At 37.0% G+C, this 144,179-nt stretch overlaps 1 protein-coding gene across 1 annotated transcript; it reads left to right on the forward strand.

Annotated features, from left to right (window-relative positions):
• The first annotated feature begins 48,425 nt into the window (after positions 1 to 48,425).
• GULP1 (GULP, engulfment adaptor PTB domain containing 1) lies at positions 48,426 to 103,062 on the forward strand. Its single transcript, XM_026069059.1, has 11 exons — positions 48,426 to 48,456; positions 49,068 to 49,129; positions 60,795 to 60,866; positions 67,912 to 68,010; positions 72,344 to 72,481; positions 74,892 to 75,008; positions 75,390 to 75,482; positions 84,242 to 84,466; positions 87,310 to 87,448; positions 94,680 to 94,774; positions 102,991 to 103,062. Exons 1-11 carry the CDS (start codon positions 48,426 to 48,428, stop codon positions 103,060 to 103,062), a joined length of 1,143 nt encoding a protein of 380 aa, XP_025924844.1.
• The last annotated feature ends 41,117 nt before the right edge of the window (positions 103,063 to 144,179 follow it).

Consider the following 144,179-nt stretch of genomic DNA (forward strand, 5'->3'; position numbering starts at 1 on the left):
GGAAAGGGGGTTTGGATATCTTAGACAATATGCAAAAGGAGCTAACTAAAAGAATCCCTTGATTTTTAGAAACCYTACTCAGAATGGTTGTGTTGAGGGAGGCAACATCATATATAAAGTAGTAAAAATGCCTCAAAAACCTACTGTGCAGAAACTTTTTTCAGTGGAATCCAGGCTTTTCCAGTACAATTCAAGTCACTGTCTGTCCACTTGAGCTCTTATCACTTATGTGAGCTGAGTTTTCATGGTGGCAGTTCTAACATCTGTCTGTCTTTTATATGATCACAAAGTCAATATTTCCTGGAATAGATCTGTTGCTCAAATCTCATCACCATTTGCTTTTTGTTTTCATCCATAAAGAATGTCCTACTTTAGTATGCTTGTGTATGGTAGTGATATAAATTTGATACACAGAGGTGTCCTTGGGATTCTGGTCTGTTTACAGATCTGTTTTTAAAAATCCATGTTGGCTGGTGGTCCAAAATTAGTAAAGCTGTGGTACTTCTTTCTTCTACAAATATAGTAAATGAAAAAAAAAATTCAAATGAAGATACCTTTATAAGGATTATTAACATATTGGTGTTAATCACTTAGTTTTGTTAATAGTCACATACCTGTTTAAAACAAACAAACAAAAAAAACACTTATTGGGCTTCAGCTCATCAGCATCCTAACTGAAAGTATACTTAGTTGGCAGGAAAAATTCCCATTGAGTTCCCCCTGTGCCCCAGCTACCTGTCAGGGGAGCTTAAGCATTTAACAGGGGGCTTAATGACTTCAGTTGACATCCAAGGCATTTCCTACTTAGCGGAAACTGATAACCCGGGGTGCATTGATGTGAGCTCTCAAGAGGATTTCACATCTCTTTCCACCTTACAATCAAAGTGTCTTTTCTTTGTTCATCTAACAATCTTGCTTAGGCTTAATACTCTGTTAGGAAATCTGTAGGAAGCCTTGGAAACCTTTCACTGTTGTCTGGTAATAAGGGTTTGGGCATGTGTGCGTGTGCATGTTCTTGAGTTTCAAGAGCTACACTTAATGTGGAAAAGAAATAATCAGATGAAATGAGGCTAGGGTATCTTTCTGGTGTTTACCTTCCCATACTGATGATACCAGTAGCATCCTGGTATCAACTTCTGTAGTTTCTGCAGTTCATTCTTCACTGGGCTAGCTTCTTCCCTACTAGCCTGGTTTGACTTAACTCAGTAGCCAGTAAAGTAAATAAAACAAGTGAGAAATCTGCTATGAGACTCAGAAGCTCACTTCTCTGAAGGCTTCACTGTTGTAACTTGCTGCTTTCGTATTCTGCTAGTCTCTACTAAATATCTCATATCCTGGATTTTCCCAAATGTACATATCTTCATGTTTTTCCAGTTGTGCTGCATTTCTCTTGGCTTTGACTGTATGGTTATTACTGTGCCTCAGCAGAAGGTCAGCTGCTTTTCTGCAGTTAAATCCTGGGTTTCGTATACTGGTAGTTGAGGTCTTTAGGAAGAAATGTCTGTTTGCAGGTGGACTATGCACATGCATATATAACCTCTTCATAATACATTTAAAAATGCTATCCATACTGTTCTCTATAGGACAAGAATGTATTGTGGCTTTATATTTGACTGTTATAAATGGTAAGTATTTGATCTCTCCACTGAAGGTTCAGATTGTTCCTAATATGAAATCTAAAAATACAGACAGATTTTTTTTTTAAGTAATTATTTTCTAGAAAAGCAAACATAGTCAAAGAAGGCAGAGTTCGAATTTCTGCAGAGTCATTGGAGGGAGCTTGTGTTGGGTCCAGAGAAAATCCCCTTTGAGTTGCCCTCCCCAATATCCCCTTGGAGCTGGGCTCATGTGGGTCTTTATTGTATCCAGGTCTAGTGGCTATATCACAGTCACATCACTGGCCTTTCCCAGGGTCTCTCCCCTGGAGATCCTCGGAAGTGATTTTACTTGGGATAGTTAGTAGAGCTAGATTTTGGGATTAAAAATAATGTCTCAGTAGAGTAGCTCTATCTACTTTTGGTTTGTAACATTTTACTATGCAGATGTATCTCTGCAAGATCTTTGTTTTAGTTTTTTTTGCCACTTCGAAATTGTTCTTTTGGTCATTACACATGCACATAAGAATCGTCAGGTACAACTCAGTATACTGAAATATTAGTCTTTATGAAACAGTGAATGTAATATTGTCTTTGAAATTTAGGAAACAGTAGCAAGACTATAGTTCTATAGTATGACCTGAATTTTACTCGTACTGATTTTTGTATTGTGATCCTATTACAGTGTGCTTCCAGGCATGAAAAAGCAATGCACATCTTTAAGAATAGGACAGAAGATCTAGCAACAGTCTTGAGAAAAGCAAAATTATACTGTTCAAACTAGTTTATCAGACTTTAACTTTCTGTAGCACCAACTGGCAAAGCAAATGGCTATAGGCTTGAACCTGTCTTTCTTTGAAGTGGACACGTCTGTAATAAGCAAATAAGAAGGGATGTCCTTTACTTTTTTTTCTAATTACAAATGTTTAGTAATCATAAAGTTACCAAATACCAAATATATACCAAATACCAAAGAAATACCTGATAGTTTTTTCCAATCAGGTTTGGAAAAAGGAGTTGATTACTGTGATATAAATTGTTGGGAGTGCACAAGGATTGATTCAAATGTAAACCTGGCAAGAAAAAGCTGAGGGACTGAAGTTATGATGTTGCAGAAGTTACTGCGTTGAAGTATAGAGTAACAGTACTGGTTTTGTGTATATAATGGTTGCCCCTGTATATAACTAGTGCTGGATTTGGATCTTTACAACAGATTTGTGCCTAGAAATCAACTAGAAGCAGTATCTTCCCCTGTTTAGTCAAGTGTTTGTCAAGCATGACATCACCAGACCTCCATAGTAAAATACAATATACTATTGCAGTTGTATTTAACTGGAATAGTCTGCTGTCTGACAGCAGCAATAGCAGTCTTTTGCAGAGCACAGGGTGCAAAGAACTTGGAGCAATCCCATGCAGAAATAGGGGGGTTACTGAAGGCATCAGTGTCTCATCATCAGTCAGTATAAGCTATGACTTCTGTCTTCTCAACAGAGAGACGTTTTAACTGGAAAAAGAAAGGAGGGAGAAATTAAAGGTAGAACACCACTATGAAAGAAAAAAGTGGTTTAAAAGGAGGGGGGGAGAAGGGAAGAAAACAAGACTGCAAAACAAGCACTAAAATCAGGATGCTTCATGGAGATAAATTTAACAAGAAATATGAACATGAGTATGAAGAACTCATGCAGTAACTAGTTTTGACTTTCTGTAAAGGCAATTTGCACCTGTTTTAAGAGTTCAAAACAAGATTTAGTGGAAGAAAGGAGCTGTACCTTATCTTCTCTCCTAATTAATTCACTGCATATYTTCCCACTTCTACAACAAGCCAGACTGAATATGCTTGCACTGATACTGACTTCGCCAGGACCTTGGCTTGTTAAGCCATTGCAGTGAGGGCTGTGCCCAAACTGAGACAAAGCCAAATACTATGTTTCAATGGGAGACATTAGCTAGACACCGGAAAGAAGGGTAAAGCATATTGCCTGTGCCTGACTGGGATTGTTTTGCTTCATTCCAGTGCAAGTGGGTTTGCTTAAAATTCTAGAGAATATCAGTGGGGAATGTGTCTGTGCCTGATTTTGTATAGGCTTTTTGTTTTATTTTTTGTTTAAGTCATGGCATCTTATTTAGAAAGAGTAAAGGGGGTCCATTTGATGCCTCTGACCTACCTTGGACGTGAGAGATGGGCAAGTTAACTTGCATCTGTATTAACAGTTTAATACGCACTTAAAAAGTGTGTATTTTTGAAGTGGTAGGTGAAGTGATACTTGCTGATTTCCTAATGGACATTACTGCAGTGGAGTTAAGGATAGGGGAAAGAAGAAGAGTTGTTATTTTGTGTAACTGGAGTCAGAAAGCAACCTTCCAGATGCCTGTAAATACCACAGAATGCCTATTATTTCACAGGAACTGGTGGGAGTTGCTTATTTTAGTGATGTGTCCCTGGAGAAGGATAATGTATGACATCAAATAAAACTGTCCTGTAACCTTTGCTTCTCTGAATATCTGCATTCACGTTGACCATAGGATCCCTAATTAACTATATATGATGTTAAAAGAATCTTGTATGGAGTGCCATGTTTCTTGTATTACAGCATCTGTGATTCATTTTGCTTGAAACATTTGACTGTCAAACATTTAAATTCATCTTATTAACAGTTTTGGTTCAGCGATAATTATTAAGCTTCTTGTTGTATCAATGTAAAATAATGTATTTATTTCACTAAGATTTTGGCTTATCTTTGCTTTACGTAATGAAGTTTGCAACACAAAGTTGGAGTATATCTGGTTTTAGGTCACTGATTACAGCAAAACAGGCTTGTGTCACAGAATGTGCTTAGCAAATTGAAATCTTTGAGAGAGCTTTTAGAAATATAGGTGAAAACTGAACTTGACCATCTTACAAATTTATAAAAAACATTGTAACTTTATCTGATGTAGTTGAGAAGCCTTTCTAAAATACTTTGAAAAGATAATTGTCATACTTGTTTCTTGCTAAAGGACTTCTAGCATTTTGTAGGTACCTCTACAGTATACAAAATAAACAATATGTTAGATTAAGAAGTGAATCATGAATTATCTCTGAATATAGATCGGTAGTCTTGTTCTTTTGTATTGTTTCCCTCTCCTTTTCCTGTATACAGTCTATTTATTTACTTGCACTTAAAATATCCAAAGACTGAGATTTCATTTAACCTGCTGTATATAACCTTCTCTACCAACTTAAATGCTAAAAGGATTTTTAATTTAAACAGTAGATTGCCTATATATATATTGTCATGCTATTCACCACCTGTGTCTAATAGCAATTAGAGTGCATCTTAAAAGAAAGGGGATGTCTGTCTGGTCAGGGCAATTTGAGATAAYGCCAAGGAAGTTGCCGTAGGTGCTAAAAATGTCATAACTCCAGAGCTCCCAGCAAATATTCAGTTTTGTGAAACTTTAGTTTTTTCCCTTTTGTTGTTTCTTTTCCTTTCTGGACCACTTCCTGAGAAACAGGATGAAGCATCCAGGATGAAGCTGTGTGATACTTCTAATGTGTTGCTATGGCTTGCATCAACCAAGCCAGTTTTCTTTAAGGTGGGTGTAAGTATCTGTATGTGACACTATTGCAATATTGGTATAATCCTGGGAGTCTCAGTGAAGCTCATAATACTTTCTTCCTGCACTGCCTCCATCCACAAGGGCAGTCATAGTTCATGTCTTACTGTTTGGATGCTTCTTGCCTGTAATTGAGGACAAAATGGATACAGCCAATGATAGATTATGATATTATGTTTAACGCCTGGAGAATACTCAAGTGCAGAGCAATGGTGAGGCTTTAAAAGCCATGATCACTGTAGAGGGATACTATTATAAATTGCAATGTAATGTCTTATTTACTGGGTACCTGACATATTTTTATTTTCTTGAGGCTTCATTTTCTTCATCATTCCACTTAGCTGCCCAGCTTTCTTACTTTTTATGTTTCTTGCCTATTTCTGTTGTGATACTGTCATGACATAAAATAAAAAAGAATCAGAAATAGGAAATGCTATTTTAAATCCCTTGAATTCTGCTTCCAGAAACAATGCTTGAGGTAGCATGCAGGGGAGAAGGGTTTTGATTTTGATATTGTCCAAGGTGCACAGGAGATTGATTCACAGGAGAAGGTCAGAGTTGTGGGAGGAGGATGCCAAGTGCTCTGGACAATTCCAGTCTAAACTGAATTACTCAAATAGCAAGGAAATCCAGGCTGAGGTTGAAGGTCTGCATAATGGTGTGCTTAGGCCTTTGCAGGGAGGCAGCAGGGATGTAATCAACAGTGCTTTCAGGTGCAGGTCTGCGAAGTAGCAATAGGCAGGAAGTGCTTCAGAAAATCTGTAAGGACACAACTTTTACAGCCCAACAGAGACTTAGTCATGGGAATTTAATGTACAAGACCTGGAAAACCAATCTGAAAGTTCAGATAAGCAAGCTCTCTGAGAATCATGTGACTGGTAGCAGTATTCATTATATAATATCAAAATATTAACACCGGGAATTGTTCCTGACTCTGAATAATGTAAGTTCTGTTTTTTAGACAAAGAGACTGGGTCACATTTCAACTTTTTCTGGGAGCTGAATGAATCTAACTGATGCCTGAGAGCCCCACGAATGGTAGGCTTTCATATTGGCAAGTGCCATCCTGACAGATATTAGGATTCTGCAGGATGAAATCACTCCATTAGAATTTTTTTTGATGGTGCTCTATAAGTTTTAGTTGTAATCAATGTAACTTCTTTTTTACTAATTGAATGAATACTCAATACATATTCATGTGCAGATGGCAGGCGCTAATCCCTGGACCCTGCCAATCCTTTGCAGTTGGGTGAGTGTCAATGAACAAAATTCTCTAGCTGTAATAATGAAGGCATTTTTCATAAACAGTTGTGAATGTTACTGAATAACTGTTGACATCACTTTTATTCATACTGAGTTTCAATAACAGCAACAGTTAAAGTAGTTAAATAATCTAATTTATCATAAGATAAACATTTTCTTTTTGATAATTTCTTTAAGTGGGACTTTTTCCTCATATGAAGGGATGCCATTGTCAGTTACCCCAAATGTGATTGTATATTGGTGTGTGGCCACTACCTATATTATGTTTAAAAAGATATCAGTTATTTGGGATTGAGTATCATATGCTTTGGAGCTGTTAATAATCTGCTTTTATTTAGTGTTTGAATTTTATTTTCCAGAGATAACAGTTCTATTAGTTTCATTTTCTTTTTATATACATTTGTGCAAAGATTAAGTCATCACAAATTATGATTTCAAGGGCTGTGATGCTCAAGTTACTCTTTTATGCAGTTTTAGGCCACATCAATTTAGGCACACTGTCATCTGTAACCCAGCCATATTTAAATAATTTCTCATAAATCACAAATGTAATCAAAATTGTATTACTAGATACAAACACCTCTTTTTAAAACTGGTCCCAAATGAGTAATTTGTCAAAGTATTTAAATAAAAATTGCCATCCAAACAGGAGTAGAGACCAGGGTATGTAAGTACTTTCTTCCTTAAGTCAGTTTAAGAGACAAACGGATCACAGGTTTACAGAGAAAGACTTGAATTCTGATTTTTCTTGTCTTTTTAATAAGACTACCAGAAATAGAGAATTTGTGCTGAGATCAGTGTATCCAGCTGCCTACATATATTTCTGTGAATACTTTGTGCCTGACTGTGGGGGACGTGGAGGGGCAGGCCTTGATGTCATTCAGTTCTCTAGATTTTCAGGCATTTTAAATGATGAACCTATCATAAATCTGAGATACTAAAATTTGGTGCTTATTGAAAAGCATGAGCTTAGTGTCCCTCTGTGACGGCAACTGACCTGCATGTCTGAAACTGGAAATATGTTTTTACATCTAAGGAGGACTGTGAGGATCAAGGTAGGATTGCCTCTGCTGTGAATATGTTTTGAAAACTGACATAGAAATCCCATAAAAAAAAAAAATTAGGACATGTGATGAAACTATTGTGGTTGCTATTTTCAAATAATCTGCATCTATGTATTGGGGTTTAGACTCTAGTAAAGCCTAAAAAACCACAGCTTTCAGGAGCGAATAATTAGGAAGCTTTACAACCTGTGATAGTTGAATCTAGGCATAACCTTACATTTCTATATGCATGTCAGCTTAGTAAACTGGAAAACTCCTTTCTGGCCTTCCTCACTCAACACTAAGCTTTATTTACTTAACATACTAAGCATAAGATTGCCCTTCTTGAAAGGAAAAGAGGCCTGTTACTGGGCCTGCTGCCTATCAAGAAGCCATATAGCCTAAAGAGAACTTTAGACAGCATTTCTTCAGTTTGCCTCTGGGTATTTTGGGTGCACTGTCAGGTTTGGTTTTGGAACTTCTCTGCAATCATAAGGAGATTTTCCTTGCTCTTGTTGGAGATACTGTAATGGGCATAAATTAAAAAAGTAGGAATAAAAGTAGTTGTTGCACCCTGTGACAGGGCTATATACGTTTCTCAGTTCTGTGATCTCTGAGATCTTCAAAATATTTAAGCTATATTCTATTTTGATGTTTCTTCACTGCTTAAAAATGCCTGTATCTTAGTTTCAGCTTTGCAAATACATTCTTATCTAATCTATTTTATCTCATATAAAGTGCAAGCATTGAACATGTCTAATCTGGAAGTTTACTCAATCCTTTAACTTTTTTCATAGTCCCTTCCTTGCAGAGAGGAGAATGTGATTTTCAACTACAAAAGTCAGAACTTTCCTCCCATCAGAAGCACTCCAACATCCTGCTCCCTGAACTAAGCTTAAGAGAAGAACCTTGTTTGGATTTTGATTTTGGTCTGCTCTTTTTTATTTCCTTAGAACCTCTTATTGCCCCATCAAAGTTCTGAAAGCTTCCTTTTTTAAAGCTATATAGACAACAGGTTGTTTAGATAACCCTCTTGTGCAGAGGTTTCTTTTCTACTTGGAAAACAGCTGCTGTTACCTAATCCCTGTTATAGCTACTCCCAGATTGTGAAGAAATCAAGAAACTGCCCTTAATCTGCTGTGTCTCCTTATTGTATGGTACTAATGCAACATTGATATCGCACAGTGGTTTTAATTCCTCTAGGCCCTTTCATCTTTGYTTTCTCCCTCTTCCGTCACCCACCTCAGAACTTACTCTAGGCTTTTGCACATTAGCACTGTGATTTAGTCAGGATTATATAATACTACTACACAGATCTAATTTTTAATAAAATCTAGATTGTCAATAAAAACACTTGAAACAAGTTACTTTATCTTTGGCCATCAGTTTACGGATATGTAAGTAAAGCCCATTATAATACAAAGTACATAGATACCTAAGTGTTGAGACAGAAGAATTTTAGCGACATATAAAAGCAGTTTTCTTTGTATATCTGTTGGACTGGAATATCTATAAGAATTATTTTCAGGACTCTGCATAAGAAGAAAGATATGAAGTAATTTATGAAAGAAAGGATGAAGTATTAATCACATTGACTTGCAGTAAGAATGCAACAAGGGATGTATCTATGAACTGAAGAAGGAAGATGGGCAGGGATGGGCACAATCCAAGTTGGAAAAGGGATAGTTTGGGAGGAATTTATCCCAAATGAGGACTATAAAGGCTGTGGAGACAATCTTCCAATAATCAGGTGTGGGTTTGGGATTTGTTTTTGGTTTTGGGGTTTTTTTTTTGTTTGTTTGTTTTATTATTATCATATAATCAGGATTATAAGTGTATTTGTGTCAGATGTGCTGTACCTGACCACAAAGAGCAAGCATGGTTATTCATCCAGGAGTTTTTGAAGAGCAGCATTTAAATGAATTGGAACATTTTGCACTGAAATGATGTCAAGAATACAATACCTTGAACAGATTTTATATCTTGACTAAAATGCTTATCTTGCCTTCTAAAATTAGCATAGCTTAATGGAAGCTATGCTTCCATTGCAAAGAATGCAAAGAAGTGTCTTCACTCTCTTGATATTTGAATAAAAATGGAGTATTTAGGGAGAGTTTTTACTATACCCTAGGACTTCTATAGTTTGGATTGCGTTTTAATAGCTGGGTTTGTCTTATGCATGCTTTGCTTCCCATGTGTTATATTTTGTGCCTAGTACTGCCCGTTCATGATTGCTAAATCTCTTACATGTGTAAGTAAAAAAAATTTTTTTTATTTTTATGTAGTGTACATAAAAATATTTTAGTGATATTATTAAATGAGGAGAGATGATGTTGCTTAATGTTACAGATACCATTTTACCAGGTATGAACAGCCTAAGAGCTGCTGCTGTACTCTCAGACAAACTGTTGGCTTCTGTAGGAGAACAGAGCTCAGCAAAGGGGCTTCCCTGCCTTTCTCTAATTCCAGTTTAAGAACTTCTCTGCACGATTTCTGTGATGTCTGTGCTTTGATAACCGGTGAATTGCCTTAATTTTTTACTGCGCATCTGTGTCCTTTGGCTGAGAGGTGCTGTGTAAATGTAATTCTTGAAATACTGGTTGTGGTACCTCTGGACAATGCAGTGTGAACGCGATTTTGAATAACGGTTTACTGGCAGGCAGCTGCGTCAGCTGCTTCAGTCACTACAGGACAACTGGAGGTAAATAAGAAAGAGCAAAGCCACTGGGCCAGTGGTTCCCAGTTTCATTGCTCCCTTCTGATCCCTTCTTCAACAATGCATTAATAAATGATCCTTCTAGGGAGTGCTAAAGCCTTTTCTCTTGTTTTGCTTTTACTGTAGAAACTGCAACTGGAATGCTGTTGTTACTCAGTTACAAGAGAAAGTAGGGAGAGGGAGGCAAAGGTGTTTAAACTTCTTTTTTGATTAAATGGGATCTGACTCTCGAGTGAGATGCTAAACGTATTTAAGTGTGGTTCAGACCTAGCTTCAGACTTTATTTCCAGATCGGTTTTTGTGTCAGTAGACAGGAAAATGTTAAAGTTTAAAATCTGAATTCTCAAAGGGGACCGAGTATCTAGAGCTTCTGTTGTCTTCCAAGAGACAGGAGGTGCTCAGCTGTGCGGCTTCAAATAAAACCAGGCAGTCATTACATGTGGAACTGGTTAATGTTTTTATCCTTTTGGCTTGAAAGTCTCAAATGGTTAAGTGGTACATATATGAAGTAGAATCAAAAGCATGTTGGTACAAAAGCTGAAATTAGAATTTTCTACCTTTTGCCTTTTTTCTTTAAGTGAAATTTAAGAAATAGAGCATCAGTGTATAGCACTTGCTTATCAAGTTCAGTGCTGTCATGATGACGAAATGGTAGAGGATGTATTTCACACTAAATCAAGGGAAAATTCTTTGTATTTTGTAAATCCAAAACATTCTCTTACACAAATGACCTTCAGCATTTATTATCTTGGTATTCCTATAAAGACAGGATAGAAGCAAGTGAAATATGTGAGCATGATGTATTACATAAATAAAAAAATTGGCTTGGCAGAATAACAAGATAGTCAAATTATAACGTTGTGATGCACTACGCGGCCTGTCAGAAAACTCCTACAGAAAATGTTCCTGATACACTAACACTCTGCTTTTATTCTAGTAGTGCACTAGATCATTAGTTTGKTAGCTTTGGGGTCTTTTTTGGACATGGTAACTATTACAGGAAGAACAGTGGAAGGCAGAATGCCTTCTTGCTAATTAGAGAAGGAAGGGATGTCTGTTACCAGGTGAGAATCATCACAGAATGGCTGAGGYTGGAAGGGACCTCTGGAGATCATCCAGTCCAACCCCCCTGCTCAAGCAGGGTCACCTAGAGCACGTTACACAGGATCACATCCAGGCAGCTTCTGAATGTCTCCAAGAATGGAAACTGCACAACCTCTCTGGGCAGCCTGTTCCAGTGTTCGACCACCGTCACAATGAAGAAGTGTTCTTTTGCGTTCAAGTGAAACTTCCTGCATTTCAGTTTGTGCCCATTGCTTCTCGTCCTGTTGCTGGGCACCATTGAGAAGAGTCTAGCTCTGCTGCCTTTACAGCCTCCCTTCGGATACTAATATGCATTGATAAGATTTCCCCCTTTCCTCAGCCTTGTCTTCTCCAGGCTGAAGAGTCCCAGCTGTCTCAGCCTTTCCTCATAGGAGAGATGCTCCAGTCCCTTAATTATTTTAGTGGCCCTGTGCTGGACTTCCTAACAGATTGTGTGCAGACAAATTTGTAGGATGTCTCCAGGCTAAAACAATTCAGGTGTGTCTATGGATTTGGGATGTGTTTTCCAACAGGCTGCGAAGAACTAATAGCAGGGTAATAACAAAAGTAAACCTGTCCTGAGCACTTTTGAGTGGTTTCTAGTTCTTACACAGTCAAAATAAATTGTTCTAGCTGTGGCTAGCGGTAGCAGGTAGCAGGACACAGTAAACCCTTCTCAGCCTTAGCAGATGTTAATGAGCCCTTCTGGAAAGGGTAAGCTGAGGAAAGGTCAGTGGTGAAAATGGGTAATGTTATCTTGTTGAGTTACATTATGAAAGAGTTGTGTTTTAAACTATCTCCTATTTATTCATTATTCTATTTGTTCTTTATTCATTGTACTGGAGTATCAGGCTGTAATTATTTGTATTGTGGTGTTTGCTGTAGCTGAAGAGCCTTTGATATTTGTGCCTCTCAGTGTTGTAATTGAAAAATGAATTTAGATGTCTTGCATACAAGAGCTTTACGGTTCTTGAAAACAGATTGACTGTAAAAAATGTAAATGATAAATCAAACTGAAGGAACTGGTCAGATAAGATGCTAAATACTTTGGTGTTTGGTCTGGTTTTACTTGCCACCATGACTTAAGAAAAAGGGAAAGCATCTAATTAATTGGATTGCTTTAGGTGAAAATCAGTTGAACTAATGAAAAAATTGTGACAATTAACATGGGAAATGCTACAAGATGGGGAAGGACTGCATAATAAGACTTGGAGTGCTTTTTTCCTTAAGGAAAAAAAGCAACTAGTGATTTCACATGTCAGAGAAAGGGGAATGAAGTAGAGAAACAAAGAAAAACAAATTGAAACAAAGAAAAACAAATTGAATGAGTTCATATTTCTTGCAAAGATGAGTTTTTTACATTATGGCAGCAAAAACTAGACCAGTGAAAAGAATGTCTGTATAGAAGATGTAAAGTCATTTATAATTTTATGGATCAGGGAAGTAATATTCTTTTGCTGATTAAGTAAAAGTTCTATTATGTAAAGGTCTTTATCTCAATACCTGAAAGCTGTTAACATTCAAGAGAGTTGAGTGGAATGGTATAATTAAGTATCTCAGAATGAATTATCAGAAACATCAAGAATTAAATTTGTATGGCTTGTCCAAATGTTCAGCAAGGGGGATAAGAGTATTTGAAAATCATCGATAAATATCTTGAAATGCAGAACGCAGGCTAGATACTTAGAAGGGACAATGTCATGTTCTTCTCTGGTAAAATCAGAAACAGGGAGCAAGAGCTGATGTCTTTGGCTCCTTTTTCTATTGGAGAGTGGGCTTGAGCCTCCTTAGGTTGAACCAGGACAGGATGTCATTTCTGCAGGCCAATTTCCTAGCATCCTTTGGGGCAGAGTTTTCATTTTTTTTTATTATGGTGGGACTACTAACCAACTTCTCATAAAGGAGAAAACTTTGGTCTAATGCTTCATGCATTTGCACATCGCATGTTTAGTGGTGTTCAAATAATAAATGGTCCATTGTTCTGTGTGTTAAATGGTCTTTTTGTTGGTATAGGGCACTTCTGGATCAGGGAGCTACAGGAAAACCTTGGAATCTGAATGCCTATTGGAAGATGCAGTTCTATTGCTTCCAGCATTTTAGTCAGAATTCTGTTGGAAAGGTCTAAATCAATTGAAAGGTTTTAGTATGAAGTGTATTTCTATTAAGCTGTTTATATTAGAATTCTTTAAATTAGAAAATTTCTTTGTAATGCACTAGTTCACAACTAATGTGTTGTTGTTTCTTTTTATTCTAGTACATGAGAAACTATAAAGCAGCAGTGACAGAAATTCAGAAATGCTGACAAATGAGTGATTTATTCTACATGAGAACAAGTGCCTGCTCTATTCCTTGGCAAGAAATTTGAATGCAAAAGGGTAAGCTGTTCTAATTGTTGCTGTTAAGGATTATGCAAATATTTGGGTTTGTTTTTTTTTTTTCATTTGAAGGATTTCTTTTCCCCTCTTTTTTAAGATAGTGGAATGAATGATTCAAGTCAGAATTTTTTTCAAGTGTTTTTAACAAAGCCAAAAGGCTAAGTTTAGAGCCCCTTCCGGGGGGGCGGGAGGGGAGCTGCTTATGTCCATTTCCCCTATTCATGAGTACCCTTGACATGAAGTCAGCCCTTGAGTATATGGCATATCCAAGTTGTTGACCCAAAGCGCTCTCAGCCTAAGTTACTGTGTTTCAATACCCATGCTGCTGAGGGACAGAATAATGCCTGTTGATATTGCTATTACCCATTGACCAAAATCACCTTTTTCCTTTTCTTTGAGATGGATGCTGTTTTATGACATTGACATATTTATGACATCTCCTCCTCTTTTCTTATGTCCCTCCCTTCTCCACACCTGATCACTCAATATTTACGTTCAAAACACCACTAAAGTTCAGTGAGGTTGCAATCTCCCTGCTTCTCCTCTCTAATGTACAGAGAAAGCTTTGCCTGGGTAAAGGAAAGCAGCAACTGTGAAGTTTCCACTGACTTTTTGGAGACTTATGTAATGAAAGAGTTACTTGTGCAGGTAGTTATGGTATACTTCTCTAAAACATTAAATAATAAGCTGAATTCTTTGTAAGTATGGGTGGGGAACTAGGATCCTCTGAAAAATTGTTTCATTTAGCTCAGTGTTATTTGAAAGGAGGGTAAGCTAAGTGTTTAGCAATTTTTTCTTGTTTTGATATATATGGATAAACAAAAGCATGTGTTTAACAAACAATTTAAGGGTTGACAAAACATTTTCCTTGGCTTGCTTATTTCAGTTGCAGCCATGTGTTTTAGAGCAAGTACATGGTATTTTATTAGACTATAAATCCAAAAACCCATTCAAGTACCCCTGAGAAAGTGTAAAGTTCAATTCAGTTTAGGCTGAGTCAGTCAGCTGATGGTGCTAGCTTTCCCAAAGATTTTCTTCAATCTAACACCAAGATGGCTATTACTATGATACCATAATAGCATATCCTTGTGAAAAATACTCCCATAATATCATTACTTCTCAAAAACATATAGCTAGTTTTCATTTCCCTTCTGATCTCCACTGTGTCTCTTGATGTTCTCAACCTAGCAATTTTTGGCAGATTTGGAGCACTCAGAAATCTTCCTCCCCTCTATTCCTTTATCATATACTCTCAAATAAGTGAGTCACCTGCTCCTTCGGCAACTCGTTATTTTTAGTTCAGCCGTTCTTCAGAAGGGATATGCATAATAGCATGCCAAATGGTGTTACCTGCACTCTGATAAACGCATGTTAGTGTTACTATGCATTCAAATGATGCTACAGCATTCTTAATACCATGGTGTTCACTTTTTAAGGTGGTTTCAGTTCACATTTTTGTGGGTTGTTCAGTGTTATTTTTCTTGATCTTAATTTTTTTATTACTTGAAAAGAGTGAAAAAGATTTGGAATGTCTGAGGGGGGAGAGTGCTCTTCAGTCTTTAGCCGCAGGCCAGGTCTCAGGCAGTATAGGTGGAAGGAAACTGCCTTTGATAGGTGGAGGCGTAAGAGACCATACTAAACAAAGAGTCGACTTTTAGCAGGCATTTATAACCAGACTGTTGAATTACCAGACTAAATCTTTTCTTTGCATGTTATCTTTTGCTAAAAAGCATTTTAAAAATGATTTCATTCAGGATTTTTAGAGGCTAGAGGTGGTGTTTGTTTTAGGGACCAAAAAAAGTTAGTAGCTGCTCCCTCCTCTTGCAGCGCTTGTCAACTTGCTTCAGAGACCCTTTGTTGTTGTTGTTGTTTTTTAATCTCAGTATTGGAAATTGTATTTTAGTACAGGGGCTTTTTGTGTTGTTGTTAAACTCCTTAGGAAGTATTGTTGTCTCATAACCTAGGCTCGCTTTGAGGAGAGCATTCCTGAATTATGTGAAGATCGAGAGGAAGCAAGATATTTCTGCAGTTTGGTATTATTCTGGGCACTCTTTGTTTTAGAACTTTTTTTTGTGTGCTGTCATTTGTATTTAAAAACCAGATTGATCTGGACAAGGTTGTTCTGTGGCAAAACTGCTGAAAAGATTCCTTATGTAAGAGAAGAGAGAAACTCCAAGAAACAGGACTTTCATCATTATGTATACGAAAGGCAGACAGGGGCTTGTCTAACAATCCAGCTGAACCTCAGGCTTGCCGAAAGCACAACACGGTACATAATAAGCATGTTTTTTTTTCAAAATTCTACAGTTCTCAAGTGTTCTTCAAGCAAAAAGGTGACTGTTACGAAATGTTCAGACAAATTTTTTTGGCCTGTCTTCCACATTATCTCTAGGATATCAAAAAATTGTTAAATTGTTCATTGCTCATTTGTTCAGCAAAAAGTCAGAAACCATTACAGTTAGTGTTGTATTAAAGCAGAAACTTTCTTCCTTGGAATGAAGGAAGGGTGTTTGCTTTGGGGTTCCTGTAATCTTTTTAGGCTGTTTTTTAACTTTTTAAATAAGAACTGCCTCTTTTGAAAAATTTTCTTTCAGTATATTGGAAAGAAAAAATTAATTTCAGAATATAATCATGTGGACTTCTAAAATCTCCCTTTCTGTTGTTTTTCCTACTCTCCTTCCTAATCCCAACCCTTTTTCTAGCTGAAATTATTTGCAGAATTAACAAGTATCAGCGGTTCCCTCAAACCTTCTGTTTTTCAGTAAACTTAGTATAAGTTAAATGGAAAAAATACAAAATTTATTATTGCTTCTTCTGTCCCTTTTTCATAGCTGTTGAGTCTCAGAACTTAATTAGCCTGCCTTTATGGTACTGTTGCGAAATAGTCCAGGTGGTCTGCAAATATTAATAATGTTTAAAGTAAAGTTCCTTAGATTTGGAATTATTGCTATGGCATCCTGCTGTAGGCTGACCAGGGATGACTTCAGTTACCCTTGTTTTTTCAAGAAGTCTGATAGGGTGGGGACAGGTTTGTACTGTGTAGGTTTAGGACTTTATGCTATTACCTCCCGACTCAATCTGGGACAATCTGTGATTCTCCTTCCCTGGCTGCTTGGGCTGGAAGGCTGAACAGCTGTGGCTTTTGGCATCCTTTCTAAAATAAAACAAAGGGTACCTAAGTCTGTGGTGTTCTTCCATTACTTCAGCAAGAGTTTGTATTCTGAAAGGTTTTTCGCAGTGGGCAATTGAGAACCGAGGGGGCGAAAAAAGATAGTAATTAAAAAAGAAAAATCTGAGTTTGTCGCTTATGGAAGGATCTTATAGCCTGGGACCAAGTGGGAGGGGGTGGATTCTTTCATTCTGACAACATCAACTAAAAATTTCTTATGTATGTGCTGGGATACCTTTTTTTTTTTTTTTTTTTTTTTTTCATCCCTGCACCTTCTTGCCTGAAGGAGCTCCCCTTCCACAGACAGGGGCAAAGCCAGACCCACTGAAGAAAAATGCTGTTTACAGGACTCATTTCCACCAAAACATGGAATCATCTTGTAGAGGTAGATATACTTGAAACAAATTTAAGATGCTTAGAAATTTTTGTGTAGCTTTTGCTGCTTTTCAGCAGGTTTGTATAGTATTTGGAATTCTGGAATTTAAAGGCAAAGCTGTGTTTACATGCAAAGTCCTCTTCCTCTCTCCCCCCCTCCCCCTTTTAAGAGCACTGAAGTCTTTGGACTTGCAAAGGTATATGTAGTTTTGGTGTCCGTCACTTACTGTGGGTAAGGGAAGGCTGTAGCATTGTAAAGTTAAATTACATGGAATATGCACTGACTTGCACACACAAATCTTTAAGGCAGGATTTGTCATTGATGTTACCAAAATCTGATGTTGGCTGGTGACAGAATCTAAAAACTCCAACTGATATAACTGATCAATATATAATTTTTTGCTTAAAACATTTAAAACCATTTTTATGACTGAACAGTGATCTGAGTAAAATATATTAAGATGGCTTTCAAGTAGGAGGGTGGAATTATGATACACAATCTGGATTTTGAAAGTTCTGCCTGTAGATCTTTAAGCATAGAAGAAAAGCAGTTAAGATCTAGTCTTAACTGCAAGGTGTGTGCCTGGTTGGGATTTTTTTTGCTGTCCCTTTCTTGATTCGAAAGGGAAGCATATTGCTGATCTGTAGATGCTGCTGGATCTTGTATTTAGGGGATATAGCAATTTCCTGTGTACCAGAAAAATCTGACCATGTACTCGGTATTGCTGATGATGATCTGCTTATTTAAAGCACCATTTCTCCCCTTCTCTATTTACGCCAAGCTGCTGCCATACCTCTCTTCTGCCAGCCACTGAGGGTCTCTGTTTACCCTTCCAAACACCTGGACCGGTACCATCCCTGGCTTTTTTGGTTCCCATTACTGCTGTGGCAGCAGCAGTGGCAAGGAGCCAACCTGTGCTGCATCCAGCTGAGTCAGTGTCAGACTGGCTCTGCCATGTGCCAAATTCCAGCTTCATTGCGCTTTATTACCTTGCGCCACCTGTATTGCAGGCATCCTCGTGCCATTTGGAAGCAACTTCCAGTTTGATCCCTGCTTTTTAGAGGGACATTATACTTTTGAAATTTTGCAAGTGGTAAAGTTTCTGCCATGTTTCTAATTACATTCTTCTTTATGGGCAATTACCCCCTCCTCTTTTTTTAAAACCTGCTTCTCGCATTATTTACAGATTACATTAGATTATGCTGTTTTTAGTTCAGCACTAGGCTTTTAGCATCACTGAAAGTCAAGCAGTTAAATAATTTAACATATTTTTATCCTGTAAACTATTTTGCAGTATTAAAATAAATGGGCTCATTGCAGTGCCTTTTGGACTAATGTGCAAGGACAGACTCTAATTGGCCTTCAGTTTAAGGTATGATTGTGAGATATAATTTTAGCTGCTTTACTCCTGCTATTTTAAATAACCATAAAAACTGAGGACTCGCGTAGAAACAAGGGATTTATCTGCACCAAGATCTGCTCTGGCATTCAGAAGTGTCAACAGCTAGGGAACCTACTTGATGCGATACACAATCAAGTCTTGGATGCCCTAGTGCATCAGTACTCCGTTCTTCATAATCTAAGAGTAGCATGGATGACCCTATCCATGATGCAAGCAGTGAAATGGAGTGACCCTCGCAACCGCTGAGGCTGCTCATCCAACCTCATAGCTCAGTGCCTCATCCTTTCTAGTTTGTGAAATGTTGTAAACTGCAAGTGCAAAGGTGACATTCAGAACTAAACCTTGGGCATTCACTGAGCTGCGGTTTGAACTTCCTTGCCATGGTATCATACAGTTTTCACTTCAGTTTAACTTTCCATGTGTCCCTTTCACCTCTGCGTTTTCTTCATTGTCAGTGTATTTAGTAACATCTTCCTAATTAAACTTGCATCTTCACACCACGTGAGATGATTTGTGCTGTCGCTGTACTTTCAGCATTGCCTATGAATTATATGCTTGCCTTGGTGTTCCTAGTTTGCTGTGTTTCAACAGTGTTCTCGGAGCAGGGACCTGCTACTCTGTTTACATACTGACCAGTGCAATAGAGGACCTTTCTTCCTGGCCTCTGGGAATGTTGTTATAATAAAAATGACTTAAGTACTATTCTGCATGGTGAATCAAGCTGTATTTTGAATATTTTTGTTCTGCATTCCTTTCTSTTCTGCTTTGAGCCAAAGTAGCAAGACAGAAGTGGCAGAGATGAAAAAGAGCCATAGCTTTGGGATGCTAGAAAATAGGCAATAGTTGGTTATCCTGGGATGCTATGGGTAGAGGGAAAAGAGAGAAAGATTCCCCTGCATATCCTGAATTCCAGATAATTATGGAAGCCCTGAGAAAGGAAGGCTGTAGTATCTACCTTCTACCCTCTCTTGATTCTTCTTTTCACTGCCTGACAGTGGAAAATAACTCACACTTTGTTCAAAATAAATTTTAAAAAAAGATCAAAGAGTGAAAAAAACAGGGTAATGCCTTACAGTCTTTCAGTTGCATCATGTCAGCAGCCTGGCTTTTGCATTTTAACTGGACTGAACTTGTTCTACACCTGTAGTTTTTACTTCTGGATAGTTCATAAAAGTGTAGCAAGCTGACACATTCCTCTGTTAATTTTTGTGTCGTTAGCAGCAGCTGCTATCCAGGTTTTCAGACAGTGCTATTCACAATTACAGAAGTTATTGTAGTTTGTATCTGCTGTGGTTTTATTATACTCATTACATAATTCTGTTTGGTGATATTAGAGTGGTCAATATTTTCAGTACTTAGAAAGATTTTTGTATATATGGGAAGGAGAGAGGGAGAGAGCTTTCTCAAACCAAATTATTCTTATTTGAGAAGGAACTCTGTTGAAGAAAGCTTTGAATTTGGGAAGCCACCTGTTCCCTGGCAAATTTTGCCTTTTTCATCTTCAAGGTACTGCGGGCATAACCTATTTTATTAGGTCTTCCGAATGAGGGACAGTAATACCTAAGACGGGTAGTATAGCTCTAGTGTATTTCTGATCTTTATTCTTTATAAACCTCTCTACTGAAGGACCCAGAAATAATTGGTTATTTGGGGATAATAAATGACACAGAAGTTCCTTTGAAGTGTCTTTAATTAGCATTCTGATCAAAATGCCAGACACATGAAATATCTTTATTTGTTTTTAATCTAACCAGAAAGAGGACTATGAGATTGGGTTAAGTTTGTCAGAGGGCCTTCATCACTCGTGCCAGCAGAGTGACTACTGTAACCTAAAACTTCCTATCTTTGTTAGGTTCTTGGAAAGAACTATTTTACTATCTACCCTTCTCAATATGGGTAAAGGGAGAGTGAAGGTTGCCACTCAGTACTTGGAGGTGTAAATATGAATGCAAGTACAGCTAGAATTTGGGAGGAAATATTTAATCGCAAGTAATCATTTGGTTTCCAAGTGAGCATATACTTAAAGGTTAGATTGGCAAATTAATCCATGACGGTACTGCCATACATGTTTCTTTTGCTCACCCTTCTGTTCAGGTGTGGTTCTGTTACTGTTGTGTTCAAAAGCATGAATCTATGAAACTGGAACTGGACGATGATGGGGTTTTTCCCTGGTGGTATTGAACGTTTGTGTCATAACTGCATAGTTTTTCACTTCAAAGTAAAATATAATTCAGGTAGGGAGAATGGATTTCTTAAAATTGTGTAGGTCTTTTGTATGTCTGTCTGTCTTTCTCTCTGGGCCATAGAAGAGAGTTGTGGAAAGTGCTATAATTCTGTTTGCAGACTAATTGCCACGGAGGTAGCTCTCAGGGATGAGCTGCTCAGTTTTCCATTATGTGTTTGCTCTGCCATACTGGGATGTTAATACATAAGGCTCTTTGAAAGCATATCTGCCTGGCTGCCCTCCTGCCTTTTGGTAGCAGTTCTGCCAGCAGCTCGGGGCTGAGAGGGCACCTGCATGCGATGGGCGCTGCACGACGCTCTATGAAGAATTCTGTTACCTGTGAATCATGACCCAGCTCAGTGCTTTGCAGCTTTATTAGGAAGGCAGTGAATATTTTGTGAATTGTCATTCACATTGTATTTTAACAGATTCATGAAAAATGGTGTTAATCTTCTAAAACTACCAGTTTTGAGTCTTACGGTTTTGTTCCTCCCCTCCACCAAGTTCTGCAAAACTAAAACTTGCATTTGCTTGAATATTCCTCTACAACTCTGAGGTTTTTTTAGCTTGTAGGCTTTTTGTGTGTGCCTGTGCACCATGCAACTGTTTTAAAGTGTTTTCTCAAAGCACAGTGCATATTTCCAGGTGTTTTGTTCCCAGCATCTGATTCCGTGTATTTTTACATATTCTCTTGTTTTTAAATATGCTCTGCCCTGTACTGCTAAATGGTAAGGGAGAAATATGTTCTCTAGAACCTCAGTCTTTGTGTCTTTAGTCTCCCATCTATAAAATGCAACTCTGACTACAGAGTTGGCAAAATCGCATAGTATTATGTGATTAAAAGGACATGCCAAATATTATGATGATGGCAGTTAAATAGATATTTAAGAAGACCGGGTAACTGAGCCAGGTGATTTCCTACTGCCTGCAATTGCCATAGGGCTTTGACAAATAACTGAGCTGAGCTACTTCAGCTTAGTGAGTTTCTGTTCATGAGATAAGCTGTAAAGTGTGTGCATGTGGCTTCATGTCAAATACAGATAAAATGTGCTATTTTAACCTTCAGTGGAAGTGGTAACTTGTTAGTGTTTCAACTCATTTGTATGTTTGACCAAAGATATGTGTGTGTACTCGTAGAGATAGTTTTGTTCAACAATTAGATTTACAAAAGGCAAATTTAGATATCCCTATTATTTTGGTTTGGGGAGTTCTAGATCTCTTTGCACTAAAAACACACCACATAGAACTGACTTTCTACTTGGAGATATCACAAGATTGTACTGTTATATAGCTTGGACTGCACTAAAATCTAGCACAGAGTTTAGTGGTGGATATAATAGAGCATATGAGCTTTGTTCCTGATTTTTACAGTGGTATTTTGTACTCAAACTGTGGTGCTACTTGGTAGATATCTTCAACAGCGGAAGTCCTGCTTRCTATGACTTGCTGAAGAAAAGTTGCTTGTTTCTCTGGCTAAAGTCTACTGAAAAAAAAAAAAAAAGTTCTCAAATTCAGCTTGTTCAAGAAGGGAGAAATGACAATGTCTGCTAGCAGCTTTCCTGTTATCACTTACGCAGTTCTATACAATCTGCAGACTGAATTTCTGAGTCTGGAAAGAGTATAGGTTTGAAACTAGGACAATACAGAAAAAGCAGAGAGAGATACCAAAGGGTGGTGTTTGTGTGGCAAAGAAAATCGTTTTTACTTTGTGATGAAAAGCGCAGATAATGCATTGAAGTAACAATTAAAATAACTTTGAATAATGCATTTTAATGGCGTAATCACAAAACTGGCGAATCAATAGATGAAAATGTCACAAGTGAGGCTGTTCATCACCCTGAGCAAAGTGAAGATTTGGTTTCATGTGAATGAATCTATTCAGTGCTGAAGACTATGGACTTAATGCCAGAATGTAAACATCTAAAAAATTAATTATATTTAACATAAGTGGTGGGTGGATTTGAAGATATGTGGATGAGAATTCAGGGCAAAAATGCTTATTTCATGCAAAGCAACACAGGGAAGATGCATACAAAAGTGTTTTGTTTTTGTTTTGTTTCTGTGTTCTGCTTTGTTTTAACCAAAAGAAGGAAAATAACATGAAAAGCAGGTACTCTCCTTTTGATAGGAAACTGTAACATTGCAGATCTCTATCTGACTACCAGGCAGTTAGACAAGTCTGCAAGGTCTTAAGACTGCAAAAGCATTAAATATAGCAGCAAAGTATTGAAAGATAAGATTTTCCTTGAATGTAATAGCTGTAAAAAAGACAGTGTATTCAAAGGTTCATAATCTGAATGCAGACAACAACAGACAGCTGGAGAAAATTCTGCAGTAAATATATGGTTATTCTTTACTGAGGCATAATCAGCCACAATGATATATGTAAAATGAAGAAAATGAGGAAATTGGTTATATATTACTTTTAAGATTAAAATTGTCTTTGTAGGGTCTACTCAAAATAGTTGAGCCAAGTTCAAGGTGTGATGGTGAATCGCTTTTCCTTTTTATTCTAGGCATTTGGAGGAAAATTACTTAAATGAAAAAAATGAATTAATAAAAAATGAAAATTAAAAATTAAAAAATAAGATTGTCCTTTGACCAAGAACCTGAACAAATGAACTATCCTGCATTCATCGGAGCAACGACAAGGAATGATATCAAATGGCATCAATATCAAAAGCAATCGTTTAGCTTGGATGGTCAGCTAGGACCGTCAGAAACACAAATACCTGTTGCTGTGAAGGTTCCCAAAAGCACGGTGGGAAGAGTGAAATAACTGTGGAGCTTCAACTAGAGTTAGGGGTGAATACCAGAAGGATGTACAAATTTACAGTGATTCACAATAATACCACAGGTTTTCTTAGTTGATCCTAGCTACATCCTCAGTCATAGTGTGAGGAATGGGCCCATAACATTAGTGCAAGTTGCTGGCACCCTGTGCTGGTTGTAGCTCCACCTTTCTTATCTGACCGCCTGCAAACTCTGCTTAGCATCCAGTCAATAGCTCAATAGTGAGCTCTTCCATTTGTAAAGCAGCAGTTATATTCTGGTTCTGTAGTAGCGTTATGACAGCTGTACTTTTAAAAGGGAGCTATCTAAGCTTTCCATAAAAACTGTCAAGAAAATATCTTCATTTTAAAGTTCTGAATAAGTGCTAGAAAATATTTTCAATTTAGGAAAATCCTTAAATGGGATTTTGAAACCCAGAAGTCCTGCTTTTTATTGCAGCTGTCAACTAATTCTTTTAACGACGTTGGGAGGCCATTTATCGTTGCTACGCTTTACTTTGTTCATCTGCAAGATAGGGTAGTAATAATCTCTTAGGAGTATTTACAAAGTTTACTTAGTGTCAGTGTGTGCTTTTACATCCCTGTTGAAAGATTTCACAAATGCACAGTAGCGTTACGGGAGAGGAAGCAGCCTCCCCATTATTCGCAAGCARCTAGCTTCCTTCGTTATATCAATTCTAGCTTCTGTGTTACTTTGGCTTAGAAAATTCATTTGGTTTATTAGATCTGATTTCTCCCTCCTGCCCCAGCCCCTCCAGGGGTCAGGGGTTGAAAATGTCTCCACAGAGCTTGAAGGAAATTCAGAGATTGGCTCATTTGTTTGAGTTCAAGGGTGCTTTAAAATCAGACATTTTTCCTTCTGGCGGCTTACAGTTGTTTGTTTGTGTATGTGTATTGTAAATGAAAAAGCTGCAAAATATATTTTGCTTCCTACTGGCTTGCTAACTACCATAACATTTCAAAAGTTAATATATACTGTGACTTCTAAACTGTGTAGACTTTAGTTAGGCAGTTAAAGCCATTCAGCTTTCAATGGCAGCATTTTGACATTTCCCTACTTGAAAAGAAATCTTGTACTGGCAGTTTCAGCAATATTTTCCTTTTGAAGAAGCTACAAAGTGAGAAAATTTATTTTAATTTAGCTCCTATGCTAATCATTACTTTTTGAATAGACACAGGCTTGCTGCTTCTGATTTTAATGGACTTTTAACACATTGGCATTCTTATTAGTTCTTGTGCTTTATTTATGATGACAGAGTCCAGTTATAATAAAGGACAATTTTTGACTTTACCCTCTTAAATGCATACGGCTAAAGTTAAACCTTTTTGAAAAATACCACTGAGTTGTGACCAGCAAGGTATATTTTTAAAAATCCAGTTAGCAGAGGGATAGATTCTTGGCAAGTGGTGACAACATTGCAACATTACCTTTTGTGATGTGTGCAGTGGGATTCCCAAAAGATTTAAATATAGGTAGTTTAATAAACAAATTCTAGCTTGCATGCTCATRGTTGTGAACAAAGCGAGGAAAGAGGAGCATAGAGCTTTGGCAGAGTGATCTGGAACTTCTGCCTGTAACACACTGTGGTACTTAATGTCTCCCGATACTCTCAGCTAACAGCAATACTTCTGTTTCAGTTCCTGTTCGGTTTATCAAAGCAGGTAAGTAGTTTCACATGTCATTTTTTCTTAGCTGCAATAATGCTTTATGCTTTCAGTTTTCAAGGTAACTGCTAATTTGTCATTTGATTTTCATCTCTGTCCCCCAAATCGTAACAGCACTATTTTTTTTCTTCGTGTATATTTTGTATATTGAAACTTGTGTTCTGTGATAGGGCCACAAAGATGATTAGGGGAYTGGAGCATCTCTCATATGAGCAAAGGCTGAGAAAGCTGGGACTGTTTAGCCTGGAGAAGAGAAGGCTCGGGRAATCTTCCAGTGTTTATAAATACCTGATGGTGAGGATGACTCTTCTCAGTGGTGGCCAGTAGGCAATGGGCACAAACTGAAACAAGGAAATTCCACTTGAGCACAAGAAAACACTTGCTGTGAAGGAAGGCTGAACATTGAACAGGTTACCCAGCGAGGCTGTGGAGTCTCCATCTGTGGAGTTATTCAAAACTTGACTGGACATGGGCCTGGGCCACCTGGTGACCGTGCTTGAGCAGGGTGGGTGGACTATACAATCTCCAGACGTGCCTTCCAACCCCARCTATTCTGTGATTCTGAGTTACATCAGTATTGTTGAACAATATTTACTCTTTCTTTACCTGAGAAGTACAGTTTCTATGGAATGATCTAGATGATGATGTTCTGCCACACCTCTTAAAATTTTTTCGTAAAGGCAGAGCAGCAAAGATGTCTAGAAGAGTTCAGTAATGGTCTTTTTTGTTTGCGTGCCACAAGTGATCCAGTTTAGAGTGCACATATATGCACATGCATATATATTCATGCACTCTAAAAGAATGAGCTTTGGCTGAGTTGTCTTACATAAGTTTTCCATTAAAACAAAATAGATTTTGGAAAAGTAAAAAGAACTGTAGCTACAGATGTGGTGTGCCATAATGACTATTCCTTATTATAAAAATTCTCATATGTTGCTGCAGTTCTCAGTCGTTACCTTTGTACTTTAAATGTTCCTACATACAAAAAATAAAGCTATAGTAGCAGCAAGACTGTTTAACACTGTGATTTAACATAAGCTTATTTTTTCAGTACTCCTAGATATTTATTATGAAAATGAACTACTGTGAAATACAAAAATACCAACAGAGATAGATGCTCAGTTATTTCTCTTGTATGGTTGATTCTTTGATAGTATAGTATAATTAAAATATTTCAGAAAAGCAGTATTCAAGAAGTGTTTGTGAATTTGCGTGCATATATCCAAAGCATCAAGTAATTTAACTTGCTTTAGCAACTACCGGTATTATTTGTTTGTGATTGTCGTGAAAATACCTTAAGTAATCTGAGTTGCTGCTTAGGCTTCAATGTATGCATTTGAGGGGAGGAGAATAGGTGTAACAGTTAGGTATGGGGTGCAGTTTTATGTTGACAGTTCTGATCTTTTTATATTTCATTCAGCTAACTCTAAGTCTGGTTTTCTAAAGCAGTATTTTCTCAAGTGCATGAGAGGCTCATTTTTTTCTTCTGGGAGTTTACTGTGTTTCCCTCTTTCCAAGCAAAGAATGTGTGGTGATGCCTATCTATGAAAAGATTTTCTATGGCTACATATTACAAGGATTTCACGAAAGTGTATAATGCACACCAGTAGACTTTTGCTCTGCGTACAGGCAGACTGCCGTTAGCCACTGAGAGCTATGCTGTTAAGGGAAGTCAGCACTGGATTTTCAGGTGCTTGGTACTGACAGGGACAGATTTTAAAGATGTCTGAATGCATATCGAGTGAGAATGACTTGCACTCTTCACCTGTTCAAATACTTTTGAAAATCCAGTTTAAATGGGGTCATGCTTGATGCATTATGAATCCATATGCTAAGTTCTAAAAACCGTGGCAGCAAATTCTAAATTAAAAAAATATTTGTGAAGGTGCAGTGAAACTGCCATGTTTTTGCCCCAGTGTTAATAAATCTAGCTACTGTAGCAAAAGCCATGGAGCAGAGTTGGGTACGTTAGATCCCTRTAGAAAGAAGGGGAAAATACATGCCTGGAATGGACATTTAAGCCATTCGATAGGAAATGTTGCTGTAAGGGTCTGTTTCTAGTTCTGTGCACCTCCCACCGAGTGAAGTTAGTTTCAGTTTTCAAGAGAAAAGTCTAAAACTTCCTTTCTTTGGAAACATGACAGGTGTTGGTACCTACTTCTCTCATCTCCCTCTACATCCAGCAGGTTGATTATGGGAGCAGTCACTGGATCTGCTCTTAGCAGTTGTCTGTAGTCGTTTCTTTCCTCTGCTGCTGGAGATTCAGCATAGAGCAGGGGCCTACCTGTAGAGTTAGGATTACTGCGCGTAGTGTTTCAGGATCATGGTTGTCGAAGTCTCAATGTTTGTAAGGGGGCAAGGGAAGGCAGTTTTTCATCCCCACATACTGAAGATGCCTCAGTGATACGTTTTCTGTGCAAAGCTGAACAAACTGTGAACTCAAAGTGTTAAACTCGCAGCATGTTTCAACTACATGGAAATTTATTAGAGCAGAGACTGGCATCACAGCCTTCCCAGTCCCAGGTAGCCTAATACCACACTCTGGTGCAATGAATGTTCAGGTCTAAACTTGCTGATCTATTACGCTTTTAAAACCCACACATTCCCCTTAGTCCGGACTGGGTTAAAAGCTACACAGCATTCTTACCCAGGAAAACTAAAGAAATTTCAACCTTGCTAATTTGGAAATTCTATTATGTAGTACTGTATATATCAGTAATTCTCATTATTTCTATTAAAAATTGCTCCAGGGTGAATCATTTACCAAAATCTAGAAATAAAATCTGTAAAACTTAATGCGCAAAAACTGAACATTTCTCATTAATAGACATTATAATGAACCACTTAAACGCACACCTGATCTACAAGACAAAGAGGAGGAGATTAATCTGTAATAAATGTGATTTTGGTTATTATGCTTTTATATTAATTTCATGTCTGTGCTTTTAACTTCATATTACACTCTTTTCAAAATGGTGGGACTTCAGAATTAATTCAGAAGGAGTAGAGAAGAAACTAAAGGAGTGTAACATGATAAAGCCTAAAAAAAATATGATCTATTTTTCAAGTTTCTCACTGAGATTGATTCAGCATGGGTGACAGAATGAATATCCCTGACTTTCTCAAATTTGAAAACCGTCAACAATCATTTAATAAAGGTCTGCTTATCTGTATAAACACAACTTAACGCTGTCCTTCAGGCTAACAAATTAAAGGTATGATTCTGAATGTATTAAAGTTMATGAGAAACCTACTGACTTTAACAGTAAGGGAACATGTTCATTATCACATTAAAAAAAAGTCTTTGTGAAGTAAATGGAATACTTTCAAAAGTGAAATATGTTATTAAACTGGTTAAGAGACAATCAGTTGCTGGACTTCTATGGCAGTGATTTTTGGCATGTGACCTTTACTGCTGGAAAGAAGTGAACGTGACACTGTAAAAGATAAGACAGGAAGTATATACACACTCTATCTAGCAGTCCGTATGCCTAGAATTTCTGCAAGGTTCTGCTTCCCCATTGAGGGGGTGGTGGAATAAGGGCCTCCAGATAACTGAAGGTATAAAAATACAGACTTGAAGTCCTGCAGATAAATAGGTTAAATGATACCATCTTCTTTCTTTTCCTTTTGACATGATTGTGTTTTCGACATGTACTTCTCATTTCTGTAAGAGGATAATCTCTTATTTATGTATCACTCTTGTACAACAGAAAACAAAAGCAAAAACTTTTTATGAGCTCACCCCCCCCCCCCCCCCAAAAAAAAAAACCCCAACCCCCCCCCCCACACACACACACACACACACCTGAATTCAAAGATTTAGGAAATCATTCCTGATGTCATAGTTCTGAGCTACTGGGGAAAGGAGATTGTTTCTTTGATTTTGCACTTGTAATGAGTTGAGGCAGGCCTCTTGCTCTTGGTAGGAGGACGGGGCACAGGGAACATCCATTGCGTGTATACTGAAGTCTGCACAGTAGCCTGAACAATACAGATGCCTGCGTGAGGAGAAGCACTCACTTTTCTTCTCACTGTTCTTTTGCTGGTTGTTCTCTGGAACATCTTCTGGAGGCCTCTGCCTCAACAGACATCCTAGTTTTTCACATCCTCTTCCACATTCAAGTAATCATCTTCTTAGCTTTAACTTCACATTGAAGGAAGTGCGTAGAACAGTCTTGTGGGACCTGCTAAGCATGTGTACGCAAGGGTGTCTAGTACACTTCTCAAGTCTGGTAAAATATGCTTGAATAGGATAGGGTAAAGTGCTGTCTTTGGTTAAAGTGTGTTGTAACTCTAGAACAGATCTGCTGAATGTGAAAAGCTCTTTGCTGTAGGCCAGAACTAAACTGAGCAGTTTCCAAAATTCTTGTGTTTGTGTATTTGGAGATTACCTTTAGAATACTTAAGTCTTTCTGTCTCTGCCTTTTCAGTGCCACTTACTACAATGTGATTATGAAAATGTAATGAATGCAATAAAATTCTAGAAGGTTAACAGGAATTTGTTTTTGTTTGGCAAACCAACAAATTCAAATGTTTGTGTTTTTTCCTGCAAAGGAAATAATCTCAATAGGGAGTTTGCAAATAATCTGTCAGTAACAAAACAAATAGCTTCTCTAGGTTGTGTGCAGCATATCAACTCTTCCAAAGGAGAAGGGATGACACCAACATAAAAGTAACCCATGTTCAATGCCAGGCCATATCTGTCTTTATAACTGTATATATCCATCCAAACATGGAGTGTGTCTAAAGGTTTGGAGACGTGCTCATGCTCTGAATCAAAGAGCTCAAGTATCCCTTCTACCAGATCTGTTTACTTCTAAGAGCTGTTGTGTGCTCATGTGTTTATGATGGACCTCATCACTGAATCCACTGTATTGCTTTTAAAAACAAAACACTAACAAAGCTCTCCTGGCTCTCCACTTCATGTCTGAAAATGATGCGAAAAGCAAAAATTTTGTTCAACTTGATATAGGTAGGTGTCTAATGGGATATCAAATATTAACCTTTTTATATGGGAGTGAGCAAGATGTTTGCCATCTGTCTGTCCCTGGATTGAGACAAAAGTGACTGAGTTCCTTGTGAGAGAAGCTGGCTAAAGCTTTTTTACTGGCTCTAAGCAGCTGACATCTGTAAATTCTTGTAAAGTGGAAAAGAAATTAGGCTGACAAGACTGAAATCCTTCCCTGCGTTTCATTCACTAGACATTGGCACTTGTGGATTTGAGGAAAAAGGAAGCTCCTTTTGTGTCTTGTTATGATTATGCTATTGTAGTGAACAAAATAAAAGTATTGATTCTTATCGTAAAATATAGGAAGTTTGGGAAGGAAGGAATATTCCTGTTTTCTAAAACTACTTTATTTGTACAGTGGAAACAGTTTGTTCTATGAGTAATATACTCCACTAATACATCTCAACATAATTATTGATAAGCAGAACACAAAATAATTGCTTACAAATACACATGAAAAAATACATTGCATATTTCATTAAATAGCTTGCTTAATGCTTTAAAATGCGAATCTGGAGGACTATGTATTTGAAACCTATGAATTTTGCATTTCTGTTTTTTCTTAATAGAATTTTGCAGTTAACAGCTGGTCTGAAGATTTATTGTTGCTTGAAGCCATTTTAAAGAAGTTTTCTTTAGAGTTCTACACTGAATATTTAAATACTGAGACTTATTTCTTGTTCCTGTAAAACAAAACTTACCACTAATCTTGTTGAGGAATTGTTCTTGTTGCCAGGTGTCTCAGTGATACATACCTGTCACCTGCTCTTCATCTCTTTGTATTTTCTGTTTTGTCAAGTATTTACTTGTGAGAAAAGGAGTAGGGTTTTTTAGGAAATAGGGGGCACAAAGCCACATATCTGAACTTTTTTTTTTGAAATTGGTGTGAAATGTAAATTTCTTCTAGCTTTCCTGATTCCTGGTCTCTATGTGATGTTAATATACATAGCAAAACACCATCTGCTTGCCTGCAGTTAAACTGTCTTTCTGTGAATACTCCTCTAGCTTTGGCAGGCTTACTGTAAGCGAAATGCTCTACCTGTGGTCTGAAAGGCTTCTTACTGTGGAAAACACAATTGTCACTGTGTTATTAGGTTTATATCGTTAAGAAATGTGTGATTCTTGTACCCTCCTGCTGGTTTGAGAAGAACGGTGAGATTGATCTGTGTTAGCCTGGAGGAACAGCCTAACCCTTCAGATTAGGGAGTTCCTGGCCATTCCTTTCATAGCAAGAGGGGGGAGCGTATTGCTGGGTGAGCTATATTTTAGGGCTGTGGTTCCCAGCTATTTTGATATTTGCCACACTGCTGCTGTCTGCTCTTCCCCCTTGCTCCCACTCTGTGAGCCCTGCTGATAGCACTTCTCTGGTCTTTTTTTCTCCATGTGCCTCTCACCGCAGGCTCTAGGGCCTGTGCAGAACCCAAGCTGACTGGCTCAGCAGAGTTTGTTTGATCTGTGCCGCAGTAAGAATAGCATCCTCTCAACAGCAAGGCATTACTGGGGGATGAGGATGAAAGGATTAGACTGAGGACCATTTTTTGACCAGATTTTTTCACTCTGCACATGTGAAAAATTACTACAAGAACAAGCCTCAGTCTTCTCATGCAGATTTGCCTTCAGTCAAAAAGTATGTCTAGAGTTTGACTCAGGCTAATGAATGCTTTTGAAAATGCTGAGATTAACAAAACTTTTAAAGTCAAGGTTTCCAGTGACTAATGCTCTCCCTCACAACTCAGTTTGTGCTTCTGTGTAATTATAAAGCCTGTACACAGACCGAGAACTTCACTTGACAGAAACCTGTTCAACTTTGGTGAAGCCTGTAGAGGAGCCGTGTTATTTTTCCATTTGTTGAGGATCTTGAAGAAATCTTTTTACTCTGAGGTTTTTATAGTGCTAAACTTTATTCAAATGCTTCTGTTGCTTGTTTTCCCATAGACTCTATTTCATCATCACTTAAAAACTTAACTTAAAAGATACAAATAATCTCATTACCTTGAATGGAATTGCTTGCCTACCAAGCATTAAGAATGGCTGCATGGGATTGCAGGTTCAAGTCTGCACTGAATTTTGTTCACTGACATGTCAACATCTTTTTCTTGACTTTAATGTTTCAGAGGAGAAAGGACTGCAGCTAGGTGTTATTTCAGTTATTTGTCATTAAAAAAAAAAGGAGAGTTCATCATGATATGATGTTCATCTGGTTCTATATATCACTCCATGTAATCTTGTTTTGTTTTTTCATTCATTTTGTCGTGTGTCATCTCAGGACAATATTTATAATGAAGTTTTGGTCTAACTCAGGAAAAAGAGTTTTGAAGCTGTTACCATATTCCAAGTTTCCTCATGTTACCTTCAAAAGTAACTTATAAGCCTATGAGTCATTGCAAATCAATGAATCACATTCTTAAATGCTGCAGCCCTTTTGAAAACAGGATTTGAGATAATCTGTGTTTCATTCTTTAAGAAAGTATGCTTGAAAGTAACAGTATGTTGAAAGGCTGGGTCCTAGGGGAAGAAAAAAAAAATTGAAGTCTTTGGTTCTTCCAAAGCTAAATTTGGCTTAGTATGGAAACTGTGTGTGGTTAGGGGAGGAGGGGCAGGGTTGACCGTTTTGGAAGAATTATTTGCAGAATGAAGAAGGTATGGGGGGGGGACAGTTTGGCCCAGGTAATCCTTATAACCTATGCCACTTGAAGGGATGGGATGGGTGGGGGTGGCAATGGAGGCGGGGGCTGGGGGGGAGGGGGAAGCTGCAAGCAAATCCTGAGAAATGCTTAATTACTAAAAGGAGATAGGAGACAAATGAGACCAGCTAGGTTGGGTGGTTTCCATCCCTTTCATAAGTACCCTCTCTCTCTTGGCTTGTCTGAGACAGATCTAAATTTAGAAAACACATCAAAACACAAAACTTCTGATGGAGCCCACAGGCATTTACAGATGTCTGTCTGAAGATGTTTGGAAGCTTCAGGATTGTTTGTGCAGCCAGGGAGCATCGGGATTGCCTATGTTTGAGGCTGGAAGGCTGCCACTTTCCTTCCTTTTGTTCTGCTTCCTTTGCTGAATAGAGCATAGAAGACCAAAACAGACACAATAATTAGTGGTAAAAAGTAATTGCAGAGGTGACAATTTCAGCTTCAAATCTTATCACCCTTGCACCCACAGGACCAGTCACCTGCAAACCCCTCAGTCACCAAATCCACTAGGTTCCTCCCAACCCTTACTACTTCGCTGGCAGCAGTTTCTTCCTCAGTGGGACAAGCACCTCAACCCTTACAAGTGAGGAGTTAATGAAGTGAAGACAAAAGGAAAAGGAGATAAATGTATTTGCTCTGTCCTGTTACTGTTTGTTTCCTGTGGTAGTTTATATACTCAGCTTCCCATGCCACATGATTAGCATTCAGGCTGACACCCCCCACCCAGACTCAGCCCCTACTTTCTAAGCTCTCTCGTCTTCTGCCTGCCCCAAAAGAAATAACTTGAAGTAAGCCAAAGTTTCCCTAATTTATATGTGTCCAAATTCTTTGTGTTTTGGCAACTAATCACTTTGATTTCACATGCAAGTTTGCCTTTCCAAGCAGGATTTGATTTCTGGAGAAAGCTGAAGAAAACTCCTAGTAATAAGGAAGAGAAACATTCTTTGCATAGGTGTGTCTTCCTAAGTGATGAGCAATGTACTATTTTGGTCCACATTCCCTAATGTTTCTGATGGTTATAACTGCTGTAGCCTTTCTAAACAGATCACTTGGTAGAACGGACACCCCACCCCGACCCCGCTTCTGCAGTGGGCCCCCTGCACCGTAGTGGAGCCTCCTCCTTTTGACTTCCTTACAAGCTTGTAACAGACTGTTTTGCAACTCAGTTTCTTCCAGCAGCTTTGTTTATTAATTATTTGTAAAACACTGGGAGAAGCTGAATTAGATTCTATTAGAAAATCTGTCTAGCATCTACGATCAGAGAACAGCTTGCTCTTACTTGGTTTGTTTGGCTGTTGGAATATTGTTAGCAAAGATACTAGATGCGTTTAATCAAAGCTTTGCTCTTTTCCCAATCAAAAACTTGCCATTGCTGCTGCTGACAGTCTGATACCAGCGTGTTGCCCAGTACCCACCTGAGGACTTTAGGGATTCTGGAGAGGGCTCATACTGTATCCGTTTCCACCTGTCTTTGAAATTAGCATTGTAGTATTTTAAGATGTGCAGGGCTCCTGCTCACAAAAAAAAAAAAAAAAAAAGTTTACACAATTTTCCAGTAGAAGGTGGAGATAATCTGCGAGTTCTAAGTTTTTGCTGTTGTGTGTTTTTAAAACCCATCTGTCATCTATTGTTTGAGGTTTTCACAGGCTTTCTTTAACCAGCAGTACAGTATCTCTAAAACCCTTAAGATATAGAAAAGCAAATAAACTTTTTTTGAAATCTGACTTTCAAACATGAAAATTTGTGCAGCATTTAACCACCTGCTTTTTCTGCATCTGGGAGGTTCATGGAGTTGTTTATATTGAAGTTTGAGTAAACATTCAGTGTATTTTAAAAACAGATATATATTGTTAATCATATTTCTCTTGCTCTTTAATAATATTTTCTGTGATAAGTAGTAGTACACAGATTAAGTCTTAATACATTGAAAACTCCTAGTTGTTGCCTAAGCCATTTCTGTATATTTTTATTGACAGTAATGTATTTTTAAAGAGTAAATGTAGGTTTGTTGAACATACAGGATAATGCATTGTCCATTAGGTAAATAATGATTATTCCCTCATTCCCGCAGTATTATATGGAAAAGAAGTCTTACCAAACCTGTGATAATTTGAAAATAAAATACAGAGTTTAGAATAGTAATTGCCCACAGGTTCTAACCTAAAAGATATGAACTATCTGCACAGAAATTGCAATATAATTTCTTTAATTGGTATTGAATGTATTTATTTAAAAAAGAGGAAAAGAACCACTAAAAAGTGTTCATGAGTTTGCATAAAATATCTTAAAGGAATTTGGCCAGCTTGAATCTGCCATTTGAAATATTGGCTTAACTTCTGTTTCTTTTAAAAGCAAGGATAATATTCTAGGTGATTTCAGAGTCAATCCGATACCAAGTGCTTTGATTTGTTTTTTCTCATGCTCCATCTTTGGACTGGATTATTATGAGAGGGAAAGTTTTGGCTGGAGGATCTGAACAGAATGGAAGGAAGTGGTGGAAATATCTTTAAGTATGGCAGAAAAAAAAGGAAAAATTTGTCTACATTACTAAATGGAATGCTTTTGGCTTTGGATATTTTTTCCCTGCAAGATATTACTAAAGAAAAGAAAATTCTAATAATATGTTGTGAATCTAAAATCAAGATAAGAATCTAAAGGGATATCTTTGTGTGTGTGTGAAGAAAATACACAATATACTACAAATTCTGTTATCCTAAAAACACATGCAACTGTATAGCAGATTGAGCTTGGAAGAGTCAAGTATAACTATCAGATGAGGTAGATGCCGGTAAGGCTAAAAGTTCTGATATAATTGGAGCAAGAAGGTTGTCACACTGATTGAAGGAAAAATTTTCAGTGTTGAATCCCCTGTGTGAAGAAGAAATTTTACATTGTGCTTTTTTTTAGATGGTCAAGCTCATGTGAAGATGAAAGCATAGCTTAAAATAAGCTGACAGCCTAAATGGCACAAAACAGGGCAGTGAATATGTGGAACAAATGTCTTTATGGAGCCCCATAGTCAGCATTCATTTTAAAGCTTATTTATAGTATTTGTCTTCATGTATATGTATAAGACCATCTGCTTTGTCTCTCATAAATCTCAGTGAGAAGAGCTTTACAGAAAGCTTTAAAATGTCTGTTTATATTAAGGACCCCAGCTCACTCAAACATAAAACTTTTCAAAACTGCAATTTCTTCCTCGACAAAGTGTACTCCATTTTATTTCTCTGAATTACTTCAGAATCATTAAAATCATTTGCACTTCTTTAATATGAGGATAATCTGCTAATTTCAAATATAATAATGAACTTTTTTGTTTTGTTTGTATGTGTTGTTCTGCAGGTTAAAGTGGGGAAAAAGAACCAAACATATCTGGATATATTTTCAACATGAATCGTGCTTTTAGCAGGAAGAAAGGTAAGTAATTTGGCTTATGTTCCATGGGAGAAAAGTATCTTGCATAAATACTTTAGAATATTAAATATTAGTGTTGTAGAAGAAAACACTTGTGAATAGTTGCATCTAATTAACTAGGTAGGAAGGGATGAACTTCAAAGACTTGCAGAGAAAAGCACATCTGGATTGACAGGTATACAAAAATTTCTGGAGTGTAAGGCTTTTATTGAATCCCATACTATTTTCTTTATTGATTTTTTTTTTTTTTCTCCCCCTCCCTCCCCCAAGGATGTGCTTGCTGAAAGCTTTTAGAACTTCTAAGGACTTGATGATTTCTCTATTTATTATGTACATTCATTGGATCATATTCTTGGAGAAAGCTGTTCTAGAAAGCATGCTTTAATATACTGAATATCACATGCTACCAAGCATCTCTTAGCTTTAGGAACCTATTTGGAGCTTGTAGCAATCTGAAATGTACCCTTTCTAAAAATATTTCAAACCATTAAATATTCAGCGATATCTGTATTGCTCTTCCGGCTTGYTTATCCTCTTTTCATGATCTGTTTGTGATTAAATAAAACTTTTAGACAGAAATTGAGATAACGGATTTTTTGCTAGCAGCTTTGTTGCTTTGTTCCTCATTTATTTCTAATGTAGAAAATGTTATTCAGTAGAGGTAATTTCTTTGTTGTTCATGTAATACACCTTTCTTCTAAAGATTCTTAAGTGAAACATATTGAGCTAGAGCCTCTGCTTTAATAACTAAGTAAACTCCATTGGAAAGAATGCAGATGTTTATGTAGCAAGAATTCCTGCCTTGATATCAGTATTGAAGCTGGAAAGGAAAGGAGCCTGTCATATCTTATCCTGCCATGTATTGACAGCATAACTGCATCCTTGCATGTCTAGTATGTTTATTTGCTAAATCCAGATGAGTCCAGATCATGTAAGCAGTCCAGAGTATCAGAAGCCGTACCCTGATCACAAAGGGAAGATGTACTTATTCATAATGGCTGCAAAAAACAGTGAAAGATCGTTCGATAACCCAGCAACAACTGTTGAAATCATATGTTTTAATAGGAAAATACTCAGTACCTGTCCAAAAAATGATAGCCTTTCTGCTGACTTTAGTAGAAGTTGGTTGAACTACCARTTTACATATATTATGGAGAGAGTTTTCTGTTGTAGAAATACTATATGATTTAAGAACGGTACAAAAATATATATTCTATTTTCTGTTCTTTGATCAGTGGGTGCAGGATATCCTATTAAAATAGCTTTGGATCATCTTCTATGTATTTCCTTTGTTCCTCTATAAAAACAAATTTGAGAGCAATATTATGCTTGTTCCTGCTACTTTGTTGAGTATGACGAAACATGCATCTACCACAGTAGTAGGAGCTTGCTTCTGTTTTGTGATCCAGTTCTGGCTCATGGTTGCTGATGAGTCCACTTAATTTTTCTTTTAAAGTCCAGTGTGGTAGCATGATCACTTTGAAATTTTTTTTAATCTGTTCAAATACCATTGGAGATTGTAGTGCAAAAAGTGATAGGCAGAGATCAGTCCTGTTAATCTTGAGATACATTTATATCTTGATAATCTCAGTCTTTCTTTTAAGCAGTTTAGGGATTTAATGTAATTGTTACAAGAGATCTTTAAATGCTGTATTTTCATACAGATTTTTCTCATTTTTAGCATACTACTTCCTAAACTGACTTACCCATTTGTCCTTACGTGATTGTGTGTACATGCAATGTGTATACACAAGCCGGAAAGCATTAACTGTGTTTTGTTTTTAGTGAATGAAGGTTCATCTCCCAGTTAGGTTTGGCACATTTTGCTAATTCTTTTGACATTAGTATCAGAACTAGTTCATATAAGTAAACAGAAATGAGCTAGCATTTGTTGGCTTTGTCTCATCAGAAATGTGAAAGAAATCTAGCATTTCTTTTAGATAGAGACTTACCTAAATATGAAATGACTGTAATCCAAACCTTCTAGGAGTAAAAGAGTGAAACTTTGTCTCAAAACAGTGCTAAAAGTGTAGGTGCGTATATCCACTTTGGACTAAGTTTAGTACTGAAATACAGTGTGTGAAACCCACTAGACTTTATTGATGTTGTGGAGGATGTAAATCCCAGCTGAATTTGATTCATACTTTATACCCCAATGGTCCTGCTTCATCCCAAAATAAATGTTAGCCTTAGCTTACATATGGCACAATGTTCAATGCCAAAGCTGCTGTCGTAGGGGGTAATCTGAATTTTCTAATGTTTTTTCCATAAAATAGGAGTTTATAAGGTTGGTAATTGCTGCCAGACTATCAACTCACGAGATGTAGATGGTATTCATAATGTTAAATGGAATATATTGAAGTAATAGCGCATCATAAATCAAAAGGTTCACGAATTACATTTCCATGCAATGGCTTTTTATGATTCTCGTTTATGGAAATACAGACAGATGCATTTAATGAGCAGGGTCTGACAAAACAGAAGAAAGCAATCAAAGGTTATAGGATGTAGTTTTATATGTATGGACTGGCTGTAAAGTGATCTTTAAATTTATTGTTGAGTTGAGCTACATTCCAGAGATCACAGAATGGTTGAGGTTGGAAGGGACCTCTGGAGATCATCCAGTCCAACCCCCCTGCTCAAGCAGGGTCACCTAAAGCACGTTACACAGGATCACATCCAGGCAGCTTCTGAATGTCTCCAAGAATGGAAACTGCACAACCTCTCTGGGCAGCCTGTTCCAGTGTTCGACCACCGTCACAATGAAGAAGTGTTCTTTTGCGTTCAAGTGAAACTTCCTGCATTTCAGTTTGTGCCCATTGCTTCTCGTCCTGTTGCTGGGCACCATTGAGAAGAGTCTAGCTCTGCTGCCTTTACAGCCTCCCTTCGGATACTAATATGCATTGATAAGATTTCCCCCTTTCCTCAGCCTTGTCTTCTCCAGGCTGAAGAGTCCCAGCTGTCTCAGCCTTTCCTCATAGGAGAGATGCTCCAGTCCCTTAATTGTTTTAGTAGCCCAGTGCTGGACTTGCTCCAGTAGCTCCATGTCTGTCTTGTATTGGGGAGCCCAGTGCTGGACACAGCACTGCAGATGTGGCCTCACCAGGGCTGAGTAGAGAGGAAGGTTTATCACCTCCCTTGACCTGGTGGCAATGCTCTTCCTAATGCAGCCCAGGATCCCATTGGCCACCTTTGCCACAAGGACACGTTGCTGGCTCATGATCAACTTGTTGTCAACCCTAGCAGGTCAGCCCCTAGCCTGTACGGGTGCATGGGGTTATTCCTCCCTAGGTGCAGGATTCTGCACTTCCCTTTGTTGACCTTCATGAGGTTCCTCTTTGCCCAGCTCTCCAGGTCCCTCTGAATGGCAGGACAGCCCTCTGGTGCATCAGACGCTTCTCCCAGTCTTGTGTCCTCAGCAAACTTGCTGAAGGTGCACTGTCCCTTCGTCCAGGTCATTGATGAAGAAGTTGAACAATACTGGACCCAGTATTGACCCCTGGAGTACACTGCTAGCTACAGGCTTCCAACTAGACTTTGCACCACTGAGCACAACCCTCTGAGCTCTGCCTTTCAGCCAGTTTTCAATCCACTTCACTGTCTGCTCATCTGTCCTGTACTTCCTCAGCTTGTCTATGAGGATGTTACGGGAGACAGTGTCAAAAGCCTTGCTGAAGTCAAGGTAGACAACATCCATTGCTCTCCCATCACCTACCCGGCTAGTCATTCCATCATAGAAGGCTATCAGATTGGTTAAGTATGACTTCCCCTTGGTGAATCCATGCTGACTACTCCTGATCACTTTCTTGTCCTCCACATGCTTGGAGATGGCCTCCAGGATGAGCTGTTCCATCACTTTTCCAGGGATGGAGGTGAGGCTGACTGGCCTGTGGTTCCCTGGGTCCTCCTTCTTGCCCTTTTTGAAGATTGGAGTGACGTTGGCTTTCTTCCAGTCCTCAGGCACCTCTCCTGTTCTCCATGTTCTTTCAAAGATGGTTGAGAGTGGCTTAGCAATGACGTCCACCAGTTCCCCCAGCACTTGTGGGTGCATCCCATCAAGACCCATGGGCTTATGGATGTCAGGTTTTCCTAAATGATCTCTAACCTGATCCTCTTCAACCAAGGGAAAGTCTTCCTTTCTCTGCACTCTCTCTGTGGTCTCTAGGGTCTGGGGTTCCTGAGGGTTGGTCTTAGCAGTAAAGACTGAAGCAAAGAAGGCATTCAGTAACTCTGCCTTTTCTGTATCACTTGTCACCAGGGCCCCTGCCCCATTCAGTATCAGGCCCAGATTCTCCCTAGTCTTCCTTTTGTTACTGATGTATTTAAAGAAGCCCTTCTTGCTGTCCTTGACATCCCGTGCCAGATTTAATTCCAAATGGGATTTTTTTCAACTCCAAATGGGCTTTGACCTTCCTAGTCACATCCCTGCATATGTTGTGTTTCTTTTTTTTTCTTTTTTTTTTTTTTTGGATGAGTGGGCAATAGGTGAAGTCCTAAAAGAGTGAAGGGGATAAGTACTTCTAAAGGATATGTTTTATTTGCTGCAGAGTATGTTTCATATAGTGTTTTAAACAGCTATTGTGCTGTATTTCAACATTATCAATAATGGAAAACATGAAAAAACAATAGATGGTGATATACTCTGCAGATATATGAGTGGTTATTATCTTTCTCGTGGTCTTTATATATTTTTGTGATTATATTTTGTCCTTTCATAAAATCACTAATCACCTTCCAGAAAAAAAGAAAACCAGGTCTAAATTCCCTCCTTTCTCACCTTTCCCACTCTCCCCTCTCAAGGCTAATAATTGATGTCTGTATGATTTTTTTTAATAAAATTTTTTAGGAGCAAAATTTTAGTGGGTGGGAARGGTTCATTTGTGTACCAAATATTTCTGTATTGTTTCAGTTAGTTTCACTTAGCTGTTTGACACAATAATCAGTTGTTATCTTAATACTTGGCCACTTAAGTGGCCAGTTCTGCAGTGTGTGTGTACATGAATGTGAGTATATATTTACTTAAACATTTTCCCTGGAGATCTAAAAAAATCTTCCCTAGCACAAAAATAAAGCAAATGGCGTCCATGGACTCTGAAGGCAGGGGGAACAGGTTTAGCTGGAATGAACTCTTTAGGAAAGAAAGAATTACAATATGTTTTTAGAGGAAGCATGGCTACAAATGAGAAGTATGTATTGGAAATTTTGTCTGTAGGATTCATGTTGGGTCTGCAGAGATAAGCCTGATTTTTCTTTTGATTTTTCATGTGGTTATTCTGCCTCTCTCTGGCTCTGAGTAGTATCATATTTCCTTCGGTGATGATAGGAGTTTGGCAGTATCTCCAAGAGGTCTAAATCTTCTGGCATTTTTATACATGACTGAATTTCTTTTCCCCAGTTGTTAATATGAGAGTAGGAGAACAGTATAATTTTCCACTGGCTATTTTATTCACATTATCTTCAGAGAGTGTTGCAGAAATAATGTTATCTATCCTCTGCTTAAAGAATATTGTAGGCAACTCAAACAATAAATCCATAAAATTTAATAACGATATTTACCAAAATAACTTTTCTTCTGCAGAACTTAAGAACATATGCAAACTCCTTGATCACAGAGCACTAAATACTTATTTTAGAATGGAAGCAACTGTTCCAAAGTCTTAACTTTCAGAGTCTTAAGCTTTTTCTGTTTCTTTCCCCTCTATTACAATTTCTACAGCATCATGATAAATGTTTTACACAGAGGTTTGCCAATGATATCTTTTGAGATCGACAAGCTAGTAAATTCTTGACACAGAATAGTTACTCATGTATGATATACAGTTGTTCAAGTGCATTATTGTAGAGCAACTTTTCCAAGCTAACAACCTAAATGATGCTGCATGAGTTGCACAGGTGCTCTCCTAGCTAACTGGATGTCTAATTAGAGACAGGATTTACTATTTTGTGTGAGCCCATGAGTTCAAGATGGACATAGGTTTTTTCAGCTTCAGTGTGACAACTTAGAAAATCTGTCAGTGAAAGGTCAGCTGATGCTCTTTTCAGAGAGAATAACACTTCTTAGAATTCAAATTCTTCAACTTCGTGTATTATTCTTTTGAATTGTTTTCATTCACTAGAATGAAAAATCATTGAAATTTTGACTGTGTACTGTACAACCGTACCTTGGTAGTAATCACAGTGGTTACTTTGCTTTCCTAGGACTTCTGGTCTTATAAAACTATTGATTAAACCCGGGAAAAATATTTTGTGAAATAAAGCCCATTAGAATCTTAAAAGCATGATGCTTGTATAGGTAAGCATGAAAGCTACAGATTTGCACATTGTAGTTGCTTAAAATGGTTGCTGCCACTCTCTTTCCAGTTTGTTTGCATTTTAAAAAACATATTTTCAGTCTCACTGAAACTTTTCTATTATATCATTTAAATGTTGCTGAATTAGAAAAATTAAAATTCAGTTTTAACTTTTCTCTAGTTACTGAAACTGAAGCAGTTTTCCCAGTTGTGTTCCTTTTCTTCTGTTTTTGCCCAGCCAAACTGGCTCATGTAGTATTCTTACTTTGACAGTTTGATATTCTTCAAAAACTTGCCATTTTTTTAAATTTTTGACAAGCTTCATTCATACTGTGCCAAATTTCTTTATACTGGAATATTTGAATAATTGACTTCTAAATCAAATGGTGGAGTTGGAAGATGATTTGTGCATACTTGCTRGTGAAGACTTGTGAAAATGTGGTTGCTTAAGTTATACTAGATCAATAATCTCTTCTTCAATTTCTTCAACTCAGTGCTTTTTGCAGAGGCACAGTGTAGCTCTTCTGGTAGCAATAAGACATAAGAGGTACAGGCTGAATAGCTCAAAATTTCCTTTTTCTCTTTAATTTAAGAAGCTGTGTTTCTTAGAAGTTCATAGTAACACCAACAATTAAGTGCAAAAGTAAGAGCTTGCTCGTCACTGATAACTTGCACTAATATATTATTTTGATCTTTCTTACATTTCTTAAGTGTCCTGAATATTAGCATCCTTGTCTTAATATGTAGTGTAAAATGCGTAGATTGTGCAGTGAGTGTTACTCTGAGGAAATGCAAATGATAGACTTTTTTTTTTGGTATTTTGTAACTATGCAAACCCAATGTTGCTTATAACATCATTTTGTTATTTTAATAAGCAGCTATTTAAAACCATTCATAAAGTCCTGAATATTTTGAGGGAAGGACACAGGCTAAATGTTCTGGAGAAACTCACTCTGTTCTAGGAAGATAAGGCTTTCAGTGTCTTGGCTAAGAATGAGTATGTGTCTCCAAGGCACGTTTTATGCTTAACAAAAAAAAGCAAAGAAAGAAAAATAACAAAAAAACCTTTTGGATTATATATATTCCCTGGGATTGGCCTGTACATTTTCGGGGCAGAATTTGAATTATAATTTCAATTGCTTAATCATAGTAACCTGGTAATAACTTTAATAAATTGTTGTTATTGAACACACAGACTGTACTCTGTCTCTGTAGTTTATTCCTACAGAAAGTGATTGAGACAAACACTGTAGCTGAATTATAGAAGAACATGGGTAGATTTCTGACTGTTAATAATGTTTAGGTACAGCATCCAAATGAAAGTTTTGGTACCAAGCATTAAATCTCAGTGCTCAAGGTATCAGTATTGCTTGTAGTCAAGAAGACCTATTCTACCTTTGCGAAGCATTTTCTGACTAGCAAAAATGCAGTTTGTGAGAACCTACCTGTTTCTGCTGGAGCACAGGATAAAAGAAATGATTCAATGGGGTGGCAATTTTGGCATGTCTCTTTATGAAGGCTTTCTTTACTGTTTAAAAAAAATCTAGGAAAAGTGAAATAAATATATGTAAACACACTGAAGAAATAAGCTTTTTGTTTCTTGATCGTTAATACATAGATGCAGCACTGATCTTGCGGGATTCTCTCTTCTTCAAGTGACTAAGCTGATTCTCATATAAGATCTTTCTTTTCATAGAAAATCTTGTAAAACAGGAGAAAGACTAGCTCCAAAATCTCTTCTATTAGCAAGGAAAACATCTATTGATATCAAAGGGATTTTGCTTCAGTAGAAAATAAAAAGCTTTAGTTCTTCTGGAATTGATTGTATTTTCACTGTAACACTTAAAGGGTATTCAAATCAGAGTCTTATGTTCCCTGTGCAGTATATTAAATGTAATGGCCACTCAGACTTATGATTTGATAAATGCTTTGAGAACAGGGTTAAGCAGAACCACTTGTCACATGCAGTAATTAATGGTGAGTGTGGGATTTCGGGAAGCTGACTTAAAGTTGCCCTATTAAGCAGGGTTTCACTATTTAGAAAAAATAGTTCAACTATGCCTCTCTGCTACATCAATTCTATAATATTTAAGGGCAATAAGTAACATGGAGAGGAAGGTATCTCAAAGGGGGAACAACTTTTCAGCACTGTTATTGCCTTCCTTTTTGCTAGATGAATGATCAGTTGCGGCTGTTCTCTAAGGTAATGTCATCATTCACTAATTCAAAGAGCAGCACAGTTCTGGATCCCTCATGAAGTCCCAAAGCGTGTTGACTTCAGTATATGATTTGTGTGCACGTTCCATGAATGTGGCCCCTTACCCCACTCTCCACCACCACCCAGGCTTCTGCAGTGACTCAAACCAGTGCTTCCTGGCTCCAAATAATCTGGTGCACTGAGCACTTGATGTGAAATGCCGATTTTAAAAGGACCTTTCTGTTATAATGGAAAGGAGCTGGCATGATTCAGAGGGGTCTAGAAAGGACTGAGGTCTCAATTCTGATTACAGTTAATCCTCTTACCATGAAAGTGCCCAACCTCTCCCCTCCTTGCAATCCATCTCTCAAACCATGTGTCTTCAAAATGTTAATTTTATGCACTTCTCCTACTGGTCTTAGCAGACTAGTATACTGGCAGAGGGCAAAACCTGAGGAGCCTTTCACCCAAATAGTTCTCTTGAAAAATAGATTGAATGCTGTCCTGCTGCTATAGGGAATCTCAAAGTCTATACTGCATATTTAGCATGTGTTGTATTTGAGAAGATGTTGCATGTAAGTTAAAGGATTGCTGACTCTCTTAAGCGGGGCTGTGACTTACCCTGTGCACTTGAATTCCCAACACTGATCCCTTTTCCCTCCTTTTCTCCCCCACATCGGCAGTAGGTTTGGCAAAAGCCCACCATATGCTCAGGGATTGGCCTCCTAGAACTTCTCATTCGAGCCATAATCCTACTTACATTTTAATGGTCTTTGGATGGTTCAGACTCATAATTCTCATAATACTTATCTGGGCACTTACTTGAGCTTCCATGCAAGTATTAAATGCAAGGCAACATAAGTTAAGAGCTTCAGACAAGGTCTAAAATATCTGTAGTTTTCATGAGGTGTGATAGCACAAGTCTCTTCACTTTCTACTTTCATTATTTTAGATGCATGCATTTGTCAGTTTTATTTAGGCTTTTAAGGTGTTTTTTTTTTTAGGACTTGCTGTATTTCTTATTTGTGAAGTGTCTAGATCTTTCTGCTGTATAACCAACAAAATAATAATGTGGACTGTGGTTTTCATTGTGTTTCATAGTAGGTTTTCATATTTTGTTTATTGCTTCAGAATGAATAATTTAGTAAACCATGAAAATCCATTTAAAAYTAACTTTAGAAGCGAGGGATAAAACAAATAGCAAGCTGCATTTACCTCAGCTATTTAAATGAATACCTTTTTTATGGGTTTTCTTTTTTCATAGTTTTCAGGTTGGTTTGCAAAACCTTTTCTGAAATCTGGTATTTACTAACTGCTATGGAATCAAACTAACTCTAAGCAGTATTTCAGACAGCTGTTGAAAGATAATGGCATGAGTCCAAAATCAGAGCTTACAGTTCAGCAGGAGAAACTGGTAACACAAACTTCTCTATAATACCCGCATTATTTTTTGCATATCTTCACTATGAATGTGAATTTTTCCTCTCATTGATTTTGTTTAGTGTTAAAGAGTTTTTTTCAAAAATGCCACCATCCTTTCAACTGTTACCTGCTTCTAGTGAATGGGCTTCTAACATCAATGGAAAACTTACAACCTGTGTCACAGTGTCTGCTGATTTGTATGTGCGTGTTGGAAATGCTTCTTGCTGACTCAGGGTTTTAATCAATGGCATGAGTCTTCAAAGAATCCAGGCATCTTTTTGGTGCTCTGGTGACTTACTGATTTCTTCTTCCTTTTGAGCTGACAGCATCCATGCATATTTCCTTATCTGCTCTGAATTAGGTGCCAACATTCATGGTACTGCTTTTCTAACAGTGTTACTTCCTCACTGCAATCTCTGTTGTTGTTGTAGCATTACAGTTTGAGGTTGGTAGGCAAGTGGATGGCTTCACAAAAACTTATGTGGTAAAGCTTTGTATCTAGTAATAATAGCAGAACGATAACCAGCTGCTTAATTAAGACCAGCCTTTCAGATTTGGCCCCCAAATTAAATAGCATCTTTTTTTTCAGCTTTGAACTTGCCCTGCTTGGGGATGGGAAGAAGGGAGAAGGAAACATTTTCAAAGCATAGTTAACTTCATTGGTACCCATCTACTCATTTATCTGCCTATAAAAATGATACAGCCCTATTGTTTGTGCTGGTGCTAGTTAATAAAGTGAGTGGGGGATGTTTTTGGGTTTTTTTGGTTTTTGTTTAAACTGAAAATACTAATTTGGAGCACTTTTACTACTGAATTTTTACTACTGAAAATTTTTACTACTGAAAGTAGCTGAAAATTCAGAAATATGCCAGTATCCTGTTGAAGCTAGTAAACAGTTGAGGTATAAGAGATGGGGTATTTAAACGCTTTCATCAGCAAGGTGCAGGCATATTTCCAAGCTGAAATTTCCTCTGTGTAGGTCTTTGCTCTGCTGGAGTAAGCAGAGGAGTAACAGAGGAGTCCTGTCATATGTGACTGCTTCCTCTGCATCTGGGTCTTTCAGTCAAGCCTGGTGACTGCTTTGTCTTTCTGACTTTCAGTAGTGCAATGACTTGAAATATAATGCTTACAGTTATTTTTGGGGTTGTCAGGCTTTATTTTAATATTCCTAATTCACACTGACTGTCATTTTTTGTTCTGCATAACCTTAACTTTCTATATTGTACTCTATACTGAGACTAGGCTTCAGTTCTGAATATATTTTGGGATACTAGTTCCATTCTTAGTTCCAGTATTCCAATCACAAGCCACAACCGGAAGAGAGAAGGGCCATTTCAGTGCATAAGCATACTCCTGGGTGTCTCTGAATGGAGAAATCATGCTTCCTTAATTAACAAGTGCCAATATCACTCTTCAGTGATGGAGCTGAACATTTTGTCATATAGAGTGAAATTTGCTTAAAGAAGAAAAATCTCCTCCTCCAGCTTTGGAGTTTTGATCCTGTTACGATGGTGACTGTGGTGACTACCTTGTTTTACAGGTTTCTTGCTTCTTGTATATTCGAAAATTTAGTTGTTGGTTTAGTGTCAATAAACTTTGCAGCTTTTGCTCTTGATGAGTCCAAAGAAATTAAGTGGACTGAATTTTATGCATCACTGAGAAAATAGTTAATAACTGCTATATTGCAACTCCCATTAAAGGCAATATTCAAGGGTAGAATTTTGCTTTAAGCTATTGTGCTGTTACTTAATTCCATAAAGTTACAGGTTCTGTGACTTTAATTCATGCTAATTAAAACAGAAGTCTCATGTTAAAAATCCTATTCCCTATTGAATGTGTAGAATATAAAATACAGTCCTGTGTTGTAGAATCTCTCCTGCAGTTGGTAATATGCTTTAGTTTTTGGGTCTTCATACATCTTTTTCTTAAGTTTCTTCATTTGAAAGTTTTGTTTTTGTTTTTGTTTTTTTACAGGGTTTCTGAACTTCTGATACAAATAAGATATTTCTAATATTTAGAATTCCATCTTATATTATTCATTTTAAATGATCATTAAAAAGAAAGGAGGAAGATGTATTCCAAAAATAGTAAACTCATGATGTCGCCATATAAAATGCACAGAGGGAAAAGTAAGATGATAGTGTGGTCTTCTGAGATGTGAAAATCATTAAAGGAACATATGAAAATTTATTTGGGATATATAATGAAAGATTATATAAGATCTAAATTTCTGAATCATTTACCGCAATCTGACTTTCTTCTGTTTAGCTATGGAAAGAATGGGGTTGTTTTTCTGTTCATTTTCACTTTGATTTTTTCCAAAATAATTTCCTTTCTCCTTAAATCTCTTAATTTATCCCCCCCCCAAAAAAAAAAAACCATAAAATGTCATTAGAAGGGCAACACGCAGTCAGTACTTTAACCAACAGAATGGTTCAGAATGTATTGACATGAGGCAGAAACAGCAAACAGCCTTAGACCAATAAATATATTCAAGAGGGAGGAACTGGAATTCTTGTGGTAAATCAAGTCAGTTAAAATGGGAAATGTGCCCAAGAGAAGTAACCAAGTTGTTTCATGTAAAAGTTTGAGAAGTTGTAAGATGGTGCCTTTCCTTCCYGCCCCAATAACTGCTTCAGACAGATAAATATCTGAATAAAATTAGGATGGTTGATGCTTTTGGATAGATGTTATATTTAACTGGATAATCTATTCAGTGCTTCTTTTTGCTTTTCTATAGACAAAACATGGATGCACACTCCTGAAGCCTTATCAAAGCATTATATTCCCTATAATGCAAAGGTAAGAAAATATGAAGTTCTTTTGTCCTCTTACCTTTAGAACACASTGCATTCTGTCCTGCTTTTCATTTCAAAATTGCGGAGACATGAATTTGCTAAATGAAGTGGCGAGGAAAAACTAAGTAATGGGTGTTTTGCAGATGAAAAACCTCTGTTTCCTAAATGATAGCCAAGTTATTCTTGTTCCATCTGAATTATTTTGTAGTTTTCTAGAAAGCATTCCTGTTCTGCTCGATGCTCTGTTTTCCTTTAGTGGATGCCAAGTAGATGTAAATTCTAAGTGCAAAGGAAAGTAGAATCAGGCTGCTTACAGTATCACAAAAATTAAAAGCAACGGCATAAACTTCTTTTGAACAATAGCAAAGGCAATGAATAAATATCTTTGTCTGCTTGGTATATTGAAATATCAAGTATTTGGAAATATGGTAGAATGGTAATGGGATTTTTGCACAGTGAAATCAGAAGTCTCTCTGGTGCTTTCTCATCCCAGTTACAATGCAGTTCTACAGCAGTATTTTAGTCTAATGACATCTGTTCATAGGAAGTGCATCTTCCTGAATTTAGAAACTTAGAATGCTCTGCTTAAAAGGAGGAGGGAACACTCTAACCAAAATAACTGAGTGAACTGAGTAATCAGCAATTATTTACAATTAAAGTGGGAGTCTATTTCAATAGGATTCTGCCATGCTCTGTTCTGGATAAAACTCTCTGTATTTTATCCTGTGATTGGTATTTTTTAAATATAAAATTAAAATTTTGTTCACAGACTAGGGCTCAGTTTTTTATACTGGTATTCCCTGCTGTTCTGTTTGCAGTTTTCCTTTAGCTTAGCATTGCCACACTGAGCAAGCATTTGTAGTGGAAACTTGAACCTCGTTCTGCTAGTTGCCAAGTGAACATGTTTTTTTTTCTTTATGCTCTCAAAGTGAATTTTTGACCGAAGGATGTATTACTTTTTAACTGCATAACCTTGCCAGAAACCTTGGCTTTTATATTGTAACTTTTGAGAGGGAGGAATATTTGCTGGAGTGATTGTTCCATCTATTTTAAGAGCAAACTGAAGCTATGATTCCTATTGGTGTAGCTACAGAGCAATATCAGTTGCTTTGTGATCTTTAAAGAGGAAAAAAGTAACCTCCCTCATCTTTTTCCTCTCATTTTGTTTCTTGAGTGCAGGTGGAGCATGTCTCATGAATAGGTGTCAGTACAGGTACAAAGAAAAATTTTTTTAGAATAGAGGAGACAGCGATAGGATGATGATAACCATAGAAACAACAGCATCAACTAGTGGGGGAGAGGAGAAGGGGTGGGAAATTCCTATCTAAAGGAAGTCTGTTTTCAGATTTTTTACAAAGTCTATCAATCCAAAAAACAGTCTTTTTTCTGGGCTAATGTATGCCCAGATGTCTGTCTTAATTCTGCTACTGTTTAGTGTGAATTCTGACCTCCCAGGAACTCCTAGACCTTGCTATTGCCTCAAGTTCTGTCCGAATACTCCCAGGAAGCTGCAATGTACTGCRGCAGATGTTTAAATAAAGGTTGCACATTTTTCCCTTTGGATCAGGGTGGAAAATTATTATTCAGAACTGTCAGTTATTTGATTTGTTCTTCTAAAGCAAGCAAAAAACTTCTTAGCTTCGCAACCAGAATGTGCAGGGTTTCAGGATGTCCACGTAGGCTTTTTATTAAGATCTGGAATAAATTTGCACAGCTTTTTGTGAGGTTAGTTTTGTTATGTCTGCATATGCCAGCTAAGTAATCTGTTGGCTCTAAATGAAGTTTCCATCTCAATTCTCAAGTACTGCTTTCATTAGATTTTTGCGATATTTTTCTTTTTAAGATGAGAACATATATACATTAATACTTTAGTTGGTTTTTGTAACATTCTGATTTTTAACTAAATATCCAACTAATTTCACATACTGTAACTAGATTGTGAAATAACAATTAACTCAGGAAGCATCTACAGAGCCAATATTTATGAAGACTCATTGATGTTTTTCAAATGTTTGTAGATATTGCTCCACTCTAGAATTCCATGGTACTCTATTTGTACAGCTTTTGTATTTGTTCAGATGAAAAGGCAACACTTTTCCATCTGATTTATTTCACAACATAATTACGTGAGTGAAGAATAATAAAGATGGACTGTCCAGAAAATCAAATCTTTATAATCTTAATAATAAAACTTTGTGATGGAAAGCAATACCAAAGGAGTTCTTTTTGCATGGGCAAGTTAACTGTAATCTGCTACATAGTTTTTTGAATGGAAATTACTTTGGGTGAAAAATGTTCTCTCTTCCTATTTATAAGACCCCCAAAGCATCTTTCTGATGCTAATCTTTACTTCTGTGATGATCAGAAAATGAGTTTGCTAAAAACTGGAAAAGGTGTTTTGTTTACTTCTTTCCTGAAGACTGTTTTTTAAGAATTAAAGAAAGCTTGTTGATAAAATGCAGTTCATGAGTTGACTGATGTCTTATAAAGACCAAACCTAACCAAGCCAATTGGAAACTAATGGAAGTCTGCAATTTTCAGAATTGGCCCCCTTTTGTACAAATTGGAGAGGACTTTTTAATACAGAGTTAGTAATATCTTGTACTTTTTAGGACATGAGTCGCCGGGATGATTTATGACAATATCCTTTTTGTAAGACAACGTGGGCAGAATTGTTTCTTCTGGAAGTACAGTCCAGGATCCATGAGTCCCATTAGGAGTTCCCTTAAGCAAAAAAGAATCATGAATCTCTCTCTCCTTTCCAGCATACCCTGTCTGCATGGCATTTGCTGTTCTGAAATTCACTGTTTCTCAAGATGGTTAGGCCTATAATTTTTGGTGTAAGGTTTAAATGGGTATAATTGGTATAATTTTGGTGCTAGTAAATAGTTATAATTAATGATAAGTAATTTAATTGTAATTTACTACTTAAATATAATTTAATTTTAATAATCAATAAATAATTGGTACTTTTTTGTATAAGATTTGGTTTTGGGTTTTTTTGGCATTGCTAATATCCCCAGTCTTGGTCTTGCTGCTGCTGCTGCTAAGCCTCCACATGTTCCACTGTTCTCTAGAGGTGAGACCTGGGCCTACTGAAGTGAGAATTTTGCCATCAATTTCTTTGTGGTTCCATACTTTTATAGAGTATATTACTCCAACTGAAAGCATATTTGTCACATAAATGATCTTTTTGGAAAAAATAATTATAACCTTGATAGAAGTGACCATTTTATCAAATATGGAGATACAGGAGTCACTTAGATATAATAGCTTGGGAATTTTCACCTAACAAGCTTTTTTCTCTGTTACCAGGATATAAAGTTTTTAAGGGAAATCAAAATTTCTGTCATCTTTTTTGTAATGTTCCACAACTAAGAACAGATGTTTGTATTTTTTTTATACTGCAGGAAAAAAGTTGTCTTTTGCCTTAATTCTTAGATTTTATTTTAGGCCATTTTTTCCCAAGGGGGGGAAAAAGCATAATCAAAATGTGTCTTTATAATGGAATTTGACTGCCTTAGAAATGGACTGGTTGTTGTTGCCAGATAACTGCTACAACCCTGAGGGGTGTGTTTCTGCTATTAGCAAGTTACTACTGGCCAAAGCAGCAGTAAGTTTATTATGTCTTTGTAGTATATTACAGATATATTCTTCCAAGGCTCTTTATGTAGTTGCTTGGCTATTTCCAGACTTATGTTGCATTTCCACATGCTCATCTTTCCATTTTGCAGATCAGAGGTTCTGCAGCACAGTCTGGTGTTGATGTTGGCTCTAATACGCTGCCGAATTGGTAGCTTTGACCTACACCAAGCCCAAGGAGCTGCTATTGTGCATAACACAATGACACACTAAACCCTGGCATGGCATCATCCTCTTGCCACYCAGGGCTAATAAAAACTACAGAGGGTTTCAAAAACTTCTGAAATGATGCAAAACTATTTAGTATAGTTCGTATAATGTTTCGTTTCTTCTTTCTCCTGTCTGTAGGGGTGAAAAATGAGCAAATAGAGCGCCATGTGCTTTAGTAAAATATTTTTAGTAGCTTGTAGTGAAGATACTGATTTCTCAGTCAGTTTAAGGGGGATGTGGGATAACAGAATATTGGTTACATTTTTGTAATACATTATAAACTGCAACTGAAAGGCAAAACAGTAGCTTTTGATCTAGTCTCCAGAGCTCTCATGTTTTGTGTAGACCTCAGGTTCTACTTATGATTCCTTGATCCCTTCAGAAACTACATTTCACTTGAAGTGTCTAAATACTTCACTTACAAGTATGAAACAGATTTACAATGCAAATAAGAAATGGAACCTGTAATTTCATGGAGGGAAGAAAAATACAGAAAAAAAATAGAAAATAGAAAAAATAAATCACACCAATTAATGTGTATGCAATGTAGGCACTTAATCTCTCAGATCATTTCTGATTAATTCACTATTAATTCAAATTTGCTATAGTAAAGCAGGATAGGATAGAGCCCCTTCAGGTAGTCTGAGTTTGTTGGTGGTGGTGCTTAATGAATTGTATAAACTTCTAGGGGTTAATCATTTAGCAGCACTACTTGCTTGCAGGCACTGCATGTTGCGTATCAGTGCCTTAGCAGTAAGCCACAAGTGAGAGGCCTGCTGTTTTCCCTCTGTTAGTTGTTTGGGGGGAAGACTGGTACAACAGTTCCTTGTACTCACTTGGCTTGTGAGCTTTTCTTCTCTGGCACTACTACTCCTTTTCAGTTCAAATAATCGAAGCACCCAGACCCGTTGCTGTTCTCCCTGCCCCTTCTTTTGTTTAACCACAAGATAGCCTCTTCCTCTTTATCTTCCGTAGATGCATAGTTACTCTGATTTTTACTTGACTACCCCAGTCAAATCTTCTCTGAAATTTCTGAAGATGCTCTGTGAAACAGTAACTCAGGAAGATACTACTGGTGATATCTACATAAGACTAGCAATACATTTAATGTAATAGATGCTGTTTAGGAAGTAATTTTTAGGAGCAAGGAAAAAATGGTAGTTTTTGTTAGAAAGCACTGAGAGTTTCTTGGCCACTTATGTCAAAGTACCATTATTAATTCATGTGAATGTAGTATATTTATTTAAGCACATTCTTGTAGATTATTCATGTGAGTGTACAGACTCAGCATTTTTTCCCCTGTTGAAGTTGTTTTGCTAAGAAAATGTTAGGCTTATTCTTTTTTCAGATGTAATGGTTTTCAGTATAGGAACTGCAGTTTAAGAAACAGAATAATAAAAATAATTCACACTTCATGTTCCAGTCTCCTTTGGTACACCTAAGTACATATATCTGTCCTGTAGTTACTATCTCTTGTGTAGGATTTATTTATAAAAAAGTACTTGTTTACATACTGAGGTAGTTGTAATACTAGAATTTAAAGAACAGATGACCATCTGTGGTAATGATACTTAAAGTTCAGATTGTGTTCAAAATTTTCATGATATGAAAAAAATACTGAAAGTGCTATTAAATTTCCAGTGTGCTACGGTTAAACTACTAGCTCTGCAGTCATGATTATTTTTCCATGTGTGTTACTTTTTCTCAATTTGACAATCAAATGTTTCTATGAATCAAAAATTAAAATAAGAATAATTTATTTTAATCTATAGTACAGGTAAGATTCACAATATATAGACAGAGGCGCAGCCACCTTAAAATAGGCAATTTCAGATTTCAGCCTCAGCTGTAGTCTGTGATCTGTCCTTTTCCAGGCAAATCAGAAATACCTCACAAGGACCATGAATATGGTCCAGCAGGGTGACATTGGTCAACAGTATGCTCATTTGAGTTATCTCTTGCTAGTTTAGTTCTCCTAAAATTTCCAGAAGGTAACAAAGAAATTTTACAGGAGGCTCTGCAGAGTTGATGAATAGTAATGGAGAAACAGAAGATAGTAATTCAGTGCCATTGTTTTAAACCAGGCTGGGTGAATGAAGATGGTGCCTTTGGATTACCCACAGAGATCTCCTGTTGCAATAAATGGAGCTGACAAATGCTCTTGCAAGAAGAAAAAAAAAAAAACAAAAAACTTTTCCTGTGTGTAAATGCCAGAATTTGAAGCAGATTGTGTTCAACTTGAAATCCAGAGGATAAAGTTCAGAAGTGTGTTGATTTTGACATTAATAGTTTTAATATTCTCCATTCTATCCAATCTCTGAGCAAAGGATTCTTGCATGTGAAGGGTGATGTGCAGCACACATGAAGAAAAAGTGCTGTCCAAAAATTCAAGTGTCCCAGTCACATCCTGGGAAATTATGATAAAGAATGGTTTTCCTCCAGAGATAACTTTGCTCACACTACCTTCTTGCCTGCCTCTTTGCCCCTGCTGTTTTTCCTTTCATAAGAAATATATCTGAAATTGTTGTGTTTATATATCAACTATTGGAAGTTCACCTGTACGTAAAAGGAAAACAGGCCTGCAGTATGGTGTACTTCTTATAGTAACATCACTATCATTGTGCACTGTTAAAATCTTCATCTTTAAGCCTTTTCCCCATCTGTATTTCTAAGAATTTTCTAAAAAATTACCAGAACTTGCAGCTTCTTGCTCAGAGCTGGAGTACCCCTAAAGGATATTCATATTACCCTTCTGCTGCTGCCTGCTTGCCTCCACTGAGCAGTGATGTCCACAGCTTGCTCAAACTAGCAGTGAGCTGTTAACTCCAGCTAACAAGTCGGCAGAGCAGAGCCAGTCTTTCCTCATCCAGCTGTCTGAGGAGGAAGCAAGTCTTGCATGTAGCTGAATTTTATTCTGTTTCCCTGTGGCTAAAATCTGGGTAGTTCTTAGGGTTAGCTGATAATTGTGTATGCAATGGCAAAGCAGCGTGCTCCCCCCAGCCCCATTATAATCTTTGGATTCACTCTGACACATCTTCAGGGCATGATATAGCTCAAGATGTGCTTCTGAAGTGCTGTGTAGTTTTATGGTCTGAAGAAATACTGAATGTTTTTCTTGTACAACTGGTATTTTCTATAGTGAGAGTCCTGACAAGATAAGCTTTATTACCTTTTCTGCTTTTTTTCCTCTATTCCAGCCTGTTCTTATCTTCCTCATAGAGGTACTAGCTGTATCTCTTAATGTTATTTTACCTTTAGGGCTAGGTTTTTTTTTTTCTGAGAACAACTCTGACAGTTTTGCTATCTGATTTGTTTTAATCCTTCTTGCTTGTCCTTTGTTTTTAACCTTGTTGCTCTCATTTGAACAGCAGTCTTACCTGGGAGAGGCAGTTATTTTTCAAGGTGTGGCTATGCAAGTGTGGCTCCCCAGTGGGTAAAAATCCAAGTATTTATGTACTCTGGCAAAAATCTGTAGAGAACCAAGGTGGTTGGTGAGAGATTTTCACTGTAGGGAGGAGAAGGTGAGAAGGGGCCCAAAAGTATTTTATAGTCCATACTGTACTCTTCCTGTTCAGTTGATGGAGAAGACTCACATATGCAAGGCTGAACAAAAAACACTGATGTCTTAAGATGTGATTAACAGGTTAGATATTTGTTCATCTATTTTCTGCATAGATTCAAAACTGATTCCACTTTTCTTTTTCATCATTCTGTTTTTTATTATAGAGTGTCATTCTTCTGATGTTATGAGAATGGGTATATTTGTCTTCCTTTCATCAGTGAATCAAAATCCCTCCAACTTCTGCTGTAGAAGGAGCTAGTTTATCAAATTTTGGCAGCAGCTATCCAGTAATTTTACATTGCTTTTTTCCTTTCTTTATTGTGTGGATTTACTAAGTAGTCCTTATTCTATATTTCCTATTTAAATTTGCATAAAGGAGAACTTTCAATGTTCAGGGATTTCAGAGCCATACAGAAGTTGTTTTGTTTTGTTTTGTTTTGTTTTTTTAAGAGATAGAAATGTGCTGACAAAAGAACAGATGTTGTTATATTGTTAAAATATCCTACACTGCTCTCTACTGGAAGAGTGGAAGTCCAAGAATTATGTTAACTGTAGGAGTAGTATTAGCTCAACTCTTAAGAACCATTTTATATGGTTATTATACTATTATATAACAGAAAGCCTTCTACAATGAATGTTTACAGTCTTCATCTCACAGCCTTGCTGGATTCCTGATAAATACTTATTTTTGTGTGTGCGCAAGCTCATGTGAGAGATAAACAGAGATTTGGTACTCAAAAGGCTTTGATGAAATGGCCATCTCCATTTCACAAGGATGATGAATTAGTTGTTCATTCTTTACTGTAGGAGTCGAGAGCTGAACAGCATCCATTGTGTTAGGGATAATACAAACAGAGCCTTTTATCCCTTTGAGTTTGTCATCAAAAGTCTCTTTGACAAATATATTTGTGTTTGTTTAGCTTAACTATTAGGAGTAATGCCATAGTAATTGGTACCTAATATTAAGCAAAGTATGATGACTGGGCAGATGAAATAAAAAGGAGGATTGTAGAGAACAGATGAAATGGCAATAAAAAGACGCCAGTTAATGTCAGCTATATGTTAAAACTCTACCATCATTATTGTATTGTAATTAGAAAATAAATTATCTTGATTGAAATTCTGTTAATACTTTGGCCAAAAATAAATCTAATAAATATATCCAGAATATTTTTCTCTCTATTGCTGTTTTTTCTATTTATTGTTTATTGTTATGGTTTATCTGAAAAACAAATGAGAAGGTTAGCTTATGAAATGTAAGAAGCATTGTAATAACCAGTTATAACTAAAATTTGAGCTTACCTGAATAAAACAGAATTGCATTTAACAAAGATATAAATAAGTTTCAAATACAAACAATTTAACCCATGGCATGATTTCATCATCTCTGAGTAATATTGACATTTATGCTACAAATTGTCTTTTGTATTTATAGAATACATTTTCCCATGCTGTATACTTTAAACATAAGCTCTGATTACACACCCAGTACAAGATTGCTGAGTCCAATAAAAATTGCAGACCAATGCAAAATGTCAAAACCAATACTCATCTGGAAAGCACTGCACTGCAAATGATTGGTAGAATTCTGGTTAGTTAATATAAGCTCCATAAATACTGATGTAATACTCATGATGTTTCCATATACTTCAGGTCCTTGTTCTGGGGTTTTTTTTGGTAATGTTTTTAGTAATCCCAGTTCATGTGTGTTTTTTCAGGTTTTGTCAGATAGTCATTTAATCTTGTGCTTTCAGTAGTTCACCTTTGTTTTTAGATATCTATTCCCCCTACAAATACCCTGTAAGTGGCAGGGATATGCATGAAAAACACTAAATAAATGATGATTTCTAATTCTGAGTGTATTATGGGTTTAAAAATTCAGCAAAATTTAACAGTGGCCCAGCTGTGGCAGAAGCTTCATTTGGTGCTTACATCTTTTTAGGCAGCAAAGTTAATCAGTGGGAGATACAAGCCCMCGGGAAAACAGTATCTCTGGAAGTTGCCAGTCATAGAAAGACTGGTCTGCTGCTTGGGTTTATTGGCTGAAGTGAAGAGACTTGCTTTCATCTTGCTCATGCATCAGATCAGAGGGACATATCTGAGGGGGAAGGGGAGGGGAAACGATTCTATCGCTTTTTAGACATATTTTGCTCTCTCAGACCTCTTAGTTGTCTGACTCATCCGGATGCAAGTAAGCAAATACAAAATTTACAGGAGCCCTGTGCCCTTCTGGAAAAGGGGCTGGAGGTGAGACAGCATGTCCTGAGGCAACCAAAAGGGTACTTGACACAAATACACACCAAGTCTGGGTGCTAAATTTATATAGGAATAAAATTGCTTGGGTATTGGGAAGTAACAAGCTGCTTAGATCGATAATGCCTCTGGAGCTGCAAGTTTCAAAAATATACAAATATTAGGAAGCAAGTATGGATGGAAGGATGCTCAACCATCTTCCACCTTGCTGTGGACAGCAGTGGCCTCTGTTCGTTTAAGCCTTGTGCACATCTGCAGCTGCCACTGCCTGTATTTATGCAAGATCACTGTACTGGACATAATGTACTAATGCAACAACCCTGGCCTTGACACAAACCCTGCAGCAAATATACTTTTACCTCTCTTGTTGTGGCAAGTGTGGTGTATAAATACTCATGTACACAGGTATCTGATATTACTAGCATTCCTCTTACGTTCTCATCTGTCCTTATTTTCTTTCTTTCCTGTCCATATGTGTTTTTGTTTTTGCTTTCCTCCCGTGTGTTTGCTCACAAACATTCATTCACCTTTCCCTTTTTCTGACACATGGAATATCCGTGAATCATTCTTCTTTATCTATATGCATTTTCTGCAGCTGTCACTTTTCTAAGAAAGAATGTGGCCTTTTCTTAAAGTCATTGGAGATGTTGCATGAATGGAAACAAATCGGTATAAGGTTTCTGCTTCATTATTAAAAAAAAAMCCCTTGGTCTCCTAGCTGGAGAATTACAACAATAGAGAGCATTRACAACAGATGTGCCTGTATCACTGTATTTTGATCTACATGCTGTTGCATTCAAGATGGCACATCGTATTTCAGATGTCAGTAGCAAATTTATAATGTGACTATTATTTATTGGTAGAGCTGCAAAGTTTCTTTGCAAGTGTACAGCTAGAGCACACTAACTATAGTAAGCACATTATGTAGTTTTAATAAAATTGAAAACTTCAATTATAATGTCGAAAGCTTCTGTAGCTTGGCAAACTTACAAGTTGCTTTTGAAATTGCTAAGACTTAAAAATTATATGTACCTCTGTGCATCATGTTGGTGGAGGCAAATGAAAAGCCAATACTTGAGAGGAAAGTTGCTTTTTCTTCCTATAAAGAAGCGATTGAGATAGCATGTGCATTGCTAATTGCATCATTTATTTTTCAGATTTTTTTCCTTTTAAAGTTCATTTTGCTCTTTTTTGCTAGTATTATGTTGGCATATACAAGTAAGTGGTATGACTAAATCAACTGTACCTCAGAAATCAGGCAGGCAATCCATAATTTCTTAACGTATTACACAAACATGCAATTTAGGCAGTATTATTACACCTTTTTATAAATGTATACTAGAAAACAAGCAAAACTGTACAAAAGAACGTAAAGGCATTTTCAGTGTACAAATAAAAAAGAAAGGATGAGGTTCTCTTAAAATATTATGCTCTGTATATTAATAGGTATATGTTTGGTGTTCATTAGAACCTTACTTAGCAAAAAATATAATTTCTAGTAGAAATTCTTATTTTTAGGTAAATTGGAGCCTGTTTCCTTTAAATATATGAAGTTACTGTACTGAGTAGAATAAGGTCTTTTTGCACCACAGTATGTAAGTTTTACTAACCTAGTCCAAACCACTGATACATGTTGATTCATTGGAAATGCATCACTCACTTTTTGTATTTTTTCATTATTTTCTAAAAGACATATTACCAAAATAACAGTGCCTGAATGGAAAAAGGTGCTTAACCTGTAATCCATAGACTTGTATGGGATCAAAATAAAATAGTCTTAAAAACTGCTTTCAGGAACTTTGATGTTTGTCTAAATGGAATTTATTTTTCATCACTCTCTAGATTGGAAATAGCTATGTGAAGATTTGTTCTTTAATAACAAAATTATTGAAATGGTTGTCTTTCCAAAATATTATTTGTAAATATTTGGAAAATGAGTACTTGAGTTGGTTACATCTTTCAGTGTGTAACTTCTTATTTCTCACAAATTACATCTTTTCAGTTTCTTGGCAGTACGGAAGTGGAGCAGCCTAAAGGCACAGAAGTTGTAAGAGATGCTGTTAGAAAATTAAAGGTAAGGAAGCATTTGTAAATTTGTAATGAAACAGAACATATTTTTATCCTCTTTCACAGATAACCCACAAGAAAACAAGTGTTTCCAGATAAATGCATAAGAGTTCTAGAAGCAGTTGCTTCTACTAATCTCTTCACAGGCACATAGTCACTTCTCTATTGTGTCTCTATTATCAGATGTTCTTTTTGTTGTACAAATATTTCATTGTCTCCTAGATTACACTGTCATTTCTGGTATAAAACTTATGTACCTTAATGCTTTTTCTTTGGAAATTTTAGGGCTTTGTTAACCCCGAATTAGGTAGCAACAAATTGTTTTACCTGCCATTCTCCCTTTATGGCTGTTGAATGCCTCTGATTAGATCACTCCTAACCGATGGCAGAAAACCTAAGGAAACTGAACCTTTCCTTGGCCTGATAACTGGTGACTTCAGTATGTCTGGTCTGGATTTCTCGGGGCTATGTTGTGCTTCCTGTGAAGGGTAGGGTTGTTGTAAAACACGGTGTACTCGCTTAAGGTAAGCTGCTAGTGCCAGAGAACAGGAATAAGAATGTCACACCAAGGCGTAAGTGGACTATGATACTCCATGGATACTGATCCTGGACTGCTCTTCACCCAAAGCTAAATTGTCTGATCTAGGAAAACTGCCTCTTAGGCTGATGGTGAAGGTTTGTGACACCATCATTCACCCTCTAGCTGTGATAATCAGTGATATATCTGGAAACAGTGCTGCAAGGAGAGAATAAGATTTAAAAACTGATGTGAACGTGTTTATGATATGGGGCATTACTGCCTTGTTCCCCAGGTATTGGTTTGTGCACACAAAAGCCAGCTATGTGAATGGATGCACGATGCCAAGAGGCTGAGAAAATCAGGCATTAACAATTGCTGCTTAGTTATGTGTTCTTGGGCACTGAGGGACTTGGCAGAGAATGAAAAAGTATCCCAGTGAGAAGGCCAAAGACAGATAAGAGTGCTTGTGGTATGCTAATGTTTGGTTTTAGTTCTAAGGTGTTACTACTTGCTAGTTTTTGCCTGGGTGAGGGTGCTAACTGATAGCAGGTCTTTGACTTTCATGTTGTAATCATTTTCTGAACTTCCTTGATTGCATGTACTGTTGCTGTAAAATATTTTTTTCTTAAGCCATCATTTCATCAACCCATGTCAGAACAGACATTTGATTTAGAGCTCTTTGCTACTTCTAATCAGAAACTTGCAACTCATACAGTACTGAGAACTTTTCACTTGCCAAAAGAAATAGGTTTTTGTGCAAAATTGTTGCTTGCAACTCTGTCAACTTATTTTTACCAGCAGGTGGAGCTGATGTTCTACAGTAAGATAAAATAATTTAGAAGAACCTACTTTTTGTTAATACTTCATTCTACTTCTTTTATCCCAAATACTAGTAGTGTATTTTCTAAACACACTGAATCAACTGCAATTAATATAGACACTTAAAACTGTATATTTTTAATTTATTCCAGAGGGCTGTCCACGGTCCTTGTGCAGGTAGTATTTTTCWTCATGTTTTCAAATTTCTCAGGGCTGTACTGCAGGATAAAGAAATAGAGAAGAAAATCGGACACTAATGTTTTAAAGTGTGCATTTTTATTTCTAAGATAAATTGACCTGTTCTTGTAGTTTATTACAAACAAATTTTTCCTTCCAATTTTCTAATCAAACTAATTTCTAGAATGGAAAAAAACTACTATAAGGAAGATGGCATCAAGGCGTTTGCTTTCATATCAGAACATGTGTAGGCCATTGAGATGTAAAAGTTGTCAGATCACATTTTATAAAGTGAAATGAGTGCTCCTCTTAATTGAGGAAGCATATAATTTGCTCTGAAGAAGTGAATTTTCAGAAATTGTAATTTCATTAGATGCACATAACACACRCATCAGAGGTGGGACTGTAATATGACCTAAAAGATGCAGTCATTGCGAAAGAAATAATGTCTATTTTTTTTTCAGGCATCTCCTTATAATGTTGCTAGAGCAAAATAGAGGAAAAGTGTCTTCCCAAAGCCAGGTAGAAAACATGAGAATTAAGATGAAAATGTTAAAACTTGAGAGATGATGTGTCTTATGTCCTAGTGTAGTCCCTACTGTTGAATACTTTTACTATTTTTTGTGTTACAAATACTACTTTCACTGTTTTACAGGTGACAGTATGAGAATAAAAAAGACATTTGTATTAGCTAGTGTGGCAAATAACTAAAATTTAAAAGCATTAAAAATTAAATAAAATTATATAATCTGTGGGAGAAAGTAGGCTGCAGGAGCACTCTCACTCTCTCTCAGCTGCAACAACTATGATACCTTCAAACAGACATCTTTAAAGATGTTCGTGTGCAGTGACACAACTGATTTTTCACTGGAAGTCTGAGTAAAAGGAAAGAATCGAACCTTTATTCCCTGGGTTAAAGGTTAGCACCCAAATCACAGAAACATCTTCCTTTGAATTTCAGGTCTATTTAATAAACTCTCAAATCATACAATGAAATGTAAATATTAAAAGCACATAGTTTTAATTTGCATAGCTTTGATTTGATTTCAGTATAAATTTTTTAAACATTATTTCTTTAACTAAATCTCCTGGCTGATTTTAGAACATGTATCTCTGTTTTCTCATGAAATTTTAACTGATTAATCTTCTGATTGTGGTTTGCTAATACTTGATGAATAACTATTTCAAATGTAACTTTTAATAAGAACATGAAAGCATGTGGTTTTCTCAGCTACTGTAGTAAAATACAAGTTATATGTTTTTTTTCTTTTTTCCTTTTTTGTTTTTAAGCTAAATGAAACCATGGAAAATAGGTTTATTTGCATGTGTTGCTTCCCCTAAAAGATTTAGGGAAAATACAATATTAATTCCAGAGCAGTCAAATAAAAGCTAATTCATCCCACGGAGCTGCTTATATTATTGGGCCAAATCTGTGTGTCTTGCCTGAGAACCGTGTACGTATAAACTAACAGTTTATGAATTTGGCCCACTGTATCTCTTCCCAAGCCATACTGTGATTCATTATAATTTTTATATCCAACCTATTATTCTTGCCTATCTTGGATCCAAGGATCAAATCTCTCTCCAAGTTCTCAGTATTTCTCCTTGTTGTCCATTTTGATGCCAATGGGAGGCTACAGATTTTTACCCTCTTAAATAATGTTGTTAGTGGGTGGACTACAAATATTATTTTGTTTCACATGTGTGCTAAAAGGAGAAAATAACTTTTGTAAATTCTCTACCTCCAGAGGTCCCTCAGAGCCCTTTCCAGGTGAAAGGAATGAGTGGAAGTAACAGGGAGAGGAAAGAAAGCAGTGGCAGATATCTGAGTAAGGATTGGGATCTGCTGTTCAAAACCTAGACAAGTTTGGGAGATGGCTGAATTTGGCATTCTAGAGAAGGTCAGATATGAAATTACTGATTTGTTTCGGTATGTTCTGTATGTTTTCTGTTCTTACCCAGAACACAGGTTTCACTGAGCAAATCTATTTGAATTGGAAGTGGGCAGGAAATGCATTAAAAAAACAACTGCACAAGACTTTTTAAGTTTATCTACATTTACCTTTCAATCACTGTGTCTCACTAAACCTTTGATTAAAACGCTTGTTTATCTCTCTGGTTGTCTGTATTCAGGAGATTCTTTTGAGAATCTCTTTCACCGTCGTTAACTAGTTTTTGATTAGTCACATTTATGGAGCTAATGGAATTTCTTATGAAGTGGGTTGCCAGTCTTTTGCCAGCTCTTGCAAATGTCCTGTGAGCTTGCTCCAATTTGTCAGCATCCTTCTGAATTTGAAAATCTCAGAACATAAAATTTGAGTGGTGGTCTCACCAGCAACTGAGGTAGTGCAGCCTCTGTGGTCTTCTGAAGGATCTTTTTGAAATATCTGAGGATTGTGTTAGTCTTCCAGTCATAGTTTCATGGTTAGCTAAAAGCCTACCATGACTTTCATAATTCCAGCTTCATAGGGTAGTCTCCCAGGAAAGAAACTTTGTTGCCATATGTATGATTTACAGAGCCTGGTATTGCAAAAGAGATGGTTTGTTTGCATACAAGCAATATGTAGTATTCTGTTTTGCTGGCATATTCTTTGTTGTTTGCCACTCTAGCAGCCTTTATCGTCTGTAAACTTTTCTCTGTAATGGTTTTAGATTTTATTACAGATTGTTAGTTACTTTTCTCCCATTTTTTTTATTTTTTCAGCCTGCAGATTTTATCAGTAATTATTTTTCTCATGATCATTGTTCTATGTCATTAAGGAATAAACTCTGCTGGAGTAAATTAGAAACATATCTTCCCAATGACAATTTCCTGTTTATTACTGCATCTGGAGACTAATGTAACTAACTTAACTAATACTTTCTTTATATTGCTTCATTTCCTAAATATAATGGCATGCAATACTCAGTTAAATGCCATGTCTACTTTGACAAGCTGCTTTTTCTGTAAAATCTATATTGATCATCATTAATTTCATCTCACTTGAATTCTCTAGTTCTTGGACTTGGTTTGTGTCTTTTGAGGGTGGAAGTGTGGTAGGTTTGTTTTTAGTGGGTGCTTTTTTTTTTTTTTTTAATATTGGCACCAAATTTTCTCCTGGAACTTCCTCAATGTTATAAGACTTCTTGACTATTTGGAGCAAGCTTTGTCCAGCTGTTCTAAAACTCTTGCAGACCTACTTATTTAAAAATATCTTCATGTCATAGCTGTTGTTCAAGACCCTGATGTATTGGTTACGGTTGGAATACCAAGCATTCCATCATCTCTTTCAACAGACTCTATGGCTTTAACTCACTAAGAACAAGTATATATTGAATAGTTCTGCCCCTTGTATATTACTGTATAGAAATACTTATGCACATTTAGCTTCCAAAGGGGCATTAAAAAAAGGGGGGGGGTTAGTCAAGTTCAAGGCTGTTCCAAATTAATGTGGGCTCCAGGAACTCTGTTGAAATACAGGTTAATGACAAGCTCATAGCCTTTATTAAAAGTAGACTTGCAGAATATATCTTCTGATCGCTGAATCAGATATTTGCCTGTAAGAGTGGATTTTACTATTTTATTTATTTATCTATTTATTTTAAGTAATGGTGGCTCAGAAAGTGAAAAGCRCTGGAGAACAAGGATCTAAATATCTGAAAAATGGGCTTGAAGACAAATAGGAGGACAGGAAAAGGATGTGGATGTTGCAAGAAGGTGATACTAAAGAGAGGCAGAACAAGGAGCTAGTTTAAACTTGCTTGCCTTTTAACTAGTTGGTTTTCACCAGAAAGTTATCCCAGCTGTTGAAAATTAAATTGAGCCTAAAGATTTAAGAGTAGGTTTTGAGAGTTTTTTATTTTTGAACTAACTGAAGTATGGTACTTGTCTGCTTATGTGATACATCAGTCAGTAATTAACTGTCTGTGTATGTCATATTGCTGTATGAAGTTTACAGGATTAATTATCAGGTTAATGTTATTAATATTATCAATAAGTGTACTTTCAAAATGAGAAATAAAATTGGAAGGAAGGGACAAATGGACAATTATATGTCTAAGGGTGGTTCTTAAAACTAGTTAATCATTTGCCATGAATTGAGCTGCCTACAAACAAAACTAATAAAACTGAGACAGTCATACTGTGTAAGGTAGCTGAGTTCATGGAAAGATTTCTCAAGTACTAGTTGGCACATGAACAGGGACAGAGCAAAAGCTCAAAACCTCAACTGTAACTTAAACTTCTAAAAGAAAGAAAAAAACTCAGCTTTTTTAGGTGTTTCGGGGGGAGGGAGCGTTCAGTTGACCATAGCCAAATGCTTCGCAGATAATTGTAACTTCTGTCTCTTAGGTTAAGAATATGGGTTAACACCTGTGTTCTTCAGATTCCCCCAGCCCTCCTATGCAACTGAAAGTTGTTGTCCTCACTGACTTTTTATATAGTTTATTTTTATGGAATGAGCAAACTTCATTTAAGAAATGAAAGCTCAGGGGAAAGTATGGAAAGGGGAAATACATTCATGAATGCTGTAGCATACTAGCAGTCCTACTGCTAACAAGACAGAGTCCCTCCCCAAGCCCAGTCTTATGGTCACTCACTTCAGTTATACTTTAGCAGGAGTGAGTCTGAGGACAGTGTATTCAAACATATAAATATCAAGCAGAGTCCAACTCCACTGGCCTTCCGTGAGTCATTGTCCTTATTTATGCATTTGAAAATACCATTCTTGGACTTCAGAAAGATTTGAGGAGAAGGGCTCCTACCAGAGTGAAATATAGAGCAATTGCATATTTGGCTAACAAAGTTAACCAAATGGATAACATTTCTTAAAACTGACATGCAGTAGCAAATGTTAGACACTACTTATTACATATGCAGTGTTCAGGAGTTAAGAGAAAAACGAGTCAAATGTAGCAGCTAGAAAAAGGGGTAGAAAAGGATAGAAGGTATATTGAATAGGACATGTGAACTGATCCAGTCATATAAAATGTTGTCTAGCCATTACCTAGTGAACTGTCAACAAATAAATCATGAGAATATGATAGAAATATTTCTTAGGTGTTGACAGCTGTAATGCTTTCAAACTGAACCTGCTTAAAAGGGCTATGATTTTTGTAGTGTAATATATGATACATATCCTCAGTGCACGTGTACAGAAATGAGTATAGAATTAGGATATGAAAAAAAAGTAATGTTCACTGCAAAACAACCAAGCAATTAACAAACCCTCTGTCTGTTGGTGTTCTTATTTCTGCTGTCCTCCTAGAAATCTGATGCAAGAGTTAAAATTAAGTGCAAAAATATTAGATAAACGTGTAGAGATCCAGCTAAATAATTTTAAAATATTCTTAAGTATAGGAATATTCTATAGTATGCAAGAAGAAACGTTGTTTGCCCATTCACTACATTTTGGAATGGTTGGTATGGTTTATAAGAGCATTTTGAAGAAGGAAAGAAGGAAGCAATTTTCATTTGAAACAGTTAAGAGGAAATAAGTAATGAAAAATAAAGAAAACTGCTAGTAATGTGATTGCTGTTTTGTTTTTCATTTCATAGTTTGCAAGACATATCAAGAAATCTGAAGGCCAGAAGACTCCCAAAGTTGAATTACAAATCTCAATTTATGGTGTAAAAATTCTAGACCCCAAAACAAAGGTAAGAAACACATTTTTGTGCTGTTAACCCAGTAATTAAATATTGTTTTAACAATGTTTTTATCATTTTCTATTTTTAAAAAGTATTACAGTGAAAGCCATTCTGTTGCTGGAAACTTCTTCTAAAGTGCCATTTCTTGTTATAACACATGGGTCAAATCTTCCCAAGAATCACAGAATCACAGAATCACAGAATCACTGAGGTTGGAAGGGACCTCTGGAGATCATCTAGTCCAACCCCCCTGCTCAAGCAGGGTCACCTAGAGCACATTGCACAGGATTGCATCCAGGCGCGTTTTGAATATCTCCAGAGAAGGAGACTCCACCACCTCTCKGGGCAACCTGTTCCAGTGCTCTGTCACCCTCACAGTGAAAAAGTTTTTCCTCATGTTAAGATGGAAGTGTCTGTGTTTCAGTTTGTGCCCATTGCCTCGCGTCCTGTCGCTGGGCACCACTGAAAAGAGTCTGGTCCCATCCTCTTGACACCCTCCCTTCAGATACTTGTACACATTGATAAGATCTCCTCTCAGCCTTCTCTTCTCCAGGCTAAAYAGGCCCAGCTCTCTCAGTCTTTCCTCATAAGAGAGATGCTCCAGTCCCCTAATCRTCTTTGTAGCCCTTCGCTGGACTTGCTCCAGTAGTGCCACATCCCTCTTGTACTGGGGAGCCCAGAACTGGATGCAGTACTCYAGATGTGGCCTCACCAGGGCTGAGTAGAGGGGGAGGATCACCTCCCTCGRCCTGCTGGCAACACTCTTCCTGATGCACCCCACAATACCATTGGCCTTCTTGGCCACAAGGGCACATTGCTGCCTCATRSTYAACYTGGTGTCCACCAGCACTCCCAGGTCCTTCTCCGCAGAGCTGCTTTCCAGCAGGTCAACCCCCAACCTGTACTGGTGACTGGGGTTATTCCTCCCCAGGTGCAGGACCCTGCACTTGCCTTTGTTGAACTTCATGAGGTTCCTCTCCACCCACCTCTCCAGCCTGTCCAAGTCTCTTTGAATGGCAGCACAGCCCTCTGGTGTATCAGCCACTCTTCCCAGGTTTGTATCATCAGCAAACTTGCTGRGGGTGCACTCTGTGCCTTCATCCAGGTCACTGATGAAGAAGTTGAACAAGACTGGACCCAGTACTGACCCCTGGGGGACACCGCTAGCTACAGGCCTCCAACTAGACTCTGTGCCGCTGATCACAACTCTCTGAGCTCTGCCATTCAGCCAGTTTTCAATCCACCTCACTGTCCACTCATCTAACCCACACTTCCTGAGCTTGTCTATGAGGATGCTATGGGAGACAGTGTCAAAAGCCTTGCTGAAGTCAAGGTAGACAACATCCACTGCTCTCCCCTCATCTACCCAGGCAGTCATTCCATCATAGAAGGCTATCAGATTGGTTAGGCATGATTTCCCCTTGGTGAAGCCATGCTGACTACTCCTGATCACCTTCTTTTCCTCCACATGCGTGGAGATGGCTTCCAGGATGAGCTGCTCCATCACCTTTCCAGGGATGSAGGTGAGGCTGACTGGCCTGTAGTTGCCTGGGTCCTCCTTCTTGCCCTTTTTGAAGACTGGGGTGACATTGGCTTTCTTCCAGTCCTCGGGCACCTCTCCTGTTCTCCGTGACCAAGAAGGTATATGATACCCCTAAATACAGACTCAAGCTACGTGGGATTTAATTTTTTAATCTTTCACACCAGGATTTTTAAACTGAGGAAGATGAAAACACTGTGGTAACTGCATGTTATTATTACATATGGCACCTTTCCAAATGGTCACCCTGGTGTAGATGCCCACATGAAGATGTTTGCAGTGAATGAGGAGAAAACTTGTTTGCAGTGACTCATTATTTGTGCTGCTGATTTGGAATTGCAGCTCTCTTTCCTTAATCTATTCATTTTCTACTTTTTCTTCTGCTTTTGAATTTGATTACTGTATCCCCTCTTCCTTAGAAAGTTTGTTTTCCTGGTGCATTACCCATTTGTCTGTAAACATTGTGTAACAGGCCATTAGCACTACTGTAGGCTTKTCTGGTGCAGCATGACAATTCCTCTGCTTTCAGCAGTGTTACAGTCCGTTGTGTCGTTTCTTGGTGGGTTTTTTATTTGGTTTGGTATTTTGAAAGGTGTTACATGCTAAGCAAGCCATCTTCCTCACAGACTTCAGAGAAGAATAATGAGATAAATACAATCAAGCTAAAAAGTAATTATTCAATAGTCAGTCATTTTTAACATCTGAATGCTTTTAAATCTTAAGCATTTATTAAATCTTGAAACTTTTGCTTATTGCTACTTATTAATTCTGAAATAATTACTGTCATTGAAACAGTGATATGATACTGCTCTCTCAGAAAACCTAGTTTTAATTCAAGAATATGAATCTACTTGCAACCCATTTTTGCTTCAAACTCTTGATATAACCATAATTGAACAGTTCATAAGCAGAGGGAGAAAGAAATCTTCATGTCAGCTTTTATGGCAGTTTTTGTATCTTCCTTATGTGATAGGGCAGAAGGGGGTACTAAACCACTATCCTGGCAAGAACTGATTTAAAATAAGTTTTAAATGCCAAAAATTTTTAGTCGTTTTAACTCTTCCTGCGGAGATTAACAGAGATCCATGGGGCAGAAGTTCTTGGGGGAATAGGAACATTCTGATCTCTCAACAATGCTGTTATTACAAACTTAAATTGTGATCAACTACAAGCAGTCTTTTTTTCCTCTTCCGCTGCTTTTCTTAAAGCTACATGTAAAATTAAATTTGAATTAAGTTTTCATTTCCTATTCAGCAAAAGCTGATTTAAAAATGTATGCAATGGTATGATACTGAGAACATACTGAGTAGGTTTCCTGTAAATAGCTCCATAGCTATTCTGAAATCAGCTAAGTCCCCATTTGCATTATTTGTAGTACCAGGACATTGACCATAATGTAACCTATGGGGGGTGATGAAAATTTTATAGATGCTTTAGGAAATGTCTTAAATTCCATATTATCATCACAGGTTATAATAAATTTTTTCTGTGTATGTTTTCTAGAAAAAATTGCTTCAGTTCTGTTACAGAGGAATACTGGTTTTTAGTCATGTGATGACTACTAATTGTGATAAGAGCAGGAGGATACTCATGTATCAGGATTTCCTTTCATACTCAGCCCAAAAAAAGCAGGGATGTAGGAAAATGGCTCTGTCCTTGAATGATGGAGCAGTTAGGTTGATCTATAAAAGAGCAAGAACAAAGATGTTATTAGGTGAAACTGTTAAAGAGCTAAGGGAGAAAAATGTTAAATGTAAGAGAGATTTGGGGGCATGGGAGAAGAATGGTGCCTAGAAGAATGGCTGTAAACATTGAGAAAGGGAACTGAATAGGGGGGAAGAGAAGGGGAAAAGATTGGTCATATAGAACATTTTTTGATAAACTATTGTGTGTAGAGTGGGCATGCCCTTGCCTTTAAGATAATAGCAGTCTAGAGCAATCCTGGCTCCTGGAAACGTTTGCAATCCTGGTGATGCGCAGGAACTTTTTTTTAATAGATAATAGCTCACATCTAAACTGCATATTTTTCTTTAAAGCAAATACTGCTTTCCCATGTAATAAGCCAAATAAAATAAAATACCAAGAAGACACTCGTTGAGGAAAAACAAAAAAAAAATAGTTCAGATTATTCATTTCAGCTTTCTTAACTGAAGAACATTATCATTGCAACATTTAAAATAGCTGGAGCATGTCTTTTAATGGAAAAGAAAATATGTCTATGGTATCTAAAGTATGCAAACAAAAATGATAAAACTGTTTATGTTAGTTTTTAAAGTAAGTAATTATTTAGATTTCTAATTTATTTCTCTGTGCTTCTGTATTTAAATAACAAAGTCACTTTATTTCTGTTTTCTGTATTTATAGTAGAAAGGTAAGGCCTCATTTTGGTAGAACTGCAGACCCTAGGAGATTGATAAAATGTGAAGATGGAAGGCACCTGGAAAAAGATCTGAGTATTTTGCACGATCAATCCCTAAATAAATAGCACAGGGACACAGAGCAACAGTAAAACCCTTTTTCTAAAACAGAAATTAATCTCCAAATAAACACTTCCAAATAAAAACTTCCTGATTACATTCGGTAAAAATGGGAACATTGGTTAGAAGAGAAGAGATTGTTAGCTTCTGTTATACTTTAAGTACATTTGGGTTCTCTAGTATATAGTGAGAGACATTCAGAAACGTTACTGCAACTTGTCTGTTCTTTTGTATGTGAAGAAATAAGAGATTTACTTTGTTCGTCTTTATCCCAAGCAAATGTAGTAATTCCTTAGTAATTAGTAATCTTTCTGTTTATTTGCAGGAAGTCCAGCACAATTGTCAACTCCATAGGATATCGTTTTGCGCTGATGATAAAACTGACAAGAGAATATTTACTTTCATATGCAAAGATTCAGAATCAAATAAGCATTTGTGCTATGTATTTGACAGTGAAAAGTGTGTAAGTATGCAAGATGCTTTAGAAGAATTTGGGTCTCTGTTACGGACTTTGATCTGCCTTCAACTGAAGGGGAATGGATAATAAAATCAAATAGCCATCCTGTTGACTGATGTTGGTGTGACATGATCTTTCATACCAATGTGGTGCCTTGTAAATTAGCTGCGTTACTTTAAGAGAGGTTTTTCTTTTTTCCCTGAGACAACAATTCTTACTGCCCAGCTCAATATCCTAAGCCAACCCTCTGACTTACTCTCAGAGAACAGACTGTATCCCACCAAGCTTGAAATGTTTGCACAGCTGTTCTGCAGAGATTACTGCAACCCAGTGACTGAGATACCCTCACAGACTCTTCTGCTGATGCATCTGCCTCAGACCTCTCTTCCTCAGCTTTTTTTTTTTGCCTTTTTTTTTTCAAACATTAAGGCTCCTTCTTTCCTCCCACACCCTTCCCTGCCACGTGTCTCAGGTTATTAATGCCCTCACACACTACCAGAGAGTTCATTTCACCAACCACTGAAATTCTCTCATGTCTGTGATAGAACAGGGCAACGGTTCAGAAATGTGCGATAGCAGAAAAAAATAATACTTTAGTACAGGAAATGAAGAAAATCATGTCTAGCTGAAACCAGATTATGAGTTTACTCTGACAGAAAATAATTAACAAATAAAAGCACTGGAATCACCACTGAAAAAAATGCATATTTACTCTTATAGTATGTACATGTATTATATATCATTGTGTATTACTTAATAGATAGTGTTTCTGATGATTTTGTTCACCTGCGCTGCTCCAGTGCCAACTTCAGTAAATATTGTTGATAATTGCTATACACCTCTGTTCATTTTTCTCTTCAAATGTCTATCCTGTGCCTTTCTTTTTCAGATTCCTCTTATTTTAAATTACCCTTGCAGTTTCTGTGCACCAGTACCATTTCTATTCCAAACCAATCCAGTTCTTCCTCTTCTGTCTTCCCTGCTATATCACTTACTGTACTTTTCCTCTTTCTTCAATTTCACTACTCCTTTTTTCACTCAGCTTTCGAAGAATCTCACCTGAATTTCCTTTCAGCCAACCGTCACCCTTCCAAGAAAATAGCTAGGACTGCATACTCCCATCATCCAATAAACCATTCTTTTATTTATATAAACAGTTATTCCCTAAAGCAGTCCTAATTCAATTTTTTTGGTCTAATTTGGTCTAATTCAGTGTAATTTGATCTGAATAAATTCTTGCACTGACTGTCTGTAAAGGTGGTTGATTTTTTCCCCCCCCTCCACCACCACCCGGCAGAGAGAGAGACAGAGGGGTTAGTTCCCTATTGCCATGGAACCCAGGTCTTCGCACACCCCCACTGCGGGACTGCTGTTGAGCTGAAGGATAAAAGGCTGGAAGAATCATGTTCTGTACCGTTTTCATGCATCTAGCCCTTCATTCTCTTATAGCTGATAAAGAAAAATGCTCATAGCACTGAGCAGCACACTTTGTGAGAAACAATCAATTTCTGTTTTTCATTTCAATAAAGAAAAAATAATTTTGTTTTAGCAAAATGAATGTTTTTCCAATATTTTTAGTTCCCCTGCCAATCTGTAAAAAAACAAAACAAACAACCAAAAAAAACCCAAAACCCCACTACCATGTATGTTTATTTCCTGCACTAAAGTATTAAGGCAGATGGCATATGCATATGTCCTCCGTTTATTGGTGCCTCATATAAGTCAGTGGGTTTTTTTAAACCTTAGTATACTCAATCTTGTATTATTATTTTACCACCTTTATTTTAAAAGTAGTTTCTCTGTATAGATTGTGCATAAACATCACAATATAGGATGCAAGTTTGCACAGAACTACCACATTATTATATGTTGCAAATACAAATGCAAATTCTCTGCGGTTGAATTTTTGTAATCTTAAATACTTGGGTAGGTAAATACATTTGTCTACACTTTGATAATTGGTATACTATAGGAATTCTAAAAATAAGCATTGAAACCTAAATTTAAAAGCAATGGGGGCAAAACAGTTGAGCATCCATTAAAATTAAAGCAATGTATTTAACAATGGAAAAGGCTGTAATTGCTTCAGAAATTGTCAGACTTACAGCATCATGCTAGCTGTATTTACAGAAATTGGAGGCATAAGTAGTACTAAGAATTAGCTAACTGTATTCTGCCTGTTCAATTTCCCTTCTTTGTCTAGAGTATTCTTCAGTTGCATTTAGCGTATTACGTATCAGGTTATTTTGCTGAAGAGTGATTACCATGCTCATTTGCAGTGTTGACTTTAATGGTGGATGAAGCAATCTCTTTGAATGTGGTACATTATGTAAAATATTTTGTGATCCTCTGAAAAGATAGTAATTACATAAAATATTCTTAATACGCTAATTTCAATCTTGTGTTTTATGTAAAGGCAGAAGAGATCACTTTAACAATTGGTCAAGCATTTGACTTAGCTTACAGGAAGTTTCTGGAATCTGGAGGAAAAGATGTTGAGACAAGAAAACAAATTGCAGGTTTACAGAAAAGAGTAAGTTCTACATTATAATTTTTAAAGAGAGGAAAAGAATGTGCTATTGTATTTATGTGCTACTTTCTACAACATCATAATTTTCGATGTTATTCTCAGATTGCTAAGAATTTCAACAAATACTGAAAAAGAAAACTGGAAAAGACCTGATACTATGAAACAATATTTTATGTTTTACCATCTTGCGTGATCACTAAAGAGAAAAGCAAGGTTGTAATATGCATGACTTAAAAGCTTGTTTTTAATTACTTTTTGTAATCAGATAACTATTTAAGCATTACTGTTAAGAGAATTCAGATAAAACTTATTCTCAGTGGACAGTTTGTAGCTACTATTGAATGAATATCCCAATAGCTGTTGAAATAACCACTTGCTTTGTAGATTCAAGAGTTAGAAACTGAAAACTCAGAACTGAAAAATAAAGTTCAAGATTTGGAAAATCAGTTAAGAATAACACAAGTACATACATCTCCAGTAAGTACATGGACATAACTCTTTTATATCTAAAGTTACTCTAAATTTATGATAATCTGTTATGATAATTGTTAGTATCCATGCTGTTTCTAATGATTATGATTAACATACAGTGATCATGTATCAGTTGAAATGCAGTACTTAAGTAACAGTAAGATTGTGGCAAGCCAACAAAAGTGCAAGTTGCCGTCCTTCAGTAAATTGTGGTTTCTTAATCCTCTTATCATACCTATTTGTTGGTGCCTAACGACAGTAAATGCTCATTTTTATAGACACCTGAGCAAATTAGTGAAGGATGAAGAACTCTGTTCTGCATTTAAAGGATCTGGTTCAAGGAGAACACTAGGGCATTGCAAAATTGGATTTTTCTAAGAACTTCCTGTCACAAACATATCATTACTTATACCTGCCATTTAACATAGAGCTTTTTTTTTCCATGATACCATAGCTACCTATTATACCTGTATAATTACACTACAAATCTTTAAAAACAAAACAAAACAAAAAAAACCCCTAATGTTACGCAATTCTGGCATCTAACTTACTAGTGAAAATTACTCTCAGAAATGAAGTAGTATAATTGCAATCTCTCAGTAATTGCAATCTCTCACCATTTAATAAAATAATTCATTTTATTCATTATCAGGAATTCGTTTTCACATATAATTTTATTGCTTTACTTACTGTTTAATCTTTATAAAAATCAGCCCTCTCCTATCTCAATTTTTGAGTTTCCACATGATTAGAATTGCAGTAAGAACCATATAACAGCCTGTTTAATATCTAACCTCATTGTGACGTACAGTAGACTTAGATAAATGAGATGAGTAAATATTGAAGCAGGTTGTCCAGAGAGACTGAGGAATTTCTGTCCTTGAAGGTATTCGAAACTTGACTGGTCATGGTCCTCAACAGCCACCTCTAATTGRATCCTGCTTTGAGCAGGAGATTGAATTAGATGACCTCCAAAGRTCCTTTCCAAGCTGTATATGATTCTTTGATGAATTGTGCAGCCAACAATAAAAATAAACATTTTCAGGAAAATGTCTTTCTCAATTCATATATAGGAACATAATCATACCTACCAAGTACTATCAACTTTTGTGCCTTATGAAGAGAGATCATTCCAATAGGTCTGTTTTAAATTGTGTTGTGTACATTGTAAATCGGAGTTGTAATTATGTTAGCTTAAGAGTAAACACATATAAGTCGACCAATTAGGTTGAAAATAAAAATAAAAGAAGTAAGTGGAATAGTGTGGTTGTGAAGTGGCTTTTCAGTGCAGGGAAGAGGAGTCATAACAGTTTTTAAGATAGTTTGATGGGTTTGCTAAATGAATCTCATGATAGGGTGCCTGCAATAGCAGCAGATATGATTTGATGATACATATCTTGACTTTTTTTTTTTTATAAAAAAGCCCTTTCTTCTTTTCCTGAAAATGAGACTAAAGCTCAAGTCTTCTGAATCCCAGATCATTTTCCAGTTAACAGTGCTAGATTGTATCTCTTGTTTGGATTTCATAGTCTCCTCTCCTATCTGAGAATATACAAGTAAGATCTCTTTTGGTTTTTAAGCTGTCAAGAGTTGACTTTTCAATATCAAAAAGACAACAATCAGAGCATCTGTAAACTGTGGAGGTAAACTTAATATGATATATATATAATCAAATGTTTGGCTCACTGCATGTCCAAAAAAAAAAAAAAGATCTAGTGTTGGTATCCCTCAGTTCTAAACAGGCACAACCAGGTTGTCATTTAAAGTAAATTTTTCTGACTTCCCACTGTCATTTAAAATAGACTTCATAACTAAGTACAAAGATGTATGTTAAGGCCGCTTGCTGGAATTCATATTCAATAGCAAATGGAATATGCCCAAGACTTAAAATTCTGATTCTCTTTTACTTCCAAAATGTTTTTAAAGATGTTTTGTCCGTATTTAATAAAGATGTTACTTTATATACGTGATTTTCAAGAACAAATTCAATGTTCAAGGCTAGAGTGCAATATTTGAAATTACTGGTGGAGATTTACCTCTCTAAAAGGAGATGGAAGTGGGTTCATATATTGAACTCTTGGGTAATGATGTGGAACATTTTACTGCAAAACATAGTGCTAAAAATTCTTAATTTGTAGTTACCCRACATCAAAATGTGCCCAAAGAAAATTAGGTGATGATGCATGCAAAATCCATCAAGAGCCTAACTAAGAGAAAAAAGTGCAAGTACTGTGTGAATTGTAAACTGAAGTTTCATTTTAAGCACGGAGTTCTGAATATTTTGGATAATTCACAGTTACCTATAAGAGAACGTTTTTTGCCCTGGAACATCCACCACCAATTGTTTTAATTGCATTCTTTTTTAGGAAGTAATAATCAAAACAATTGCTCTATTTTTAAAAAAATATATATGTACTCTCATATGAAAACAGTAAAAAAGGGAAAAATACACGGGCACTTTTTCTCTCTACAGTTCAGAAGTAGTACAAGTTATAGGAATGTTTGGGAAATATATGAGATACGTAATATAGAACTGCTTTCCTGATTGTCCTTACCGGTACTACTGATTTTTTTGCAGACTATGTAAGGAATTATTTTGAGGACTTATTTTAAAATACTGGCAGACTGAAATGGGTACAAACTATATGCATGAAAAATGCAATATTACAAGACTTAAAAAAAAATTCTTATTCAGTCTCATTGGAATGGTTTTAGAGATTTTTGCAATATTGCCCTTCCTCAGGACTTGAAATACATATTATCCCAGGATGCTAGTTTTGAATAAATAGTCATTGGTTATTCAATTTAATCTTGAGAAGAACTGTGTAAAAACTAAGAAAACCCTGCAGGGTTGTACCCTTTTCTTATATGCAGATATACTTTGTCTGTATCTAACTTCAAAGGCTCCTGCATTTGGACTTTGCACTATTTCGAAATATGTATATATTTTTTTAATGTACCCTTTACATTTTTCTGAAGTGTAAGTGGATGCAAACTATTGACAGCAGTAGGCTTCTGCTTCTGATGGGTATATTTGCTCTCACCACCAAAATGTTTCTGTGGTTGTTCTAAATCTAGTCAAATGACCAAGCTAACATCAACCTCATTTAGTTGCTTTTTTTTGTCAGTACATAAACTGTGTATGGGAAAAATAAAATTTCTTTCTGAATCTATAAAAGAAGCCATTAAAAACAATGAGAACATAGTTGGAACCACAAAAAAGTCAACTCGATTGTATAATCAAACGCTTCAGTACAAAATTTATTGGGAAGTTAAATATCGAATTATGAATCTTCTGTACATATTTTTTTCTGTCAGGGTATTATTATAACTGTTTAGGTTTATGTCAGCATGTTCTGTAAATAATAAATTGCTTAGTGATTTTTTTTTTTTTCTGTTTTGGGTTGTTGTGTTTCAGTATTGCTAGTCTTCCTAAAATTTTAAAAATTTGGCCACTAAAATATATATATTTGCCAGTAAAGAAGGCTTATACAATAGAAACTGTTGCCTTTTTATCATTTCCTGAATAGATTTCTGAAGGGCATGCTATATCAAAATGTGGTTTCCTTAAAATAGTTTTCCTGTATAGCTACAACTATGTTTGGCATAGGAACTGTTGGCATGGGAGGCTTTTTGCTTTGTCCCTCACTCCTTTGGATGTACAGCTAAAGTTTCCATTACTTTTGTATCTGTGCTGTTTACTTTTCCTCTGTTTTAGTGGTTTGGCAATACATTAATCACTGGTCTTTCTTGCATTTGGTCTTGATTATGTGAGGACAATCTGATTTTCATTTTATTTTCTTATAATGTGACTGTTCAAGTCTGTATCACAATAAAAGTTTGGATACTGCCCCCGTGTGTAAATGCAGCTTCCAAAGTTCAGTGCAACCCTGGGAGCACTAGTTTACATGACCTTTTTTTTGATATTTATAATGACATTGAGCATATTTTTACTATTGGTGCTATTTAGAGTAGCCTAGATTAGCTGTACACATAGCGTTCATGTGGGTTACCAGTTGCATACGGTTAGCACCATCAGTTTTTCTAGTAGAATGAACAGTAAATCATTTTTGGCCACTAAGGAACCTCTGATGAGAGGAGAGAGATTTTTATTTATTTATTTATTTAGGGGATGGTTGAAGTTTCTCAAGCATTCCTTGAAAGTTTTCTCTTTGAGCAAGATGGTTAAGCAGAGAAGGCAGTTGTGACAACTGCATGACTCCACCTTTAGATAGGAAAAAAACAGGAATATTCAGGAAAAGAACTTAACAGAGAGGACAATGAAATATGAAGGAAGCAGAATTCAAGGGCAGTAGTAAAAGGTAAGCGGAAATGGTTGGGAGCGAGAGAGAAGCAGCCCAAAAGGAACTGTGTTCCTCCCTTAACCATAAGTGTCAGGGAAATTTTGGCTGTTTTTTTTGTTTGCTTTGTTTGGAGGGTGGGAGGGTTGACTTGCTAGTTGCTTTGAGATCTTCATACAGATCCTGAAGAAGCAGATCTTCTTGTCAAGGAGATGTAATATGTATGTGCCCACATAACTCAATCTTGCTTATTGTGTCAGTGTCACCAAAAAATCCATTTTTAGCCAGTCCTAGAGCATTAAAGATATTGATTGATTAGACGTTTTTTAAGTTCTTAGTGATATACAGGTATAGGTCACATGTACCTGTTATCCTCATTAAAAGCTTTAACGTGGGGAAAAAAAACCAAAGAAAAACAAACAAGATAGAAGTTGGAACTGTATGCATATTTTCGATAAACAATTTTGGAATATGTTTAGGCACATTATTTGATTCGTGTTGCCATTAACACTGCTTGCCAAGTGGGAGGACCTGCATATTTTTTATTTGCCCTGGAACTATTTTCTGCTCTTTCAATTTTATGTTCTATATCCTGTTCAGTGAGATTTTTTTCACTAGGTTTTAAAATTCTATTGATGTTTATGATGTTAAAAAAAACTTGTTACTGAAGAAGTACTAAATGAGCTGAAGACATAATGGTTATTTAATGCAATTACTAATGCTTTTACAGTACTGTATGAACTATCAACTAATATATCCTTAGTAGTCCTAAATCTCAAATAGCTTACAATCACTAGTTTTGTAACTAACTCCATAATTTCCAATTCTAGGTCACAGTTTCCTACTGCAGTTATATACTGTGGCTGTTACTATATTACCGATTTGAATATTCTAAGAAAAACACGTAATTTATTAACCCACTTATGTGATTACTATTGGTATATGACACAGCGCTTGAAATCAATGTCTTGAGACTCCTGGTTAAAACCATTTTTGAAATGATTTCTTGTTAAGAAACTCAATCATGCTACGTTTTCTGGTATAAAGTAACCAAACAGTCCTTCAACATCATACTAAGTAGAATAAGGCAAAAATAGATCTTTTCACAGGTATGTAATAACATCGAATCACAATAGAGACCCAGTCTACTGACCTCGTATGTTAACCTCATTACGTGTGGCTAGGTGAAGAATCATTGTCATACTGTTCTCTTGTGTTGACAAAATGGGACCCAAACTGGAAAGTCATAATAATCAACCCTATCAATATTGCATGTTCAGTGTTACACAGTGGGAAGCTCAGAATATATACTATTACCATACAACATGGCAATTTAATATATTTTTACTGTATTTTCTCTGTTTACTTACTACATAAGACTATTAAGTTTCAGAAATTGCAGTTGTGTAGAAGAGTCTAGATACATACTGTTGTAACAAAGGGAACTTTTATAGTGATCAAAGGAATAGGTAAGACTTTCTAAAATCGTTTATAACATACGTTTCTATTCAGTGAAGGGAGGGGCATTAGGACACTCTCTGATTTTGATCTCTCCCTATATGACACACTTTTATTGGCAGCCTTGTGAACCAGGAAATTGCTGGACTCCCAAGTAACTCTTTGCCTAACTGATAAGTCTTGTTTACAGATCAACTCTTTGAAGACCATGTGGGAATTTAAATGAGGAACAGACAGGCTTTTTGAAAGAGCTTCTTAAAACACCCTGCAAAAGCACAAGGCAAAACAACCAAAAGAGCACATTCATCACTCCCAAGACCCTTTTAAGGCTGCATTCTTAGAGAAAGGGGCTATTTCCTTCTCCTTTTGCATTTTCTGAATTTGCTATTTTCTACTTTTTAAAGCCTTGTGTCACCCATCGCTTTGTGGCCTTCCGTTAGTTGTTTTCCATTGCTGCATGCACTTTCCTGCTGGACCTGTCCCATCTGTGGGCTCCTAGAATGCCACGGGCTATAAGCATAAAACAGCTGTGGGCCTCACGGAGACTGGGTGAGAAATGCTGAGGTCTTTCTGGCAGAGCAGCACTCAATATGGCACAGAATGAGGTGGTGTGATTCCATGCAGCAGTGCAAATTAAATCTGTTAATGAAACTAAATGTATTTCCAAAATGGTCATATAAAGCACTACATATTTTGGCTCACCATATCTGGTGCCAAACTACCTAACATTAACATTCATTTATCAGATAATTATGAGGAAACATGTCTGTTACAAATTTTGTATCACTGTATTATTATATCGAAACCTTTCAATACATGTTCATCATCCTTATATTTCTGCTGCTTTGCATCCTATATGCATTTTACTAGTTTCTCTATTTTTTTGTGATAAACATGCTTTTATATGGAGACTAGTCATCCTCTGCTGTTTTGTATTTCAGCGAAACAATTTGACTGTTTGCATTTAATATCTTCCAGTGTTTAACTATTATGAGATCTATTTTTTCCATATATATTTAGGAGCAAGTATTACACAGTAGTGGGAGAACAATGCATTGCAAGTCTTGTGTAGTTGTAGCATAGYGACACTCTTGAAATTTTAATCAAAATGATGCAAGTCTTTTGTCTTCATTTTTATTGATTGCCATTCCAAATCTTCAGTTTTGCAATTCCAGCTTAGTAACGGAAGTATTTTTCTTAGAAATTGCTAATTTTGAATAGAGAGTTTTGTGGTGTTCATTTTTAGTGTTCTCATAAATATGGCATTGTTATTAAATTCAGACACTTGTATCCTTAACCTGGCTTATCTGTAAAGAAAGGAAAGAAGAACTGAGACTCAATTTTAAAAGATTTGAAATGTTTTATTTTCTACATAACTATGAAAAAATTGGTTTAAAATCATTGATCAAATCCTGATCTAATAGAGTTGTGCCAGACTTTCAATGAAATAATGTTGTCCTATCAGTTATGTGACAGTGTATGAAGAAAATGAAAGCAGAATTTTCGCTGCGCATATCTACCAGTGTTTCCTCCTGGGCAAGCCAGGGTGATTTTTAGGCAAGGTACCTACAGCACAAATCCAGTTCCTGCATTCTGGGTGTATAACCTCTTGCCCTGGCCAAGAGCAACTGTCTGCACAAGACATCAGTTCCTTCCGTTAAGATTCAAAGATGAATCTGTCCTTTTCTATAGCCTTGTTCTAACAGTGCAAAGCTGTTTTGCTCAGATTTTAAGGTAGGAATTATGACTTGAACCCAGTAGAAGGATTGGTGGGGCATGTTTCTTAAATCAAATATTTGAAGACATTTCCTTTTTGCTTTTCCTTCGAAGATGAGTGCTAAAGGCTCTGTATTTCTAACTTAACTAGACAAGAATTCATTTCTTTTGAAGCTTTTTAGGACTGCAGATGTTCCCTATTCAGGCAAAACTTAAGGGGGTTTAATGTGGGCTTTTTTGTTTGTTTTTTATCAAAGTGGACAAAGCCTTCTGCTTCACTCTCAATATGTAGTGAATCTTGGTGGAATATACAGTAATGTACTTATCTTTAATGTGAGACAAACTAGGTTCAGTTTCTTCTCTAATTCAGACCAGGATCTTGAAGTTATTTGTGTCTAAGTTGTCATCTTAGATGAATGCCCTTAACGTCTGCCATTAGGCATTCTGGTGTGGATATTATTTGTTTGCCTCTCTGAAGCTGTTCTGTGGTTCACTGTTAAGGAGCTCTGGAGATCCAGAGAATCTTGTAGTCCTCAAAAAATTTTTTTCCCAGGCAGCAAAAGAAGTTTTATTCTGTCCTGGATCCTGGGCAGTGGTAGATGTATGAGGATTCCTTTGTAATTACAACAAAGGATCTCAGTTTGTGTACCATTCAGTTCATTCTCAAAGTTAAATTAGTTATTCATGCACATAGAAAAGATTGCAGAAGGGCATTACTGTCCGTAAATGTTTAGGTTTTCAAATTCCTTAGATGGGAAAATAAAATATAGCAAATAAAAATAGTAATGTGAGCTTTACAATTTGTACACTGTGAACTTCTATTGTAAGAAGATTTTAGTTAATTAATTTTTTCTTTCAAAGTTGGTGGGATGTAAATGGTAGGTGTTGCCTCGTACAGAGATCACAGTGAAAGAAAATTCTGGCCTATGCTGTAACCTCCAGAGTAACTCTCCTTACTGGATGTGTGCTTAACTGCTAATTTCCATGTGCAAATATGAGTCAATGCATCTGCCACACCCACTTTTGGAAAGATGTATGCCTTCATTTTGTTTTGATGCAATCAAAGAGCAAGTCTTCTTCATGCCAGTTAATGCTGGGCTACCTTTTATTGTGGTACATTTTTTGATTTTATTTAAAAATATTTTGGAGTTCTCTATCTTGTCACTATAGCACTGAACAACAGCTTGCAAACAAACTTTTTTGAAGCATGAAATGTATTTCTTCTTTTTTCCCTGACATTACCATGTTCTGTTCCTCAGAATGTTTTCTCTTTCTGTAATTCCTTTTCAGCTGCTGCACTTAAAGTGTGATAACGATGAACATATGTTTCAAAGACCCTCTACTTTTTTCTGGTGTAACAATGAGGATTCACCTCCTTGTTTAGATATGTCTTCCATTACCCTTACTCCTAGGAGTTCTCCTGACTCCCGACTACCATCTGGATTGTTAATACCACCACCTTCAAAAAGTGGTCTTCAAAAGCCAGCCAGTGAACACAGCTACCCAAGACCTCGCGTAATCCTGCTGTGCAAAAGCTTTTTTACTTTTTTTAGGCTTTCCAATGTTCTTTGTTCTTTATTAACTTGTATTAAAATTGTGCATTTTGGACAGTGGTTAGAGGACAGATGAGATGTATCTTAGATTCTCTTCTGAAACAAATACATAATTTGTGAAGATTTATTTCTGCATAGCTTCTCCCTGGTTCCCCCCCTCCCCCAAACAACAACAACAAAAATTCTTATTTTTCCAGCATTTTAAAACTAATCCATTAATGAATTACTTCTGTGTTATTTATCAATCTTTTGTTAAAATCATTATACTAAGAATAGTTATTCAAAGCAAACAATCTAAAGGTCTGATTTGAATGGCTTTTTTTTCTTTGATTAGTAGAAAAAGTCAGCCATTAAATATCTTTTAATATACCTTATAAAAACTCTGTGCAAAATGAAGGTTGAAAATTATCCTTAAATGTGAAATATGCATATTGCCCACTTTTCATAGCAATATGCGAATACTCTCAACTCTTCTATTTGCAAGTAACATTTGGCTGTATTTGGCAAACATCATGGCTTTCTGCATGTGTTCACTAAATAAAAATGCTTCTTGTGCTCGTATAGATTTAGAAATATCCATTTCTTAAAATAATTAAATTATATTTTTACTTAAGCTAGTTGTATCCATAGTATCAAAATGTCCAGTAACTTCAACAAAATGACACATAAACAGAAAATGTCAGTGAAAAGTTTGTTTTGCCAAAAAGACTCATTTAAGACTAAACATAAATACTGTTTATTTATTTATCTAGCTTCTATGTAGCCATAAACACTCTAATAAATGCAGGAAGATCTATTAGTATTTACTATCTCCAAGTCATTTTAGGATCATCCATCAGTGTTAATGGGAAGTGTAGCCTAATGCACAGCACGTACCTACTCTCATTGAACCCAGTCCCRCATTCCTGATGCAGACAAAACCTATCTACACTCAATTTTGTTTGTATGAAGGATATGGAGTTCACTATGGATTTACTTTGGGTCACAGCACGTACATTGCCCTGTTTTTAGTGGGGGCAGATGACCTCCAGTTATCTCTTCCAGCTTGAGCTATTCTGACTCTCTGAGGCTAATGCAAGTCCTATGAGCATCATACTGGAAGCCTACTGTGTCTAAACAGTATTCACTTAAGTCGTCTTGCAACAGACAATCCTTGAAATTCTTATGTCAGTTCCTGTTGAATGCAGGAAGATTAGCGCATGTGTAGAAGTCTTATAAATTAGTTATTTTGTAAAGCAAATTCAGCTCTGATCTTGGAGGGAGTAACATGGCTGAGAGAATTGCTTTTTAAAAAGATCAAAGTGAAAAAACAACATACGAAATGTGGATTGGTTCATGCGTGGCCCTTCAGTGTACCTAGATAGAAATATCCCAAGTTCCTGGAGGTAATGAACAGTTCTAGATCTCTACTAATCCAAATTTCAAAAATGAATTCAAAATTCTTAAATAGGTAATATAAGACTTCCTCATCTAGTTTTCTTTAAGTGCTGTATTCAATGGAAGACTATGATTCATATCCTTTCCTTCTCTGCAGCCACTGCAAAATCCAGAGGGAGGTAGTTCAAGGCTACCTATGGACTTAGCTTAGAAGTTTGTGACATCTTTACTGTGAAAGGATTGCTTCAGTAGCTGAAGCATGGACACTAAAGGAAGTAATATTCGAAAATAAGGTTTAGGCCCATGAAACTCTCATGGACCAGCCATGATAAAAGTTAGCAATTTGCCAGGCTGTGGTATACAGGTATTCTGCATAAAAGAATGTCTGACCAGTTTAACTTGCGCTTAAAACTTTTCATGCAAATATTATGGTTAAACTGGATCTTTTTTAAAAGTAGCAGATTGTCCCTGTGCCTGGTGGTATAGTCTTTCTGTTACCCAGAATGTAGTATTTTATATGTCTAAGTAATAACATTAACATATAAACTAGTTTTGTACATATATTTTGGCTTGAGTTTGTCAGTCTAAGTTTTAATCTATTTCTTCATCTGTTTTTAGCATTTAGTTTGTTTTGGCTTAACTGTGCCTTGTTTATGTCCTGAAGTAGTGGACTGATGGCAGGAGGAGAGAATCGTTAAAACATAAATATGGCTGTAGAACCATAGTAATTGTTGAGTTGGAAGTGGGTGGGAGGAGGGGTTGTTTATCTGGTATTTTTTGAAGCCTGCCAAAAATCCCAGGCTTTACTAATGAAATCTGTTCTGCTCCATATTCAAGGATGAGAAAGTTTTATTTTGATTTTTGTATTCAGTATATTGCATTTCTTGGTTGCTACACAATAAAAATACACTTGAAGCTTTGGTCACAGCAGCTTTCTTAAGTTGTCAAATAGGTAACCACATAAGGAAGAATTAGTAACTAGAAATACTGAGATTGTATCTTTTAAGTTCAGCTATTGGTTCTGTGCATTCAGGGATATAGCATATTGCTATTGCCTTATTATCTTAAATGGGTCTTGTGAACAATATCTCTATTCACACTTCTTTGTGGAATATAGAACTGTTTGTCTCCAAGCTTTTCAGGTTTAACTGTGATATACTTCTGGCTGTATCAGATGTACTGAAAAGGGAAAACTTACAATGCTGCTTATGTATTGGATAGTTTTAGCATGTTTCATAGCCTCCGGACTGCAAATGCCATTTGCTTGGTGTCAGGAGCTGGGTTTTGCATGCTGTTGTTTTGTTTTGTTTTGTTTTGTTTTAACTTTTTTGAAACTGTTGCTCTTATCTGCATGCTGAAGAATTCAGTATTGTGATTTTTTTCCTTTAATGTGAAATACTGCCCTAATATTTATTGTCCTTATTGTAGGCAGGCAGTGTGACACCTAAATCACCCTCCACTGACATCTTTGATATGGTTCCCTTTTCTCCCATATCCCCTCAGTCATCAACACCTACTCGCAATGGCACACAGCCTCCTCCAGTACCCAGTAGATCTGCAGAGATCAGTAAGTTTTGTGACAACTGACCTAATTTTTGCTTACATTATATTTTTCAGTAAAGCATCTGAAAAGATTTATGTACATTTTGCATGACAAGGCAAATACGTTTTTTGTAAATTGCATTTGATGATGCCACTTCATTTTATACCATCTTCCCCAAAGACTTTGATGTTGCTGTCAAGTGACATTATAAACAAATTTATCTACTTGCTGAAGCTATTATATTAACAGTTTGAGGGAGTTTGGGGATTATAACTTGGCTTTTCTTTTTACAGTATGTTTTTTGTAGTTAATTCAGGAAATATTTTGACTTTCTATTAGTTCTTTCCATATCAAGACACAGTTTTAGCATCTACATTTCTGAGGGAGGCAGCAGGTGGAGTAAGTATGGTGAAGATAATGCCGAAGGGAGAGCTGAACAAGTACTGTGTTGGCATAATAATTTTAATATTATTTTTCATATCATCTACAGCTTTGTTTTTCAGCCACAGTTGATGGGTCTCTCCAGATTTGCGGACCACTTCTAAAAGATCTCTAGCAGATGACTAGGAACAGCAAGTTTATTTTCCAAAAGCTTCAAGGCAGTCAGGGAAAGGTTTTCACCTTCACTGGAAAACTTTTTTAGGAGTCCACAAATAAGTTTTAAAAGCTTTGGAAACCACTGAGGAGATGGGGATGGGAACACAAGCAGTGTTAGAGGTTGTAGAAATATTAGTCTGCCTGTAATATAGTCTGTCTCTGATGCCTATTTTAGTATGGATAAGGAACATTAATGTTACTACTTGCCACAATGTAAGACCACATTCTAAGAGTTTCTGCCAGTTTTGGGAAATACTGCTAGTACACAGAATTTTCAGATATGAAGAAGAGCTGTGCACAATTACAAAGGCACATGGCAAAACTTCAGACAGTCTTCCCCAATATCTTATGTAAACATCTTCCTTTTCCATTGCTCGCAGTGCTTGCCACCCTCTGAATAGAAAGTAGATGCCCAGGCTATTGATTCAATATAAAATTCTTTCCTTTTTCAAAAGAAGATTTTAACTGAATTTAAATGAATTTATATGTTATTATAACCTCTTTCTCAGAGGTTATAATAACAGAATTAAAGATTAGCTTAACAGGTTTTCTTTATGTTCTATTAAGAAAATTTTTATGTTTTTGTTTAAAAAAAAAAAAAAAGACATGCTTTCAAATTTGTTCCTCTGAAGCTACAGGCATAGACATAAAATGCACAGCATATATATCTGGCTTCAAAATTAGTAACTTGAATTACAGGACAATTTTTTTTTTTTCTATTATACTAGCTGTTGTTCTGCCTCTGCTTTCATTGAAATCAGTGCTAAAATTCTTTTGGACTTAGTGAAAGTCAGCACTCAACACTGGTCTTGCAAATTCCACCTTTGTAGGTTTTGTATTTGTTTAATCAGTGAGACTTGTGTTATAGATAATACTATAAATAGCTTATTTATTCAGTGATATACACTGTTTAATAAGTGTTATGATTCTGTACTTTATTCATTTGCATTAAATTAAGATGATGTAGTTCAGAGTATAGGCAGTCAATGCCACCTCTTATCATCACTGCTCTTTCAGTCTACCTTATGGGTACTCTAAGCATATGTGGAAAATTGTTGATTCATCAGCTGTTAACACCCTTTGGCATATTCCAAAAATACAGTTTGAAACAGAAGGTGAATATTTTGTAATCAAACAGGAACTTAGTCTTGGATGAGAAAGTTCAGATCCCATAAGAACTTCATTCCAGCTGTGTAATATTTCACTATTATAATAGTGTAAAATAATATATTCTTTTATGTGACGTTATTGTTGCCAGTACAGGCAAGCTGGCATTTCTTTCTCCAATATACATCAAGTAGATGGCAACCAAGGGGAGCCAGAATTTGGAGTTTCCCCTTTTCTGAGGTCCTCTTTCATGTTCTTGTCTCTACTTTCTTTGCCACTGCACTTATCACTTGAGGGAGGGGTTTTTCATCACTTTTGATGAAGTTATGGGGTGATCTTTTTCTGTTCCTTAACACTTTCTTCGCTTTGACCTTTATCACATTTAGTAGTAAACAAGGAGAAAGATGAGGATATGCCATCTGTTTTCCAGTGTCAATCTCGATTGCTCACTTCCTCTGAGCAACATACGTGGGATTCATCTGTTACCTAGGGATGACACTTGCTCTGCTCAAGCAAAACGTGCTTTTCAAAGCTGAAGTTCACCTTTCTCATTAACAGGCCAGCTGGCAAATCATAACACTGCACAGGAAAAAAAGATCTCATTTTCAGGAAACCAGTAACATCATCAAGTACTTTGAAGAATTCAAAGTGTTTCATTGGAGAAAATTGGCACTAGGAGGACAATTTAGCTTTTCATAAAGAAAAAAGCCCAGATTTGACAATTTTGCTTGCCAGCTCCCGTTCAGGTACTTAGGATTGAGCTTTAGGCTCCATAGTTGATCATGTTAATTCTACCTTTCCTTATCTACAGAGGGACCCTAGCACTGGCTGGAAAATTACAATTCCATTCAAGAAAGATTTTTAAAGTTTCAAAAAAATTTTTGAAAAGGTCTGCAAGACTTATCCCAGAATATCTGGTCACTCAGTGAATCAGGCACTGGGATGTGGTAAAGTTCGAATCCCAGTACTCCCTAATTGAGCATGTAATTTTGAAGCATGTCTGAAAATATCCTGTGCTATTGTCCTTCTCTCATCAGAAGTTCCAGCTCATAGTCAAGACTCTTCCTAGCAAAAGCTTGAGACCACTGCATTCTCATGGAAGAGGGAGTGTGGGCTACTTAGATTATATGTGGGCATGTATATATATGTGTGTGTGTGTATATACACATATATATACACGCACATATGCGTTCACACATATATAAAAATATATATGTATATATATAACCTAACAAGCTATGTTAGACACTCATGTTTTGCACCAAAATTGGGAGTTATAATTGATGTCTTTTCCTTTGACTAGCTTTCTGCAAGTAGTCAAGAAATGGGGCTTTCTAATTTTAATACTGGAAGAAGAGTGCAGCACTGGCCTTTTCTTGGAAAGATTATTATTTCCAAGAGATTTAAGCTTTTAAAAATGGGATAAGATTCTTGAAATTTCCAGATCTTAGTCAACAGTATAGCAATATGGCTTCTCAGTAAATGTCTGCTCACTATTGGATACCTTCGAAATACCAAATAGGTTATTTTTACAACCTAATCTAAAGGAGAAAATTGCATGATTTTTGGCCAGGAAGCTGCATATCAAGCAAATTCGTAGTGTCCCTGTAGGTGATAATTGCAAAACAGTGATTCTTTCAAAAACAAAAGCCTTTTCCAGAGTTGTATCTCTACTCAAAATGTTCCTGAAAATTACTTTTTAAAGCTTATTTTACAGTCAGCAGCTTGGAGGCTAAACATAAACAGTGCAACCCCATATAAAAATTGCTCAGCTGAAAAATTGACCCATACATAGTGCAAACAAAAATGCAGTGTTAAATGCCATGCTGCTGCTTCCTTAGGGCATGGAATAAGAGACAGAAAACATTCTTATGGGTCCTCTTAAGAGGAATTAATTTTTATATTTCTTCTTGGCACAGCATTATTGTCATATCTCAGAAGGACTGGAGAAAAACATTCTCTGTCAAACTGTTCAACGTTTATTTCTCTCAAATACATCTGCAACGATCCAAGGTCACAAATGGTAGACTTAGAAATCATTCCAAGATGCTGTCTTTCCAAAGATATTTAAGAGTCTGTTTCAGAATAATAGTGGAACCATTTTTTACGCTGCAGTAATTCCAAAAAAAAAAAGGGGGGGGAGTGGGGGTAGCCTGCAGATAAGGAAAAGGCTTCCTGGACTTTGCTACCCCAGCTTATCCCAAATATTTTCTTGGGTGCTTCTCTTTAATGTGATTAATTTTTATTTGTCAGCCCAGCTACTCCAAGACATCTGGGGAAAGCATATATTGGCATAACTCTTTATCTGCATGGTCGCTAATGTAAAGAAGATTGAGATGCTAAATGCAGCAGAAAAGTCAAATGTTTGTGGAGTTTTGTTTGATTCTTGCTAGTTTTGAGTTTATTACAGAGGGCGGGCCACGACTCTCCAGTATTTCTTGTTTCTGCTCTGTTACTCTGTCCTGAATGTCAGATAGGTCACAGGAACAAGAATTTATTACCTGTTCATTTCTTTCTGTGGTTTGGGTTATGGTTGTAAAATATTAGCATTTCATGGTTTTGAATTTTTTTGGTCAGTTTCCCAAGCTGTGAATTTATTTGCATCCAGGAAGGAATGGAATTGGCCAGAATGAGGAAAAGGAAGTTATATATGTTGTTTGAAAAGATCAGTTTCAAAGGCTTACTGGTTGCTATATATTGGAGAAAAATTTGTCTGTCTGTCTATACTACAGCTATTTTGGAGTATGCCAGGAGAGATAGTCTTGATATATTTAATATATCTTCATACAAATAAACTAGCATGAAAAATTACTGATTTGTGCTGTCTCTGTTAAAGGGGCCCCCTCTGTACTGTGTGGTGAACAAATGGAGGTAGGCCTGTGGAAATCYTGTGCAAAAGTGGAGCTTTTTAGGACTAAATTTCAGTATTCATCCAGCTTGGATATATCCATCAGCTTCTGTTTAAACATGAAACACTGTTGATGCTATTGAAAATATGTTATGGAACTTTGTCCATCCATGACTTTTAGCAGTGCAATCTTTCTTATATCCGTTGACTTTTTCAGCCTGCCACTGAAATGGTTACCAAGTTGTTAAAGGGATAGTTCCCAAAATAATATTTTGTAGAAACCCAGGTAGGAAATACCTATCAGTTTGGAATTTGATTGTCTACAGAGCTTATTAGGCTCAGCCACTTAGTGTAAGTCACTCTGTAGCTAATTTCAAAGTATGCCTTGAATAACAGTATAAACATAGTAATTGTCTGCCTGAAAGCAGGTGAAATTAAAAGAGCTATACCTTCTGCAGTTCTTCTGCTACTGAGCTCAGAAATGCTGTCCTTAGTAAAAGCCCAATAATTAGGCATGAATGGGAAACTAGTCAGAATAATGTGCAAAGTACTTGCTTTTAGAGATAGTGATAAGTCATATTTCAGTGCTAAGCAATGCAAGAGTTGTGTTCTTTACTGTTCTTTCATAAATATATTCTTTGCATGTTACTAAGGCTTGGTGTTGAAACTGCTGCTTTTAGCTGTCTGACCACACAGAAAGCTGTCAGCTCCTTTTTAGGGTAAAAAACTATGGAAAGAAAGAAAGAAAAAATGTACATAATGTACATAATGACAAATAGACTTAAGCAGGACGTAAAGCATAATTACTTTCTCCCCAGTACAGGTTAGATTGACCATCAAAGCTGCTACAGATCAGAAGGTTACTAGGGAGGGAGCATCAGAGCATGTAAGGACACTGGTCATACTGGAGCAGTTCCATTTGGTCTGTAAAAGAAGCAAGAGACCAGGCAGATCCTAGTTTTTGTATTAGCCTATCCTAGTCAAAGTGTCTTTTGCATAAAGGTGGTCTGCCTCTGCCAATAAAGATTAGACTTTTACTGACTCAGGTGTGCTTTTGGAATAAGCCTCTCAGATCTGAGCCATAAAGTTCCTGCTTGTTTCTGTACTTTGTTGTGAGAACAATGATAGCTGCTCATTGTTTAAAATATAATATTGTGCAATGCAGCATGATAACCCTAACAGATTAGATCAAAGCCTATGGAGATGTCATGAATGATAAAACATTGAAGAGCCTTGACTAGTGCAGGGCTAAAATTCAGGGATGCTAAAATAAATAGACGTTTATTTAGCTATATACACATTCTTCAGCATTAATAACAAGTGGTAACACTGCAATATGTATTCACTTAATTTAGAAAATGCTTTGCAGTGTTCTATTTAGTGCTGCATAGTCAATTGTCAGCATTCCATCTTATGATGTTACAGGTAATGTTTTGGGCTAAAACACAAAACCAGCTGGTAGTTTCAAAGATATTAATATAGACCTTTTTACTTTTATGGTTTTAAGCTAACAGTTTTAAGATAGGTATTACACTTCTCAGGTTTCCTGCTGGGCCAGYGTGCAGGTTAGGAGATAGAATATGGTTTTAATTTTCTCTCCAGGAATAACAAGGCTGTATTAACTTTGCTCTGCCATTGTTGCAGTCAGTGTGGTTGAATTTTGATAGCAAAATGATTTTCATACTGGTTTAGGTCAATCCAATGTGAACTAGAACAACTGTTTCTAGACAGCACTCTTACATGTAGGGAAAAAACTTCCCACTACTGAGGAGAAAAAAAATGGAGATTAGTTGGGCTATCAGATAAGCAGAACTAGCATTACAGTGTTCTAGTAAGAAAAAAGGGGGTTCTTGGAGGGGGTGGTTCTTGTCTGGACCAAACCAAAAAAACCCTCACCTCCCTACCCCCACCAAAAAGCGTAATAGAATTAAGAAGTGAAAGTGGTAAACTATATGGTATTGACAAAGAGAAATTTTCAGTCATTCTATCAATGGATCCAGGTTTAGTGGAATTCTAGGGTAAGTGACCTTTAATGGTCATCTGGCTTTTTCATTCTTCCTTGATTGATTGATAATATCATCCAAGATTTAAAAACCCTRACAATTAGTTTTAGTTACTGCAAGCTGTGCATTGAGGAACTCGGTCGAATGAAGGGCTTACCTTCCATGAGCAAAGGTAGTTGTTTGTCTTTGCAAAGAAGTCCTTAACCTGATGACAAGAAGTGGCAGACGGGGGACCTGAAGACTGGTTTGTTTGCAGCAATATGTTTCTGATAAAAGATTAAAATTAAATTTCACAATTGATGTACAGTTGTTCCCTCTTCATTTCTGAAAATCCCATATGCGCTGATTCTAGAACTCACTTCACTAGGGGATCTCTTACTTAAATTGGAACTACTACTTGTTGGTTCCCTAAAATCCCTGCAGAAGATAAAAGCATTAATGAAAACTAAATAGAGGCTTAAACAGAAGTTGGTGTTCTGTGAAAGATGGTGTTCTTGGAAAAATATTTGAATATTAACATTTGGAATGCTAATCTAGACCTGACTTTCAAATTCAGATGTTAGTTTTTTCTTCTAATTGTTAACCAATTGCAGGCTTAGATGTACTATTATTCAGCTTTTTAAGGAGATGTCTCCTTTCAAAGAGCTGTTGTTAGAGACCATACCTTTTCTCTCAGTGACTCATTTTTCTGTTATTCCAGAGAGAGACCTTTTTGGAGCAGAACCTTTTGACCCTTTTAGCTGCGGAGCAGGAGATTTCCCTCCAGACATTCAGTCCAAACTAGATGAGATGCAGGTAACTACTGACTTATCAATTATGTGATTTTTCGTTGCCACATGAATATTCATGAAATATATGTTTATAGTATGTTACAAATACATTTGAGACTGCGCACACAGAGGAAAAAAAAAGTATTCTTGACTTTGAATTAGAACTGGAATTTGTCTGCCTGGGAATCCTTAAAAACCTTAGCCCATGGTATTAATGCAGACACCTGCACCAATGCAAGGTTTCTCAGCAGCACAATCAAAATGGATACTGCTGCCCCTGCCTAGGAAGGGATTGAATTGGAACAGAGAGCTGAGGCGAGAGGCCTCGAGGCAGATACGCTGATCTTGTCACCCTTTGGTTCCAGTAACCATCACTACCCTTACACCCTGATGGTTCCCTCGGTGGCAGCAGTGTGGGTTTCCATAGCATTGGCACAGGCAAAGTAGGAGCAGGGGCCATGGCAATTTTCTGCTGCCTGTAAAAATATCTGCCTTTGACTGTGGTACTCTGGGACACTTAACCTCATGAGAACTGATCCAACCTTTCTCAACTGATGTTTTTTCATGAGAAAATGTTAATTCTGAAATACTGTATGGTATCTGAGCAGATACTGCCCTGATCTTGGTTGAATTAAGATTTAATTTCTATTTATTTTCCTAAGTAAAATTTTGAATTCCTGTTCTGTGTGGAATTTCATTTTCCGTGCCAGTTTTAGAACAGCACCACTAGCAAATTCAGCTCAGATAGGAATTTTAGTTTCTTGCTCACATTCACTCTGGCCTGCATAATTCACACAGTAACTAAAAGCCAAAATCAGCTTTTCACTTTCATTAAAATTGCTTGTGTTTTGTGAATGCCATAATGTTACTCCTAAGCCCTTCAGCACAAAAACAGAAATCTTTTAGTACTTCACATTGATATATATCAATGTATCCGTTGTGTATAGCCCATTGTAAGAAAAACTATACTATAATATCTGTAGATACTGGAAAAATCCTGTGACTACAGGTAAGTATCATGCACTAAGGTTTCTTATCACAGACAATGTTTTGACAAAATTTTACATGTTACAGTACAAGACATGCAAACTGCTATCACTTCATAAAACATCAGCAAATCGAACACTGGAAGGCTATTTTATCAAAGATTTTTGAAGTCAAAGTGGAACAGTCTAATCGCTGTTTCTAATCTGTTGGTCGAAAAAAACACCCAAACAACAAAAAACTCCAAACCCTAGGGCTTTACTATGGCCTACCAAAAAGAATCTTGCCTTGGTCAGGTATTCCCCCCCTGCACACATATTTTATTTTTTCCAGCTTTCCTGTGTGCTTTCTATTCTAGTATGCTAGCATACCAGTCTGGCATACCCTGACACCTTCACTGAAAATTAATTTGTGGGTCTTTGTGTAGGTACAAAACTTGCTCATATATAATCCAATTGAGATCAAGGGTAAAGCTGATCAGATGTGAAAAATTCACTTCTGATTTTGGCCAAAGCAAAAGCTATGTATAATTAATTAAATATGACATCCTTCCGGCACTTTGTAAATCACCATTGGTAGATTTAGTTGCCAGGTATGTATAAGTTCTTTCTGTAGATGATGTTAGTATGAATCAGTGGTGGTGCATAATACAAATTGAAACATGTTTTTGCTAATATCTCTTTTATCTTCTTATGCTTCCCTGGGTGCCTAGCGTCAGCGATGGTTGGTATATCATATTTTAATAATGGTATTTAAAGTATTTACAATTAAAATGTGCGTGTGTTCATGTCTCTGTGTATATATATTCTTTGTATGTGTATATATGTATGTATAATCTTTTAAGATTTGGATTTTATCCATGAAATTCTATAAAGAAGGCCTTTTTTTTTTTTTTTAAGACCTACAATTTTTATGATAGAGAAAGCTGATTTTAGTTTTCTTCAGTCTGTCTTGTCAGCCTATAATATTAAGTCTTAATTTTCATTGCTGTTTGTTTTCCATTTTCACTAGTGAAGTCTTAATATCCAATTTTCATTATTAGATTACTGTTAGTGAAATGTTCTTCATGAACAGTGACATCCAGTTTTGTGTTTTAGAAGCAAAACCTTTGATGCATAGATTTCTGTGCTAGTATGTTCGTATTTGTAAATGTATTTTTTTTAATTGGAAATAAATATTAAAAAGATTATAATGAGCAGAAGATAGCTGTGCTAGAGGTCTACAAGTGTGAGACGCACAGCCTTATAAGGAGGAGGGTGAATTGGACACTAGAAAATGTAAAGCCACAAAAAATGCAGTGTGCTCTGAGAAATGTAACAATAAGGAACATTAAAGAAAACTGCAGTCGTCTTCCATTCTTTGAAATACACTGAAATACAAAGTTAAGGGATCTGAGGTCTTTGGATTATAAAAGTTAAGCCTGAATTTCAGTAAATATGTATTTGATTAAATATATGAGGCAAGTTGTTTACTAACACATCTGACAGTTCAAATTATAAACTTATTCTGAGAGCGCATTGTTAAATACAGCTATTGCACACTTGTAGAGTGGCCAGCAAGCTAGCTGGGTGCCAGCCAGGGACAGACCAGCTGGAGCAGCTCAGCCCGAACTTCTACCCCGTTCCTAATGTAGCGCTGTGTAGCGTGCCTCAGCAACAAGTGCCAGTCTGAGGAAAAGCTGCCCCAGAGCATGTGTATATTGGGAGATGTGTGAGCAAGATGGGAAAGGAAAGCACAGCAAAAGAGAAGAGGTGCTGGGGAAGAAACTTCAGGGAGCAGATGCTTTTCATTTGCATCCGATATTCTGAACCTAATGCGATTAGGTGAAGTTCCCTGACCTCTGGGGGAATATTTTCATGTCTAAACTTTAGTGAGAATCCAGATTTCACAGTTAAGCTCTTTCTACTCAGTTTTTCAGTCCAAACTCTGTTGRTCTTTTTGGAGAGCTCAAAGCTTAAAACTCAAACATGTGCTGAGGTCTGAATTTAGCAGCTCAGGCCTCTCTCTGACGACTATCCAATCTCCTGTTTCCCCCCACCCTAATGCTGAAACATATTTTCATCCTCTCTATTTTGACTGTATCCAAACATGAATAAAATGAATGTGTTTTATTTTCCCAGAAATCTCATAGTGAGGGGAAGTTTCCCTCCATCAAGAATCATACCAACAACAGCTGCTATAGTTTATAAAAATGTTGAGGTAGTTGATATCATAAAACTTCCAGGAGCTGCAAACCATTCTCCCTGTATGGCCTGAAGCAGTCAGCAGGCTTGTCTTATTTCCATCTGAAATAAGTTATGCTCAGCCTTCTAGATTATCTTCCCAGAGACATATAAATTTATCATTGGTTTCTTGGCCCTTGGTTCCTTAAGCCCACTGAGCGCAGTCAGACTGTGCAGTGATAAAGTGAGTTAACCTCTGAGAGCCACAAGGGTTGACTTTGGCAAATTTACCTTGTGATAGAATGGAAGTACTTTGTCTTTTTTTGTGCATCCTTTTTAACTGTGGAATAACTCACATGTCTTGGTTATCGTGAAGTAACAAAAAAGTGGGGGTTCTCGGGGAGGTTGTTTGGGGGTTATTTTTTCTAGTGAAAATGAGCTTTGCTCCTCCCTTGTAGAGACTAATCCTATCTCTTGGTACAATACTGTCATTTTCTTGGGTAACTAAAATGTTCAGTACTTGTGTTAAATCACCTTGGAAGTAAAACAGTTACTTCATGTTGTCTTATGCAGATATGAGCATAGAAACAGGGCACAATGTGGATGCACACTTTAGAGCCATTCCTTTTCCCACTCCTGTCCAGTGTCAGGGGATGGTCTTTTTCTGCATTCCCTGAAAATCAGCAGATTTAAAATATTTTCTGACTAAATGAGGAGTTACTGTTGCCTGAACCTTTAAAGTACAGGAAGCCATGGCATGCATGTTGTTTTAATGAGCAGGTAGTGTATTATGCTAAGGATCATGTTACTGGAATATGAAATTCTGTATTTCACAAGGCAAAATATTTAAAATACCATGTATTAAAATGAATGATACATGTCTATATATAGTACTTATCCAGAACCAAGAGCTGACTATATATGTCATTTTTAAGAAAAAATATTCTGCCTATTAATCCAGTTTAATAGAAAATGATAAAGCATAGCTGATAATCTGTTTTCCTTCCCAGTCATTCCAACTGACATTGTTATTTTTACAGCTGTGAATGCTGGGTTTTGGAGTGGAAAGTTGAAAGCAGGCATATGCTGTATCATGGATGTACTAATAATCATACAGCACCTTAAAATCGGAGCCATGAGAATTGAGAGAAGCGTGTAGTTTGGCTATATGAACTGTGTTCCTGAAAGTGGACATGAAGCTGTAATTGTTCTGTGTCGCTTTAAGAAACACAGCATAGGATGCTTACTCAGTTACGTACATTAATCACAATTCAACTGTGTTTCAACATAAGAGACTCTTTCCTTACAAACCTTATCTTCCTACAGCTTGGTTGACTACAGCTGGTTGGATTTTTTTTTTTTTTTTAGTGTATCATGTATTTGCCAAAGTATAATTTTGCAGATTCCAAAATGATTTAAGAAGTTAATTTGCAAAACGTGTGGGATTGGGAATGGAGATTGCTGTGGGAGATCTGAAGTCTGTGCTTTCTTGATCTGTAGGAATTTGATTGCAATCACTTTGCCCAGGGGTCTGCTGGGCTAAGATGTTCTGAATTTCTCCCTTTTGAGTGCTGCATTTGATTTAATGGGAATGCTAGCCTAGATGATACGGCTGTCCTTGAGTATCCTGGTTTATACTCCTGTACACTTCTTTCCCTCCACTTAAATGTTCATGAAAAACCAATCTGGATTTGGCATTCTTTTAAAGTCTGAAAAATATCCAGATGGCTGTCCAGATTGTCTTGCTCTACTTTCTATGTGTTTTAACCTTGTGGTTTTCATGAAAGTTTGATGCTACTAATAACTGTAGCATCTGACCCTGTGATGTGATAGTGGGTTTTGTGTGATTTAACGGGTGAACATTGAAATCACAGATGGAACTTCCTGTGTTTCAGTTTGTGCCCATTGCCTTATGTCCTGTTGCTGGGCACCACTGAAAAGAGTCTGGTCCCATCCTCTCGACACCCTCCCTTCAGATACTTGTACACGTTGATAAGATCCCCTCTCAGCCTTCTCTTCTCCAGGCTAAACAGGCCCAGCTCTCTCAGTCGTTCCTCACAAGTGAGATGCTCCAGTCCCCTAATCATCTTAGTAGCCCTTCACTGGACCCGCTCCAGTAGCTCCATCTCTCTCTTGTACTGGGGAGCCCAGAACTGGACACAGTACTCCAGATGTGGCCTCACAAGGGCTGAGTAGAGGGGGAGGATCACCTCCCTCGACCTGCTGGCAACACTCTTCCTGATGCACCCCAGGATACCATTGGCCTTCTTGGCCACAAGGGCACATTGCTGCCTCATGCTTAACTTGGTGTCCACCAGCACTCCCAGGTCCTTCTCCGCAGAGCTGCTTTCCAGCAGGTCAACCCCCAACCTGTACTGGTGMMTGGGGTTATTCCTCCCCAGGTGCAGGACCCTGCACTTGCCTTTGTTGAACTTCGTAAGGTTCATATTCCTGTTAGACAGCTATGTACATAAGCAATTTTTTAAGCATGCATATGTTAATAGTGCAGTTCCTGACACTGTAATAGTAGATTTTACTTATAAATTCTGCCTACTTTTTAAGCTGGATTCTCAGGCATGGTACTAATACAGCACCTGGCAACTACATTAGTATTTTTCTTTTAGAACTGAAGATAGTTCATTATAGTAATAAAGGGTAAAAGGCTTTTTAATAAATTTGATACACATAGTGCAGCAATCTCTTAACCCACTTAACATTGATCACATTGAAAATATGTAAAAATGTGATTGTTTAAATGCAAAATGTAGAAGACAGCTTAAAAGATCAGGAGGACTGAATGTGGGGGTAGATGACCTGGAATGAAGTTGCAGAAGGGAAGGCTAAGGAAACCACTCTTTATCAAGAAAGTAGAAATAGTTCAAAGTGAAATCATACCAAATGCAGCAGGTGATAAGGGACAAAACACTAGGCTGTATGGAATAATTTAAAAAGAAAAAAAAAAAGTCACCCATGATCAACATAGAAGCAATGAGATGTGAGGGCTTCCAAAATGCGGAGATCTGATTTGCTCTTAGCCAGCCRGAACAACAGCACTGGAAGTGCAGCTGCATAAGACACCAACCTACAGTGCTCCAGATACACAGAGGAGGGCACAGGAGGCACGATCAGTCACAGGGCTGGTACAGCTTTGAAATGGCTCTCCAGAGAGCTACCAATGAAGCTGGTTGTCCTCATTAAACCGGTTGCACTAGTCCTTGTGCTACTGCAACTGTGTAGCAGCTGCATCACCTGTCCTCAGACTGAAGCACAAACTACCCCTTTTACAACCTCAGCATTTCAGACACACTGTAACTGAGGATTTTATGCTTGAACAGGCTAAAATGTAAGGCCAATCCTGTGAATTCTACTCCTGGGTAAGGAATCCTTCTTTGACTGAAGCTACATCAATTTAACTGTTTCCTTTGGATAAAGGAACCATTGTTCCCGTGTAAAACAGGATGCGTTTTACCTGTAACTTCAGATACTGTGTTGCTTGAAATATCTTTTGCATTGAATGCTGCTTTTGTTAGCTTTTTGAAAAGTACAGAACAAAACATCAAATATTCCAGTAAGCTTTGGCAGCACCATGTCACCCAGGTAAGGCAAAATGGTTGCCAACATATTTGGATAAGGTTTACAGTTCAGTAGCATGTCTGGCACATCATCTCATAGGATGAATCTGCTTTTAGCAAAATCCAGACTCTGCTTCAAAAATCTCGGGCTATTTGGTAATCATCTCCAGGAGGTTTATTTTATTTCTCAGCATTATTCTTCTGATGGTAGTATCTGGTGGGATTATTAAACATTCATACACTTTTAAAATTCTAGCATGTGGTTAAAATTTGTTTGAAATGAAGCTAGTTTGACTTGTGATTTATCTTTTAAAGCTGGAAGGCATGCTTTTGAGGTGCTCCTATGCATTACGAGAAAAGACTTGAGTTTAATCCCAATAGAGATGACTTTACAAGAGAATTGATTTTGTTTTACAAAATGTGTGCGTAAAAGCACACATTTTTGATTTCATAGCATATGAGCAATGTTCTGTAGGTAAACTGTGTAATAACATGGTACTGAACTGAACACTGACAGGTGCCACTGGAGTCGATGTTCTTGTGGCATTTCTATGCAGAGCCCTTGTTTCCAATTGCTTTTACAATACTTTTACCTAAGAGACTGAGATTTTCTTGACTCACAAGTGACTTTTCTTCTGAAGGTCAAGCCACAATTACTCAGCTGCTTTTAAAGAAAAGACAAATGAAAACAAGAACACTTTCCCTGTATTAAAAGTGATGATGTCATTTTAGAACTGGTGCAAACTAAGTACATTTAAAACTCAGAGCTACTTGTAAAATAAAGTTCTTTTCAACAGAGGGGTTGGCAGCCTCTATCTTGCAAACATTTTAATGTTTCTACTAATAAAACTAATGTGAGCAAATAGAGGAATTTTGGTCTGACCTTTTTAAGAATTTCTTTGAACTTTCTAATGACCATTGTATTTTATTTCATGGAGTTACGTTATCTTTGAAATTCATACTTTGTGCATTTGCAATAGAGCAGGTATGATTTTATTCACCTTTTAGCAAAGCTCAGATGACAGCAGGCTGTAGAGTATACACCGGTCAATTGAGCACAGTGAACAGTTCAGAACAAACCTCTGAGATTTTGTTGAGTCTTTGAAGTGTTAGTATGATAAATTGTTTGCTCACATAGCACTGATTTTTCCTGCATATGATTTTTCAGTCATTGAATTTCACTCAGGAACAATGTGGTGCAATCAGGCTTATTTTTTTCTATCAACTTATGTATATGAATACTTAATACTTTTATTTAATATTTTCTTCACTTTTGTATACATATTTCTTTTGTTATACTAGAAATACAGCCTTTTTTAGGTTAATGACTGAGACACGTATTAAATATCTGCTGACAAGATAATATAAATGTCTGTGTTTCACTCTGAAGTATCCTTATGAAAAGTCTCAGAATACTGCTTACCTGCCTAAAGATGAGCTTGAATTTAGAAGTTTGTAGAAAGAGAGCATAATCCTCTAGAAATTGCTTTMCTGTTTATTAACTATGTCTTGTTTCATTGCAGGAGGGGTTCAAAATGGGATTAACTCTTGAAGGCACAGTGTTTTGTCTTGACCCACTAGACAGCAGGTGCTGATGGCAAGAAACTAAATATGAAATTCTTACACAGTGTTTTTCAGTTCCAAACACACATTCACAAATATCCATGTGCCAAAAATTGTTTTTCACCATGTTAAATCTTGTAAGGTTTGCTTCTGTAAAATTTCAACTTAGTTCAAGTATTTCCCTGTACAAATGTAAAAAGTTGTACTTGTTTATGAAATATGAATTAAATTAGCGTTGTGTTTCTTTCTGTTACACTTTGGCCTGAGTTTGCTACACTTTATGATTATTAGCCTGGGAGAGTTCTTCAGAAAGCTCATACATACCTCTCTCTGTTAGCAGACATGCAAACATGATTTTTACTTAATATTTCACATGGTGGAATTTTGAAATGAAATTCTTAAGCCATTATTTAATGTCCAACCAGTAAGATCATTAATATCTAGTTTTTAAAAAGTTGGAATTGCAATGAAAAAGCACGAATATATGCTTAAGAGATTAATCTGMATTCCATGTAATTAATTCTTATTACTGTGTATGGTTACTAGGCAGTATATATGTTGTTACTAGTTCATAAAATCCAGAAGATTTTTAAGTTTATAATTCACATTTTAGAAACTAACAAATTGTTAGTCTGTTATTGGCATTTAATGAGCATAGAAGGACTGCTAAATTGCAGAATGGACAAAGTAATTGCCCGCTGGTTTGATTTTTTTTTCTTTTTTTCTTTTTTTATACTTGAACTGTAAAATGTATAATTTGGAATTCATTACACAATGATCATAACTCAAAAATAAGATTCTGATCTTGCAGTGACTTAGGGATTTATGTAATTTTCTGCATAAGCAGCCACTCTGTGTTTACTGGCATCACTCACTTTCAACACCTGAGTGAATACAGTCTAGGTCTGCTGGATAGTTTTTTCACTGTCTGCTTTAATATTAAATGTCTTACTATAATTTTGAAGCTTGCTGCAAGAATTCAGTGTAACTTAGTAAGTTCTTGATACCTACTATAACTGATGTTACAGAAATAACTGCACACCAAAATTTTCAGCTGTTTGTAAGTTTAATGCTAACTTGTCTATGCATACTCTTCACTAATCTTTAACATAAGCAATAAGCATCTAACACTTACACATCATAAGCATCTTACACTTACCCCAGAGAAGTATTATCATTAGCATTTTAATGCCCAATTGCTACATTAGTTAAATTCAGTCCTTTGAAAACTCTTTTTACATTTGGAAAAACAAAATTTCAGAGAGTTTTTGGATATTTTGTTTCCTTTTGAGGAGACTTTTTTTTGTGATACTTAAGGTTTTGATCTTAGGGGCCACAGTTTACACAAAAAATGCTTTTTGTAAATTTGTTGTTGCACGTATATCCTTATGCCTTGTTCAACAAAGCACTTCTGCCTATAACCTTGCAGTCCAGTGAAATGAATGGGATTATTCCTTTGCTTAAAGTTTGACATATGCTCGAGTACCTTGCGGAATGTGGGCCTTAATGTTCTACATTATGTTATTCTTCATCTCTTTTATTCTTTATTCAGCATTCATATAGAGTATTAAATATATATATATAAAAATATATAAAATCAGTAATAGAATAGTATATGTTTCATAAAGAAAAGTCTTTATAATTTTGTTTGTCATATAGTATTTTGGAATTTGTATAATGGGGATGTTTCGTAGCCATAGCAATGGCCTTTTTTAACAAATAGGATTTGTATTTTTATTGTATTTTAAAAAGCTTTACATAATGAGCGTATATTTAGTGGCCATTTATTATCAATGGTAACACAGTACTAAGATAATATTTGCACATTTTAAGAAAACCTTTTCTTTACTGATTTTTATGATAGTTGACTGCAAATGGCATGGTTATATATTACGTAACTGGTCAATCCATACAGAAGTACTTAAATCAACACAACAGTGCATTTTAATGAAAAGGTTAAGTGATTTGATTGGAAATTGTATTTCTATGTAATCTCAAATGTCTGTTTAATTTTGCCTAAAATAAATGTTTTTAAATAAATTGCATCCCAGAACATAATGTTCATTTAGTAAAATGCCCAGCAGAAGGGAGGGTGGGAAGTTGCATAAGTGTTGGGCAAGACTTAATATGAAAAGTGATTTAGTGCTGAAATACATCAAAATCACCTTATACACTGGAAAAGCTGATCTCAACCAGTGTAAAATAGCTCCATTGTTTGACCTTTATTGTTGAGTTTAGCCTAATCTGTAATTAGGAGAGAGAGACCTTGTTCCATATGTAGTACCTAATACTAGTAAATAAAAATATTTACTCCTGTCTTCATTTTATCCCTGTCTCTCCCCAGTATTTCGTGGACCTAATGGACTTTTTTATTGCTTTGTTATACTTAGCTACTAAATGACCCCACTGGTTGTTTGAGAATTAAAGAAGGTATTAAAGTCTTTCTGGATCCTAGAAAGCAACCTCTGTAAACCAGACTTGTTGATGGGACGTGCTGCAGCATATGGTGTTGATGCTTTGGAGAGGAGAAAACTAATCTTAAACAGCCCCATTGCAAGAGTTCTGATCAAACAACTACTCAAAACCCATCTAACTTTTTCCATTTGCAGAAATGAGGCTTGGACAGTTTATGCAAATGTATGTTGTCAGTGCTAGCAAGAAATAGATGTGTAAAAGTATATTAGTATTAAAAGTACACATTTGAAAACAGCACAAGGGGTGTAGATGGTTGCTCTTGTGTGAGTAATTGGAAGCTTTCCCATTGCTGAAAACAGAATTTTGTCTCTGGAAGCTGCCTGGTAACAAATTCCTGGTCTCTCAATTATCTATTTAAAAGCATAGTCTGCAGAGCTTCTAAGTATCTGCTTGCCTTTCAAAAAGGCTTGTGATAGCCAGTTTAGACTGAGAATTCAAAGTGGTTCTGCTACTAACTGTGTGACCTTGGGGATTTCACTTAACAGAAGCCTCCTGTTTTTTCAAGCCATTAAAAAAAAAAGTATCATCATCTACTCTGTTAGAGATACTGGGTATTGGTTTTTGAACAAGAAAGTTTTGGACTTGTAAATTTGCTCTCCAACAAAAATAAAGTACTACTGCACCTGGGAGCTACTTGATTTGTCCACTCATTTATTTTTTCTTTTGGATAGATTTTCTCCCTGCCTCCCCCGCGTCCGTCCCCCCCCCCCACTTTTTAAAAACTATTTTTAACTGTGATCACTCTACTGACCATGCTGTCACTTTCTGAATGTGTGATACTGGATTTCAGCTCCATTTATCAGCTAACTAGCTACTGGACTGATATCTGTCCCCAAGTTATATGAACACCTAGAAGCAAGAGTCCTCAATTTCTATTACTTTTCTTGTATGATGAGGACTATTTTCTTTTCCTATGTGCTTATTACATCATACCTGAGTAGCTATGGTTTTTAGGTTAATATTCTTCTTAAGGCCAATAAGATTCTCTGGTTAGTTCTGTTCTCTTTTTTTTGCCCTTTCTGGAGTCTTGGATGAATCACTGAGCATCGTTACAGGATGTTGTCAGCTTTCCCCTTGTCTTTACTTCAGATTGTTTGCTTTGCAAGTGCCTTTCTTTTATCCTTCTGTGTGAGAGGTGTGATTGTGCTAGACATGTATATTTGATCAGGTCATTCAATTTGGCAAGGATCAATTTTTCATGGGGCAAGAGGAATTATATTTTATTTTGGCTTCATTTTTGGAAAGGAAGAAAGGAAAAAGAAAGTGCCTCAAGTTTTCTAACACTTCTAGAAGTAAGCATGATTATATAATCCCAGTGGTGATTGTCCTTGCCAAGAAATGGAGTTGGCTCTGAGGCTTCATTATTATGATTATTTTTCAATTTGTTGAACTCAACACTGTCTCATTCTCACCAAGAGACTCTGCTTCACAAAAAGAGTCTCTCCTGCAAAGGAAAAGTGTGCCACTGCCTGAGAAACCTCTAGTTAAACATGCAGAGCCCCTATTTTCATTGTATCCTGTCAATGACTATAGATTGGCACCCTTTTAAGAGAAGGAGATGTATAAATAACTGCATCCAACCTCTCAACTTTCTTAATTTGATATTTCGGGGATTTGTTGTTTTTAGAATAACAGGATGTAGGAGTCACTCTTAAAAGTCTGTCTAAAYAACTGGTCATATGTTCTAAAATGCAGCCCAAAGTTCTTGCTCTGTAAGCTTCACCTAAAGACAGCAAATAAACTTTGGTAGATAATTAGCCTGCATTTTTTCCCCCTTTAAGAAAAATGTTCCCTTTATTGAGAGACTGTGACACATGTTGCATTGTCAACTGTGAAAAGTACATAGCAGTTCTCATCAATAAAATATATCATTTTTTCCTGTTATTTCAGAATGGTAGGCAACATTTTGTCAAAATGTAAAGTCTGTGAATACATACAGCATTCTTGAGACACTTGAACATTCAGTGAGTGTCACTGCATGGATTAAAGAAAGTGGGTATTCATGTATTTTCATCAGACCAAAAGACTTTCTGGAATTAAAATACTCTTTCAGTGGATTTCATGGACTTCACAAAATGTGTGTGTGATGGGGTGAAGATTTCTGAACTTACGAATATGCAATACACCTTTTGTGTTTAAGAAATTGCATGAGAATCTAATTTATATGTAAATAATGAACTGTAAGTTCAGTCTCCAGCAGTGAGTTTTGGAATAGATTGAACCGTCATTTTAAGGCTCATATGAATATCAGTAATGAGAATCAGTGTGTTTGAGCTTTTACTGTCTTTTTTTTTTCACATTTTCCAACATCTGGTTCAGGAAAGCCTGTGTCTTAATAATGGRGAATAGAAATGAAGTATAGAAGAAAGTTCAAAGGACACTTATTTTTTATTTTTATTTATTTATTTTTTTAAAAGTCATCTTCTGCTAACATGCGACATGGTGACATCATACATATTTTGCGAAACTTGCTGATTTTATAGGACTTCTCTCCTTCTGCCATATCAGTTTTTACGGCTACCTCAAGATTGCACAAGGACTGTCAAGAAGCAGATTTGACATATTTGCAGTCCACAAGAACTGCTATTAGAGCTGTTTGAGCTAGCCATAAACAACCACTTGTATCCTCATTGCACAGAGCAGGTTACTCTCAGTTAGCCTCTTCCAAGATGCATGCCTTTCACCAGCTCCTGTTCCCCTTCACTGATCCTAATTTCCAGCAGTTTGTACCATAATAAAGACCTAGCCAATATGCTTGTCTGATGAAGACTTCCAGAAGGAGAGTCTGTATTAAAACATTACAAACATGTTCTAGCTAATTGTGTTTATTCCCATATTGATTGGAAAGTGTGTCAACAAGCATAACGGTCATCTTTTAATTACAGAAAGTCCTTTCTAAATGCCCATTAATAAATTGTTAACACAAAACCTTAATCTCCTTGTGATAAAAGAGCTTTCCCAAAACAGGAGTCTTGGAAGAGACCCTTATTAATTTTCATGAATACAGTTCCCTTTGCAGCTTCATCCTACACCCAAGCTCTTCTGACCAAAAAGCAGCTGTCAGAAAATCAAGCATTTGTAAAAGCTAATTAGGGCTCTACTATGTGTGACAGGTTTTATTTCTTGCATGTTTGAATGTATTGTGTAAGCATTTTATTTTGCAAAAACAAGGTATTTTCTGAAGTTCCTGCACAGAAACTAAAATGTACSTGTAAGTCTCCTGTAATATTTTCATTAGGAAAATTAGGAATACAGAAATCGAAAGGCTTCCTGTAATGAAAGTTGGGGAAAGTTATTGTTACATGCTTGCACAATAGCTGTAAGCTTCAAGGCAAAAGGTCCTAAAACAATATTAATTTGGTGTAATAAGGCACAAAAGTAGCCTGTTTGAACTGGACCATCTTGAGCATGTTTCACTAAAAATAGAGTGACTTCTCTAGGAATCTGTGCCTGTTCACTTTTGAAAACTTTACTGTGCATTTTAAATCCATTGGTGTTCTTGCTTTTAAAAGGAACTTCATTTCATTGTTTTCAAACAGAATCTTCTGTGACATCATGGTAAGACTGAGAAAATACTTATCCTGTGCGCTGTGTTGGGATGAGATTGTAATGAAGATAGGTTCCTTAAAAAAAAAAATTGTATCTGAAGGGTCCTGCTGTATTATGAAAATCTGTTTTTCACGCTGATCGTTAATTCTTAAGGCACAGTAAACAACATTATCATTCACATACATACTTTGCTTATTTTTCCTAGCACCTACTATTTTGGCAGACCAAAACTATGTATAGAGTTTCAGCGATGCAGGAATAGGCACCAGTGGACAAATTCTCCAGTTTTTTTACAGTCTTATATAGATTAGAATATTACAAAGAAGCCAGAATAGATCTGAATCTCCGAGATAATTCAATCCTGTAAAATAATGACATGATGACATGTGTAACTTATGACATACATCTGGGATGCAAAAATAGCAACCACATTTCAAAAAAAAGGGGGGGGGGAATACAGTTTTCATGATCTAAGATGACTGAGAGGCAGAAATTTTGCATGAGAGATGATTATTCCATAGAAAAACTTCATGATGAAGGTTTCTGAAAATGTTCTGTTGTATTGGTTGCTGTGTAGCAATGCTAGGATTGCCAAGTGGAGCAATATCTTATTAGTTTCAACTGCTGATCAGACATACTGCTTCTGAGAAGCATACTGAAAAAAATAAATAACTAAAATGCCTCGTGCTGGTTCCAGGTTATCAATAGGTGTCTAATGATCAAGAGTTTTAATCTTGGCTTTCCAAGTTGTGTGCCAGTTTTCCAACCTTAAGGTTGGGAGTCTACACTAAAGTCTATCCTACAATATGTTTAAGGATTGTTAGCATGCATTTTATTTATTTTAATAGTATTTGTAGACTGTCATAATATTTAGACTACACTACAAAAAGATCTTACAAGCCTGTGATCTATGATAACAAAATTGGTTGGTGTTGTAACATCACAATGAATTGATTGATTTATAAAACTGAAGTAGTATAATGACAAATGACGTTCAGTGATTTAATAGTTCTTTGAAAATTTAAATATTTTGTAACAGCTAAGTGTTATTTAAAAGACAGATATATGTGATGAGAGACCTAAGTAAACCAAAAAATGCCACTTGGCAGTACGATAAATAAGCCAGTAAGACCACTAAAGCCTCATGAGTCATATAACCAAATTGAATGCACTTAAAACTTAGGAAAACAGGGATTGTTTTCTCAGGACCACAGATTGAGTCTCTCACAGACTCCCCAATTAAAAAGTTGAATGCCATAGGAAAAAAAAAAATCCCCCACAATAATCTAAACAACTTTTGACCCCGATCCAGTGTATTGCTTTAGCTAAGTTTATGTTAAGGTTGAACTAGCAACACGATAGTCACAAGCATAACACAGACTGCATATTGAGACAGTTCAACAATTTAGAAATAACATTATTTGTAAGAGGCATTCTCCACTGAGTAAGTGTAAAAGATGATTAACTCTATGATGACTTTAGCAGTCCTACTTTAAAATATGCATGGAGGGTTCATCTTGATGCTTGGTGTGGTCCTAAGCAGATTTTATGGTGGCAAAAGACACTGGGAAGCAATGAGGAAGGTGGTGAAAATGCAGAAGCTAATATGGGTTTAAAATTGGGTAATAAGATTATCAACAAGAAAAACCTTAATTTGCATGATAACACGGACCACAGAAAACACTCCTGTGCTGTTTTAGTGACCTGAGAAGAAAAATTTTTGAGCATCTGTCAACTTATAATTCATTCAGAAAATGTGACTGAGCAATATCTATCAAGTATCTAAAATACTGCTATATCATTGTATATTTATATATATATATAATAAATATAAAACCTATATGTATATATATAGGTTTTATTTTTCATAAAAATCTATCTGTGGACAAAGTGGATGTTTGCAATGTCCAAAGTGACATTTGCTTATCAATCTATTCACATTAGATTTGGAAAGCCAATTTCTGTTGCTCTATACATTGCATTGTGTAGTATGTACATTGTAATATGCAAATGAGTGTCCTGAATGCTTATTCCACAGAGACTGACGTCTCAAAACGCAGTTTTGGAATCAGAAGGGGAGTCTGGTGGTTAAACTGGGAGGCGCTTCATACACCAGTTTCTGAACTGGAATACAGATTAAGAGAGCTAGCAAGGTTTGTGGAAATCTCAAGTCAACCAGTATTTCAAGGTCAATGCCAATAACTGCGGACAGGTGTAGAAAGCATTCCAGACCCTGGCCCCAACCCCACTGGGGGTTGGTATAAAGCAGAGAACATGTAAAGCTTGCTTCTTTTCAGTCCAGAGTAAACCCATGGGAAGAGGTACCTTCAGATGGATTCCTGCAGAACTGTATCAAATTAGGAACATTTCTGACTATCCATATTTAATTAAAAAGCAAAAAGCTAGTAGGAGAGAGAGAGTATAATGGCATTTATAAAAAATGCGTTATCCCCATGTTTTATAAATGCAAACTTTTGAAACTCGGAGTAGTTATTTGTACACGGAACACTGTAGCTTCTGTGTGTTTGAATGATGCTTATTTTTATCATAGGGTTTACTTAAATTTTATAAATTAATCTTTTTTTCCACAATTTTCATTTTAGAGAAATTTCTGAAAAACTGTGAAATATACAGATTGTGCGTATTTCAATATTTCAGCATATTACTGCCTAAAAACAATGGCATGACACCTTTCTTAAAAGCTGAAATTCAGTCTTTTTCCTGGGAATCACAAGTTGCATGTTTATGTTTTTAAAGAGTATGCAAACCTACTACGGAAAATGGAAAAAAATATTGTGGTTGGCCTTGAGAAATGTGTTGTCTKCCAGGGTTGATAAGCCAGTTTGAAATCTACAGCTCCATGTATTCTTACAGCTTCTTTCCACACCTTATGCCACAGCATCATGGTGCTTGATTATTGACTGAAAATGTTCCAGTCTTATACACTTGGAAAGTAGTACTTGTGGCTAACATCCAGGAGGAAACTATTTTAAGTGCAAACTAATGGAGAGTTTGCACCCATTTAGGTGCAAACTTATAGTGAATCCAGTTCTGTATGTATTGAGTCCTGATGAAAGGCAGGGAAAATTCAAGGTTTTTGAAGTTTTGCAAATTCCTTGAGCAGCTCTGCTCCACTTGTTCTGACACAAGATACCAGAGGAAAATAAATTCCACTGCCAACGCTGGCTTTCACTGAATCCATCTGTGTGGGTTGACTACAGTTGCTGTTTCCAGTTGTGAGACTGGGACAGGACAGAATAAAAACTGATGGTGTCACTGCAAGAACCACAACTTGATGCAACCACCTCTATTAAAAAAAAAAAAGTAAAGTACTCTTTTTTTGAGGGGAGTAGCTTTTCAGGGTAATGTTGCTACCACCTTGTGGTCTAGCTTTTTTATTATTATTATTATTTTTTTTTAATCTAGTCAGCTTGCTGGCTATTAGCCTTCTGGTGTTATGGTTTACATCATAACAATGCATAATGAATATATGCTAGAAGAATGTTGACTAATTATATAAACCAGGGCAAGAGAATTGCCGCATAGTTTTGTTTTATAAAAAGAATTTCTGAGGAAAATTCTCATGTGCTGCTGTGGTATTGTTTTATAAATACTAGCTTTTCAAAGTTGATGTGTTAGGGAGAGTGTGTGATTACCTTCCAGCAGCACCTTTGTATTAGATGTCTCCTGGTCTCTTTATTGTTGTTACGGTAGGATAGAGGCAAAAGAAAAGCTCCTGTCTCTTTTTTACCTCTTCATGTCTTTGGATTGCAGGCCATTCCTTTACCTTCATATGTATCTGCATATCTAGATATAAATAAGGCTATAAGCTGTATCTTTTTATGTTATACTATTGCTGTGATCCTTATTCCTTTGGCCTAAAAGAATATCARAAGCTTAGGAAAGGCATTACGAACCCTCCACAGTGGAGCCAAATCAGTCAGAAGCAGAAATAATCCCCAAATTCTAGAAGACCATGCCACTGAGAAGACTCACCCCTGGGCTTCCGGTACCACGACTTTCTCTGTACACCTCTATGGCAGCTGTCTGCTATGACCTCTAGACTTGTGTGTTCAGCTGACCCTCATATAATCCTCTGGTGCTCAGCATGTCAGATGACCAGCAGTGGGCAATCCAATACATACACACTTTTGCAGCCCATCTCTAGAACAACAGTCTCTTGCTTCCAGTCTGCTTATTCAGAGATGTTCATATATGCAATGGACAGACAAATCTATCGTAGTCATGAGCTCTGTGCTGTTTTGCAAAGCCATCTGTCCCCTGCTGTACCTTGAGCAAGTCACTTCCTGCAAGAGGTTGGCTGCAAGGTGGTGCCAGGTGGAGATCACTGTCACTATAGAGGTTCATCATACCCAAATATGAAAGAGGGGTTGTGCGGCCCAGCTGGCATTCTTTGTACTAGCTCAACAGAAAGTGTTGGCTTAATCACCTGAGGCTGTTAAAGACAGTGAGGAGCCTTTCCAGTCAGAGTAGAAGTAGGAGGATAAGGTGGCTTAGGAATCCTAGCCCTGGCTGGTCTCATTGAACATGAAATACCTTATGTACCAGGATAGCTTGCATACACTGATGGGATGGATGCTTAAGTTCACACAGTGGACTTAAATGAGCCTATGTTTGACTCGTCAAATCTGTGTTCTTCTTTACATTAGCTCCCCTCTTCCTCACACCTGCAACTCGCCTGCAGGCAGCAGAATCATGTTGGCATGGCTGGAGCCACATCCATGAACCTGGTCTCCTGACTAATCTATGCAGGACTCTCCTTCCAGCTCTTGAAAAGAAATCCTGTGTTGAACCTCACTTGATATGTGTTAATTGTTTTTTTTTCTCCACAAGCTTTAATTGTTTCCTGTGGAGTGCCTGCCTCTGCTGAGAGAGAAACCAGGCTTCCAAGCACCACTCCTATAGGATCTGTTTGAAGTGCAAGCATTTAAATCTTATGAAAGACAGACTAGATGCTTCTTACGAATCAATCACATTTTCCCTTGAAAGTCCTTCTGGAACTGCTTGCTTTGTGTGGCTGCCACCATGGTCCTCAGTAGTTTGTTTGGTGGGAAGAGATGCTGGTTGGGGCCAAGCCAAATGTACTCCCAATTTCCACAGTGCTCTCTCAGGACCAATCCCTGGCCATTGCAGATTAAATGCACATGGAAAAGTGAATAGCTGCCCCGCAGTCTTGGCTGGCTAGACTGTCCAGAGTCTGCCACCCACGTAATTCTCCCTTACCAATATTCCAATTCATATTTTCATCCTCTTGTGTATTGCTGAAGGCTTGTATGGTGTTTGTCAGAAATTTTAAGTAAGGGTCCAAAGGCATTGAGTTTTCCAAATGTATACGTTAACTCAGGATAAGACTACACAGCCAGGCAGACTGTAAAGCTTCCAGCTTCATCTCCACCACTGTTTGATTGTCAGATTAATGGGCCTAAATGGCCCATTGCCTCTGGCTGTCATGGTTAGCTGTCTCAAATTCTGGGAACTCCAGGGCACAGTCAGGATACTGTGTGAGGGATTTCCTTAATGGTTGGAGGAAACATCAAGCAACAATGAGAAGGCAGGCTCTCAGAAAGTTCTTGTGGTCAAAGTCATCCCACAAACTTCCTTCACCTTCATCTTTATTTGACAGAATTTCTTCTGAGTCTTTGCCAGTGCGGCCAAGGACTTTACTGACTTTAACTGCAGGTAAAATACTCTTTAGTTAGAGAAGATTCTGGTGGAGAAAAAGGAGGTATGTGCTGCTTTCCAGCCTGTGGGAACTGCAGAACACAATCTGCCCCTGCAGGGTCTGCGAAGTCTGTTGCTGGGCAAGACCAGGTTATGACAGCTTTATCAGTTTCCTTTGGAAGTCGCAGCTGGAACTGATGTCTGGACAAGCTGGCTGGGCAAACAACTAGCAGTGCTACGGTTACTGGGGGAGAGAAGGTTTGGGCTGGGGTCAAAAATGAAGGGCTTCACATTAGCAGCCTCTTATTTTAATTGAAAGAGAAAGGCATAAGAAAGACTTGACACTGAGGACAGTATGGGAAGAGGGAAGAGATAAAGCTGTGAAATTCTTTTGTTCAGTTGTTGTTTCTATCTTGTGTCCATATTTTTATATGTCTGAGAAGAAGTGAACCATGTTTCAGGTCAGTATAGGTGTGCTCAGCGCATTTATGTTAGACCTGTGACTCTTAGGGTATCCCCTTTGGCTCTGACAATAGGATAGCTAAAGGTATTAAAAAAGAAAATGCTGATACCACTTTTGGTTTCCCCAGTACTTGCTGCCTGACGTCATATCCAGTGATTGATGAGCATGGAGCCCATGATAAAGCATGGGGAAAGCATTCCTTATCCAGCCAATACACATTCCAAAGTCCTGGAATGTATTAACTGATCATAGCATGGAATTCCTTGGTGAAGGGATATTTTTATGCTTGTATATGGGAATGCATTTTTTGGCATGATCCTTTCATGGAACATTATGCATTTAATTTAAATGATGTTGTTTTCCAATAGCCTTTATTGAGAGAGTATAACAAATTATTTCAAGCTGACAGTGATTCTCCCTGTGATTGTCCCATAAGTACCTTTAGGTATTTGTCAGGTGCCATAGGTACTTGTCTCCTCCAGTGAAGAGGCACATTGTTCATCTCCTATAATAATTTGGCATAGCATATTTCTAGTTCCATCCCTAGGGAATCTAATTAATTCTTGGAATAAGGAAATAAGGAAAAGTGTCTGAAAAAGTTCATAAAGAGTAATATCATTGGCTACATTTATATTAAGGCAACCTGCAATTTGGAAGACTGAATATGAACCTTTTACCTCTTAAGAATATGCCAAGAGTGGGTTAACAACAAACACATTAAATTGCAGCTCTTGGCTTTAATCTTGCAAATATGTGTATGTGTGTCTAACTTTAAACAAAAACAACATCTTCTGGAAGAGGCTTCAATAGACCACTAAGCATATGAATACTTAGGTTTAAGAGCTGAGGTTTTCATCACTGCTGGATTAATACTGCTAAAAGGAAACACTATTGTCCACCCACAGTTTTACAAGCTTACATACCCTWATGAATCTTAATTTATATGATATATAATCTATATTAACTTTCAGTATCTGAAAAGAGTAGGCGAAAATAGGAATATTTGTATTTACTCTAGCATTTTCAGTAAAGAATAAAGAGGAAATTTTTAAAAAATTTCAAAAAGACATTGCTTTGCTACAGGTTGAGAGTTCTTAGGATACTGGATACATACAGCATATGCTATTATTATGAAGTAGTTAAGGCAGGTAGGTATACAAGGTCTTATGAGGAAAAAATAAAATATTTAAACATGTCAGAGAGTGAAAGTGGAATGGCAGTTTTGGCAAAATAAGCATGCATTTTGCAGGGTTTTGTTAAAAACAGTGATTAATCAGTGTTAAAAGAAAATCAGCATTAATCCATGCATTTCACAACTGAAGGAAAAATAGCTATAATTATGTGCAGGATGTGTTCTTTCYCCTTTTCTCCTTGTGTTATCAAGTATATGCATCCTAGTACTCGTTTTTTATTAAACAAATTGTTAGCGTTGTAAAGAGTTACTTGGTTATTTTCCTCTCCTGACCAAATCATCCTGTAAACTGGATCTTCTAACTATGCTGTAAAGTATAGTTTACTTATGGTAACAGGACGCAACAGAGAAGTGACAACATTCCCTAGGAGTCCTTCCTGGTTTCTGGTGATTCTCCCCAATTCAAGATTGTCTCCTGGAGGACTTTTACTCAGCATGGCTTTCAATGACTGACTTGTACATTTGGCAGAACCAGCTTCTAAAGATAGCATTTTATAAGCAGGTTCTACCTGTACAGTTCCCTAAGTTAGTTTGTTCTTGTTCATACAGGGCTGCCACTCCAAAGGACAAGTTTATAAAGCAAACGTTAAGGTGGAAAAGGGCGGAAGGGGTATTTCTGGGAAACAAGATGAAAACTAGGAAATCAAATGATTAATACATTAATCTTTCTTCAAACATACACAGAACAACATCTTCCAAACCCACCACACAAAGGGTTAGAAATTGTCTAGAAACATGGTTTGGGTCCTCTACTTGTCTCAGAGCTGTTGGGACACACTGGCCTTTCACTTGCACAGTAAACTTTTCAGTCCTCCAGAAGAGCTATAAAAATGAGGAGGAGAAAAAAATCAGAGACACCACATCAAATATGGTGCAACACTTAAAGCACCAACATTTTAAAATGTGCGTAAGTATCAATGCGTATTCAATCAAATACTGAATTCATCCTGAAACCTTACCCTGTATATTTGTAGGAAAGACCCTATACAAATCTTTTAGAAAACATAGAGCTGTGTAAGTCAAAATTTGGCTCTATATTGGTTTAATTTTTTATTAAGTTTTTAAAATAATTGATGGCTGCAGAAGCCTTCTCAGCCTTCACATTTCCCTGTGTTGATAGATTTTTTTAATCTAACACCATTAATATAATTTTTATTTTCTCCTTATTGTGCTTAGCAATACTTTTGATACATCCTCAAAGTTCAGAGTTTTTCTCCTAAGAAGAGAATAAGGAAGGATAATGTATAGTAAAAGACATTCTGATATTACTAAATTTTCAACATATAAAGCTTTGAATCAGCCTATGGTTGCACATTCTGAACCAGATAAAGCTGTCACTAGTCCATGAGTTAGGCTATAATGACACAGTAGAAGTAAGATTTTACCATAGACCCTAGCCGGATTCCATAGGACTGGCTGTATGCCTTTGGAGATATGCCCCACACTTCGGAGGACAGATGTTCTGTAATCCTTGAAGCAGCCTTTAGCCAATTTTCCTGCCTTTAGCTTATTATCAGAAAGGAACAGATTATAAGAAAGAATACTTACGTATTTAACAAATGCCATGGTAGCATACATTAAAATGGAAATAGAAATTTCTGTTTATTTCATAAGAAAAAATAAGTCAAAGTATTTGTTAATTAGTTATATTATTATTCTTCACCATTATTGCCTTTCTTAATCCTTAAAGTACTTAGAACAATATAATGAAATTATGCACATGAATATGCTACCAGCAGTTCCAAGGCAAAAAGAGCCCAAACCATTAGAAGCAACAGAGGAGTCTCCTGGTGCTTTCTGTGTTGAGCTCAGTTGTTTTGTTCTCTGAATTGATGTTTTAGCTATCATTAGTAACACATGTCCTAGCAAACTTTACTTAAAGTTCATTAATACTACTAGGCTGTGATATTTTTAGATCAAATATTAAAGAGCTTCTTTTCCTTCGCTTCTCGTTATATCTTAACTCATCTATGAGTAAAGCTCCTAGCACTGTCACAAGTAACCTGACCTTCTTTCATATGACATGACCACAAGCTGAACTCTGCAATGAAAATTTTACTTCTTTTGTCCCTGATGTGAAGTGATATCATGTTTCCGTTTTTTCTGGAAAAATGCAAATCTAAGCTAAACTCCAACATACTCTGTGTTTTTGATCTAAGTCTGAACAGGCAGTTTGCAAATCTCAGACTGCTCTGCTAGGAAATCCTTGGCAGCCATCTACTTCGTTTTAGTTACCAAAACCTTAGATTAATTTTTAGCCAGTGGCCTAACTTCACTGCTATTGGCGCAGCAAGGGAGGCAGATGGGGAGCGTCATCTTTATGTCCTCTGCGCTCCTTACACCTTTAGTGGCTTGGCAGAGAAATAGGCTCTTACTGAACTGGTGACCATTTATTCTACTGCCATACCATCCCAGCATTGATTTAATATCATTCCAGATATTCCAGCCTAGCTATGCATAAGTCAAGAGTCTAAAGAGGGCTGAGGTAGCCACATCTGAGCGAGCAACCCGCAGAAGCCCTTCCCAGGCACAGAGGAGCCTCAGACCCTGCCCTGGCAAATGTCTGAGAGACACAAGTAAGCGGCAAGTGTGCTCAGGGCCTGTGCGATGCCTGCTGAGCTCTGTGTTAGTCCAATGCACAGCAACAAGCTAATTTAAACCATGCTGCTATTAACCAAGAGATTTTAAATCCCTTTTAAAGACAACAGCTCACAGGGTTAAAAAAATGGTAATAATAAAATACTTGATTATAGTATGCTGTATTAATAAAACCTGTGCTTCCTGGCATCATCTTACTACAAACTGAACAGGATTTGGAAAGAAATATCTCCTATAAGCAATTTATTCTGTAATTTTCCAGTATAAATTTTGTAGTTCTTTCAACTATCAAGGCACTGAATTATATAGGCTGCTGTGTTCTACCACTTTAAACTGTGGATATAAAATCTGTGTAATATATGAGCTGATTGCAGCTTATTGCACTGAAACTCTATTGCAGGCTCAGTAACAGACTGTACAGTTGTAAATGATAGTGCAGAAAAAAAGTGGAAAAAGTGGTAATCAGCTTCTACGAGCAGTATTGGTTTCTAAAACTTAGGCAGATCTTTGTTTCATTTCTCTGTTTATTATTTTGGATGCATAGTTCATCTAATTCCACTGCTGTACTTCTCTTTAATAAAGCGTATCACACAGCTATAATTTTAAACAGTTACACAGGCCGCATATTTATAGAAGCACAATCACAGCAGGAGCCTGTAATGTTTCATAACAGCCGTTCAAAATGATTGCCGGATGAAACGCTGACCACAGTACAGTCAATTTAATAGCTATTGGATGCAGACGCCTCTCTTTGAGTGGATCTCTTGGCCATAACAGCATTCTATGTCAAGGTGACACTGGACCAAATTACAGAAAGAATAACAAGAAACCTCAGTGATGTCCTTATTAGACTATTTTATTTGTGTGTTAGCTGATTTAGGTTTTATTAATGCCTTTGAGGAAAATCTGACATGTTTTTTCTCACAATGTTTCTGATTTAAAATTAATATAGACAGAGATTATTAAATTATCTGGGCTTGTCTACTGTTTCCATCTGTTAATACACAGTGCAACCACATGCTTTTCTTCTTTTTGATTGACATTGTGGCTTACTTTTGAAAAATTTCTATTTGTAAGAGTTCTTGTGTTACAAAGCTGAGACATTCGGAAACCAAATTTCATCAAAGCTGCRTTAGAAGATACTCAGTAGAGATATAATTTTGCCTGGATATCCTCACTTACATTGAAATTGTCTTTCAAACATTGTTAAAGTAGTTTTCATAGAACCTAAGGGGAATTTGGTGTCCAAATTCCCCAGAAATTCAGTGGAAAATACCAGCTGATGTAGCTCACTGTAAGTATAGATAGCAGCAGTGAAGGTGGAGCAGACAACAGAGAATTCATGAGTATTTTCCAAATCCTGGGGTTCTCCATCGCCCTAGTGACGAGACAGAGGTGCAGTTCAGAAGCCTGTCAGGAAGGAGTGGAGCGTCTCGGTACTCTGAGCCACTTGAACCCTATTAGTCCTATGCTGATCCCTGTTTAATTACAGCCTCCCAGTGTACTCAGTCTTTTCCTTCAGTGCTCTGCGCTGTGGATGTAAGCCCAAACCACCGTTCTCATCTCCAGTACTGACTACGAGTGTATATCCGGTGCCAAGTCTTCCTGGCTTTCTGGCTGTCCCGCTCTGCGCCTCAGCAGCGGCAATTCTCTGATTTGCGCAGAACATGTGAGGGTCCTTTGTGGGAGTCAGGATCTGTTGCCTCCCCTAAAACTGGTGGAGGTGATGCAAGCTCTCGTGGATCTGATGCATACTTTCTCCCTGAAGTTAAAGTAGCTCCTATGTAAAGAATACTGTTGAGAGCAGATAAACCTAGAGACTTAGATTACTTTTGATCTTGAGTGAAAACTTCAGAAAGCGTAGGCATCCACAATAAAGAGCCTTTAGAGACACATTGTGGACCAGTCTTACTGTGGACCATGGTGCTACACATTAAATTTGCCTGACTGTAACAAAACAGTGATTTTTTGTTTTGTTTTTAATCTGTGCACAGAGAAAGGGTCTTTTCCACATCTATTGTGGAAAGTAGTTGTTTTTTCCTCTGTCATGAAGCAAAGATGTAACATCATGCCACAAACCAGTGTCCCATTTAATAGTTTTGGGGCTTGGAACATGGCTAACTTATATGAGTCATTTTTCCCTTTTGTCATTGGAACTGTAACTTCATTCACTTCCTAGCTAGCAACATCATTTACTAGAATAATCACTCCAGTCCTCAAGGAATATATACCCTCTAATTTCTCTGTAAAGAGACTTTGCCTAGCTATGGGATTGCCTGGTTTGGAAGTCTGTGGAAGAAAAATCCACTATAATAATTACCAATTTCTTTTCCCCTTAATAACCATTCAGAGACTTCRAACAATTCTCTTTTCCCTCTATGTTGTGAATCTCACAGCATAAACTGTTGTCTTAGTGAACTTGTTATACCATTTATATGGTATTCATTCAATGGTTATACCATTTTATACCAGTATATCAATCATATGTATGAGTCTGCCACTATCTGATACAGCAATTAAATAATAATTTTGCTCAGGTACAAAGATTTAAAGATTTTCTTGTTTATTTCCCATATATCCTGTTATAGCCTGAATCAGTATACATCATCTAAAGTGTTCAGCTATCCATCTTAATTTTTCTCTAAACCTCCTCTGGATCTATTATGAATATCCTTTTTCTTTTCAGCCTGTTAGGCTTTATGGTGAGCATTACTGGTTATAGCTCACATGGGCTCGCTCACGCTCTCTAAGCTAACCCTGTAGGCTCTTTAGCCTCTTTGCTTGGTTCAAACGTAAAACTTTCTTCATTTACTGTGAGGACATACCTACATGAAAGCCATTGCAAGAATAAAGGTATAGATGAGGCAGCGGCTGAGGCAATGTGAACTGATGTTTCTTTTTAAAGGACAGTAATAAGATCAGGTTGGGGGGAGGCTTTGACGCTTCTTTTCCATTTCCATCTAGCTGTCATGTCACTTAAAATGTCCATTCTCATGAACCATTATGTTTAAATGCTCTCTGCTGCATGACCATACTTTGTTTTACGTCTGCTTTGACAACCATAAGTGATGTGACTTGGTATTAAATGTCCTCTAATGTTCCTCTGAATGCAGTATTGCTGCGAGTGGCTCTGTGATGGCCAATATGCTTATGTACTGGGAGAAATGTGAAAAGAAAACATCCAATAATGAGCAATATCCAAAAAGTACCAGAAAACAATGTGAAATTAAATAAGTAAATATAATGATTGTGGTCTTAAGTTGAAAGTAGATACAACTGTAAGTAAGTGCTGTAAGGAACTATAGTAAGTAAATAAAATAGTAAATAATAGATAATAACTATAGTTATTGCAAGGACCTTTAGGTTTCCAGGTTTTCTGAAAACTACTCTGTACTCATTATGCTATATTTATTTTATGGGATAGTATCTTTGAAAGCCAAACTCGAAATAATTATGTATTTATATATATCTGTAAAAATATGCAAGAGTGAAATCATCTAGGACTATTTAAATTAAGTTCTGCAGGACTTCTGTTGGATCTTTTTTTTTTCTTAGTTCCCATAGGGAGTCAATTCTAGAAAAGCTGTATAGCACAGTATAGACTATTATAGATTCCATCAAGAAATAATAGCCTTCCTATATAATCTTTAGTCAACATCTAGATCTCCATTTATAGAGTTAATACTTCTAAAAGGTAGCTATAGAGAAGATCAGCAGCTTCTGGGTCAGGGTTTCTATCTTCTGGTTCTTATGGTTAAATTTAAATAATGTCTTTTCCAGTTTCCTCTTATCTCTTAAAAAACGTTAATGAAAATCAAACTAATTCCTTATGAAAGCAATAATTATTTTTCAGAGGTGGGACTTCTTTAGTTAATTAATGAACACAGCCTCTTCTTCTTTTTGAATAATTGCACTTTTAGAAACCGTGTCCTAAATATATTGATATTGGGGGGGGGGGGTTGTGTGTTGTGCAAGAATTCAGCAATGCTGCTCAGTTAGAACTTGAACATCAACAGACTCTAGAACTTGAACTTGATCAGACCGCTTGGCTCAACATGATTATGGACACCAAGAATAAAACAAAATATCCTTTAGAAAAACTGAAAAATTGCACTGCAGACTGAAACTTCTGAAAATGCGGCAGACAGCCTGAGCAGCTTTGAAACAACATTTTAAGTGCTGTGAGTGCCAGTGAAAAAGGATACTATCAGACGTTGGCTTTATTTTTGTATTCTGATTCAGAGATCCTTGAAGTAGTTCTCAGGTCAATAGTCCTCAGGAAGAAGAGGGAAATTATGAAATATAGTACAGAGAATTCTGAACACTGTGTAAAAAGAGAGTGCAGAAAATCTGATTAAAGAGCAGACAGGAATTGGGATCCAGGTCAAAATTCTTGTTGCAGACTATTGCAGGGCCCAGAACAAACCCTGATAAAACAACTAGAGGTTGGCCAGACAAATTCAGATGGAGGGTGTAAAAAGCAGATTCTGTTCTCACACCAAGGACATGATAAAGAATGCAAAATATTTCAATGTAAGAGACTTGAGTCCACAACAATAAATGTATTGTCCTGTTTGTCACAGCATGCACAAAGCAGAGCAGTGGTCAGCCCCTGTAGAAACACTTGGCGTTGTTTGAAAGTGGCAGGGCAACAGGATCCCAAGCCAGCCCAGATTTTGAGATCTGTCTGAACCCTTGTTTGAAGTAAATATGCAAAAAACTTTAAAAAAGATCTGGAAAATGTTCGATTTTATTAGCATACAATCTGGAACAAGGTAATTTATGAAACAGAGAAAACAAAAAAAAAAAAAGGCAGATGAAAATAAAACAGTCTGAAGATAACCTTTGCCATCCCTCTTTGTCTTTGAAAGACAAGATGTTCCCTTTTCTTGCTCTCAGTCGTGCAATTTTCTGTTGCCTTCTGCTTTGCAGCAAATTCTACGTAGTAGGAGTGTAGGAGCTCTTTTCCTGCTAGGAGCCAGGAGAAGAGCTGCTTTTCACCACCCTTGTGGCCTGGCCCTGGCTCAGCTTCCTGCCTTTCCTGAGAGTCTGCTGATTTGCCGCCAGTGCCGGCTCCCTCTCTCTGCAGCCGCTGCCCTAGAGGCTTCCCCACCCTGCGGCGGCTGGCAGTGGCAGGGGGCAAGCGGGGGCACCTGCGGCCCCTTTCGAGGGCCAGAATACCCTGCAGCATGGGGCAGCTGCACACAAACATGCTGGGGTCAAGGCAGCGTGTGGCAGAAATGCCATTCCAGAAAAACATGGAAAGTTTCTTAATTTTAAACTGTACAGAGTTGCAGCTCAACGTGGTGTCAGAAACGTGACGCAGGGAACAATGAAAAGGAAAAAAATTAGATACAGAGTAGTTTTGCAGTGGTGACTTCATCCTCATTAATGTGGCATTTGGAGTGCATGAATGCATACATTACAAGTGGGAATGGATAAAATTTACAAAAATAAGAGAGAATAAAGTACCTGGTTCTTGGGGAGTCATGTTATCATGAAGGTGTRTTTCTTAGATGAACCCATGAGTAAAGAACAAAACAACTCAAGGGAAGCAGTAAACCAACCTGTCCATATTCAACACCCCCTTCGAACCTCTTCTAAGCCTCCTATTTTAGCTGTGTTTGGCACTGCAGATCTTCCACAAAGAACATGTTTTTGTTGTACAACAGATACTAAGAACTACAAAGATAATGTTTTGCTTTATGGAAGAGAAGATCTAGGGAATTAAAGCAGGATCTGGTGAGCAACAGGTGTCTGGCAAACAACTCTCACAAAGATTGCTTTTCAGCTACAATTGCGAAAATGTCAAGTTAAATACAAACATGTGAGATACCTGATGCCTGAAGACACACTGTTCCAGCTGTATGGCAAAATGCAATGGTACAAAGAGTGAGAAACTACGTATTTCAAGTGTATATAAAAAACACAAATGTGTTTAGGCTCCAACAGTATATGATCTGCAATTGCTGGGACTCCTGAAAAGGATGAGACCCAGTAAAGTGGATTAAGGTTATTAGGATAGTGTGGTCAAAAGTTAGCCCTTAGCAATCCTAGATGGAATTTTTGGCATCAACAGTATTAAACCTAAGAAAAATATGTTTAAATTGACATCTGAGGGTCATTTAAGGATTGGAATATATGATAGATGGTTTACATTGGCCCTAAATAAACAGCAAACATCAAGGAAATTGTTAGCTTTTGCTTGTTCCAAAGATTATAAAAACATCTCAAGAGGAGACTACGTCAGTAACGCAGAAAAATCAGCTCTTTGCAATAAGTACAAATAAGCTTAGGCTAGGAAGAAAGAGGTATTTGGCTTAATCTCAGACAGTAAGAATACATTTGTGTATTAATCAAATCCACTTTTGCTGGATGTTATATATTTTAAATGGGTGTCTGGCAGCTGGCAACAATATAGTGGCAATACACCTGAGAGAATTTTTTGTCTAGTGTAGAGTAAGCTCTAAGTTTTTTTATCTTCTGTCCAGCAGGTTGGCAGAAAAAGGTGTAGAAATAAATAATGTGATAGTTAGCATGGTTACAGGCTGCCTGGTCTCGTCTGTAGCTCCCTTTGCTCTCTCCTCCCCATCTCCACTTCCCCAGGCCCTGCTCGCTTCCTCAAAGCCTTCACGCAGAAACACGATGGTAGTGGTGGCATAGCATTCCTGTACTTCGGTTTCAGTGGTGACTTTTTAATGCTACTAACCTCCTCTAAATAGGACAGCAGAGGAGAATATACCAGTTATGCCGATTTTATTTCTGAGAAGAAAAGTTGTACATTCACCCACAATGGTGTATAAAGTTCATGGACACAGTGCAAAATCAAACAGCTTAGAACTTTCTCTGGCTAAATAACTCTTGGATCATTGTTTTGGATATGACCAGTTGATACGTTGCACATCCCTTTAGCCAAATGGAAAACAACACAATCACAGGCCAGATTTGCAGCTGATTTAAATTGGCATAGTTCTGTTTAATTCAACTGAGTTTTGAACAGGGTCTAGGTATGTATCTAGAATTTAGTATCCCTATATCCTGCTTTTTGCTATCAAAATGTAAATCAGTATAAATATATAAACACATATTTTCCAGTTATTAGACCTAATAGGAATAAGAAAAAAGAGACTGTCATATTTAATTCTATTATTTTTATTGTTTATTCTGATTTTTACTTATTAAAATAGAATATAATGTTTTTAAATAATTCAAATATATATTTAATAATCATATCTAAAGAACATGCACTTTATTAATACAAAACACTTCAAGAAATTAATTTCTCTGAATTTTATAACAAGTTACTTCTGCAACTGCGGAATAAAGGCATATAATATTATCAAACTGAAGTGCTACACACATACATTCTGCTTGGCCAAAATCTAGACAAACTGCTATACAGAGCTGTAGGAGTTGTATATGCTTTTAGTGTAGCTGCCTGCAGGATCATCTGAACTTCAAAATATCATGCAGTTTCCACCTCCTTCTCAGAGAGGTGCTCGTGCCTCAGAGAAGTATCAGAGAAAATTCGACTGAGATATTTTGAGAGGAAACCATTCTGTACCTGTAATTTATGGGTGTTACCTTTCCTCCTTTTTAAATGCTCAGCAACACTTACATTTGCATAAGAACAGGATGTGTTTTGTAACAGAAGCTCATGCATTTCCAATTTTTTATTTTCTGCTTCAGTCCATAACTGTCCCTTTATGATTTCAAAATCAGCAATCAACTGTGCATTAAGATACCAGTTGCTGAGTAAGAAGTGGGAGTACTAGGACTAGAAGACAAGTATTTTAATAATTGAGGTATAGCTCTCTTTACAAAATGTTTTAAAAACCACATTATTAGTTGTAGACACAATTCTTTAAAACAGAGAAGATGTATTCTAAACTGCAGAGACTGCAAACTAGACACCTTGAAACAATCTCCACTCTTATTTGCTGTTCCAAGTGACTACATGATAAGCTGTGTCTTCCATGAAATATGAGCACTTTTCGTAGTCATAGGAGCTAGGCGTGCACAAAGATGAGGGAAAAAATCCTGTTTTACTGACTGCAGCTTGATTTTTTTTTCCTACAGAACACCACACACAAAATAAAAGCAGTATTTATCTTTTCAGATGCAAAAAATGAGCATTATTTGCCATGAGAAAGTCAACATGCCCTGGGAAGAAACTAAACTAGCAAAGATTGTCCTCTCTCTTTCCCACCACCATGGGAAAGCCAAGCCATCATTAACAATCTGGTTTTGTTACTTCCTAATGAGGGAATAAAAGAGTATACTCTCACATTTGTCTCCTGTAATGCTGACCTCTTAGTCAGCATCATGCAGATAAGGTCCTCTTCAGAACCATGCCTACTTATGAAAAAAGTCACAGTAGAGACGCATGGATTTTCTTGTACGTGTCAGTACTTTGTTTAAGGGTCATTACATCAGCTGGCACCAATGTCTTGGCTTTCTAGTCTCAGAGAATTGTGGTGACCATCTGTAAGATCTGAATATTGCAGCTGTATTCAATAAGATACTGTTGGATTAAATCTTGGAAAAAAGTGACTAATGCCAAACCATCTATCACTGTCAATTTGGCAACGCTTTAAACTTCCAAATATAAATTTCCCTGAGCAGTTGGGAAACAAACATAAAGTCAAATGTCTCATTAAGCAATACATGTTTCATCTTAATGAACACATCACATAGGAGATAAAGGATGATGCACAATTACATGTATGATAGCACAGAGACTGTCTGGCCCATCGTGGCCTTTCAACTTTAACCCTTACAAGAAAGTAGTTCCTTTACATAAAAAGGCGAGTTCTTCTGGGGCTTGTCCAAACCAGCTTTGCCAAATAAACTAAATTATAACAGTGACCACGTGAGTGGTGTCATGCAGATAGCAACCCACTGTAAACTAGCCTTATGTAAGGTCATTAGACATGAGAAAGTTTCTCATTTGTTTTGTGGGGCAGATAAGGGAGCTGCAGTCAAAGTCAAATGAAGCAAATAACAGTCTTCAAATAGTTTAGGCTTAAATCAGCTCTTGACTTTCTGAAAATACTTTAGCATATATACATATATATAACTGAAATCTTATAAGTAATCTTACTCAAATCAAYGAGACTTAAGGCTGTCAAATGTCTACAAGAGGGGTATGAGTGGAACTGATCCTAAATCATTCAAAGCCAATGCTATTTTTTTCTATTGACTTCATGGTCTTGTATTTTGATGGAACAGTTTTTGCTTCATAGCTGTCATACAGCTGTAATTGACATTATTATTCACTTTCAATAGGTGTTTATGCTATGTAGTATATTTTTTAAAGTGTTATTACTATTGTAAATCAATTAGCAAGCTTAGCATATAGTGTAAGGTTGAATATAATATAGAAATGCAAAGTAATTTAGGTTATATATATTTTCATTAGATTTATTTATTCCACTAGTGAGGCATACGATTCTCATTATAAAACTCTGTTACAAAATGCTTCCTTTGTAAATGTCACAGGTTCAAACACAGCCAAAAGTCTAACTTTTAAAAAACAGAAATATAAAGTTTTCTAGGAGCAACTTCAACTTGCACTAATTTGTGATTTTGTACTGTACAGATTGTGCAAAAAAATGCAGTTTGAGGTACAGCTAACTGACATTTTATTTTTTCATTTTATAGCAAAGGTCAAATAAAATCCATTTTAAAAACATCTTCATATATATAATCACTCCCCAAATATGTAATCAGTGGAGATTGTTTCTAATTGAGCCAAAACCAAACCTGGCATTAACAGCAGTAAAATCTGCAATACAGGCATTCTTGCTCTGACTAATGCACTGAAGAAATGTTTCATTATTCTCCACTTTCCTCATGACAGTCTTTACATCTCTGGAGATTTGATGCTAACAAACAGCCAGTTAGGCCTTCCAAGCCAACCTGTGGCCCCYCTCCTCCTCCTTACATATAAGATCTGATAATCCTTCATTTGAAGTAGTAGTTCACTGGGGCTTTGATGCACTGTCTGAGCTCTCTTTCCCCTACCCCTTTTTTCCTTTTAGGCTTGTGTAGCCCAAAGCACCCTTCAAGGCAAAGACGTGACAGAAAAGCAGAAACAGTCTGTCCAGTGCATCTGTTTGGGATCCTTCCGAAACACGGATTCCTGCAGATCTCTGATTGAAAGCATCTGGTGGGAACCGGCGTGGGTGAGTCATGTGACCTCTTGGGGCTCAAATACCAAGAAATAAATTGCCTGGGTCTCTCTCGCTCTCGGGCCAGTTTTAGAAAACAAAAGATTAAATGTGAACAAAAGAGGGAGTTCTCGAAATAGCCAAATAGGAAAAAGCAGCTTCTGTTTCAAACATGCGGCATCTCCGCTTTCTGGGGACCCAGAAGACAGACTTAGGAGTAGGGATTACTATTTAAAAAAAAAGTCAACATCCATGTTTCTACACAGTAGAATGACAGCATGTAGAATGAGAGAGAATATTCATTGTTTACAAAGTAGATCATAGGTATCAAATATATGGACAAAAGTAGCTTTAATATTTATATCACTACTCCCATTAGATCAGTGGTATTTCATCACTATCTGAACAGGAAAGGAAGCCTGACAGGTTAATAAAACCCTAAAATCTTGCGGAGGAAGTCAGCTGGATTGTCTGAGCAACAGTTTACCCCAACAGCCAAGTTGTAACTAAACCTACTGTTTTATAAATAAATCGAAACTCTGGAGGGCTAAGATACCATTAGTGGCACTTCGCAGGGCCAGCATCATATCAAAATGGCTGCCAAAATCTGGTAAAGAAAAGAGATATATAACCTTGGTTAACATGTCCGTGACATGCATGACAAAATCAAACTTCACCAGGTACTGAGCTAGCCTTTCTCTCCACAGCCCAGGGGTCACTATGCAAATATTGCTTTTGTTACTTTAGTGCAAGCAAGATTACACAATTATCTCTTTGCTATATTTATGTATTTGGAACAGGCATGTGTTCACTAATAAAAAAAATGTGTCTTTCTGATGGAGCATGAAAGGTTTTTGTTCAGGTCTCATTATCGATAGGATAGCATTACAAAAAGACTGCATTAACTAACAGTTAACTGCACAGCTGAGGTATGCTTAATGCATATTAAGAGTGTGCCTTGCTGAAGTCTGGAATATGTGAATATGTCATTTGTTTCTGTTGCAAGACTATACTGAAGCAATTTATGAGCATAAGTATGTATTTCTGTCAGTCCTTCCTAAGGTCCTTCACATAAGCGGTCTGGCAGAGGTCCACCAAGAGGGTTAGAGGCCTGGACCCAATAGCATACTGAGGGAGGCTGAGGGAGCTGGGTTTGCTCACCATTGATAGCAGAAGGAAGAGGGGGATCTCACTGCTGTCTTAGCTCCCTTGGGGGTGGACATTGCAGAGAGGACAGAGCTGGACTCTTCTCAGAGGTGCAAAGCAAAAGCATGAGACTACTGTTACAAATTGCAATTTGGGAACTCCTGCAGGGTATGAATTCACAGCTTAAGTGGTTAGGCACTGTAATGGGTAGCGCAAAGAGGTTGTGGGACCTCCATCCTTGGAGATCTAACATACGGTACCAGGTTAGACAAGGCCCTGAGCACTCTGACCTAACTTTGAAGTTAGCCCTGCCTTGAGCAGCAGACAGGAGCATGTGGCCTCCAGAGGACCCTTCCACCCTAAGCTGTTCTGTGCCCCTGACACACACTGCGTGGAAAGCAACAAAAGGTAACAACCAAGAAATGAAATAGTGAATGTCAAGGAGCCCCATGAGATACAGCATCCGCTACAACATTTAGCCTATAGCATGTTCCCTGATGTGTAAATGGGGAATGAGCCTTACTACGTATGGTGTACAAGCGCGTAAATGTCTCAGCAGTTGGCGTGAGACGGTTTGCATTTGTGCTGGATTCAGCGAGTAGGCACAACCAGGGAGGCCCACAGAGCCTTGCCATATTTGTTGGTAAGTCAGATATTATCTTATCTTTACATTTTAATACCAGAAATAAAATATACTTATTTTCAACTCACAGACTTAAATGCTACCTTGTTCCGTTTCTTGTACTGTAGATTAGTTACATACCACATGGGGATCATGCAGCTTTGATGGGAGGGTCACCAGCTCCAGTTTTGCAAAAATGAAGGTAGATAAACATTTTCAAATTCATAGTATTCAAATAATCTGAGCATTTGTATTGCAAGTTGCTTGTTGCAGTATCTCTGTTTTTGCAGATGGAAAGTCTAAATAGCATCTGGGCATTGTTTTGGACACAGTTGCAGATCTAGAAATTGTCTGCAGACAGTTTCTAATGTGTCCAAAGAATGCTACCCGCAAATGTGTTCAGTTATTTTAGTAGGTATTTAGTCTATTGTTTACCTAAAATAGGCAGATAAGCAGTATTAGAAATTATGTGTTTATAATTTGTAACCCTGTAGCTAGAGGTTTTTCAGGGAAAAAGCAAGAAGWTTCCTTAATTAGCCTCTTTCGTTTTGTTTCTCAGTCAATGTTTTGTTTTGTTTAATTTTCTCCTCAACTGTACTTCTTTCTGGAAAATACCAATGAGAGACTTTTGAAATGCTTTTGTTTGACCTTATCTGACATGGTCATCTCTAGAACATGTGAGGACTTGCAGGTTTATAGATCTGGTTTACATGTTTTGAAATACACATGCATCACTTCCAGTCTATAATTCACAAAGCTTTTCCAGCTCTGCAGTGCTTTACTGACAGACTGTCTTTGTGTCTTATTCTTTAGTTGTGTTTTGTTTGAAAACTGATTTACTTTCCTGCATTTTTTCTAATTTCATAAGCCAAAGTAGTTAGTTCTTCAGCTCAGCTTATTTCCTTTCTCTGTGAATGGAACAGAAATGTTTTCAAACATATATGCTTCTTTTTTTAAAAAAAGTTAGTGTTTATAGTCTTCAATTACAGTATTCCATGTTGTGAATTGTAGCCATTTAGAGCTTTGTCTTCTGCTTAGTCCAAGGGCCCAAAGTTATATTGCTGGCATAACTCACATCAACATCATTTGGAGGACTGAGGCAAATGTTCTTGGCTTAGGGATCAGTTTGGACACCCATTCTCTAAATTTGTTTTTTTTCTACCAAATAATAGGATATGAAAAAGGACTATTCACTTGCATGAATGCTGCTTATGTGTAAAGGATTATACAATGTCTATTTCTCTTTTGTAAGTCAGAATTATGTGAGAAAAGAAAAAAGTGGATTTCACCCTTGTGCATAGTGATTCCACAGTCTTGAGTCCGTAGCTTTAATTAAGCTTTATTAAGCTACATGAGGACTTCAAGGTAAAAAATATTTTGGGCAAGGAGAACCTTTTCCTCAAAAATTTGATAAAAGCAAAAAGTTTGATAACAGGAAATGTTTTTATATGAGGTTGCATATATTCACAATAACAATTATTTCCATTGACCACAACTCAGTAAAATATGGTGTCTGTTTTGTGACAGACATCATTATCAGACAAAGCTATTATTTTCTGCTTCAGCATCCAGCTGTGCTTGAATACATTAATGGTTTGCACTGAATGCAGATCAGTTAATTCCAGATCTTTTTGGGTTTTATAGAAAACTGGCAAATGAAGTAAATATAAAACACTTTTCTGGCAACTAAACCTTGTTATGAGTGGAAATGTATAAACATCCAAGAAGTTTCTCTTGATGGAGTTCCTCCCTAAACATTCCAGCCTTGTGGAAGACGGTCACTTCCTATGGAAAATGGGCAAGAATTTGAACCAATAAACCCCATATTTCTCCTCAGTGCGTAGGAGGCCAGACTTGGCCACAGGAAAGATGAGTTACTTTATGTCAACTGGCGTTGGTGGCACCAAAGGCAACATCTCTAGTCAAGCAGAACCTTCTCATCACCAGAGCCTTGCATAAATTGCAGCTACCCCTAGAATGACTTTAGGGCAACCCTCCAGTGCAGACATCCTTCTAGAAAACACTACTATTGAAAGCCTGGGCTATGGATCAATCCCTTCTAATTGAAAATCCTGAAGCACAGTGAATCCCATCTTTTTCATATCCATATTTGCTCTACCTAATTCACATTAGCAGTAAATGTATTAAACTTCATAGGCATAAACATTCTATCTTTTAACTGCATGTTACTAAACTGAATAAATCAGCTTTATTTGTTAACTTTTTTAAAAAAAACTTCCATCTGGGTCATAATTATTATTGTCTATAAAATCTAAGTTGTTCAGTGCAATAACAGCTAATTAGATTCTTCTTTTGTTTAAATCCTATCCTAGAGCTGGGAGAAGTCTTGGCTACACATTAAAATCTCTAAATCAGAATGTCCTTTAACTTCACTGATCTAAATGGGATTTCACCAGTGATGAAAAAATTTACATGTTCTTTTCTGTTCCTTGCTTTGTTAAAAGCACAAGCAAAGGAATGTGAATGAAAAAATATCAAGACATAAAATGTGGCTGCTTCTGTCACATGGTAGAGCAGGATATTAGGATTTATTTGCTTTTGGTCATGAAAAACAGCATTTCATTAATCCTGTGCATTACTTGTGATTAAATCATGCTGCAAAACACTGATGTATACAAATACCCCACTCTCCTCACACTATTTCCACTCAGAGATTAAGCAGAATCAAGCCCAGCAGATGCTGACTGGATCATCTAGGGCACTTGTGGGACCTGCTCGAGTACTGCAGTGAGAAAACAGGCCATTTTCTCCTCTATTTCAGACTAAATCCTGTCACAGACCTCTCTCTTGCACAAAGCAGAAAAATGCAAACAACCTGAAGAGAAAGAGAGATGTCTATATGCCATTTTCTGTGAAAATTGGGAATGTGGGCCCATCTGTGGCCTGCASTGGTCCAGCTTTCAAGAAATTCTGCATAGCTTATCTCTAGTCCAAAGCCTTTAGGAAAGAAGGGGATCTGGGAAGGCTGTTTTGACAGCCAGAATTACAAACTGACCCGAGAGAGTTTTCTTTCCTGGAACTGGTGAACATAAGTTTAACTGACATTGCGTCAGTGAGATACCGCTGTAATAAATAATGTGTAATAAAATTATCTACTTGCCTGCATAGATAATTTGTATCAACCAAAATGAATATAACATAAGAACAATGGCTGGCATATTTATAGGAAATTTTGCTTATTGGTACTTCTACCTCTCTGTTGCCTGGGACAGAGATTTTGCACTTTGGGGCTAGAAAAGGTTTCAAAGCACGTTCTCTTGAAGGTGCGTGTGGCAGTCCTGTGCAGGTGTTGGCTGTGGCCAGCATGAGAGACGGAGCATGGGCTGGCAGAGCTGGCAGCCCTCTAGCGATAGATGTCTGGCTGCTGGTCTCCACAGAGGAGCCTGACGCTTGGTTTTAATCACTTAGTCACTTACTGGGGCACTTAAATTTTCTGGATTGTAGCAGAGTGACCTTAGTATGAGGGATGCTGCTTAGCACGTTTTGAAGTGCTCTGTAGTTGTATATCCCTATGTAACGATTAGATGTCATGTGACATGCTAAGGATTACAGTCTGTTAAGGAACTGAAACCTAAGGCTCTTTAGTGGCAGAGTAACAGGTCTTTTGCACTTTTCACTTAGGAAATATGTGCGTGTTTTTCTGTTGAACTGATGCTTTACAAGGCACGTTTAGTCTCATTTGTCATCTCTTCCAACTCAGATCCCATGGGATGGATTGGTCATAGCATTGGTCCAGTGTTTGTTCTGTTTTCCAGTATGGCCACAGCATACCGAATTGGCCCTAGCAACATTTATCAGCTTCAATCTGTTAAAAATCCTGTTCCAGAGCCTCTTTGGTAAAGCAGCATTCTGTCTGAGCACGTCAGCATCTTGCAAGATGAGGCTGCTGCTTTGGAAAGGTAATCCATTCTTTATTTGGATGATGTCTTGTTCATAGGACAGCTAAATTCAGCAGGATCTTTGAAGTTTTCACAGCAGTTGTGTTTGTGTCAGGTGTTTGATGGCTACGGGAAGCCTGTGGATCAGCACAATTTTGCCTCATTAAGTAACTGAGTAGGCCATGAAGCTAGGAGTTTCTTGCTTTCCCCAAGCCAAGACATTCACCTAGACTGCCAGTTTCATCATCCTGAGTTTCTTGCTTTAAATCAGCCAACAAAGCCTCACAGAGGTAGTTGCCAAAGCACCTGGCAAACAGTTCACGCTAATAAAATAAAAATGCAAGAGAAATGTGGGCAATGTGCAACTCATGACAGCACTATTCAGCTAGTACAGGTCTGTGTAACGGAGGCATATTTAAAACATTGACATAGTATCTTTAATTGCTTAGCATTCTTGTATCTTTTAAAAGAGAAAATGCTGTCTGCACTCCAGCATAAAAGTGCCTCTCATGGATGCTGATGTCTTATGCAATGTCTTGAGTATGGGCATTTCTGAGATAGAATAAACCCGTTAACCTGTTAATGTTAATTCTTGTGCACGCAGAGATATTTAAAAAACAAAAACCAACAATTTTTCCATATTTACATATATAAACAATGAGCTGTTATTATGAAGAGTTAATACATGAATGTGGATGGTATAAGAATAGTAAGTGCAACAGATACCCCAAAAGGACCAAGAGTAGATGCTGAACACTTGTACACAAAAGAATAAAATAGATTACCCATTTATATTGCAGAACTAGAGATTAGTTTCCTGACTGAATGATAGCTCACGAAGCTTCTAGTGTTTTTTTCCATGGGCATTTACGTATAATGAAGAAATTACATACCTAGTTGATAATATTATCATGCAATTAAATGTATTTATAAAGGTTTTCAGTGCATTTTAGAAATGCCAAAAAGTCATGCAAGGAAGGAAAAAATAGTTTTCTTTTTTCATTTATTTCCATGAAAATGCACGTTTGGCATATGTACGTATTTTGCTATTTGTAGGCAGCTACAGCAAAAGGACTAGATAATATATCTTGAAAATTACAAAACTGCTTGAAAAAAGTGATGATGCCTAGTTTCTTCTAGCTCCTTTGTCAAAAAGTCAGAACACCATCTCCATTTTGAAAGTAGGAGATGGAAAACCTTCAGAGGAAATTAGTGCTAACCATTAGACATGCAAAACAGAACAATAACTAGGGAATGGCTTAAGTGGTAGACAAGTTAATGTTTTCTAAAATTAATTGTTTTCAACTTTAGCCCCTGAGCCAGCAATGACAAATTTGGTCACAGGAATAAATTTTTCAAGGCCCTGCTGTATGTCTCATCCAATTTGATCGACATTAGTCTTAGATAGTTGGCACATCAACACAGTTGGGTCTATTTTTAAGCTCTGAAAAATAGAAATGTGGCTACTCCTTCAAGTTTGCTAGTTCAACCAGCATATTTATTTTAAGGAACAATTTAAGTATAGCTTAACACCAAGAAAAAGACTTGTTCTGTTCTACAGCAGAATTAAAAGGAAACTCACTGTAATATATTTTTGGAGATAGTCTAGAATAGAGTATCTTTATCTCACAGAACGTCTGCAAGCTCCAGTATTTTTGCTAATGTCTACTCCAACTGAAGTGAAAATCTGATTCTCAAGAATCATTGCTTTAATTCAAATAAAAAATGTAATGAGTTCAAATATTTAAGAGACAAATGATAGCAATACCTGCATGTTGCTCAGTCTTGACAGCATGGAGAACTTGAATTTAACAATTCACTGTATTTAATCAAAGTAAAACATAATAGGGAACTAAGAGGAAGATAACCTATGTATAACTCAACCTTTGTTAACACTAGCAGATCTGTTCAGGATGCTCACAGGGTTATAAATAGCGTCTTCTCCAGAATACCGCTGCAGAAGTGGCAGCCATAGTACAGTAGAGTTGTGGGGAAGATGGCTTGCATCCACCTGCACCCACATGGATTACACTCTGGGGTGCGGGTGGCCATCTCATGCTTCTATAATTGCAGTAAAGAAAGGTCACATTACTGATGTTCAGCAGATAAAGCAGCTGCTCTGGCAGAGGGCACTGGTACCTCCTGAGGCCTGGAGCACCTCCCAGACTCAAGCAATACACCTGTCTTATCTTCTCTCCAGCCTTAAAACTTTGCTTAGACTGTTAACAGAGCTAAATGAGCATGAAGCAACACTACAGAGACTAATTTAAACTGAAGAGGTGGAGCAGTATTAGAAAAATACTGGCTCATCTTGAATAAGTCAGATCCTAATAGAATCATGAATATCATTCTTTTTTCAATTTCAAAAGCAGATAGGGTTGACACTTCCTGGAAACTAGAAATCCCTCCAGACACTTCAAATTCCAATGCATCTTTGTCTTATTAAGTCACTAATACTATCCAACCATCCATGTCAACATGAAAAATGTGGAATACATGCAAAATAACTTTTTGTACAGTAAATAGGACCTTTTTCTTGGACTTAATGGTATGTTTCTCTACAACAGCCTACAGAGGGTGTGAACTCCAATGTCCAATGTGTCTGCAACACAGATATGTCAGCAGTTGTAGAGGTTATATGACAGGAAAGGACATCTTCTGAAAAAAGTGAAATACACAGGTAATGTAAATGCTCTGCTTTCATTTTGAGGCTGTGCTACCCCAGTACTGCCAGACTATTATGTAACGGATACATTTACTTAAAAAAAAAGGGTTTCCCTGTCTTTTCTGTATAAAAAAAAAACAGATTTTTCAGCCATGTAAGGAGTGCTTTGCCTATAAAATAGAAAAGTGAGGCAAGGACGTGCAGAGGAAGTCAGTTCTGTAATAAAAACAATTCTGCCCTGCCACTCAAGCCTTCAGTGATAAGAAGGCTTAAAGCTTCTGCTTCAACCCCGATGAAGACTGAAGAACATTTCTAAGTGCTCTGGAGATAATAATGTTCATGCCACATGGATCTATACGGGTCCTTATATTCCTAGCAGGTTTGCATTGAGACGGTTTTTCAGAGGTCTTCACAGACTTAGGATACACCTTCAGGGAGAATGCAGATAGCTTTTGTGGTCATTCCAGATAAGCAAATGAAGTGCAGAAGGACAAAGTACAGCTTTGTCCTCAGGCAGCCAAAATCAGCATTTGGGCACAGCACTGCATGAATTAAGCTATACTGCTTCCGATCTGAGTTGGGACAGTAATAATACACTAGTACTGGATTTACCAGCTTAAATCCAGAGAAACTGTGAGCCTCCTGCCTCGTGCTCTACTTCAAGTGGGACACATGGCTTGGCATTGTCTGCACTCTGCAACCTTTATGCACCGCATGGAGGCTTGTTGCAGGATCAGAGTTAACTTTTTAGGCAAGGATGCTTTTAGCCTGCTTGAACTGCCCACTGCCAAAAATGAAAAAGCAACAGATCTCTTTACTCAGATTAACTACTTCTGTGTCACATTCTTTTTCCATTTGAAATGTTATTTCAATATCTTGCTGATTTGTTGCATTTGCAAGCTTTCTCTTCTTCATTATGTTTGCTCTTCTTAGCAAAGTTAGAGCCCATTGCTTTGGTTCATTGAAACATTTACTGCAAGAAGGCTGAGATCACTTTCCTAAGTTGCATTAGATGGAAAGCACTGGCTATATGTTGTTTCCCAGTATTCATTCTCTGATTTTATCTAAAGACAACTGCAAGGGATCTAGTTATTGCAGACTGATTCCTAACCCTACAGCCTCTTGCTCATGATTTATACACTCTTCTCCAGTACAGTCAGCAAACTTCTACTAGAGAACCCTTTTTGTTTACCAAAGTATCATTTATTCATTACTTTCTGCACTTTATTTAAAAAATGTGCGTTCTTTTCAGATAACAAAGGTTCATCAAGATAACAATGCATTTCAATGACTGATTTGGTAAGATAAATCCTCAGAAATAATCTCTGCAAGAATTTCATTATTACCATTCTCAGTTTTTAAGGACTTCAGCTTCTTTAAGAACTGAGACCAGAYTGCACAGTGTTTTGTTTTTACTCTGGATTTATATTCTCTTCAGTCATATCCTCCCCCCTTTTGGGTTGCAAACATGATGAATAGATCTGATTTATAGATGGATAATGAGCAAATAAGGTCTTCCTCCTGTTGCTGTCTGCCGGTTAGTCACAATTCCATTTCAGGCTTCCACTCAAAACAAATCSAGTGAGTTGCAGAATAAAAGTGTTTCCATGAGAATAGACAAGGAAACATCTGTAATAGAAATGAAGAGATGCCAGTAAATACAGAAGCTTTAAAAAAGAAGCTGGCTATCCTCTCTTATCAGAGAAAGAAAAAAAGAATATTTGCATCTCTCTTCTCTGTGTAATGATTAAGGTAAATTAAATAAAGTGCTTTTATAAATACATATCCAGTCTATTTCTGTAGTCTTCCTTTTTCTGATTACATACTTTCTTAGTTTCCAGAAGTTTCAACTCTCATCCACCATGATGAAACTCAGTCACTGTAAGAAAAAATTATATATCATACGTGATGTTTCACTCCAGTATTACCAATCCATTTAAATAATTGCAGAGTTGCTGTAGTACCATGCTGTTCACCCCAGTGAAGATGGACAGATGTGATCAAGAGGAGTCAGGGTAAATCATATCTGTTTAGTGTACCTGACACGTTGCAGAGCACAGGTAGCAGGGAACTTTCTGCTCCTGTTGGGCCACCACGCGGGAGATCGCCAGCAGGGGTAATGTGCCCATCCAGGACACTTGCTGCATGGGGAGGAGCTCTAGAGTAAATAAAAGCCTTACCAAATTGGCAGGCAGGTCCTAATACTGTTTTGTCTGCTCCTGTTTTTTCAGGACAAGAGTTATTTAATCACAAGGAGAGTAGGCAAAAGTCCCTAGATTTATAGAAGTAATGTAAATGTGCTACAGCACACAAAGAAAGATCTTAGGATCCCAAATACAAATTAATGTGAATTATTTCTTATAAAGTAAAAAACTGAGTGCAATGTTGTGTTTCCAGACTTTGTTACTGTGTCTTCCGAAGGAGATAAATTGGAGTTCAAATGCCAAGAAAATCCTACTGGGAATTTTAGTTTGGTCTCCTGTAATCCAGTGTTTGAGGAACATGATGCTCTGTCTTTTATTTTAAAATGATGTGTTTTTCTTACCAAACACATAAAGTATCATTTCATCCTACAAGGCTATACCAATGTCAGAATGGATGTTGATATATTGGAAATGACCTGGTTTTTAAAGTGGAAACAATTATAACAGAAATTGAGGTTTCCTCGTAGGGTTTTATGATTCAGAACAACAATTCATCCCAGATAAAGAAAATTACTTCCAGCCTTGGAGCATGTGTATCAGTTCTGTGTGATGATACCAAAATGGCAAATGGAAATAAGGATTTAGAGTGGAAATAAATTTTTRATTTCATGTTACTAGTAAGAAATTGTATAATATGTAAAGATCATATAGAATAAATATCCAGTAAAATAGGTTTTGGTAGCTGTGTTATCCCAGACCAACGGAACTTATATAAATAGTTTATCTCAGCTAGAAAGAATTTAGGGGTGTTCTTGGAAGAATATTTGTTATATGCAAATTAAATTGAGTTTAGAGAACTATAGCATTGCTCACTGCGTCAATCTTATTTTCTAAAACAATGAAGTCACTTAGCAATCTATGTGTCCGAACTAGCCTTCAGGCATGCTGGATCATTGGCAGACAGTCAAGGCATTGAGTCTGACATGGAATTTCACAGCAGCTGCACCCACTGGCAAGCTACATCTTGCTAGTGTCCTTCCCTTCTTGTTCTCTCAGCAGGGTCACACAAGGCCAGAAGGGAGCTGGCTCAGAATAGGCTCCTGCCTCACTTGAGTGTAATGGGAAAAAGAGTGGAGAGGCACTTTGAAACGCCGCTTGTGTAGTGTAAACCAGCTGTCTTTCCACTGTGACTTTGTGGCTTTGGGGGAAATGTCTTGTTTACATCCTTTCTTCAGCTTCTTCTCCTCATTTGGTTATTGCTCTAGACAATAGGCATCTGTTCTTTACCACTGCTCTTAACATCTCAGGAAGATAGCAGAGCAGGAATGGCCAGTACCTGTCCTGCTCCCTTTTAATGCTGTTCTTCACTGTATGATCTTATCCTCTCATATGCGTGCAGTGGTCCTTCAGGCTCATATGCTCCATCTGTTGGCCCGACCGATTCTTTCTGTTGACATGAAATTCACTCTCTTTGGGAGCAGTAAGGTCAGAAATGAATAAGGTGATAATTCTGGCTTGGAATCTGCTCTAAGTGAGCTTTGCACCAAGTCTATGATTTGTGCTAGAGCTTCAGCAGATCTAAGAGATATTCAGTCTTGCTAGAAAGCCTCCAAGGAATGGAACATCTCTCATAACCATGAAAAACAGTTCTAATAGCTAATTCTTATTACTCAACTATCACTATGCCTTTTTCCATTTTGATTTTTTATGCTTTAACAATCATTTATTAGATCTTATTTTGCATTTATCTTATAACTTAAAAATGCTTTCCTACTTTCTTCCTTACAGACCATTATCAATCTCTTGTTAAGCATATTTTTGAAAAACAAACCAGTGCGATCTGCATTAGTATCCTGTAAGGTAGGTTTTCCAGTTCTTGAAACATTGTTGTGGTTCTGTTATGAGTTGTTTTGGAAGAATAAACACCTGAATTTCACCCACTAACTTCACAGTGGAAAGTATCGTATGCAGCCACAGAAAGACCTTTTCCTGATATTCGGTATTTCCTTCTATGCTTCTGTTYCTGTTAACATTATTACCATAAGCCTTCCTGAGTTACATTTTTCCAAATGTAATTCCCAAACCATAGGAGTATCTTGCCTGTCCTCTTGATTCCTAATTATTTATTTGGAGAATATGCTTTTGAAAATTATGTGCTGCATAACTTTGAATGAATTACTTTCTATTTCTGTTACTCCAGTAGCCTTTCTGAAGGGGGGAGGAGATACTGGGGTGAAAGAGGGAGAGTGCATTGGTGAGAAATGCTTTTGTAGAGAGTTAAATGCTAAAAAGATCTTTAGGAGGAGAGATCCCTGAAATGTGTCATCAGGATGAGGTATAATCACTTTGGTTTTCAAGATAATCCTCCCAAGCATGCTGATTAAATAGTATTTGTACCACTAGAGAAACCCGTTATCTGTGAAATGGAAGACATAAGGAAACATCATCTTTTAAAATAATTTAACAACTTCTTCTTGAAAGAAATATGAAAAATTTGAAATTTTGAAAAATAGTTGGATTTGTATCACTTTTTTCTATTCCTGTGGCCTGTGTTGTTGTTTCTTTTCAATTAGATGAGTTGACTCTTGCTGATTCACTCTGGGTGTGAGATATATATGCAACATGTTCCTAAAAAATGAACTTAATTACACTAGTCTCCCTAGAAGGTCTGTAGAAAGACAGGATAGAATTTGTAGCCAAAATAATTCCTCTTCAGTTTATTATCGTATTTTGTGAAAACACAGGCCTTCGTGGCTCATGCACCCAACCATCCTGATTAAAATATAAAGCAAATAATTTACAGTACTTTATTTTCATGGGGAACCTGACATTCAAACTGATGACAAAATATAGTTGCTTTGATAATTTGTTTTGAGTACCCTTCACTGAACAGGGTAACTGCCTTTGGCAAAGGGGTCATGTTTCTGAACATGGTCTTGCATTCCCTGGATCACCCAAATCAATATACCTGAGAAGGTCAGGTGAGCAATGAATGCAGGATTGGCCATGTAGGTTTGTAAGTAACTAAGCTAAACAACAGCGAAAGTGCAGATGTTTTTCATACAGGAAGTCTCTAATCCAAACTTTCCCTCCTCTCCCCTCACTGGCCTCATCATGCTCTTTGCTCATTCTGAAACAATTATATACATTTGAATGGCAGCCAGACTGTTTACAGCCTGTGTTTTTCAAATATTAACCAATCCTTCTGATGATTACATCTGGCAGAACATTCAAATTAACCAGGCTGCAGGTAGAAAATACTTCTTGTTGTTGTTAATGAGCATAAGAATGGCAATCTACTACGCAAATCCAATTTCTTCCTCAAGCTGCTTCCCATAGGTGCCAACTTAGGCACAAACCATACATGTGCAAATGTCTGTATTCATACTAGACAATTTTCATAACTTTTTGAAGATACTGAGAATTGCACAAAGGAGGAATTTGACACAGCATTTCTCTGAAGGGTTTCTACTTCGGAATGAAAATCAAGGTGATCTGTGAAAGATGCTGTACAGCACCTTGCTGGTGCAATTCAACCAAATGATTTTTCTCAGGTAAAATGTTACATTATTGTCATGAAGTGACAGGATGGCAGCATGACATGAATTGCTTTAACAGCTTAATAGCAGTCCTGAAATAACACGTTTTAAAGGACATTCCTTGTGTTTGCAGAGTTAAGAGGAAGTTTTCTATTCTTCTAGTGCCAAAACACACACAAAAGTGTATATAATCTTSTGGAATGCAAGGGACTACGGAAACCCTTTCAGGTATTTTATTTAGATTTTGTTCTGGTTTATATTTGCTGCTCTCTTTTGGTGTATTTTTTTTTTGCAGTCGGAATGGATCTGAACTTGTGCTTTCCCACAATTTATAGAGTCTGGACTGTGTGTCTGTGGGTGTGGGTGGTTTAGCAATATTTTCTTGATCCACAAAAGGAAAATTTTGCATATATAAGACAACCAATCTTACAACTGCTTTGAAAGTGAGAAAGAACAATCTTATTATCTGAATGATTGTCAAGATCTGTTTAAAATCCACTATCAATCATGTTTTTTATATAAGTTTCTACTGTGCTCATTGCGTGTGTCAGCTAGAACATCCTTCAGGCAAACTAGTGATTCATTACAAAGCAAAACCACCCCACATTCATTCCCATCTTTCCAAGTTATGCACAGACAGAACAGCTTCATTACTAGCCTGTATGTTTAACTGCTGTCAGGGAGATTCCAGGACACCAGTTAGAGAAGAACTACATTAAATGTGGGTCATAAACAACACTGAGTAAATCTCTAATCCATTGGCCCCTTTCAAATGCTGCTGTATCTATGGGCTGTGTCTATATTAGTAAGCATGCCTGGGAACATTTCCAGGCACTGGAATGTGCATGTCTGTGCTAGTAAACAGAGCTTTACCTGGCCTGAATTTGCCCTGTCCCAAATAATACTGCACCCAAATGATTCCTGGGCACGTTTTGGTGCTTTGGCAGGTCGCTGTTCTAGTTTCCATTCTCCGTTGGCCGTCCACCTGCAGCCACCTGCTTTG

Source organism: Apteryx rowi, unplaced genomic scaffold, assembly GCF_003343035.1.
Source record: "Apteryx rowi isolate R43461 unplaced genomic scaffold, aptRow1 scaffold_286, whole genome shotgun sequence".
Lineage (NCBI taxonomy): Eukaryota > Metazoa > Chordata > Aves > Apterygiformes > Apterygidae > Apteryx > Apteryx rowi.

Coding starts and splice junctions, on each gene's coding strand:
- GULP1 (XM_026069059.1), top strand. CDS start 48,426: ATGTCGCCATATAAAATGCACAGAGGGAAAA. Junction 72,482..74,891: donor TATTTGACAGTGAAAAGTGT/GTAAGTATGCAA, acceptor TTTTATGTAAAG/GCAGAAGAGATCACTTTAAC. Junction 75,483..84,241: donor CACAAGTACATACATCTCCA/GTAAGTACATGG, acceptor ATTCCTTTTCAG/CTGCTGCACTTAAAGTGTGA.